At 36.6% G+C, this 144,179-nt stretch overlaps 8 protein-coding genes across 14 annotated transcripts; 4 read left to right on the forward strand and 4 right to left on the reverse strand.

Moving 5' to 3' along the window:
- Positions 1 to 1,240: 1,240 nt before the first annotated feature.
- On the reverse strand, positions 1,241 to 9,460 carry LOC120771008 (G protein-coupled receptor kinase 1). Its single transcript, XM_040098773.1, has 15 exons — positions 8,961 to 9,460; positions 6,532 to 6,608; positions 6,392 to 6,465; positions 5,464 to 5,565; positions 5,324 to 5,398; positions 5,196 to 5,257; positions 5,083 to 5,134; positions 4,823 to 5,014; positions 4,599 to 4,754; positions 4,213 to 4,539; positions 3,544 to 3,644; positions 3,233 to 3,451; positions 2,956 to 3,162; positions 2,724 to 2,886; positions 1,241 to 2,459 (listed from the first exon to the last, which is right to left on the reverse strand). The coding sequence occupies exons 1-15, from the start codon at positions 9,071 to 9,073 to the stop codon at positions 2,274 to 2,276; spliced, it is 2,106 nt and encodes a 701-aa protein (XP_039954707.1). The 5' UTR covers positions 9,074 to 9,460; the 3' UTR covers positions 1,241 to 2,273.
- A 538-nt stretch (positions 9,461 to 9,998) lies between these two features.
- LOC120770514 (helicase ARIP4) lies at positions 9,999 to 17,823 on the reverse strand. Of its 4 annotated transcripts, XM_040098051.1 has the most exons (11): positions 17,641 to 17,823; positions 14,251 to 16,688; positions 13,445 to 13,785; positions 13,094 to 13,366; positions 12,824 to 13,022; positions 12,266 to 12,749; positions 12,046 to 12,175; positions 11,702 to 11,977; positions 11,098 to 11,603; positions 10,895 to 11,027; positions 9,999 to 10,814 (listed from the first exon to the last, which is right to left on the reverse strand). In XM_040098051.1, the coding sequence occupies exons 2-11, from the start codon at positions 16,677 to 16,679 to the stop codon at positions 10,102 to 10,104; spliced, it is 5,484 nt and encodes a 1,827-aa protein (XP_039953985.1). In that variant the 5' UTR covers positions 16,680 to 16,688; positions 17,641 to 17,823; the 3' UTR covers positions 9,999 to 10,101. The 4 variants fall into 4 exon arrangements, with proteins under 4 accessions (XP_039953985.1, XP_039953986.1, XP_039953984.1 ...); XM_040098052.1 differs by having other exon boundaries at positions 12,359 to 12,749; positions 13,094 to 13,785; XM_040098050.1 differs by having other exon boundaries at positions 10,895 to 11,024; positions 13,094 to 13,785.
- A 608-nt stretch (positions 17,824 to 18,431) lies between these two features.
- LOC120770051 (histone acetyltransferase KAT6A) lies at positions 18,432 to 29,095 on the forward strand. Of its 2 annotated transcripts, none has more exons than XM_040097169.1 (8): positions 18,432 to 18,522; positions 19,239 to 19,779; positions 19,855 to 20,183; positions 20,254 to 20,334; positions 20,446 to 21,716; positions 21,845 to 22,064; positions 22,643 to 27,344; positions 27,668 to 29,095. In XM_040097169.1, the coding sequence occupies exons 2-8, from the start codon at positions 19,246 to 19,248 to the stop codon at positions 28,994 to 28,996; spliced, it is 8,466 nt and encodes a 2,821-aa protein (XP_039953103.1). In that variant the 5' UTR covers positions 18,432 to 18,522; positions 19,239 to 19,245; the 3' UTR covers positions 28,997 to 29,095. The 2 variants fall into 2 exon arrangements, with proteins under 2 accessions (XP_039953103.1, XP_039953104.1); XM_040097170.1 differs by having other exon boundaries at positions 20,449 to 21,716.
- Positions 29,096 to 30,792: 1,697 nt separating this feature from the next.
- Positions 30,793 to 40,721, forward strand: LOC120772728. Its single transcript, XM_040101489.1, has 6 exons — positions 30,793 to 31,604; positions 38,141 to 38,203; positions 38,437 to 38,594; positions 38,672 to 39,044; positions 39,099 to 39,251; positions 40,239 to 40,721. The coding sequence occupies exons 1-6, from the start codon at positions 31,065 to 31,067 to the stop codon at positions 40,710 to 40,712; spliced, it is 1,761 nt and encodes a 586-aa protein (XP_039957423.1). The 5' UTR covers positions 30,793 to 31,064; the 3' UTR covers positions 40,713 to 40,721.
- A 497-nt stretch (positions 40,722 to 41,218) lies between these two features.
- LOC120772866 (receptor expression-enhancing protein 1) lies at positions 41,219 to 53,766 on the forward strand. 3 transcript variants are annotated; one of them, XM_040101697.1, is made up of 9 exons: positions 41,219 to 41,477; positions 42,083 to 42,265; positions 44,210 to 44,282; positions 44,361 to 44,558; positions 45,197 to 45,310; positions 47,308 to 47,394; positions 47,857 to 48,005; positions 48,099 to 48,231; positions 50,243 to 51,410. In XM_040101697.1, the coding sequence occupies exons 2-9, from the start codon at positions 42,234 to 42,236 to the stop codon at positions 51,329 to 51,331; spliced, it is 1,875 nt and encodes a 624-aa protein (XP_039957631.1). In that variant the 5' UTR covers positions 41,219 to 41,477; positions 42,083 to 42,233; the 3' UTR covers positions 51,332 to 51,410. The 3 variants fall into 3 exon arrangements, with proteins under 3 accessions (XP_039957631.1, XP_039957633.1, XP_039957632.1); XM_040101699.1 differs by lacking the exon at positions 50,243 to 51,410 and adding an exon at positions 52,413 to 53,766 and having other exon boundaries at positions 41,227 to 41,477; XM_040101698.1 differs by lacking the exon at positions 41,219 to 41,477 and adding an exon at positions 41,608 to 41,941.
- Positions 53,767 to 56,246: 2,480 nt separating this feature from the next.
- Positions 56,247 to 57,530, reverse strand: LOC120772867 (CCHC-type zinc finger protein CG3800). The gene has a single exon (XM_040101701.1). It carries the CDS (start codon positions 57,322 to 57,324, stop codon positions 56,872 to 56,874), a length of 453 nt encoding a protein of 150 aa, XP_039957635.1. The 5' UTR covers positions 57,325 to 57,530; the 3' UTR covers positions 56,247 to 56,871.
- Positions 57,531 to 59,202: 1,672 nt separating this feature from the next.
- On the forward strand, positions 59,203 to 60,495 carry LOC120772609 (PRADC1-like protein). Its single transcript, XM_040101324.1, has 3 exons — positions 59,203 to 59,422; positions 59,491 to 59,743; positions 60,017 to 60,495. Exons 1-3 carry the CDS (start codon positions 59,347 to 59,349, stop codon positions 60,309 to 60,311), a joined length of 624 nt encoding a protein of 207 aa, XP_039957258.1. The 5' UTR covers positions 59,203 to 59,346; the 3' UTR covers positions 60,312 to 60,495.
- Positions 60,496 to 68,491: 7,996 nt separating this feature from the next.
- On the reverse strand, positions 68,492 to 120,061 carry LOC120771033 (protein slit). Its single transcript, XM_040098821.1, is given in 21 exon segments — positions 68,492 to 71,530; positions 72,786 to 72,928; positions 73,154 to 73,307; positions 73,374 to 74,368; positions 75,524 to 76,047; positions 76,114 to 76,257; positions 77,955 to 78,026; positions 78,164 to 78,532; positions 85,276 to 85,347; positions 86,947 to 87,165; positions 87,374 to 87,527; positions 90,692 to 90,849; positions 95,569 to 95,784; positions 99,901 to 100,044; positions 100,382 to 100,523; positions 101,954 to 102,189; positions 102,324 to 102,467; positions 102,899 to 102,970; positions 105,615 to 105,686; positions 107,263 to 107,334; positions 119,142 to 120,061. Coding segments are annotated over 21 exon segments (7,467 nt in total). The 5' UTR covers positions 119,819 to 120,061; the 3' UTR covers positions 68,492 to 68,842.
- Between the last annotated feature and the right edge of the window lie 24,118 nt (positions 120,062 to 144,179).

Below are 144,179 nucleotides of genomic sequence, written 5' to 3' on the forward strand. Positions count from 1 at the left end.
AGCTTATACTACGACTTTCCAATCTAAACGGGGTTAGATCTCCGAAATAACAGTTCTTAGCCGGATCAAATCCGGGTCAAATGCGGTGCGTAGAACCGGCTGCTGTGCGAATTGATTTCACCACCCTCATTTGGTTCTCTATTATTTTCTATTAGTGACCTACACCAGCGGCCACAGAAACCAATTATGTCGACGACATCGAACAATACGCCGACCGAACTTCGGGCGTAACTAACTTTCGACAGGTACTGACCGCCATTCACAGTGGAGCTATCAACACCTTCACCGACTTCCCTCCAGTGAATGGCGTTCTTGTAGTCAAATCCCCACCCAATGCAGACGAAGAGCTCGAGTTGCCGCGAGAAATGCGAGTGACCCTTGCGCAACTTCGTTCTGGATATTGTAACAGTTTAAACTCCTACTTGTCCAGAATAGATCCCGACATATCTAACAAATGTTCTGTGTGCAATGAGTATCCGCATGACACTTTCCACCTCTTTGTATGCCCCGCCAACCCCACTCATCTGACACCCATTTCCCTTTGGTTCAACCCAGTCGAAACAGCACGTTTCCTGGGACTCCCGTTAGATGACGTCGACGACAACTTAGATAATCCTTACCATCCTAACGGGGACTAGATAATCCGTTAAAACAACAACAACAACCTAAGGCCACAGGCTCTAGCTTGAGCACAATAAAATTTGAATCGGACTGCAAGTTCGGTGCTCAACAAAAATGTAAGGAGGGTTATATACATAACTCATATTTTTATACCCTGACCGATCCAAATCAAGTTCTTGTATGAAGAACTTCTTTATTGGACAAGCAGTCGTCGCGAGGATTTTGTAAGAATCCTGCCGCTACCACAACAGGATTTCGTAATCCTCGCAGCGAAAGTCAACTAAGCGTTTGAACACATACATATGTACATATGTATGTATATTTATAACGAATGCTATAAATATTTTACAGGTTAAGGAGAATGCAAATATGTACAGGTATGTTTTTAAGCTATTAGAAAAGTTGTTTAGCGCAAAAAATAATAATAATTAAGCAGCTCAGCGCACACAAGCAATTACGAAGTAGTTTTTCTCACAATTTGCTTACACAATTGTTTAATAACAAAAGCTGCCATTTCCATTCGTACACAGCGAACATACATGTATGTATGTATGACTGTAGATACCCAATAAATTGTACTTGGACATAAATTGTTTACTCATAACAAAAACCAGTTTACTCATATTCTTTGCAGAATTTCATTTAGTTAACAAATAATTACACAAATACAATAAAAATAACAACAACTTAAAACACAAAATGTACGATTTACAGCAAAATTATGATAAGTTTACATATGTATGGTATCATCTACTATACTCCTATGATAGGCGTGATTTCGAATAACATTGCAATTGCACATCAACCGGCTGCTAAGAGCCCAGTACACATATGTATATATGTTTCTATGCATGTATGTATGTATTTATGTGTGCGGATATTTAAATCCGCTTAAATGGTGGTTCAACTATAACTACTCGACCAGCGGTCAAATTACCATTGATTGTTCTAATATTTGATTACTTTTTGTTTTTGCTTTTTTTTTTTGTTATTTTTAGTCAAATGCAAATTCGTACGCTTTATTTTATTTTTTTCTGTTATATACCAACGTTGGGCCCATACACATACATAATATTGCGTCACAAAAGCGAGCGCATAATTAATTAACACTTTGATATGCCCATTTCTAATGTACTCGTTTGTTTGTATGTATGTATGTAGGTAGGGATTTACGTGTCTACGTAAGCATTGGCAAGTCAAATGTTTGGATTTACTAGAACGCTAATGCTTTATGGTTGCTATTTATGCGCTTCACTTTTCAGTCGATTTATCCAAGCACTTTGTCTGCGCTGCTCCACTTGTGCAATAATAGTTTACTCTTTTTTTTTGTTATATTCTCTAATATAGCATGTACGTATGTATGCATGTATTATGTATGTTTGTTAGATCTTAGTACTTTCTGGTTTATTTTACTCCCGAGTAACAGTAGTTAAAAGTATATCAAACGAATCATTATCATCATGAAAAAATAGTCTACAAAATGTTACACATTATAATAAAAAAAGCGTTTGTTTAATAAACTGAAATACGAGTTGGAGTTGGAGTTGGAGCTGGTGCTTTTTCTTCTTCTGTTGCTGCGGTTTCTGCTTATACTGCTCCCCCATCATCAACGTCATCATCTGCAAATGTCCTGTATGTCCTTTGTATATTTGCTAGTTGGATCCATTTGAGACTTTGGAAATTGGATTGCTACCCGTTAATATGTACAAAGATTTATTTCCATCACGTTCGCTGCCATAGATTTTCCCTGCTTTCCGTGCCATAGAGCCTAAAAGCTCTTGTGATTTTTTATGAGCCGACCGTAAGGAGAAAGCCCACTCTTTTAAGCCGATTTCATCCTGCAATAACAAGTTAGTAGAAATTATATATTTAAAGACAAGTTATATATACTATATATATGTATATATTGGGTAGTCGAAAAAGTCTTTTCGTATTTTGTCAATGGCAAAAAGTCGACCAAAATGGTACATATTTGTTTATTTAATTATTGGTATAAATACAAAAAAAAGAATAAGTTGAAGTTTGATTAGAAATACGAAAAGACTTTTTCGGCTATCCAATATATACATATGTGTATATATATTGTGTGTGTATGTACTAACTGAATTTGTAAGAATTATGCGTCCATCACGAGATCCATCGTTAACTCGAATTTGTATGCATTGTTCGCCTTTGTAATGTATGAAATCGGAGGAAATGTCCTCGATTTGGTCCATAAAAATCAACTCTGGCTTATTGCTACCACTCTCTGAGTGCATCTCCAATCTTTGAAATATGGCATATATGCAATCATATAAATAACGGTTAAATATTAGCAAATATGCATGCGCTTACCGATTTGGATAAAGTTTAGCGTATTTGGTTTGCCAGAGCGAAGCGAAAGAGCCGCCCAATTTTTTTATATAACCATGTAAAATGCAGTCCGACTCCTTTTCGTCCGCATCGAAATGCTGCTTTTGTTTGGCTTTTTTCTTTTGCTCGATTTTATCTGTTTCAATGTTAACACTTTCGAATACTGTTTCGGCGATTTCCTGTTGCCACCTGCAAACAACACCAAATTATTATACAGTTCAGTTATACATTTTATGAATGTGTTTGTGTATTTATTTACCTTTCGGAAATTGTAAGTGGAAAGAATTTGTATAGCTCTTGATCGCTATCCGTTAGCTTAATGCCTTTCGTATCCTCCTCATCGAAGGAGCCAATGTCGAAAGCATCGGCGGCATTAACTTCGCCTCTCGGTGGTATTAATGGCGGTGTATATTTTTGAACATAGACTTGGTGCCAATCGATACCTGAGAAGAATGGATGCATCTTCACTTCATCCGCACTATATTTTTATTAATTTTTTTTTTTTCGAAATAAATAAATGATATATTAGCATTAATGTTAGGAGCTTGAATTTATTTAGGATTCACTTACCCATTACCCATGCACCCCAGTCGCTTTTCAACCTCACGCTGTAGCAAGGAATCCAAAAGACTTCTGAGTTCGGGTGTAAAGCAGTCGGGCAATTCAACGTTCTATTAAAAATGTGAAATATATAAAAAAATCGATTTTTTAAGCATTGCACTGATTTAAGCATACATAAATTTATATATTGGATAGTCGAAAAAGTTTTTTCGTATTTTGAAAATAGCTGTCGTTGCAGTCGATTTGCACTGAAGAAAGTTTTACACTGATGGAATAATGTCTCAAGCGAAAAAATCGCAAAAAGTGGTTAACCAAAATGTTACAAATGTTGAAAAAATAAGTTTAAGTTCGATTAGAAATACGAAAAGACTTTTTCGACTACCCAATATAATTCAATATCATTATATTTGTAAATAGTTCGCATGACAGTCGGTTCTAAGGGTGCCCACAGAGTGAATACTCGATGCAGAGCCAAAAGTAAATCCACGCTTTGCTTGAGAAAATGTACTCGGCTCGGCTTTAAGCGTTCACTCTGAGGGCGCACTAAGTAACCGAAACGGACTCGGATTTTTATACGGCCAAGGACTGTCAACTTGACACCATTCCTCGCAATTACTTTAGCAATATTTTCTGTCGCTACAACAAAAAAAAACACATATTCCTGTAATTCAAACTCACCATAGTCAAGGTCATTCGATCGATTTCGTGTTTATCTTTTGTTTTGTGCTGTCTAAACGGTGAATGACCCTTAAGCAATTTGTACAGCATACAGCCGAAACTGAACCAATCGGCACATGAGTCATAGGCAGTGCCTTTTGAAAGCACCTCTGGCGCCATATAGCCATGTGTGCCTACCGAGGCGTGTGGTTTTTTACGCGAAAAATCACATGCCAAACCCAAATCCGATATACGAATGTGCCCATTTTCGTCGAGTAAAATGTTTGCAGGTTTTAAGTCTCTGTAGACAATAAAGCGTTTGTGCATGTGTTCCAAGCCCAAAATTACCTACAATGAAACTGCGTGAGCATAACATAATAAAATATGAATTAAATTGAGCACAGTACCTCAGCTGCATAGAACTTCATCTCATCCTCATTGAACACACCGTGCTGTGAAAGATGGTAATGTAAATCGCCGCCATTCATCAAATCAAGTATGAAGCACAGCTTGTCGGGTGTATGAAATGCATAGGTCATGCAAACAATGAAAGGACAATCCATCTGAAAAGCGAAGCAATAAAATAATAAACATATAAAGTGTATAAAATGTAATTTATTTTAACATTTACCCCTGTGCTCACTGCTTGCAACATAGTTCGCTCGTTTAACGCCAGCATTTCACCTTGTTTCATTTTGATGCGTTTCTTGTCCAAACATTTCATGGCATACATTTTGCCGGTGTCAGCTTTTCGACAGCCGTACACTTCGCCAAAGCCACCGCGTCCGATAATACGGTGTACACTGAAGTCGTTCATGGTCAACTATACATGGAAATCGACAATATATAAATATTATGTACGAAAATTAGTATACAAAAGTAAGGAGGTACCTGTATGTTAAGCTCCAAGTTCTTCCACTGGCAAAAACGTGTGAATTTGTCGCTATAAGGATAAACTTTAGATATTGCACATACTATATTTTAGCAAATAAATGTTAGCTTACCTCTCTAAGAACTTTTTGAACGGCTTTCCTTTTAGGTGGTTGAAGATCTCCTCGATATAAGGCTGTAAATTTAATTACAATGAAACCAGGCAACTTTTTAGAGAAATATGTGCAGTATAAATTATTACCTCAAATAAATTAACGGGTACTTCATTTTTTAAAAGATATTTCTGTACACTGGCTACAGCTTCTTTGGAATATTCCTATACAATTATATAATAAAAAAATATTTAAGTTAAAAATAAAACAATTTAAAGTTGCAACTTACGTATGTGTGAGAGAGCATTTCTTCCATGATAAAATTGTCATATATTTCTCGTGCTAATTCTTTACGCTCTTCGTAGCTTTCCGTTTTCTCAAAATTTTTTATCTGCAAATAGTTTTTAAAAAATATTTTCCAAATGATAATCTAATATTTATTTAAATATATTATTAAGGGATTACATGGGTTTACGGGTTTCAAAAAATCGTTTTTATTTATTGTCTTATTAAATTCTAAAACACCTATAGAATATTGTCCTAAAGTTGATCCGAGTAATAGTTTCGCAGATACAGCCTTGACAACTTGTGCGCTCGAGGCTCGGTAGGCTAGGTGCGCCGTCTTTAAACGCGTTTTTCTCGAAACTGTGTTTTTGAAGTCGGTTGGCAAGATTTCTCGAGAACGACTCAACCTGTCTTCATAAAATATTACACAGGTCATTGAGATACCAGTTCTTAAAGACTTGGACGAAGCATTTTTTTTTCGATTACAACTATTTGAAAAAAAATTTCTCGAAATTTTCATTGAAACTTTAATTTTTTTGTAAAAATGTATGCCAAAAATCCAATTTTCAGTTTTTTCCTTCGTCCAAGTTTCAAGTTAAGGTTTTAACTAAAACACGTATTTTTACGTTTTAGATGATCATGTAAGGAGTTAAAAAAGGGGCGGTTCTTTTTTCCGAGGGGTTACCGGATATAGCGTCGTAATAGCGGAGTGTAAAATATTTTTTCCCAAAAATTTCATTTATATTATACAGATCGGATCACTATAGCATATAGCTGGCATAAAAACTTGTTTGGAAACTTTTTTGTATCTGTAAAACGAATTATTGCCTCGATGCAGCCGAAGTTAAGGTTTTTTTCTTAATTTTTATATACTATATTGTGCTAATTTTTACAACAAATAAATAACAAAATATTAAGTCTTTTTAACCAACCTGTTCATAAAATTTTAGCTGCTGTATTGGTTCCTCGGAGTCATTTTCACAAAAGTCTTTGAAGAGCAAATATCCTAGAGAACAAAAATACATATTAATCTAAACAAATTGGACATATAGATCATAATTGTAGTGCTTACCTAGTATTTGATTAAATATTTTATGGAAATTCAACTCGCTCTCCTTTTCCAAATACTTATACATTACGCTGCGGACACTGTTTAACATAATTATATGACGATTAATACAAAATAATATAATTAAATTTCATTTAAAGTTATTTTTATAGTAACATACCACCTTGAAACTCAGTCACTGTTTTAGCAATGGCTTATTAGCAAACATACACACGCAAAAACTTGAGATGAATACAAAAATAAAATAAAAATTCATTTTTAAGGAGTATGATGGTGTGCTATACGGTGTTAGTTAGAAGCATAAAAAATCAAATAAATTTTTGAAAAAATTGTTATAATAGATTTTCCAATACCGTTTAATTTTAACGTCAATATGCTTACGAATATAACATAAAAATCATAAATATAAATGAACTAAAAGCAAGAAAACAAAGAGGCATTTTTTTAATTATTTATTACAGTTTATATAATATATAACTTAACATAATAAACAATAATTTTTTTATGCAGACATATGTACATATATACATACATGCATACATTCTCATAATGTATTAAATATGGTATACTTATGTAAGTAAATAAAAGCGTCTTCAGAACTCCTAGCAATTGTAACGTACATACATATATTTTAAACACTTTAAAGAATTCCTTATCTCACAAACATACATACATACATACATTTTTGTGATAATGCGTACAAATGAAAGTCCATAAAGCATTACAAACAAAACAATTAAGTACAACTATTTACAAATACACACATATAGTGATAAGCCACAAAAGTGCATCCAATTATGTAATCCAATTATACATACTTAGATACATACGTACAATTTTGATTATGTGTGAGATTTTATTGAACCCTATAACGATCCCGACAATACATTTGTACATTTGTATCCTTTACTATATTCAAAAAATATCCGATACATAAATATGTACATACATATGCACATATATTCGCATTAAACTTTTAAATTTTTATCGTGATTCAAACCTCATATACATATTCATATTATTTAAAACGTACACCACAGAACCATGACCTAAACAACTCTAAAGGACATGATCGTACTACATACGAAGATGGTAAGGGGAGGGATAAGTATGGTTTTCAAATTTGTGTTTACATTTTTTTTAATTAAAATTTCGAAAACCCCTCTCGGCGTTGCTTGGAGAAAACTATTATCTTTACAATTGAAACTTGATTTTTCGGTTTCGTATGAACAGTACCGTTATGAATGGCACCGCAACTCTTTTTCCCAAGGCACATTCGAATAATTGCGGCCATGGCCGTAATTTCTTATATTTCTTCGTAAAAATTTACATATGTAATCGAATTTGTTAGTTGAATGTATCATTGATTTTAATAAAGAGAGACGTGCCTGTTTTTGCACGAATTAAACGTACTTTAAGAAGGATCATCTTTTTTGTATAGTGAACTCTCATGAAGATGCTATTTTCGTAAACAGGAGTGCGCTTTCATATCCATTGTGATAGTTTCTAAAGATATGTATATGTATATACATATATACATACTTCTGTATATACATATACTTATATATGCCATTTATCCTTTGTAAAATCCACATATACATATACATTCTTACATACTATATACTCGTATTTACATACAAACAATAATATGTAATATGTATTATCAGTAGCGAAGCGAAAATATTTTGTTATGAATGCAGCAGCTAAATGCAACAACACTGATTATATGAACTTGATACTCGAATAAATTGAGACCACCTACGACACACTGTGTGAGTAGGAATATAGAGATATAGAAGTGTATGTTATGCTTTTGGCGTATAAATATATGAGTATGTGTATATACAAAAATATGTTTGGATTTACAGTAACTACAGGTATTTGTAGATATTTATACATACTTGTATATAGATTTTTGCATGCATTTTTATCAATTTGTGCATCATTGAACTTCTGAAGTTTTCGATTATCAACTACTGGACAATTGTATATGTAGCTAGTTTTTTTTCTAAATGCCTACACCAGCTGTATGCACAATTGTGCAAAAATAAATGTAAAACACGTACGTGTATATATGCCATACAAAACAGAGATAGTGGGTACTTTAATTGCTAAACAGCAATACAAAATGAGCACACAAAATATATACCCACATGTATAATGAAATGAAATAAAGTGTATACAATTGAAATTTTCGATTAGTTAGTCAGCAAAATCACTTACATACATACTACATACAGACATATATTTCTGCGTATTTTGTTGTGCAGTAAATGTTGAGGAATGGAAATAAAAGAAATTTTAATGTGGCTGCCAGTGTGCTTTGCATGCTGAATTGGGCGTATTTTGGGGGAATACTACCTGCACTAACTTCCAGTCATTCATATAACGCTACTGAATACCTACATATGTATACACACACAAACACTTACCTGGGGTCAGGCAAAACAAGCCTTTTGCTAGCTCTTGCTGCTGGTGTGCATTTGGATTTCTCCATGGCCATCAGATAGCTGACATCCGCCAGCACAGCTTCCAAATCCGCCATGTTTATGCGTGTTTGGTGTTCTTTCCTTCGTTCAGGTGTACTATGTATTAATCCACTTGCTATAAATTCCTTTTCACTTTCTTCTCAGTCCCGATTCAAAAATTACGAATACGAACACAACACAACGTACCTATCGAAAAGGTACCGACGACGACGATCTCCCAACAAATGAAAGAAGACGTTGCATTTCTTTACATGTTTGCCAATTATTTGATTTTATTTCACTTCATATAGATTCCATATGTATTTGATTTTGCACTTATTAGAAAATTTCATAGACTATTGTAAATCACAAATATTTGTTGCAAATTAATTTCAAACTATACAGCACACTCAATTGACAAAAAGAAAATATATATGTGTTTTAAACAGCTAATGTGTATCAATACAATACATCCAATCAGAATGGGATACTAACTTCGCAATGTATCAAGTTGAGAACGTGTACATATGTAGCAATGGCATTTGTGTGAGCGCATGTCAAATGCAGGGTTGCATGCAATGTTGAATTTCGTTAGTTTTTATTGGAACTAACTAAGGGTTAACGTAAATAAATTGCTTTTTATTATTAATTTTTTGGAAAAAGAACAGTTTACAAACTGTAAAATTGTTACAAAAACATAAACAACATAAATAAATTTGGTAATAAGTTGATGTTAACAAAACAGAACACACAAAAATAAGAAAATTTGTGGAGAAATACTCAAAAAGTTTTCCAAAATCTGGCATCTCTTAGAAATAAGAAAGCACAGTGGCATAAAGAACAGATAGTAAATAACAGTACACAAAATTTTCAATATTCAAAAAATTATTTTAAAACAAATAATTCGTAACTGATTTATAATACCTTCCTCATTCCCACACACACAAAACGAAAGTCAATCGCACGTGTACATTATTCAATTAATAATTTTTTTATTTTATATTCTATATTTCAAATTTACGATAATACCATGCAATTAAATTAATTAATTTAAAACCTTTTTGTGGCTGAATGGTGATATTTTTTACTTATATAACTACAATATTTATAATTTGTGATGCCATTGATTATGTTGCGCACCATTTTGAGGATAAACGGACGAGTGTACAGGATTACATTGCTCATTTATAGATGTTGGCGCTATTAATGGTGACCAATGCATTTGGTGGTATGGATTGGTGCCAATCGGTGCTGACGAACCATTGCCATATGAATTGGCAAAATGTGGAAAATAATGCGGATGGTTGTACGAACTGTAGGCGGCGTAGTCGGGAAAATGTGTGGAATAATCACACGGCGCTGACACATTTTGACCGCCACCGGTATGCATAAGGCTTGTGCTATTCTCTTGTACGGCACCAAATGTGTCACCAATAAGACTATGATTTTGATTCAAATTTTGTGAACTATGTGAAGTTTGCGCTAAATTACTATAATGTTCATTGTCTAAATTATAATTTGATCCGTACAGGTGTAGTTTTGGTTGCTGCTGCTGATGGAATAAAGATGTATAGGGCGATTGCGAGTATGGTGATTGATGAGCTGGAGCAGCAGCTGCTGCATTTAAATGACTATGTTTTAAGCTTTGATTTTGTGATGTGGACGATGATGATGATGCTGTTGATGCGGCTGAAGCTGATGAAGATGAGGATGTGGGCGAAGGCGTATAATCAGTTGGTATTGGCAACTCTTTTTGTAGTTTTCGTTTATTGTAATTACAGGTCTGAAAAGACTCAGTCGGTGTAGTCATCATGTCACCTGTGTGATTAAAAAAAAAAAAATAAACAAAGTCCGGTTTGAAAATTCACACTATTCACACATCGTTTTATTCTAATTACCTCTTTGATTCGCATACTTCGAAAGATCGGGTGGTGGCAGACCACAAAATGGATAATTACCTATTTGCTTGTAAGGATATGGTGCAGGATCCACCAATGGCTTATTATTATATTGTGGTAGACATTTTTGCTGCTGAGAAAGTAAACGTTTTCAAACTTGTGTTTCTTCTTTCGTATCATAAAATTAACGCATAAATACATACCTGATTCAAGAGTGTGTTTTGTGGTGGGTTATTCTTATCAAGGCCATGTTTTAAAGCATACATAGAATCCTTCTTTTCCTTCTCTTGCTCATGATGTTGGGTTAGTAATTGTTGCTGCTGTTGCTGTTGCTGCTGCTGCTGCTGATGGCTGCTCTCGTGCTTTTTTAAAGCTAAACTGTCGTCGACTTGCTGTGGCGGTTTCGGTGCCAACACTTTTTGGGCACTCCTCGCTGCATTGGTAAACTCCTGTTTGGTGGTATTATCATTTGTATGTGATGCGTAGACTTTCTCAATATTTTGTGGACTCGTTTTCTGCTCAACTTTTTTCAAATTGTCAAATTTGCTATTGATGTCATCTTTTTGCATTTGAATATCCGCTTTATACTGATTTGGCTGCACGAATTCCTTGCCTTTAGTTGGATTAGTTTCCACCAATTTTTTTGTATTGTTATTGGTACATTTGTCATAACCGGCTGATTTTTCAGTCGTTTCAGTATTTTGAGATCCTGGAAGTTAGTAAAATGTGATTATAAAAAATAATAAAACTTTAGCGATATTATATTGGTTTGTGCTAAAACCAGGGTTTATGTTTCTTGCTCTTTACCTTTAGCTGTACTGTCGCTTTCTTTTTGTTTCGCAGTTTCGGTTTTGCTCTCTTCTCCTTTCTTCTCAGTTGTATCGCCTTCATTTGTGATATCAATCACTTCATCCTTGTCCGTCTTATTCACTTCTGCCGCCTTGCTGGACGTTCGAATCGCAATAATTTTGCCACTCTCCAATTGCATATAAATGCCTTTTGCGGACTTTAAAACCATAACACGCTGTCCGGACTTTAAAATTATATTCGATTTGTCATTCGAATGTGTGGGTATAACAACGTCTGTGGGGAAAAAAACAAAAACATTGTATTCATAAAATCAAAATTGTATTAGAAAATGCAGTGTTTACCCAAAGGCAGTGTCATTTCTTGTGCCGTCATGCCTTGCCGCTGCCACACCTCAGCTGGTATCCAGCGTGTGGTACGTATGCCACCACTTTTGGTCGCCGTTGTTGTTTTTGTTGTTTGCATAGGTCGTATCTGTAAAAGTTTGTAAAAGATTTATGATATTTCAAATATTTTTCCACACTCCATTATTAATGTAGTGAATTTTTTGCATTGCTTATTTACCGACGCAACAGGACGCGTCACAATACTGCCGTCGTTACGCACAATGCGATACTGATTCTTAATGGGCACACTAAAGTTTTGTTTAACACTCGCCTTCTTCTCCATTTCATAGCCACGATGTGCTTGCCTTTTCTCAGCCTGTGACAGTTTCTTCTCTTTTCGGTCGATCAACAAGCTCTCGTGGAAGAATGGCTCCTTGGATAAGCCGCCTTTATGCTGTTCCACAATTTTCCGTATTAAAACATCCTCGAATGAATCGAGCGGTGTGGTGAATTCCGGCACCTCTGACTGACTCTTATCATCATCGTCATAATCATGACAGAGATTGGTGATGTCTCTGATCGAGAGGTGCGCATCGGGATTACACTCATCGACGACTCGATCGGACATGCCTTGTTTCTTAATTTGTCTATCATATATTTTCTTTTCTAAACACTTATCCATTACAATTCTATAAACGAAGCATGGCTTTCTTTGGCCATAACTAAAATGAATAAAAATTGCAAATCGAATGGTTAATATATTTTTCCCCTTATATTTTGTGTGCACAAAACTCACCGGTAAATTCTATATACTGCTTGTGTATCATGACAGGGATTCCAACTTGCATCAAAAACTATAACACGATTCGCGCCGACAAGATTTATGCCTAGCGAGCCGGCTCTAGTTGAAATCAAGAACAATTTTACGTTTGTATTGGAATTAAATTCATTTACGAGCCGTTCACGTTCTTGCGATGTAGTAGAACCGTCCAGACCTAGAAGAGCGTTACACAAACAATAAAACTTTATAAAATTATGCTTAAATATTAAAAATTTAAGCACTTACGAAAGTACGATACGCCACGCCCCCAGCACATATCCGAATCCGGCATACGTGTCATTTGCAAAAATGTCTCTATTAAGTTTAACGTTAATAGACTCTGACTAAACAAAAGCACTCTATCGCCAAGTTTGACACTCTCGTTTAGTATACAAAAGAATATTTCCATTTTAGGTGAGTTTTCCAGCAGACCCGGTCGGTATTTCTTCATCAAATCTATGGCCCATTCATGTAGTGTGGTGTCGTCTGATTTCGCTTTGCCAACATCTTTTTCATTGCCTACAGAATTCGTACTGGTTAACATTTTGATATCCTCGATCAAGGCATCTGTATTGCCGGTTGTTGTTGCACCCTCACCATTTGCATTTGCCAGCATAGAATTATCGCCTAGTGCCTCATTTTTAATGACCGGACAGAGTGTCATATCTATATCGGTTTCGACAGTTTTGATTTCCTTCGTATCCAAATCGACGATTTGTGAAGAGCCTGCTCCTTCGGTGGCCTCGTTGGGAGTTTCTTCGGCACGCTGTGGCACCATACCGACATAGTTCGGTTTCGATAATGATTCAATATTATCGCTCACTGTTTGATAATTGAAATAATTTACGTTGGACTCTTGCCAATAATTATTGCCATTTCCACCCAAATAAGAGGGTACATCATTTTGCTGTTGATTGTAGTGATCCGATAGCAATGAGCTGGAAGAGTGTATCAAGAGCGTTAGTATGGCATGTAAGAACTCTTAAGTTAACTATATTTTGATTATTATAATTCATATTTTTTACAATTTTATACAAATATGCACAGTCATTTTAAAATTGATGCTTTTTTAACATTTTTTCCATTTTTTCGTTTAGAATTATTTTTTTTTTTATTTCTTTTATAATTTTTATTTTTTTTATTTTTTTCAGCTATAAATAACTGCTACTAAATTGTTATGCCTATAATGTTGCATACTTCTAGGCGCATACCAATATATATACACAATATTTTGTACGTCGTTGCATACTTCTAGGCACCAAACAAATTTAAAATATAGGTATTTGTAAATTGTTGCATATATCAAGGCGCAAGGCCAATATAAACAAGATTTTAGTCCGTAGTTGCATATTTCAAGGCGTTAAGCAAAACATAGAACATTTTTCATAAAAACTATCACTAACCTATTCATCAAGTTGGAAAACTCCGTATTCGGTTTGTTTGCCATCAATGCCTGACCGTCACGCTGTGTCATATCTGTTGGCGATTGTTGATCCACCTGCTTGCACTCTGATGCCGGCGAATTAGCTTCGGAACTAAGATCTTCTTTGGGTTTGACATCTTGACACATTGGTTCATTAACAACGGCATCGTCGGTTGGCTTATCTTCCAGCGTCGTGGATTTTTCAACGTCACACACCGGTGTAACAATAGTTGTTGTTGTAGTGGCAGTTGTTGTTGGTTCGCCAATAACTTCGGTTTCCTCCATTTCTAATTCCAAGTCAATTTCCTTTCTTTTTAAGAAACTATACAACACATCAGGATGATTCCATATCTTACAACAAACAGCAAAGGCTTTTAAAGGATTAGGAACAGATTTGGTACGCACTATATCATTCATGAATGTATCGTAAAGTTGACGTTGAAACGTTGTCATACGCGTTAATATAACATATTCTAGTTTTTTAGGTAGTGTTTGTTGCAGCACAACATGTGAACGACGTTGTACAAAACCCAAAAGCAGCGAATGTAACACATGCGCCCGATAGCGCATCAATTTGTGATCCTCCGGCGTTGAGTCAATACATTGGCCATTTTGTATGGGTCGTTCGAACATATTACAAAACTCATTGCGTGTACCCAGATAATTGGGACGCACAAAATCCACCATACACCAATACTCTAACAGATTATTTTGTAATGGATAACCAGTTAATACAATTCTACGTCGTGTGCGTATTTGTTTCAGTGCAAGTGATATGCCGGCATGTGCATTCTTAATGCGGTGACCTTCATCGCATATAACCAAATCCGGACCGGGCTTGACTAATGCCTGATGTACACTCTCCATTAAACGTCTATTCATTTCTGTGCCGCTGCGTTCACAATTGCCCGCTTTATTGCTGCGGCGTTTACGTGTCGACATCAATTTTAATGCCAGCAAACGGAACAATTCATAGCCTATTAGCAGCACACCACCTTCTTCGGCCCATTTAAGTATAACTTTGGCACGTGCACTCAGTGTTTTATGCTGATCGTTGAGTATGAAAACGTCAAATTGCCTCGGGCGTATATGTTCTGGATTATCGGAGTATTTCGGTAACCACATATTGAATTCGGACACCCAATTTTGCAACGTATTGATGGGCATAACACAGAGCACTGTTTTGGATGGTGTATGCCGCAGGAAGATATCACAGAAACAAATCACTTGTAGCGTTTTTCCTAAACCCATTGAATGCGAGAGTATACAACCGAAACCGCTGGAACTTTTGAAACGTTTCGTTGATTCAATTATGTTATCGAAAAGAAAACGCACACCGCCAATTTGATGTGGTTTGATTGTGCGTGCTATTTGTGGCGCTACGAAAATGTCATCTTCACCCTCAGGATGACCGATATTCACTAAAACACGTCCTTGGTCATCGGCCACATTGTAAGCATCTTTGACATGTAAACCGCTATTGCTCGGATCGTCTACCTCTTCTTCATCGTCTAGCTCCTCTTCATCGTCAGATAGCATAATGCAATCGTCTTCTGAGGAACTATCTTCTATTGTCACCACATCACTGATAACTTGTTCCTCTGCGGGTTTTACAGTATCATCATCATCATCATCATCATCAATAGGTGTTGGCGATATTGGTTTAACGTCTTTTTGTAAAACACTTTCAGTTTCTAATTTACTAGTAAGCTTTTCGTCGTCATTAATAATTGGTAGCGCTTGTGGACTGGCATTTTGTTCGGATTCTGTTAAAGTTGTGTCGACTTCTTCGAATGGTGTTTCACTGGTGACCTTTGCAAATGTGGTGCCACTTTGTAACAGGGAGAGTACTTTATTTTGTGTACGCACAAAACTTCTATTGACCGCGGCTTGACGTTGTGTTTCACGTATGATTTTCTGTTGTTCAGCAACACGTGCCAAACGTTCAGATTCCTCACGTTGTGCTGCTAGTGTATTCGTATCCAATTGGTTTTCATCGAAGACATCTCGTATATTTTTACGCATGTTAGCAGTCTTTTTCTCTTCCGCAGACATGTTAATGCTACTTGATTTCTTTGCCTCTATCATTTCATCATTTTCGGAGTCTTTCTTTCTTTTTTGCCCAAAGTGGTCACTCGGCGGATAACTGTTACTGCCAATACAGGGGTAACTTAATGCGTCAAGTGCGCTGGTTTGTTGTTTTAACATATCCAATGATTGTTTAGCGTTCATATCGTTTAAAAGCAGTGATTCCTGGTTTCTTAGATACTGCGCATAAGGATCTTCCGGATTCATGCCTGTAATTTCCGGTCGCAAAAAAGGTTGGAATGGTTCTACGGGCCTATTCATAGCAGGCGGATTCAATGCAGCATTGTCGTTGTACGTATCCATATGATTTTGGGAATCCATTATAATTTTCTGTGAAATATTAAGTATATTAGTGGGCACATGGACAAAAATATAATAATTTAAAATACTTATGAATGACGAATCAATATTGACTATTCGCTTGACGATTTAACATTTAAGTGGCCCATTAAATACGGGTATTAGTAGTACATATAACCAACAAAATTATTAAGTATATACATAGGTATAATATATTTGTAAATGACATGTAGGTACAATATTTCGTATCAGCACTTGAAGCAAACACAAATCTTCACGCATCTGCTTTTGCAAAAGGGCAATGAGTTGTAGACACCGTCACATTAACACAGTCATAAATATGTAATCACACACATCTACATGTGTAAAGTGTTACTGCTTACGAAAAAGGAGTGCCGGAATGAAAAATTTATTAATTATATTAATCCTTTACATCTTTTGTCATCTACATATATCTATTTAAGCACATTAATGATTCAGTCGTGTATCACATAAAGATCTTTGTATTAGCATCACAATTTAAGATGTAGCTGTAGGTATGTGCACTAGAATCTCTTCAAATAAAGAGTATTTGTAGGGTAATTTAAAACCGAAAATATATGTGAAGAGTTGAAGGAATATGTAGTTTCTTTTGTTTTTGCACAGAATACTATATTTTTTCTACGTTGAATTCAAGAAAGCACGGCAAAATGAAAATTTTCTTTCACATACATAATTGAAGATACATATGGCCGTACATAAGTAAATCTTAACTTCGCTTTCCACCGCATTCTAATCATAATATACACACATTATGTTAATACATATACTCGTAATAACATTTATACATGTAACTGCAATAAATTTGTAGATCTCATCTATATTTATTATATATATTTTTTGGTTCATTAATAAATGAACTGTCGAGAGACACTTTATCCATTCGTTGTTTATAAACAATTAATATTATCACCTACTTTACAATAAACAACAAATTATGTACCTGTTATTCACAAGTGTATTTCATAGATCTATTAGTATGTGAAGTTTATCCACATATTCAACAATATATACTTAATCTTATAGTCGTTGCAACATTTTAATACTTTATACTGAAATTATTCAACTTATTGTAAAACATTTTCTCAATTTAAATCAATTACAAGCAGAAAAATAGGATATCTAACGACACTGCCACTCTTTTCTTTACACCAAATCAACTGTTGACAGATGTGTATAGCTGAGAACGTATAAAAGGAAAACACGGAATCAAGTACTGGGTGGTTGCATGTCAGAAGAAAATCTTAGACGTCCGGTAAATATCGATACCATGAGAAATTGTAATCTTTTATGTTAAATACTGTTATTATTATATGTGTTTTAAATATTTATTACCATAAAAGGTAATTGAAACTCGAATCAATCCAAGATGGTGATGACTGTGACTTTAGTTTAACAGCTCCGTGATGAAATGAAATACTATCTGTAAACTGAACATTTCTTTCTTATAAAATTGTATTCATGTTATGTCATGTTCTCATAATATTTATGTCAATCATCAGTTTTCAAACTTAATTTAAATTAAATCTGCATAAATGATATCCCATTTAAAAGAATAACATTGACTTAACATACACAATCAAATATTGTAAATGTATGTTTTGAATGTCTTTCATTTTTTCCGCTTGCCCTAATGCGTAGATTATCGATTACTGAGATACCCGCGAAAACTTTAATTATTTGCATCTGGTAATACGATTTTACTAAAAGTAACCACATATGTAACGATTCATAAGTAAATCGCATCTTGGCGTGCCAGAATTCTAAGAAGATTCGTTTTATTATACATATAAAAACATTGGGATAGAATTTATAAATCTATAAGGTATAGAAAACATATAAGTGTTCCAATATTACTTTCAAAATATTATAAAAAGAAGGTTGAGATAAACACTTCAATATCGTTTTTTGTGTACGTAAAGTGTGTGTTTCGTAGCTTTTGGTTGGTTTGTAATAAATTTTACAAGTTAGTACCAGCAACAGTTTTATTCATTATTAAGCTGTTAAAAATCGCTCAATTTTTAATACGTCGACCTATATATTTAAGAAACATGTAACCTGATATGGAAAAATATGCAGTTTGATTTTTTCAAGTTGTTTGATTTGTGAAAAGTTTTAGTGACCTACATCAGTATATACATATTTATATACTATGTGCATACTACCTCATCCGGTACAAGGAATATCTAAACGCGTTAGCATACCTATAAGTATATTTTCAATCTTGCTAGCAAATCACAAGTGCAAATGCAATGCTGTCGAAACACTTGTGTTATTAAATATGTCATGTATATACATATAAACAAATGTAAAAACAAATGCATATACATACATTCATAATATACGTAGTGCAATTTTTGTAATGGTGTCAATCTATTATTTAACTTCTTTCTAATGATGATTGCATACAAAATTTAGGCAGATTTCCAAAATAAACTATATATGGACAAAACAGAAAAACTAACATCTTCTAAGAGCAAATAATTCTACTGAAAATAAGAGTAAATTTTATTTTAATTTGTTATATCAATAATATTGCAGATACAAAATGAGAGAATCCGCTCATGACATTAGTCTTGATACTTGGAAGCAGTGGATTTTGGAAGCGATTTCAAAAATACGTTCCCAAAAACAAAGGCCCAGCGTTCAACGCATTTGTCAAGCGATTGGAAGTCATCACAAATTTCATGAAGATATCGTAGCAGAGAAATTAGAAGAAGCGGTTGAGTCGGGTGCCGTAATTAAAGTATATAATAAAGGACTACATTCCTATAAAGCGCCTATGGCAAAAAGGCGTATTAAAATAGAGAAAAATAGTAATTTGTGTAAGATAGTTGCAAAAGCCGTGCATGATTTGGGTGAATGCGAGGGATCAACAATAAAAACAATTGAAAATTATATACAAAAGTTTAATAACATAGATCTTGGTCCCGATGTTGATTTTCGAGCAATTATAAAAAGTTCTATTAGAAAAGCAGTAGATGCTGGATTTCTTGTACAGGAAGGAAAATTATACAAAAAGGGGCGATCACTAACTACACCGCGAAAATCGTCATCAACATTGGAGGTGACCGTAACTACTGTAAGTACAAATTGCTAAGTAGTAATATTGATTTTTTTTTTTAACTGACATTTGTTTTTTTTTTCTTTCCAAAAGGGTGACGATAATTGTTCCTACTGTTCCGGTGATGCACAAAAAAATAGAAATGGTATACCTGAGCCTCTGAGCTCTTGCAAAAAATGTGGCATGTCATTACATACGACTTGCGCAAATATAGCGGCTAAGTGTAAATCACAATCATATGTGCTACTGTATATGCTAGTAACTAAAGGTTCCATATGGTATTGTAAAAATTGCGCGGAATGTAGTATTTGCACATGCAGCGACCGGGGACCCTGTTTGCTGGAATGTTCGGCCTGCAAGAAAATGTATCATTTAACATGTTTGGACACGGTACCAGATAAAAAGCCCAAACATCCTTATAGGTATTTTTGAGAAACTTTGATAATTAATATGTGTATATATATATATATATTGAAATTTTATACATTTCAGGTGCAACAATTGCATACTACAAAATTTTGATGTTGTTAAGAAAGAGGTGACGAAGAAAAGTTTGGAAACAGTTAAATACCGGTAAGCGAAAAGCTAGAGTTTGATTTCCACAATTTTGCGCTCTTTTATTGTAATGTCATGTTATCTCTAAAATATTTGTTAACAAAATTAATTAAATTGCTTTTATTTCAGAAGTCAATCAACTAGTGAAATATGCAAAGCGACCAGAGGTGGCAAATCAGTGACGCCCTCAACTTCTGAGCACGCTGGCACACGGCATAAAGAATGGATTGGTAGCAAACAAAAGGACAAACGAAGCATGGGTGGGATGGCAGGAATGTCATGTAAACGGCAAATTATAGATGAAATAGACAATAATCCAACAACATCAAAACTTTCGAAATATGAAGGTTCCAAAGAAATGTACAAAGACATTTCCCTAAGTCAAGCTATTAAATCTTCTCAGAATTTACAAAAGAGTATTGCGCATAATTCGCATTTGAAAATGTTTAGACAACGTAGACAATTTGCGGGTTTCCTTAATAAATTGGATGCATCGTCGAACGATACGAAACGTACAAAAAAGAAAACACCATCAGATTTATCATCTTCAAGTTCTTCGAGCGATAGCGATGAAGATGATAATATGGACTTTGATGACGACAATCAAGACGATAGTACATCATCGGGTTCATGTTCGTCAAGCAGTTCGGGTTCCGATTCGAGTGAGAGTAGCAGTGATAGTTCCGAATTCGACAATGAAGAGGATAATTATGAAGAAAACGATGACGATGATTGTGACTCGGATAAAAGTGACTCCAAATCAAATATATTCATTTCACAAATCCCAGTTAAGAAAGAAATTAATGTACCAGCAAAAAATTACACGTCACAAAATACCAAAATAAAAGATGAACATTGGGGTTTTGCTGCCGTTGCCAAAAATCGTGTTGACATATTTTCACAATCGCGAAATATGGAAACAGATGGCTTTGCGCTAAAAAAGTGTGGCAATCTCTTAACTGGTTTCAATAAGAATTTAGTACCCGATGAGATAAACACGCGAAACAAACAAATGAATTACAAGCCATTACAAAGTCTTGGCAACGAAGTAGACCAAATGGAAAAGCGTACAGCAAAAACAACTGTTAATAAAAAGGATGACCTGCCAGAGACTAGCGTAGCATCGGCAGAAGCCGTTGCTAATCGGGGTGCAAAAAAAACTGTGGAAAAAGTGCAGAAAAAGAAAGTAGCCACACTCAAGTCTGCGCCGCTGGATACGAAACGTACCGTCTATAAGAGCGATGACGATGAGGTGCCCTATTTGAATGAAAGCACCGTAATCAAGTATCAAATGATGGAAAACACAAATTACGCTAGAGGCGTAAAGCCCTTTACAAACGAAGAAAGTTCCTCCAACGAGAAGGTCGAATACGAAGAGTTGTATCCAGAGAATCCATTTGGTAAGCATTATATATAATATCAGAAAAACAATAATAAAAAAACAATAAAAAAAACGTTAATTAGTCTTATATAACATTATTTTGTATACATATGTATGTCATTACATGCTTGTACTTTTGTCTTATAGAAAATCAACCACTACCCAATGGCGTAGAACAGAGTGATATAACAATTTATAAGAAGATACGCGAGAATGCTGCAAAGAAAATAACGGAATTAAAAAGCTTAAACGCGCTAACCAATGCCAATATTGGGCCAACACAAGAGCGTTGCCCATCGGCAATTGAAATCGGAAAGTGGCATATTGAAACCTGGTATTCGAGTCCTTTTCCACAAGAATATGCCAGGTATGTTTTATTTTCTATTTTGTTTATTTTTTTCTATTATTTTTATAATTATTTAGTTTAATTTTAATTATTAATTTTTTTTTAATTTTTATAATTTTTTTAATTTTTATATTTTTTTTTAATTTTTATATTTTTTTTTAATTTTTATAATTTTTTTTAATTTTTATAATTTTTTTTTTAATTTTTATTATTAATTTTATATATTTTTTTAATTTTTATAATTTTCTTTTTTCAATTTTTATTGCTGTTATTTCGTTTTAATTATTTTATTTTTATTATTAATTTTTAATTATTTTTATTGTTTTTTTTATTTTTATTGTTTTTTTATTTTTATTTTATTGTTTTTTTTGTACTGTTTGTTTTTATTTTTGTCTTTTTTATATGACTTAACTTTTTTTTTATAATTTTTTATTGTATTTTTAGTATTTTTTTAAATATTTTTTATCTTTTTCTTTTATTTTTTATATATTTATATTTGTTTTTATATATTTTTATATTTTTTTTAAATAATTATATATATATTTTTTTAATTTCCTCAGCATATTTTAATTTTCTTTATAACTACATTTCTTTTGTAGGCTACCCAAATTGTATTTGTGTGAATTTTGTTTGAAATATACAAAGAGCAGATCTGTTTTGGATCGACATCAAAACAAGTGTCTTTGGAAGCAACCACCAGGTACCGAAATATATCGTCATAACGATATATCGGTATTTGAGGTCGATGGCAATATAAACAAGATATATTGTCAAAATCTATGTTTGCTGGCCAAACTATTTCTGGATCATAAAACACTTTACTACGATGTTGAGCCGTTTTTGTTTTACATCTTAACCAAAAACGATAAGAAGGGTTGCCATTTGGTTGGCTATTTCTCGAAGGAGAAACATTGCGCACAGAAGTTTAATGTATCATGCATATTGACAATGCCACAATTTCAAAGGCAGGGTTTCGGTAGATTCCTCATTGAATTTAGTTATCTGCTCAGTCGGGAAGAGGGCCAAGTTGGCACACCAGAAAAGCCGCTATCCGATTTAGGCAGACTGTCATATTTCTCTTACTGGAAATCAATAATTTTGGAATATATTTACAATCACAGAAATGATGGACGCATCACCTTCAAAGATATTGCCAACAAAACGGGACTGACCGTTTCCGATATAGCATTGGCCTTTGAATTGTTGAATTTTATTAAATTGCGTAAGAATGAAGACGACATACGTTACCAAATCAATATCAAGGTTGATTGGGAGAAAGTGATATCACACTATAAGAAACTGCAGAATTCCAAGCGTATACCGCTAGAGACGGATTGTTTGCGCTGGAGTCCGCTATTGTCCAAATCATTGACTGGCGATGGCACAAAATCGTCTGAAGAAAGTTTTTTGGACAGCTCCACGCGGTCCGATCAGACCGCTATCGAACGGATTAGATCACGAAAATCGAATTCTTTGATTGCGAACAATGCAAATTTTATAAAAAAGGAAACGAATGCGCATGACGGTGGCGGTGGCGGCATGCAAAGTAGTAAAAGTAAATTGTCCAATTTCAGCAAAGATAAAATCGCCAGCGCAACCGTAGAACTAAATTTTCACAAGCGTAAGCCCGCGCATGTAAAAAACACTACTACGGATTTAAAAAACTCCATGCATGAGGTGATAGACGAAAGCAACGAACCGCCGAATCAAGACGTACCCGAGCAAATTAAGCTGCACGAAATCGTAGCCCCAAAAGCCGAAACGAACAGTGATAACGCAAAAGCGGCCACAAGTGTTGTGGTAGAAGTCGCTAGGAGGAATCCACGCAAACGCCATCTTAGCAGAGATGATAGCATTTCAGCGCCGACGGCTGACGAGCCGGAAATCATCCATAAACCTGAAAAAAGACGCAGAATTCAAAATTCACCTGTGCAACCAATTGTTGTTGCGGAGAAGACAAAAGCTGAAGCGATGGATAGTATGGGTATAGAAGATGACAAGCCAACCAGCCGCGCACAAAGATTAGCGAATCGTAAACAAAGCACACCCATTGTGTCCACCAATAAGAGAAAACATTTTGAACGACAAAATGAATTGAAGATGAATATTAAACAAGAAGAGACAAGTTTGGTAGAGAAAATGGCTATTGAACCTGAGACCGAGCCTGAACCCGAACCTGCAGTCGAAAAGGAACCAGAGCCAGCACCTGAACCTATAGTCGAATCTGAAGCGGCGAAAGAATGCATGGAAGTAGAAGAGTCGACTGAAGATAAATCAATAAAAAATTGTAATAATGATAAGCCCATAACAACCGTACCAAAGTTGCGAGGCAAGAAGAGCATTGAGAAGAAAACCACTGATATGTACAACGAAAGTAACGCCAACAGCGTTAAAAATGCCAGTGCAACCAGCGAAGCTCACAATCCAGAGCAAGAACAGGAAAGCAAGCAGGAAACGAAAAACAATGCAGAACAAGCACGTAACACCGCTGCCGAAACAGCAGTAAAGGACATCGCTGTAGATTGCGTCGCGCCGAATGCTATTGCTGAACAAAAAGAAGAACAGCAACCGCAACAAAAACAACAGAAACCAGAAGAAGTACAACAAATACAACAGCCGATGCAACAAGCTGCGCCGTTTAATGTAGGAAAATCCGAAACATGCACGTTACCAACGGGGAACGATGAAAAAGTCTTAGAAGCCGTAGCGAAGAAGACAAAAAAGACATTTGCGGAATTAATGGTGGAGAATACCGACACCAGCGCTGTTGCCACAGCAGAATCAAAGTTGAATTTGAACGAAAATAAAAAGCCGCCGCTTGAGCATGAAAACGAGCAAAAAGACGAAGTAAACGTTAAAAGCGTAAGTGCCACCAGCGAAAATGCAACACCAGTCGCCGTTGCCGTTGCCAATGTCAACGATGATAAACCAAAAATTGCACATGAAGTGGTTAAAGATGCTGCTACACCTACAGAAAGTAACCTACAAAATATGGAACAAAAAACTGAAATCGAAGTCAAAGCTAATGCGAATGCAGTTGCTGCCACCAAAACTGAGCCGATCACAACAGAGGCAGCACCTGCACCGTCAACTACAATAGTTGTTAAGGAACCACTATGTAAAATAGAATGCATTGAAAATGAAGCATCGCCAAAAATGGTGACACAAATTTCACCAAAACAAACAATAAAAGAAGATTGTGCAAATTCCCCGTGCCTTACGACCGAGACAAGTAGCAAGGATGACGAACATAAAGAAACCTACGAAAGTAGACCCGATACAAAACAATTGGCTGCTGCAGCAGTAACGCTCACCACAGCAACACCAGCTGTAGCAATGGCCGCTGTTGTGACGGCGCCGCCACTCATCGCACCAACGCCAATTCCGCCAACTATCACATCAACCGCGGCAGCACCTGTAATTGCACCCACACCGGTATTAACAGCGACACCGGCGCTAACAGCCGTCACTACAGCTACGACTGCACCTGTTGCACCACCAACTCCGCTGCAAATACCTAAGCCAACAACAAGTGAAGCGCCGATTATCTGCAAAACTGATCAGCTTGTTGAAACTAAACCCATCATGAATATTAAAACCGCATCGCCACCCACAAAAACATATGCAGATAATGTGGCCGAGAGCAAAATCAATGAGAAGAAAATCAAAAATGTCATAGATAATGCAGTTGTCGAAAGAAAGGAGAAGATTTACACCCAATCAAACAACATGCATGAAAACAGCGAACTAAATAAATTGAAAATACAACAAAAAATTAATGAAGCCGCCGCAGCGGCCGCTGCAACCGCCACGTTGGAATTGCAGCGTGCACATATGCAAGCGGCTGTTAAGAAAAGCACCGCCAACCAAGCTGTCATATCAAATGCTAACGCCATAAATACCGGACGCATCGATGCAAGCAGCAACACTTCGTTTATGAAAACCGTTAAAGATAAACAAAAATCCATAATTACACATACAGACATAAAGATAAAGGAAGAAGACAAGCAAGTACAAGTTATAACAAATAAAAGCACCGATGCCGCCTTGTTATCCTTGCATGAGAAGAATCCCTACAACACGGCCGCAGTCGCCGCTGCCGAGCATCAGAAAATGCAAAACTCAATGGATCTGAATAAGATTGCCACGCCGTTTGCCATAAATCAAATACCTAATTATGCAAATACGCCACAGTATTGGCAATGGGACTACTATGGTTACAATTTGTCAACATTAGACGCCGCCAGTCATAAGAATCAAAATAAATTCAAAGATTTGGCCACAAGCATGGCTTATTCGCACAATTTTACGCAGAATTTGTATCAATCTGCTATACAGCATCATGCCCATCAGCATATGCAGCAGCAGCAACAACAACAGCAGCAACAGCAACAACAGCAGCAGCAGCAACAACAGCAACAGCAGCAACAACAACATACAAAAGATAAATTGAAGAGTGATAGAAAAATGAGCGCTTGCAAGAAGGAGGATGCGTCTAAGAGTAGTGCAAATTCGAATAGTCAAAACTTTAGCGGCAGCCGTGAGGATTCACATAATTGTGGCTTTTCAAATCCCCAAACGGCCGCTTACGGTCAGAAATGCAATAATATACAATCAAAATCCCATAAAATGTCCACAGACCAAACACAACACATCAAATCGTTAAATCTCTTGCCTAACGCTAGTTCGCGATTTTACAATCCCATACCCATACCCAGTAATGCGCTCGCACAGCAAGCCTTATGCGGTCAAAAAGTGCGCGGGGAGCATAACAATTTGAATGCCGCTGAAGAGAACAAGGTTAAGTTGAGCGCACACAATGCGGCCAACCAACAACAACAACAGCAGCATCAACAACAACAACAACAAAGCTCCGCACAAGATATTACCACACCGATGGCGTATAGTTCCGGTTCGTCGAATCATTCGGCGAGTAATTTGCACCACTACGATTGCGGCATGACTGTGCCGATGAATATGGATTCGCCGTCGAGTATTGGCAGTGATATACAACAAAATACGCCCGATCCAATACCTTCTACCACGCCGCACATACAGCAACAGCAACAGCAGCAGCAACAACAACAGCAACAATCACAATATTCTGATTGTTCGATGCAAAGCCATTCGGGAAATACACCAATGCACATGGCCATACAAACTTCACACATTCAACAACAACAACAAGCTAATCTCAACTTAAATATGCCGTCGAGCAGCGCTCAGGGCTTAAATTCGCTTACAACCTCACAACAACAACAACAGCAGCATAGCCAGCAAAGTCGAAAAGTCAATCAGCAGGTATTTAGAAAATTAATAATTAATTGGTAGTAGCTTAAAATTTGAGGTTAGAAGTTCACCAAATGCCAAATGCCAAACTTCGAAGAGCTTATAAAGCATGCATATATTTAAATCCGTCCGTCCATCCGCTTGTCTGCATGTAAGCGAACTAGCATAGTGCCTTATTTTTTGAGCCATCGATCTAAAATTGTATCCGTCCGTCATAGCTTCAATGCAACCGAAGTTAATATTTTTCTTTCTTATTTTTTTTTTTTTATTGATATTACTAAAATTTTTGTTTTTTTGTAATTTAAACTATATTACTTTTTTCGTTTCCGATTCAGGCTGAATTGGTGGCCAGCAGTTCGAATCAGCGTGCAACCACGCCAAAGTCTATACGTGGCGGTAATACAAGTGGCAGCAATCAGCAACAGCAGCATCGTCAGCCGAAAAGCACGCCACCCACTAATGCTGCGGTCAATGTCTCTCAACAACAACAGCAACAGCAGAGCGTCAATCAAAATCAAAATCTGTTGCAATCACAGCAAGAACATTTACATAATATGCAACAACAATATTCACAGCTCAGTGGTCATCATCATCATCAACAAAATATGCATATTGACTATATAACATCCATACCACCAAACATACAAAACTACTCGTCGAATGCAACCAACTCCTATGACATAGTATCCATGCCCACAGCAATACCACAACGTATGGCCATTAGTAACACTTCACATTCGTTATCTAGTCCACATCAACGTACATTGGATCAGTCCTCACCATCAGCATGTGCCGTAAATAGTTTCTATTTACAAAATAATTTAGCACCGAACGAGGCGAGCACATCACGTGTACCCGTACCGGCCTCATCGGCGGCGACCAATTCGAATGGCGGTGGTGCCGGTGTCGGTGTCATTCATATCAGTCCCGATCCTTCGGCGAGCTCTTCTAGCGGCAATGGTGACACACAATTGGCACAAGATAATGTCTCTGAATCGTCATCATCGAATGCCGGCACCACACCAACACAAGTCGGCAATCTATGTAGCCTCTCGAAATTACAACAGCTAACAAATGGTTTAGACATACAGCCATGCAACACTTCACCGGCTGGTCAGGTGAATTTGACACCACCGCCGCATCATCCAGTCTCGCATAATTCGATGACACCGCCACCACATCTATTGGTGACGCAAAATCGTAGCTTGGGCACACCGCCCAATATGCTGCAGCCGCAAATCAATCCACTGCAATATCATAAATACTATTCGAGCAACATGAATATTGCACCGATTGCAACATCACAAAATGTGAATAGGAATACACGTAATACGGCATCGGCGCCGGTGCAACATATTGCCGTATCGTCGGTGACCACATCGTCGACCACCAGTCGCACCACAAATGTACACATTAGTCCGAATTTGATGCCGCCATATGGCGCCATAAATGGCTATCGCATGACAACACCACAAGCGGCGGCCACACCGACCTATGCTGCCGGTGGCGATTATTCCAATTCGCAGATTCCAATGCAAATGGGGGTTATGAATATGCAATCGCAATATCCTGATGCCTGTGCCATTCAGCGAGCACAACAGAATTCGATGTATTCAACTTATCCACCCCCATATTTATCGTTGAACGGGGCTATGAGAAGATAAAGTATTTAGTGTATAGTGAATGCTTAAAAGTTTATATTTATATACATACGTACATACATACCTACATATATACACACATACAAACTCTATAATTGTATATTTCGTAACAAATAAAATAAATGATTCAATTAAACATACGCGTGTCAATTTTATTATTTATCGAAAGTGAAGAGTTTAAGGTGAAACACTTCATGTAATATCGATAACACGATTTTGCGACTGTGATGTTAGAGGATGTTTCTTGCTAATGTCGGGTTACTAAAACTGAAAATTATAGTAAAAATTTCAGGATTTCAGGATTTTTTGTGTTTTAGTCAAGTGGTGTAGAGGTCAAACTACCACCATTTACTAAATTGACAAAATTAACTATACGATGGACAATTTTTGCACTCATATTCGCAATCAGGACATCTCAAATACCCCACAGACCTCTTACCTTAACTTAAACTTTAAAAATTCAAACCTATAAACCACTACTCCGTTCAAAAGATCCGGTACCCAATACTATATCGGAATCTAAAATAATCACTTCCAATTAAAGAACCTAACCTTAAAGAACCTGTCCTAAAAAAGCTAGAAGTTCCTCATTTTTTTGCTGGGCAACATAAGTTTTTAGTTTTAAACCGATTTCGTACCGCGCACTTTATGATAGCTTGGAGGTATGCAAGGGGAGAAATCGCCTCCACACTTCCACTGCGTGTGCCCAGCTCCATCTCCCGATTCCGATACAAAACCTTTAGAACCCATCAGGTACTAAACCTAAAATGTCGAACAACAAAACGCATAATATTTTCATTGAGAGCACCGTAGGGCGACACTATTATCACCTACCTATCCCATCTGATCAAATTTGACCCAGACTGATCTATTTAAACTACGCACGCAAATCGAATGGATACAAATTTTATCTCGACTAGATTAGTACAACTTTTTTTAGTGCGTTTGTACTCGTTTGATCTTCATATGCATGTCTATTAGAGTGGCCAAATTGTTGATGAAGCGAAAAGCTTGTCTGGCGAAGCGAAAGCGTAAAAATCGAAATTCGCTGAAGTCACTGAAGGCTCTCCCAGCCGTTGTTCATAATAAATGCATGGAAAATTGCTTGTATTGGCTCACCAGCCTATTTTCAAGGATAAAGATCTGCAATAAAATACGTGAAAAATAAGTTTTTTTTGTCAGTCCGGCTCAACTTTGATCATTTCTTCAGAGTCTCCTTCTAGTGCCATATATGAGTCAATCCGATTTTTCGAGTTCAACAAATTTTCTCCGCCTTAAGCAATAACAGAATAAGACGATATAAGCTGGCTGCATCGACTTGCACTCAACAAACATTTCGCGGTCGGAAAATAATATACATATGTACATTAGATCGGGTCGATTTTTTTTTCTATAAAATCTCGAGAAATGTTGTACGGATCATTTTGAACAACTTAGCCTAAGAGATTATGAGACGATCTGACCGATTCCAACAAATGATCAATAGAATATCAAAATATGTACACATATGTAAGTATTAAATTTCATTCGGCTACCTCAAAAAATGATGAACAATATTTTACGATCCCTAAAAAACTTCGTCTTAAAAATCGCTGGCTCGAAACTGGTTTTAGGCCCATAGTTTCTTAAGCAAATTTGTTCTGAAAGATCCGTGGAACATTTCCCGCATACGCGATTTCTTAATTTATTTTGGATTCATGTAAATCGACCCGCTCTAATGCACATACATTCCAACACAGTTTACATAAATGCAGTATAATAATAAACTTGTGTGTAAACAAGAATGAATTTTGTCAATCTGTGAGGTTATCACAGCTCTTTGAGTCATTAACGCGCCTATCAGTGAGTTTCTGAAGAGCAGACCCAACCATTCAAAAACAGTCGAGATTTAGCAGCGGAGTGAGAAGTGTGTACAAAGTGAAATGCAAACGAGTTGAAACCGAAATTTTTCTCATAAAAAAGAATTAACAAATATAATAATTTTTAAGCTGTCCAAATAACCGTTAGACAAAGTTGTAAAAGTAAACTTCAAATTCACACCATTCGCGTCGCGCATCATCAACAGCGATCGATGTTTCCTTCGGCCAATGCCCGTTGCAACTCCGAGGACTCACTCATCAGCTGGTCCAATCGAAATGCTGTGGCTCAGCGTAGCAAGAGCGTGCCGCGTATGTACGGCTGTGTGGACACTTTGGCGGCGAGCACCAGTGCCTCATCTCAAATAAGTAATCCGCTCAATAATTTTACTCCACACACGAATTGTCCGCATAGTATTGCATGTGCAGTCGCTGGCGGCACAGCGGGCAGAAGAGAAAACGATGCTTTATCAGCGGTGCATGTGCAGCAGCATTTAAGACAAAATAGTGACGGAAATACGGGTAACAACAACAACAACCATAGTGGTCATATTTCATATCGTCAGCATTCCCATCAGCATCATGTGGGCTCACCGAACCGTTATAGCTACAGTGGTGGCGGTGTTGGTGCGGCGGGTGTTGGCAGTAGCGCTGGCGCTCTTTTGCGGCTATCAACAAATCGGCTAGATCCATTCTCGGCACCAACAACAACAGTGGGTTCATCGCTGCTCGGTGATAGCATGACTGAGATTGTTGTGAGTAGTAAAGGCACAATTTTTTATCTACAAACATACGAATGGTATATCACCGTACACATTATATATGTATATTTGTAAATATGTCTGTACATACATAAAGTATTAAAATGCAAGTGTAATGAAAGATTTATATGATTGTGAGCTGCATTTTAAAATATTCAAATAACTCTTTTGTATATATATTGGGTCGAGTCGAAAAAGTCTTTTCGTATTTCTAATCAACTTATTTTTTTAATATTTATAATGAAATTTAATGAACCAAAAATGTATCTTTTGGTCGACCACTTTTTGCCATTTTTCCGCTAGAGTCATTACTCCATTAGTGTAAAACTTTTCTGGTTTCTCGGCGACAACTAATTTTTACAGGCTGCTCTTGAAGCCAACTTTACGTCATTAAGGGAGTTCTGCATTAACCGAAACAAATGGTAGTCCGATGGTACAAGGTCCGGGCTATATGATGGATGCATCAAAAGTTCCCTGTCAAGCTCTCCCAGTTTTTGCCGGGTCATCAAAGATGTGTGTGATCTAGCGTTGTTCTGATGGAAGGCGAAGCACTTTCTGTTGATCAGTTCAGGCCGTTTTTTCAGATGCTTGCTTCAATCTCAACAGTTGTTGACAGTAAAATGTAGAATCAATTGTTCGACCTGGCTGGAGCAGCTCATAGTGGATGATTCCTTTTCAATCGCACCAAACACTCAGCATAACCTTTCGAGGCGTCAATCCTGGCTTTGCGATCATCTGTTGAGCTTCAAAACGCTTAGACCATGATCTTTTTCGCACATTATTGTCATATTTGATCCCTTTTTCGTCTCTCGTTACCATTCGCTTCAGAAATGGTTCGATTTCATTTCGTTTAGCAAAGAATCGCAGATGTTAATTCGGTCCATTAAATTTTTCACAGACAATTCATGTAGTACCCAAACATCGAGCTTCTTTTTGTAGCCAGCTTTTTTTAAATGGTTCAAAATGGTTTGATGAGGAATTTTAAGTTCCTTAGCGATGTCCTTGCTGCTTATGTAACGGTCCAGGTCAATCTTTTCCATCATTTCATCTACTTTTCCACCGATAGGTCGACCAGAGCGAGATGCATCTTCCACATCGAAATTTCCAGAACGGAAGCGAGCGAACCATTGTTGTGCTACACAATCTGATACAGCATCGTCTCCGTAAATTTTACGAATTTCATTAGTGGCTTGCGTGGCATTCTTCCCTTTTTTATATAATACAAAAATTTCAAAATATGGCGAATTTTTTCATTATTTTCACTCATTTTTGAACAGCTATAACTTTTTTCCAATTTCCCCAAGTTTAATTTTTCTTGATTAAATGATGCTTATAATCTCACCTTTCCAACATGGCACATGTTATTGGTAGCACTGGAAATATACGACTGCAACGATATCTATTGACAAAAATACGAAAAGCTTTTTTGACTACCCAATAATATTACCAATCGATGTCTGATCGCTACGAGTAAAAAACAATCGATCATTCGAATACGGCGACCTATGTATATGCAAGACTTAAAAAGTATACCACCTGATCAAATTTGACGCGGATTGGTGCATTCCTATATTGGTACGACCTTTTTTTGTGTTCGTGTGAAGTTTGATCGCCATATGTCAATTAGTATTTGTTTGTCTGGCAATTTCTACCATAGAAATAAGTCGAATAATGAGTTTCCTTGAAATTTTGTGTTTCTGATGGCTACGGAATAGTTGAAAAAGTTGCAGAAGTGTTTGAGGGAGGCAAATTTTTCACGAACACAAGTATTTGATTGACACTAAACATTCAGTGAAGGTCTGAAGTCAATCAAATCTTTCTTCAAACGAGTCGTCCATCCCTACATGCAGTAAACGCATCATTACTTATGACAAGACGTAGCTTTATGAGAATATCGTCGAAACCGTCAAACAATCTAGCGAATAACGTTCCAAAATCGAGACGAAACCAACAACAAGTGCATTGAAAATTGGTTTTCTTATATTAGCTCAGAAGCCATGACAAAATGTAGTTTTTTTCGGTCAGTCCGGGTCAAATTTTTTATGGCACATCTCTTACTCGAAATACTGTTAGGTGAACAAAACGTTTTCGAACGAAATAACAAATATACGAACACATTTCTAACCCAAAACGGATTCTTATTAGCATCCATTAACCGTTCGGAGGGGCTTAAAATTCAATTGAAACCAAGTAAGACTTTTTGTTATCAGTTAATGAGATAACAACTTACACCGTTGCCATGACAGTAAGCAGAATAGAACCGGTTTTTTAACCGTCTAAAAGCTGTCAACCTTAAACCGTTGCTACAGTGACTATTAATGGCCTCGAGCTCTATTTCCCTTTCATTCCGAACACTTTTGAGCTCCAAAGCAATCAATTCAGACATCATATGTTCACTCATCACTACCAATTATTGGCCCTCCTGCACAGTGGACAGGCACTTTCTGATATACATATGTACATATGCACGGCGGCCGAGTGGAAAGCTTTCATGTCAAGTCAACAAATCACCAGATGCCATAGTAGCATCAAACATCACCACTGGCCAGGCACTGTATTTACCTCTCTTTTATAAACCCAGCTGGTAGCCAGCTTACCGTGAAGTCACCTCATGACTGTTAAATCACAGCACTTCAAGGCGCGACAGTCAGCTAAGCACCGGCCAGGCACGGCGCCTGCGTTTCTTTTATAGAGCCAGCTGGCAGCCAGCTTACCGTGAGGTCACCTCATGACTGTTAAATCACAGCACTTCACGGCGCGACAATCACCTAAGCACTGGCCAGGCACGGTGCCTGCGTTTCTTTTATAGACCTAATAGTCTAAGAGCCAGTGAATAGCAGAGTGCTTGTACTTTACCAAAGATGATATTTTGTTCGGTGACCCTAACATGAAATGGGGAACAGCTAAGCCCAGCGAAGGTAGCTATGGCGTCACCCAGGTAAGACAGGTACATACATACGTAAATCAGACCAAGTTCGCCAGTTTTAACAAAGCTGGCGTTTGGTCACAGCAAATAATATGGTAAATATAACCAGAAAAATAAATGGCAGACGATTTTTTCAGTTATAACCTCGTGGCAGACGTTTTTGATAATTTGAAAAACAAAAAAATTTCGAAAGCATTTTAACAAATCTGATTTTTATATAGAATATGTTATTTGTAATAGTATTATTAGTTTATTTTTCAACGGCAGACGTTTTCTCCGGTTATAATACTCCGGCAGACGACAATATATGTTGACCGTGTGATTATATGCACCTACTGTGACTACTTCTATTTCGATAATTTCTGCATGGAAATAGATATACGGATATTATGAAAAATATAAGAACAAAATTATATTTACTACTTTATAATTATGAATGGGGAAGATGGGTTGTTTATAAATCAATAATGATAACTATTATAACAACATTCACATATTTTTATCAATACGTACCTGATAAGAGGGTCACGTCACAGCTACCTTCACTGGAAGATCGGTGACTTTTGTTGAAGTGTCGACAACGACCACGTTGGGCACTTCAACAAACGTTAATTTAAATGAACCGATTTGGTTCATTTAAATTAACGTTTGTTGAAGTGCCCGACTCTGCCATTCACTACCGATCAACGTTGTCGACGCTGCGACACAGGTTGGCAAACGTAGGTTTGGAGTTAATTGTAATTCATTGTAATTCTTAGTTCTAAGGCGGAGAGCAAGAAAGGAGCATAGCTCCCAATTTATATTTTTTATTAAAAACAAAATAAAAATTGTTCAAAAGGTACTAATTAAAAAAAAAAAACCGAACTTAGTAAAAAGCCCGAAAATAAAAAAGTAAGGCTACGCGTGTAAGAAACTAATAATAAATACTGTGCTGACTAGCGGCTATAACGCAATATCACGTGCGATTTGGCAACTTTGAGGAACTCCAGTATCACCGGTGAAAAGGACAACCCCGGACAATATTTTAATATTATTAAAGAAAATATTGTTATTGCGAAGGAAAAGTTTTAAATTACTGTAAACTTTTACAAAGGAAATCTTAATATTATTAAAGAAATCGAGAGCTAAAAGAAATTTAATTAATAGAGATAAAAGGAAATAGTTTAATATAATGCCAGACATTGCAGAAGAATTGATCGAACAACTAAACCAGATGGGGTTAGATAATGGGCGAACCATCCAACCGTTGAACCCTCCCACCCCTAACCACACACTAATAACGACGATAGTTCGAGAAGTACTCGAACGAATGAATGCGCAGTCTATAACCGACTTTACCGAACCCGACCACAGCGTTACACTGAACGCAAATAATATAAACGAATTAGACAAGATTCCTGACATGGTTAAATGCCTTAGAGAATTTTCGGGACGACCAGGAGAATTTAACTCCTGGAGGAAAAGCGTCGACAGAATTTTTAAAGCGTACGAGGTGGTTAAGAACACCCCTAAGTACTTCGCGATCGTATGGAGGATCAGGCATAAAATAATTGGCGATGCCGACACCGTACTGGAGTCGTACAATACTCCACTCGAATGGAGTCAAATCCGAAAATGCCTTATGATGCACTATTCGGATAAAAGGGACATAGATACCCTCGAAAAGCAGATGACCACCCTGATCCAATGCCATGATGACATTCTGACCTTCTACCAAAAAGTTTACCAACACCTTTCCCTTATATTAGACAAAATTGCATATCTCGAATTAAGCGACGAGTCCATACGGACTGTATGGATCAATTCGTATAGGGACAAAGCCCTTGACACATTCATTAGAGGACTAAATGGCGAATTATCTCGTCTTGTCAGCATGAGAAAACCGACAACCTTGCTCCAAGCCCTACATTTATGTCAAAAACTTGACAATTATACTGGAGGAAATACTTCCTTTAACAACAGACCGATCTTGCCACCTAAACCACCGACCCCGATGGAAGTAGACCAGTCCACGATGGAAGTAGACCAGTCCCAGATGGAAGTAGACCAATAATCAATACAGGCTAATTACCAGAATAGACCCAATACGATATGATATGATGCATTAATATCATATGATACAAAGTAATAGAATACGACATCAACTAAATCGCTGAGAGTGCGTCAGCAAATATCATACGCGTTGCAGCGGCAAACGTAGGCTTAAAGTTAAGTGTAATGAATTATAATTTTTAATTAATTAATTGATTTTCAATAAAAGAGCACAGCTCCCAAAAAAGAAGAATAACTCCCAAATAATTTTTTTATTAAGATTGGAGGCAAATTTCAGAATAGCAGTTGGAGACAAATTCTCACGGCGGCCGATGAAGTAAATTTTCATGTTAATGGTCAGTATCTTTGTAAAGGAGGAGTAGAGAAAGAATCAGCTGATACTATGTCCTGCTATATGGTGCAGAGGCTTGGACGATGTCAACAACTGATGAGTCGACGTTGCGAGGTTTCGAGAGAAAAGTTCTGCGAAAGATTTTTGGTCCTTTGCGCGTTGGCCACGGCGAATATCGCATTCGATGGAACGATGAGGGGTACGAGATATACGACGACATTGACATAGTTCAGCGAATTAAAAGACAGTGGCTACGCTGGCTAGATCATGTTGTCCGAATGGACGAAAACACTCCAGCTCTTAAAGTATTCGACGCTGTACCCGCCGGGGGAAGCAGAGGAAGAGGAAGACCTTCACGCCGTTGGAAGGACCAGGTGGAGAAAGACCTGGCTACGCTTGGAATATCCAATTGGCGCCACGTAGCGAAAAGAAGAAACGACTGGCGCGCTGTTGTTAACTTGGCTATAATCGCGTAAGCGGTGTCTACGACAATTAAGAAGAAGAAGAACAGTCAGCTTACCGTGAGGTCACCTCATGACTGTTAAATCACACTACTTCACGGCGCGACTGTCACCTAAGCACCGGCCAAGCACGTTGCCTGCGTTTCTTTTATACAGCCAGCTGACTACCAACTTACAGAGATGTCACCTTACGACTTTCATATCACAACACATCGCGACGCGAGTGTCACCTAATATATTTTTTTTAAGCCCAGCAGCCAAGATCGCATTTTGAAGTAGTGAACAGTATATACTATATATGTATGTTTAGCTGAGACCACATTTCTTCCATAAACTTCTGCTCTAGAGCGGTATGTTTATATAGCTTTCTTAAACTGTGATTTGTTATAAAAATAATAATTAAAGATTAACTTTGCTTTGGCATGTAGTTTTTTCAACAATTTGAGTATCCCTGACAGACTCTTTACTTTTGAATATTATCTAAGTTTTACGAAAACCGAAGGTCAATTGAATAAGGTATCGAATCTGCAGCGAATCCAGTTTTTTGTTAGAAGAAGTGAGGCAGGTGGGAGTATGGTGTAAAGTAAGATTTTAAACAGCCCATAGGATTTAGGTTTGGACTTCAAACGGCACAACATAATTATTTTCCAAATGAATTGAAAATATATTGAGGAGTTATGTATATTAAAAACAAATTTTATATAAAACTTGTATTTTTTTATTCATTACTAATTACTATTTTTATATTTCTGCATTTTAGGTAGAAGACTTACGGCATTCACATGAGCCAACTTCTGAGCTGCTCGACTATTGCAAACGCAAGGTAAAACTTTGAAGATCACGAGAGAAAAATGAAAATGAAAATTTGTGTATCTAAGAAATTTATCAACTCTAAATATGCCAAATTTCCGAGTCTTGAAGCAAATCCAGACCATATCGCAGAAGAAAATGTATCTTTTGCATAGCCTGCATGGACTTTTTGACCCAACCTCTTATAGTATTGCTGGTTATTAATTTTCAATCACAAACTAAACACATCAAACATCTCATTTACAGTTTCTGCGCCCATTTATTTTAGTTCTATCGCTTGTCGGTGTAAATCCCATACCAACAGACACATCGAAAGTACTTTGTTGCTTAAACTATACACAGGCTTTGCTGGTCTTGCTGATACTATTGTTTGGATATTTTTTACAGTATTTATGTTCATATCGGTAATTGCATTCAAACTCTTCTACCCAATTTTATTGTAACAATAACACTAATATAACGCAAATGATTACATTTTCAGCGGCGATCGCGGTTTCATTGCGCACGATCAAGACCTCACAAACGATCCCAGCTCCAATGCCACCTACACCGTCGGTCAACTACTGTTCGGCCACATTTTTCCCAACGCGCTAAATCTGTCCAGTTTCATATCGGCTGTAATTGTTTTCAAAATACTCGATCAAGAGCAATTACAGAATCTGATCGAACGTGTGTTTCTCACTACCTTGGAACCGCGTCGCTTGTGTAAATTACTCTGGTCATATTTGTTATGTGGCGTGGTGTTGTTGGCCTTCCTCTTCGCTTATACAATTCCGTCGGTGCTTTTGCAGTCGCGCATCATACAAGTGAAATGGTTTACTGGCATACTGGCGGACTGGGAGCTGGCGACTAAGGTGCGCTTTATTTTGGATTGTGTTGCATGTTGGTAATTTATATTTTTGTCGCAGATTGTCTTGATCATCACGCTTTTTGTGCAGGACTTGGTGGAAGTGATAATACTCGCCAACTATTGCATCCAGTGTTATTTGCTTCGTGTACACATTTCTGCGTTGTCACATAAACTTTTGATGCATTCCATTGAGACCACCGATTGGATGCGGGTAATTAAAAAATATATATATCATATGATCAAAAATGAACCGGACTCACAACAGACTACATTTAAACATATTTTAATACAAATCTTTATTATCACCTACAAAATTGGACCCTAAGTGAAACGGTCCGGGTCAAATTTGATTCGACGTTATAAAGTATTTTTAAAGGACCTCTTCTTCTTTATTGGCGTAGATATTGCTTACGCGGTTATAGTTGAGTTTACAACATCGCATTTCTTCCTTTCGCTATTTGGCGCATTTGAGACTCCAAGTGTAGGCAGATCTTATCCCCTTAGTCTGTTACTGTGCCGAATACTCTCAGAGACTGTGTTCATCCAATTGGAGATTCCAAGTGTAGACAGATCCTTCTCCACCTGGCATTTCCAACTGAGTGGAGCGGAACTGAAGTGTTTTCATTCATTTAGGCGACATGACCTAGCCAAAGTAGTCTCTGTGTCTTAATTCGCTGAACTATGTCAATTTCGTCATATATCTTGTGGAGCTCATCAGTCCATCTATCTATCCATTTTAAAGGGTTAAATTTGATCAGGCGGTATAAAAATTAGTATAAAAGGGTCATTGCTTCTATCTTTAGCAAAGTCGTGAAACTGTTTACTTCTTTCTACTAACAAAATTTTTGTTCTAATGGGTTTCAATCCTTTACAAGTAACCGTAAATCTGCTAACAATCTACGAGCTCGTCGGAGCTGGTTTAAAACTTATTTAGACCTCTCAAACCTAAAATATTTATAGGACATCGATTCTATTCATTCGGAAAATAATTGATCGCTAATCATAAATTTATAGAATAAAGAGAGCTTTAGTATATTTTGGTTAACTGTTTTTATGAACCGCCTGAATTAAACTGTTATCGATCTGTTATTTTGTATTTGGTTTACGGTATCACACTTTAGAAATCTTGTACATGAGACTTATTACTCACTAACGACACTAAATAAACTAGCAACTCAAAATTGATTTTATTCCACAGGAGGTACTGGAATTTCACAAGTTATTGGAGCATCTCAATCGTCATGCTGCTGTGCCTGTGTGTTTTTTAACCGTTATGAATTTAGCATATGCATTTGCTGGTCTAATATATATTTTCAACGATTTGGATTTTCATTATTCGGCTTTGGAAATAGTACTTTTGAATATTTTCAACGTTTTACTTTGGCTTCTACTGGGTGTCATACCATTTGTGTTGGCCGCTTCGGTAACGCATGCGTGCCAAAAGGCGCAGGCTAACGGTCATCATATACGTGCACGTCCTTTTGTTTATCACAGCACGTCAACGGATGATTTGAACTCTACACTGTTGTTTTCGTCGTCCTTACAAATGTCAGCGAAAATTTTTAAAATGCCCATTCAACCCAATTATCTTTGTTGTGCGTTATTGTCCATTTCGATACTGGTTTTAACACTGGGAATGTGTCTTAACCCTTCCATTATAGGTATTTTTTAACAGTATATATGCATATATATCTCATTTCAAACATGGCAAATAAATATATGTGCTTATGGTTTTGTAAAAATCGGGGTTTTCTTTTTAGGATAATAAAAAAATAATAATTAATTGCTATAAGAGAAGTTTAATTATTAATTCCATTTGGAAGTAATTCACCGTCACTGTAAAAGCGTTTGAAATTCAAATACACGGTTTTATTGCTTGCAGCACACCCTGTTTCACATCTAAGTGATGTAGCACTCTCAAAATCCCTCTTTGAAGTAAATAGTTCATGAGAGCTAAACGATAATGCAACTTTGATTAAATAATTTATGAATATAAGAATATATACATACATATGATTATATATGAATATATATATATATATGAATATAGAATAAACTAATTATAACTAAACTTCATATATTAGTTAATTGCACAGTTTAGCAAAGCGGCACTAAACAGTGTGCAACAGCACAAAATGCAACACTGATTGTTGATTTTTGCTGTTGTGTTGTTTTGTTTCTATACATATTTCTTGGCTGGTTGGTTGGGATTAAAAATCAGTCGCTGGAGGAGAACAGCTGAAAACTAAGATGTGTGAAAATACTAAGCCATATAATAAATAAATGTAGTTAAGTTAAGCGCAATATTAAAGAAATATGAAGTTTTTAATTTAATTAACAAAAAGGCTGAAAATTATTGTAACAGTGGCCAATAAAGGCGTAAGAATTTGAGGACTCGCGCTAGTGTTTAAGAATCAGTAGCCGTGAAATAACAAAGGTATGTACAAAAAAGTAAGAGAAGGGCTTAAAGATTTTGATGTACCCTTGTTCTTATAATAATTGCACCTAATTGGCCTGTGTTAAGCAAAATAGTATAGGAAAAGAAGAATAGCAGGAAAAATCGTTAAACAAATAGGGAGGATGCAAGGTTATGAGGATTTTTTATAACTCTTACTAATGTGATGAAATTTAATTTACCAAGGTTACTTGAAAACAAAAAAAAACTACAAATTGCCATAGAAAAAATATTGCTATTGTGCGCACATACATAATTTATATAAACAAAAAAAAAAGTAATTCAAACAACTACAAGGTTTAGCGGTTTGGATGCTGTTAGCAAGATGTTTGGGCATGTACATATGTAAATAAGTATTTGTGCAAAATTTAATTGAAGTTGATTTACGGGATAATATTGTATTTGCCTAGGAGTGCCTACAAACGTATACATACATATATACGGAGGTAAAATTCTATGTGTCGCATGAACTGCATCTTTTAGCATATAAGTAACATATGAACATATGCACATACATACATATAAGTATTTTCTAGTTAATTTAGTCTTATAAATTTCACATGTTATAACAACTACACACAAATTAGGCAGACCGATAGCTACGTTGATGTGAGCGTGTAAACTTCAGTGTCTACTTAACCCGAGGAGGCACCAAGCAGTGGCAGACGACAGTAGGACGACGAAGTGCAACGTTAGGTGCTACTATAGTGTGAATTTTGTAGAACAAAGCTAATCACCATGATAAGTGCATTGCTCTCGCGATTCATAATGTAAGTACCCAACACTATGCGCCAAGTGGAATACACTTCTTATAATGTAAACTTTTAAAATATATAAAAAATTATAGTAATTATAAAACTAAAATACAATTGCCCACTTAGGAAATTGAAAACGTTAAAAGCATTCTGGCACTACTTCCGGTTTTTGCACGAATTGTCATTATTAGACTCCGTAGCGGCGTATGCATTGATTGCTTTGACGACGCTTGCTGTGCTGTTGCTTATAAGTAAAGCGACAAAAAACAGACAGAAAAAAATAAAGCAGACGAAACTACCGAACCGTTATATGTGGGCCTTGTTAGTAACATTTTTATTAGCTTTTGTTGAAGCAATTGTCGGCGACACGTCATTACCCGTTTTCCTTTAAACCTTAACATATTTAGAAATACCACTTTTCAGGTAACTGAACTGCAACAATTTCGTTCACCAAAAAAGTGCGCGTAGTTCGCTTCATTTGCTCTATCGCATGCGTGAATGAATAGGCGTCGTTCAAGTACTCCGGGCACATAAAACAATTTGCAAGTAAATATGTATATACATATACATATGTATATATGTAAGCAGTGTATGGAGTTTATAAGCACACGATCATATGTACAATAAATGTGTCATAGAATGTGTGTCCATTAATAAATACAGCTGTGTGCCATTACGTCTTTTCAAGAGTCATACACGGCATTTTAGTATGAACAGAGCACAAGAAATCAAACAACGGATTAATATGCTACGGTCGCTGCTATAAAGAAATACGAAACACGGCTATATAAATATTTACAATTTGATGTACTTGTTTATAGATTTGTAATCGAAAACAAAACTTCTATTTCGAAAAGCATACATTTTGTAAATTTTCATAGATCCTTTGCAACTTTACCACCGATACGCATACAATCATTTCAACATGCCAAACTCAGCTGCTAATGTTTTTCTAGTGCAACTGTTGCCCACTTTTCACTCTCGTTGAGCATATTTTTAGTGTACGAGACAGGCCGAATGTACGTTTCGAAAACGATTTCGAAATGTTACTCGAAATTTTCATGCTATTTTTAAATATGAGCGTCTGCTGCTACTACAAAACTCATTCAGAAATTTTATTGTATTCTGCAAATTGCTATTGAGCATAATATATTGTTGCCGCAGTACAAACTCTATTCAGTGCCTGCTCAGTAGGCAAATAATTGGCATTTATAGTAGATTGTTTTCAAAAATTTCGCTTGACTTTACAAAATACCCAATTTAAGAAAAAAACTGGAAACTGAATGCTTGCCACGCTAGCAGAAAGCGTCCGCAATAAAAGCGGCCAATAAGCTGGTATTGTGTGTGTAGTAAAATGCATAGTAGCGATTGGAAGAATCATGCTGGAGGAGAGTGGCCATCGCCGCGGGAGGTGCCATACCAGCAGCAAAAATTCTTACAAAAGCGACCACAACGTTTACAATATGGCCAACGTTGGCACGCCAACTCAGCAGCAGCGTATCCACCGCCCATGTACGCAACGGACGACAGTGGTTACTATCGTCGCTATTCATTAGATGCACCACCTGAATCGTTTATTTATTATAATCGTAATCCAACAGCAGCATTTATTGGGCATTCACTTGATAATGTTGACAGCCCTTCCCTTGCCGCCTCTAATACATTATTATACCCGAATACTTGGCAGTTCGACGACGATGAGCCGCCACCACCACCGGACAATGTACGCCGTGCATTCTATTTTAAACAAAAGAGCACACAATCGCCAGCAGTTGATGCAAATATTATAAATACAGAGCAGGTTGTGCATAATTTGACTTTGTTCGGACGTTTTTTGGAAGTAGTGCAGAGCTGGCCATTGCCCCATGTTTCATTTACAACGGCTTGTATTTTAGTTTTGATAGCCACATTTATATCGCCACGTTTATGGGCACAAAATATTATATTTCCTGCTTTCAGATTATCCTTTGGTACTCTATATCCAGCATACGCTTCTTACAAGGCTGTACGCACCAAAAATGTGAAAGAATATGTGAGTAATGAAAATGATTTTTTTAAAAAACAAAGTACGCTATAAATAGCTGATTGCAACTTTATTTCCTCTTTTTAGGTGAAATGGATGATGTATTGGATTGTGTACGCTTTCTTTACATGCATCGAAACATTTACGGATATCTTTCTTTCATGGTTTCCATTTTACTATGAAGTGAAAGTGATCATTGTTTTATGGCTTTTGTCGCCCGCTACAAAGGGTAGCTCTACATTGTACAGGAAATTCGTACACCCCATGCTAACACGCAGAGAACAGGTGCGAAACACATTTTGTTGTTGTTTTTCAAATACATAAAAAATTCCACAATATGCAGTAAAGGTTTTATAGTGTTAGTGCAGCTTTAGCGAACATTCGAAATAACGTTTAGAAAAGTATTTTTTCTTTGAAAAATTCTATAACTATAAGCAGCAGCAAAGTGCACTCAGAGTACATTTGAGCTTTGAAAATCATAATTGGATGAATAACAATTAGAGTCTGTACCGATTACTTAGACCCGACTGTCGTGGGAACAGTCAAGATAAAGATGATTGGTCTAGTGGCAGAATTCTGGCGAGTTGGCAGTGCTTGGCCGGACAAAAAATCCGGACCCGTTTCGGTTACGGAGACCCGACCGTTGTGGGAACGGCCAAGATAAACATTTTTTTGTTTTTTTTTTTTGTTTTTGTTGTTGTTGTAGTGGCAGTATTCTGCAGAGTTGACGGTCCTTGGTTGGATAAAAATCCAGGTCTGTTCCGGTTACGTAAACCCTTTTCTTTTTATACGCCTCTACGCTATAAGAAATGCACCTGGGAAGGGTTTAGCTTTAGTGCAGCCGTAGTTAACGTTTCTCAAAGCAGATAGATTTTAATCATATCAGATTTAAAAATATATGTTTTTCCCCACCCAATTTTTAGGAAATCGACGAGTACCTCAATCAAGCCAAAGAACGTGGCTACTCAGCTGTATTACAATTGGGCACCAAAGGCGTCAACTATGCTACCAATGTCATCATGCAAACAGCGCTCAAGGTAAATGTTTTTCAACGCAGCAATAATTAAAAAATGCCACATATTTTTTTAGCGATCAAAAATCATTATGTAAACAACTTCACTACATTGTGTTCATCACAACTGCAAGCAAAATATTCGTATTTAACCGTAACTCATCAAACATCATCATTATAAGTAAAAAATATATAATAAAAATTATCATTTGTAAACAAAACAAAAAATACGCCGCTTATTAGACGCGCTGAAGATGCATTTGGTCGACTGGGGCGCAATTGTGCTGCAACAGACTAGCTTTTTGCTTAGTTTCTATGCAGTTCAATGCAAGCCATTTGCTTAAGTTGTAGTTATTAAGCATACAATTTGCAATTTCTTTGGTTTTAAAGCTTTATAAATAAGTAATCGTGTTAAGCAAATGCAGCTCCGCCCATTACTTGATCATATGCATCGCAGTACATATATATTTTATAAATTTAATTTAATTTAGTTAAGCGGTTTCGTATTTGATTTCATCATTAAAACATTTTGTATGCCAAAACAAATAAATGTATTATGTTGCGTCATTTTAAATGTCTTTTGATTTTTTTAAGAATTATTTTTGAAGTAAAAACAAAAAACTGCATCCATTATGCCACCAATTTCGTATTGTCTTAGCCCAAAAATCATTTACCGTTTACAATTGGCGCATTTTTTGATTGCTATGTCTGTTTACTTTCACAATAATCTTTTGCTTTTTTGATTTATTTTAATTTGAATAATATTTATTTTCTTTTCCTTTGGTTCCTCCTCTATAACGCACGCAACGCCTAACACAATCTAACATATGACTCACAAAAACAAACACAAAAATCAAAACAAAAAATGCAATTCAACTCACGCACGAATATACTACGGCGCACGCATACACGTTTGTACGCGCGTTACAACAAAAAAAACGCTTGTCCGCGCGCTCCAACAACAAAAACAACAACACGCTTGTCCGCCGCATGCGTCCAAACACACACGCACAAATGTACACGCACGCGACGACGCATACGCAGACGGTCCAGTTCGGCATGGGCACAATTGGCAACAATCAATTTCCAGCACAGCTGAGCACCTCACATTCGGACAATGAGATCGATCGGTACCGTCGTAATGCACACAACGAACGCGATGACCCAGATTATGTTGCTGGCGATGCCACTTGGATGCAACGTTCCGCCTCACTTGGTCAATTGAATGCGGCACAATTGGAGTTTTCAGAAGATGACGAGCAGCTGGATTTACTGCCAATTGACGCGCTTATGCGCCAAGAGCAACAAATGCTCATCGAAGAAGAGCTGGCGGTGGTGGCAAGTAGAGAAAAGGGTGCGGCACGTTCACGTGAGTTGCCCACACGAAAGGCGCGTACACGCAAAACATCCACAACAACAATAACGACAACAACAACACGTGATAGCAAACAAAGCAAAGCGACTGCGGCGAAAGCCACGGGCGCAGGCATCAGAGGACGGCGCAAATTGCGCGATGCCACACCAGACATGGACATCGAAATCGAATAAATGCGCAAATGCAGTTATATATTGTATGTAGCTGGGACCTGCATCATTTGGCACGAAAGCATTTACATACATACATTTGTATGCAGTTACAATGATCTCTGAGCAGACGATAGCAGACGACGTTTGCCAGCCAACAACCTCGAAACGCCACAATTCAAACTCTATTAATAAAAAAAATGCTAATTAATCTTATGTATGCTTGTATTAGTTGTTTAAGTACACTATTAGTTTGTAACAATTTTTTTACGATTTAATTTAATATATGCCTACAAATTTTTATACCTAATTTTGCTATTAATCGCTGTTGTCTCATTGTAAAATCTAAAAAAACATTCATTTAACGGCACAATATCACACTCATCCTTGCAAACACATGAAAAATTTCTTGCTGCATACCTGTATGTATGTATGTATGGATAAAAGTAAACACAACTGATAAATTTCTTTGTCGCGCGCAAAATTTATACACAACAGGGTGGCGGCAACCTGGTGCAAACGTTGCGACGCAGTTACAGCTTGAGCGATCTCTCGGAGCCAGATGTGCAACGCACGCAGGACGAGGTAAGTGCAAAATTGCAAAAATAAAAATAAAAAAAATAACAGAAAATTTTAAAATATATGAAAAAAGTAAATAAATAAAACATATGTACATACAACAAAAAATATATATAAATAAAAAATAATAATATAAATATAAAAAATAACAAAAAAAAAAAATATAAAAAAATAAACCACAACAAAAACAATAAAATAAATAGCAATAACTGAACGATAGCGCCTTTCCAATTGTTGACGATAATCATTTTACTTCACAAAAAAAATTTAAAAAAAATAATAAAAATAAAAAAAAAATAAATAAAGAAGTAAACAAAATTTAAACAACAACAATAAAATAAAAAGCAATTACTGTACAATAGCGTCTTTCCAATTGTTGACAATAATCATTTTTCTTCATACAATTGCACACACACACACACACACATACACACATCCATACATGCATACATTTTATTGCGCCATCAGATCGACGAAGTCGTGCAAATGCGTTCACAGCAACGGCTGCTGCGTCCACGTCCGCAGGCAAGTATTGCCCGCTCAGCGTCGGGTACACGCCACTCAACCGGCATGTATTTCTCCGAGGTGGATGTTGCTAAGGGTGCGGATGGTTTTAAGTAAGCATTGACTTTCTGCTACACACATACATACATATGTAAAAACATGAACAATTCGCTTAACAAAGGAACTTTCATTCTTGTCGCCAATAGCTACAATATAAGATCATCGGAAGACATTAGTTCGGGTTACTCCAGCGCCGAGCCGGTATCGGTTGGCCTAAGCAGAACATCGTCGATGACAAATGCTTCGAAAACACGTTTGAAAGCCAGGCGTACAACAGAGGTAAGGCGCAAGCGTTGATGCTTTTATGTTTTTTTTTCTATTATTATCATTATTTTTGTGCTACTTTGTGGCTTCAGTGTAGCGAATTGCCGTTAAAATTTAAAGTAGTTAATTGAAAATATTGCTGAGATGAATATGACTCCAAAGACTTTAAAAATATTTATCACTAAAGTAGCCGCGCATGCAGTTTTTAAAAATTATCAATTAAAATATTTAAAAGTCGGAGATTTGAATTTTTTGTAGCATGCGATAAAAAGTATTGATCGCGTTACTTTTTTGTAGCATGCGACAAAAAAGCATTGCATATGAAATTTAGGATTTGTTGCGCACGGTAAGCAAATTTGCTGCCGCTAACGGTACACAAATTTATTAAATGCCGTTAGCACAATTTTTCGAAATTCGAAAAGTTTAAAATGCAAAGTTATTAGGGATTTTTTGTTCACAGGGCAAAACTTGAAATAGTTTTGTTTTGTTTTTACTTAAACTTTTTTTTAACACAATTCTATATCAAATGGCTGCATTCGTTCGTAAGCGCCTAAAAGATGCCGCACAAAATTGCAGCTTGTATATGTGTATGTTATGACATTCTACTGCTGTTGCTATGCACAGGCGCATACCGTTTTACAGCAATATAGCAAAATCTATTAAGTTATTTATCTCCAAAACCAAAGTTTTTGTTGCCGAAAATATCTCAAACCTTTGCGTTAAATCGTAGAAATGAATATGGCACCAAGGCAGTACAGGGTTTGTCCGGAAAGTAATGGGGCTGAGGCGATTTAAAAAAATTTATTGAACCAATCGTTACAATTCTGCCAGCGCGATTTCCAAGCATTGAAGGCCTCACGGAAGGCATTCTCCGGAATAGCCGTGAAAGCCGAGGTGCTTGCTGCTTTGATCCCCTTTGTCGCCTCAAAATGATTGCCTTTCATCGACCTTTTTAGCAAGGAAACAAAAGAAGTCCGGGGGGGCCACATCTGGGCTGTAGGGCGGCTGCGAAAGCATTTGGATGCCGGCCTTGGTTATGTAGCTGTTCACAAGAAAGGCGGTGTGAGCCGGGGTGTTGTCGTGATGCAACTTCCAATTGGCTGCGTTGTCTTGACGGACCCGGTTGAGCCTTCGTTTGAGTCTCTTGAAGACTTCCACGTAAAATTTGGCGTTGACGTTTGTCCAGGAGGAACAAATGCATGGTGGACGATGCCTTTGATGTCGAAAAAGACAATGAGCATCGGGTTCACTTTGGATTTGCTCATTCATCAGCGACCTCTTCCCGGCCCTCCAAAAATCCCTGGTGCCACCGAAACACACCACTTCTTGGTAAAGCAACATCTGAATAGGCCTGCTTGATCAAATCAAACGTCTCTGTCGCAGATTTACCGAGTTTCACACAGAATTTAACTGCGTTCCTTTGCTCTTAACGAACGCTGCATTTTGCATTTTCGGCTTGTATCACTCACAGAAACACGTCGCGCGAAAATGTTTGTCCTGACTCTCCAGGTGCTCGGAGACGACTGGCCAGTCGCTCGTTCGTTAGCTAGGAACGCTCTCTACCGATTCCAGTCGGTGCGTACACGCCCCGAAGTATAGTCACGCGGAAGAAAAACAGTCCTATTACTTTCCGGACAAACCCTGTTTAATATTATTCTAACTATCAGAAAAGTCAAAGAATTTGTACCTTCTTCGTTGTATTGGCTCAGTCTAGCGATTCGAAAGAATAAAATTCCAAAGTTCAAGCCTTAAAGTTAATGAAAATTAAAGTAGAGCTTTGATGGCCATCGGACTGTCGGAAAAGTTAAACATATCATGCACTCTTTCTCACGCGTTTAAGAAATAATCGCTCAACAAAGTATCGATTTTAGTTATCTCGAGATTCCTAACCTAAAAAACTATTCGTACTTTATTTTCATTATGTTTTAATTTTTAGTTTTTTTTTACAGGTTTCTGTTTAATATTATTTGCTTCACATTTTATAATTTATTTCATATTATTTATTTGAAACCCCGTATCCCGATAGATTTTAAATGAACCCGAACACAAGTTTAGGCCCAGAGCTCAAGAGTTTAGGGGAAGTTTAGAAGACTTTGAGGCATTACACGATCCAACCGTCGTCGATATACAGAAATGCATACAAATTTTGGAGGAGATGCCACATGTCGATGGCGACAAAGAAAGTGGCGACGACGGCGAGTGCTTGTCACTTGGAAAAATGCAAACCATTGATGAGATCAATGATGTGGAGTGTAGTTTTGAGATAGAAACTGACGTCAAAGAAATTATAAAACTCAAAGACCAACCAACGGCTGACGGCGTCGCAGTAACGCAACAGCAATTAGAAGCCGAGTTGGACTCAGTGGAGGAGACAAACGAGGCGCCCATTGCCGACATCGATGAAGTAGCGTTAAAGGATGATTATTATTTCAGTAACAGCGATACATACAACACACTCGAAAGCAGCGATGAGGACAATGAAAGCGATGTCTTCGCAGATGCGCTACTCACATTAGAGGAAGCTGAAGGAGTAAAGGCGGAGAAAGATGTCGAAGAGACGCATTCAGACAACTTTGAACCGCAAGAGATTAAAACTGCTTGCGCGGAAATCGATTTACCTATAAAAGCCACCGATATCGTAAACCAAGCTGTGGCTCAAGCAACCACAACCGGTGTAGAACCTCAAGCAACTACCGAAAAACCGAAAATCAATGCCAAAGAACTACAAGACACCTTAAAAGCTATCAAAGATAATTTTCGTGCCAATATTGCAACAACAACAACAATACCAACCTCATCTTCTTACACAACTGCAATTGATAGTAAATTAGTGATGCCACGCCCCCTAACACACAACAAAGGCAAAGCACCAGCTCCACCATTGCCGCCGCGTCCCACACGTCCAGCCGATGTTGTGAGCAGCACCCCAGCACTTAATAGTAGCGTAGATGCGGCTAGCTTATCTTCGCGTAGTCCTTCACCAGCGCCTCACCGGAACATATTCCGAAATATAAAGAGCAATCTCCTGCGTTTGGCCAGCAACAACAATTTGACGGGCAAAGCAAACGAGGCGAGTGCCGAAAAGCCAACTACCCGTTATGAGACGCAATTGTAAATTAATTCTAGTTCCAAGTCTCTTCCTCTTCTGAGTAACAACGAAAAACTAAGCTTACAACTAAAGAAAAACTGCGAGACAAAGGCAAAGTGCGAAGCAGATGCACGAAATTGGGCGATAGTTGTTGCTATAATAACGATAACAACACAAAAGACGTGCTAGGCCCATTATTTGAAACTATGCTGCTAAAAGACGTTGCCTAAAGATTTTGTTTTTTAATTTATAGTCTCTACAAAAACAACAATGCACCCACTTATAGAAACGGTCTACAATTACAACAATTTTTTTAGAACTGTAAGCAAAAAAATCCACTTCTGTTGCAATGTTTCAAAATGTTGGACTGTGTTTGTATTTAAGCCGCTGCTACTCTACTGTTTCCCCCGCTAATGTTTGTTGCTGCAATGAATTTCGCAGATGCAGCTTGCAGTTGCGCATCTCTATACATACAAACTTGCATCATTATTTGTTAACTCATGAAATTGTACATACGATTCATACTCATGCACCGAATCCCATACTATGTTTGTGCTAATGTGCGCACATTTTGGTTGGTAACAACAAAGCCGGTATGTCGTAGCGCATTTAACAGCTTGCAAAAATCGCGTACCTGCAGTTTTACCCAAAAACACACCTGCCCGGCGACACACGCGCACCTATCTACATGGATACAATAAAGAAATGCACATTTGTGGCACTTTTTCTTTGGCTTAAACTAACCTAAAATGTTCCAATCGGCTTCTGATGAGCGTGAGGTTGAGCGCATAGTGGAGCGCAGCGCCATTGGTTCAAAGTGCAACTGCGTTAAATACTTTTATACTATATTTATTCCTTTTATGTTTTTTTTATAGCTACTTGGCACCGCGCTCCACTATGTACTGGCCCTCAAACAGTTTTCGCATATCAAATTTACACTCATTGATAATACATGCATGTGCTCCTTTGTTCCACTGAGCATGTGCAGTTGCATTTTTGTTTGCCCTGCTTATACTCTCTTTCACAATTTCGCTTTAACTATCAAATTTTAAGTATATACATGCATATATATACATATATATATTTTATTTTTGCATTTTCATTACAGGTTATGTCGGCTAGCTATACCACGCTTCCACGCACTAAAAAGTCTGAAAAAGTCATTGGAGCCACGACGAAAACGCGCAGCAAGACGCAATCGCAGACGGAGAAGTAGAGCACAGGCAACAAACAAACAAACAGCCGACGAAAGCAAGTCGTAATCAAATTGAAAGACTCTACAAACATCGGAATAAAAAGCAAAAAAACTATAATTTTTGCAGCAATGGCTTACGAAAAGGCAGCTTAAAGGATTTTTATTGCTGTAAATTTAAATTGAAGTTATACATACTAGCATTAAACTTTTTTAAGTTTTTTAAGCCAACCTTTGAAACACCGTTGACCGTTGGTTGATTTAATTTTTTTTCAAAATAATAGCGTTTTCTTTTCTCACAAAAATGTTGCATTTATACTGCTCTATGCACGGGCTGTCAGTTGCATGTTTTTTTTAAGTATTGTCTTCTAAACAGGCAAAAGTGCAACATTTTCGACCCTCTCAAAACGTAGTGTCAGTGGCCCCGTGAATTTTCATTTATGGTTTTTAAAAAGTTTCAAAGTATTTTAATGAAGTAAAAGAAAAAGTGTTAAATGATACGCGTTTTTTTGTTACAAATTACAAAAATTGTGAGCAGAGGTGCTCAACTATTAGTCTGAATTACATATGTTTAATAAATTTATTATATTGTATGTATTAATTATGAACGTAAACAATGCAACAGCTGATTTATAATAGGATGCCATTTTTTTGTTTATAATTTAAGAAATGAAACATTTTGCAGGGAGTAATGGAATATTTGCACAATATTGCCAAATAATGAGGCAACATTTTCGTCAATGAAAGAAAACGCTATAAGTATTATGACTGTTACGCAGAATCTCTCCCTTCCCCGCTACTGTTAATTCTCCCCTCGCTCCTTGAGCGTTATCACCCACAATATCAAGTAAAAGTGATTATAGCAAAAAATATGTCTAAACTTAAAGTTACTTTATGTTTTATGTATACATACATATACATATATATGCTGTGCAGTAGGATCTCTCTACGTGTGTGGCCTATGTGATACGGCTTGTGTGGACTATATCATTTGTGTATGCCGCCAGCTGAGTGCAGGTTTTTTTGTGTTATTTTAGTTTATTTACTAATACTAATGTTAAATAGCATCGAATGTTTATGTTTTATAACAAACAAAGCGAACAAAGCAAAAAATCAAATAAATATTATAATTGGATGCTAGAGGTTTTCAGCTAGCAAATTACAAAAATTGTGAACAGAGGTGCTCAACTATTAGTTTGAATTATGTTTAATTAATTACTTACATAAATACATACATATATAATATGAATCGCACATGCATACATACAAACATACATAAATGTATTTATACTTAAGTTCTCGTAACTCCTACAACACTTTAGTTAAGCATATTATATGTATATACCTTTGTATGTATGTATTGGCCAATTACAATTTCCTTCTATTTCCCTCCGCCAGATAATGTACTATATACTCGCATATTCGACGACGTTTGTATACATAGTACATACCTACATATGTATAAATGTAATGAAAATAGTTACTAACATTAAGAACGATAAATAAAAAAATGCATTCAGTTTCCTTAAGTTTGTGTAATAACATTTAGGTGTATGTGTGTACAGAATATATCTACGAGATAAGTTCGATTGCACCAAGCTTATAATACGCTCCACAAATACAAGAGATTTTCGTAAAAGAATTGACTTAGTTCCTCAGTTTGTATGACAGCTACATACATACATATGTATACTTATGCTAAATCCATCCGATCTCAACAATTCGTTCGGAGTTTATAACATTGCCTTCTATAATAATCAATGCGGAATTTCATAAAGCTATCTCGTCAAATGAAAAAGTTTTCCATATACTTACTACTGAGGGCAAAAAGTAGTAAGACTTTTTTATTTAAATTGCGAGTGAAAACACATTCCTAAAGAGAGTCGAGACGCGTTGACAATGAACCACGTCCAGTATGGCCATCAACGTCAACTGACGATCAACACGTCAATAAAATAAAGGCATTGGTTCTTCAGAATCGAGTATTAACAGTCTGGGAACTTACTGGCATCGTTGGAATGTCGGAAGGATCAGTGAAAACCATTTTGAAAGCTCATTTGGGCCTAAGAAAAGCTATATACAGACACTCCGACTATATACATACATATATCCGTTGCCACGACAGTCGGGTCTACGTAACCGGAACGGACTCAAACTTTTTTATCGTCACGGCCTGTCAACTCGTCAGAATTCTGCCGCTACAACAACAACAACATATATTTTGCTGGGTATCCAACGTTTCCTTCTAGGTCTTACAAACTTCGTGGTAAACTTAATATATCCTGTTCAGAGTATAAATGATGAGTTTAACGGACCGGAAAAGGATATGCATATTTATTTACAGCTAAACCGTATCCGTTAAGCAAGGAAATAAAAAAATCAACAGAATATTTTGTCGTTTTGTATCAAACCTAAGTTTTGTCCTTAGCACTCACAACTATTCGGATACAGCAAACCGAATATTATTATTCGAATAATACACTATCCGTGTCAAATTTGATCAGCTGATATTTCGAAATACATATATTCTGAAAATTGAAACCCGTCCCAGTCGAGGCTCCTAAAGAGTGTATGTAAAGTTGTATTAGACGTTTAAATGCGTGTATTGGCTCAAAATGAGCTTATATGGTAGGCAACAAAAAAAAAAAAGATTTGTGAACACGGGTCATTTTTGATCATATGTTATTTCTTGCAAACATCAATATGTAGCTTGTTCCCTACTTCTGCTATCAAAAAGTTATATTCACTTTTAGGACCAGACAATTACAAATCGTCAAACCTACAAAAACCTCCGATAGTTTGGGATATGCAGTCCAACTTACGTAAGAACATCTTTTCTCCTCAGTTTTATCACTTACATACTTATGTCAAATATGTTTTTGGAGACCTAGTTGCGCTTGCGCTTCTTCTTCGGCCTGACCTTGACCTTGAAGTCAGCTTGTGAAAATTGCGAATACATACATTGACTGGCAACAGCTCTGTGGCTGCAGTGAAAGCAGCAGCTGCTTGCCGCATTTCAATTGTGCAGGTATACTGATTCTTGACTCAACATATGGACACCAATACATATACACACTGCTATGCACGTATACAATTCATACACACACATATATATACCTACACACAAATATGTAAGCATATAGAAATGTAGCCGTGCACATATGTTAGGCATTAAGGCGAAATTATTTGCAATGCGCAACACTGCATTGGTAAAATAGGAATCCAGCCCGTGATCTACGCATGCCACATTTTCACCATGGTAGTGACTGTACTTTCCAACACAAATTGCGTTGTGGTGAAAGATAAATTATTGTAAAATAATTGTGAGATGAAAATGTAAAACTCCCTAAGAAAATACGGCGTAGATGTCCCTACACTGGGCGCATAGTCATAGAAGCCAATAATCCTCTTTCGTTATATTTGTGCGCATTTACCACTACACACGTAAATAGGAAATGAAATCAAGACATCTGCTGCTATTATGTGCTTCTTACAGCATCGTTAGCATTAATAGTGCCGGTCGCGCCGTACATAGAAACAATGTAAAATTGAGTAAAACCTGAAATTCGATGTGCTCACCGACACGAAACACCACCAAAGATTCGCCAGCTTTAGTATATACATATGTATATAGTTGTGTATATCTAAATATACATACATGTAGGCAGCCAAAAACTACCAAGTTATGATATTCGAAACTGTTTAGGAAGAAAAAACTAACAAAAATGCAATATTTTAATGAAAAAACTATTTTGTTCTCAAATCAGCAGCTCCAGTATTTTAATTTACAATTAAAAAACAATCACAGTGATATTTGAAATTTTATTTTGAAGGTTCGTGCTTCTGAGTTGGGTTTCTTTGCTCTTCTTTGTTATATTCTTTCTTGGGTTACTCCGGACTGCTATATACTCCGCTCCTTCAACTGGGCCTGATACCCGGCTCCTTACAGCAAAAAAAAAACAAAAATGCATTGTGTCAACATTATCGTATCAGCCCAGTTAATTCGCTATGTCAGATCACTTTAAATGAAGATGATGTTGATGATGATGTGGTGTTGTTCGTGGTTGGACTGTGTATGTTCACTGGAGGAGATGAATATGAAGCAGCAGTAAATCTCAATTTCGATCGACAACAAACAATTTCAATTTCTCAGGATTACTTAGACGCAGTTCCGCTTCAATATATCTGCGCCATTTGCTACAAAGAGCCGTAAAAGCGCTCAAATTGGAATTAGAATTTTTTTGTATTGAAAATAGGTTTTTATAAGGAAGGAGAGTGTGAGTTTAATTTTTTGTTTTATGTTTTTTCTTTTATTTTTTTTTATAAGTTGTTTTCAATTGTAGTGTATGTGTAGTATACGAAGTCATGCCGCTACTTAATTGCGGCTCCCTTTCTCGTCACATTCGCGTCTCAGATGGCCGCTCTTGCCGCAGCCGTAGCATGTCTTCGCTGTATCCGGACAGTTCTTGGAAATGTGACCTGTGCGGTTGCACTTATAGCATGAAATGTTGCTAACATTTCGATCGTTAAGAGCCTCTGGGCAATTACGCGCCCAGTGACCAAGCTTGTTGCACTTATAACAAGTGGGATTGTCAGCTTGTGAACACTCCTTCGAGATGTGTCCAATTCCATTGCAACGATAACAGCGTTCTGCTTCCTCGGGGCATGTACGCGCAAAGTGACCAACTTGATTGCACTTGTAGCACTTTTCGCGAGCACCTCCGCGTCTCATATCACGGCCTCCTCCTCCTACCATACCGCCACCGGCGTTGCAGTCGCGGGCAAAGTGGCCTGGACGGTTGCACTTATAACACGTGGGAGCTGACATTTTTCTTCCTTGCTTATCTGCTATCGCGGGTGTCTTACCAACTAAAAAGTCTTTGCCACAGTCCAAACGTTAAAACAACTAAATGCAGCGCGCTCCTCTCGGTGAAAATTGCTTTCACCACTCCACGCACTGAACACAAATCGAAATGGCTGCCGACGTCGACGTTCGTCCAAAAGCGCCTCCGACTACTTCACAAAAATGCCCCACAAAACTCGAAAACCAGGGTTACCTGTCTCTAATCCATACATACACATAAGTGCTGCCAATCCTGTACCATGCATTTTCACTGCCACATGTAAATTGGCTCAATTTACGCAACATACTTGCATTGCACAAAGTTATGAAAGTTTTCTAAGCAAATTAGATACAGTTATAAACACAATTCAAACATAATGGCATAATAAATACTTTGCAAAGCGCAGAAAATGCATCGTGGCAATAAGTGCATTTTATCCTCGCAAGATGGCGCTAAGGGCTTTCGACAGAGTTCTCTATGAAAGGGTTACTTAAATGCAAGGGATACACATCGAAACTGCAGCGGACAATACCCTCCGGTCGCAAAAGTGTTGCCTAAATTTAATTCGCAACAATGCCCCCTGTTGGAGTGTTGCCATTATGTTTCAATATAATTTAGTGGCAGCACTAAAATATTTTCAGTTACAGAGATCCACATGAAAAAAAAATTATGTACTCGGATCGGTTACTTAGTTAAAGGGTTAAGGGTAGTCAAAATAAAAAATAAAGTAGTAGTCAAATAAATTCGACCGCTAGATTATAATGATTTATATTTATAATTTAAAAGGCGTTTTCAAAAACATGAAACATGAAAAATTTCCTGAGGAGGCCTTTTGTTAATTTAAAAATAAGTTTGGGGAAGGCACTTGAGGGTATCCGACATTAAGCAAATATATTTAAAAAAACGACATCCTAATGAAACCATAACTGGGAATTTATCGTCGATTCAATGTTGTTCTATCATCCGTGACCGTCATCCTGCCCTCGACCTAAGTCTCATCGTCCCGGTTAGTCATATTTGCGGTGCCAAACACAGAGATTTTATGTATCTAACCTCGTCTTCTAGGATGCTGTTGATTTTCTTAGCCGATCTTTGAAACTTAAAATCCGTTTTCTAGTTAGCCAGTTTCTGGTACCTCCCTTGTTTTAAGCTTACTCGAGATTCCATTATTGGATAGAACGTAATTCCAATGAATCATCGTATCTCTTTAGCCACTTGTTGGTGAATACGTCCTTGAGAACTTCCGGAAATTGTAACCTGCGGAACAACCATAAATGACCGGGAGCTTTGCACATCTTTTCTTTTCCATACTCGATTTAAGTAGCCACAACCAACTTTAAATTGCTTCGTTCTGCCCAATATACTATTCCGACAGAGCTTTCTGCAGCTGTTTCTTCACTCGTGGTACATTTCAAATCTGGAACTTCTTGCAAAGACTCAACCACTTCAGCCTTAATTTTATCCTTCTCTTTCGACTGTGAGGAGGCCTGTGCTTATATATGTATGAATGTATCTCTTGTTCTTCCCACCGTGAGAACCTACGTACTGGTCAACACGATTCCTGCCTTTATCTTTTAAATGCCAATGAAAGTTATACATACTTGTTAACATCCCTTTAATACGGTTTCATAAAAGAATTATTGGGAGTAAGTGTTTTATATAGAATATTGACATTAACCACGATATATTTTTTAATTCATATATCATTTCGATTTAAAAATAAAGAACGGTTTCCGATCACATTTTACTGTCTCTCCTAATTAATTTTCTGTTTCCGTAGTTTTTTTGTATTGATTATTTACACTCTGTGCCATTTCACATTAATCCAAAAATTTGCAACGATCGTATTTGGCACCCTGCACTTAGAAACATCTGATTTTGTCAACAATTGCATATTGTATAAAGTTAAGGAATTAGCTGGCCTAAGATACGTCTATGTAAATATTTAAAATGCTGCACCGTCAACGGTGTTGAACAATTTCGACTACGAAGAGTGTTTTAAAGAAATGTGCTCGTTGACATGTTTAAATCCCATCGCAATTGCACTCAATTTGCTGTTGCTTGTAATAGCGCCCTTATCAGGTAGTGTTGAGTTGTATATGTTGCGCCGTTAATTGCAGATTATACACTATTAATTTAATTATTTTCAGGAGTACATCATCCAACCATTCACGATATTATAACCACCCAAGATATTATAGCTGGTGATGTTTTCTTTGAGATAACAGAACCTGCTGTGTTGGAGTACACGTATCGGTTGCGACCGGCGAAAGATTTTGGTGTATCATTTGTTTCACAGCGTTTTACAGGAATCGGATTAGTTTTAACGCAACCATCAGATGCATGCTCAAAAATTCGAAACTATCGCGAACTTCGTGGCAACGTAGCATTGATTAAAAGAGGGTAAGTTTTTACCAATGCACAATCAAGCGACGGAAGCTATGTATTTAATACAATAAAGATTTATAGTGGCACTTAGATGGGTAGATACCAACACACACACATATTGCTAAACCTTGATATGAGAGCGAAATTTCTGATATGTATGTCAAAACAAATTTGATTACTTAATCAATTTGACTTAATGCATTAGTGTCGATGCTACTTAAATTAGTTAATATATGCATGCATACATATGTACATTTATTTAAGTAACAAAATAATTTCTAATTACAGTGATTGTTCGTTCTTAACAAAAACTATCAATGCCGAAATTGCGGGCGCCAAAGCAGCTATAATGACAGAATTTGATGACGATTCAGCTGAGTTTGAGTATTACATAGAAATGGTACATGACAACACAAGTAGAGAAGCGCATATACCAGCCGGATTTTTGCTGGGCAAAAATGGTGTTATAATTCGATCGACGTTAATGAGTCTACGACGGCCACATGCCATTATAAATATACCAGTGAATTTAACATTTGTGCCACCTGCTCAAATAAATCATCCGCCCTGGTTGGGTTGGTAAATTCAATTACCAAAGTCATAGGAACTTGATGAACAAATCCAAAAATAATAACCAAAGTGCATTCTTTCAACTGACTCACCAATAGAAATGGCTACGTAGGCTGCTAAATATGATATTTATTTATATTGTGCAAATTCTTTATTTTTATATAACAAAAACAGTTCAACCTGCTAAATCAAATTTACTGAAGTGTTGATTTTTCTGGGTCAGACAATATAGGTAGTACTAAAAGGTAAACAGTGGAGATCAGTGGAGGTATGAGATAGTCTAAGTCATCACTAGTATAGAACTGATTTTACAGTTCTTACATATAAATCAAACAAAGCAATCAAGTAGTTTCTTAAATTATTGTAATGAGTACACAAATAATAAGTAGCGGCTAAATCATATTAGATGTATGGTTATTGTTTTACTACGCTTCTTATAAATAGTTGAATATTTTGAAATAAAAATTTGATATTTTATAAGAAAAGATTCTAGTGATGTAAAAATAAAATGCGTTGTGTTAAGGGGACAACCAACTTTTTAGAATAAAATTATTAAAATTGTAAGTATGAAAAAGCAATTTAAATATATAAAGATAAAACCTAAAAAGTAAAGAAACTCTTTTATTAATGTATAAATAAGTCTCCATGAAACATAAGAAGATAAGAGAAAACAAAATTTTGAAACCGTTTTACCGCAGACAGACTTTTGGGAGAATAATTTTCATGGCAGATGAAGAGTGTTGTTAGCTGTTGTTTGAGCTAGCTTGAGCTAACAGTTTGAAAAGTATTCGAATTGAAACCCTAAGACCCCTGCTAATTGTTTTAGCAGCGTTTTAGAACAGCAAGTTTTTTAAATAAATTTCTATTTTTGCAATCATTGTACCAATAGCTAAGAAACTTTTACTTACTTACCCTTGTAAGAAGTACATGAGTTTCCAAATATTATTTATCAAGTATCCACCGACAAATTTTGAGTTTGAAAGCCACTTATTTTTACAACCACACTACATACATACATATGTGTACCACATGCAAATGCAACAGTTAGGCATCTAGCATGTGCAGAATTTCGCTCATTTACAATTAATAAGCGCATTTTATATGCAAATTTCATTGCGCAACTGCACTATTTCACACGCACTTTCTACTTAATATGTTGAAATACTTTTATTCACATTGCACTTTGTAATTTGCCAGAAGTTATTGCAGCAAATTCTTGTGCACTTTCGGAAACCAACGGGATTTATTACTGTTTGCAGCAGTGTGGCCAAATGACAGTTTTGACAGTGCAAATATGTAAGGTTGCATGTGCGTTATTAATTTGAATTCAAAAATGAACGATTAGGATGTGCATACATACACATGTGCATATTTTTGTACATGTAAAAACTATGTATGTTATATATGTATGTATATGAGCAGATAATTTAGATATGCAATACATAGTAAACTGCCATTAGCGCTGATAAGGAAAAATATTTAATTCTTTACTGTAAATAAAAAAAAAAACAGAAAAAATGTGACGCCATTTTAACAAATTCAGAGTTTAGTAAGTCGTTCTTTAATGTCAATGGGTTGATAGCCATAAAAACTGTTTTTCAGGCACGGAGCTTGCGTTTCTTTTATAGAGCCAGCTAACAGCCAGCTTACCGTGAGGTCGCCTCATGACTGTTAAATCACACCACCTCGCGGCGCGACAGTCACCTAAGCACTGGCCAGGCACGGTGATTGCGTTTCTTTTATAGAGCTAGCTAACAGGCAGCTTACCGTGAGGTCACCTCATGACTGTTAAATCACAGCACTTTATGGCGCGACAGTTACCTAAGCACTGGCCAGGCACGATGTCTGCGTTTCTTTTATAGAGCTAGCTAACAGCCAGCTTACCGTGAGGTCACGTCATGACTGTTAAATCACAGCACTTTATGGCGCGACAGTTACCTAAGCACTGGCCAGGCACGGTGCCTGCGTTTCTTTTATAGAGCCAGCTAACAGCCAGCTTACCGTGAGGTCGCCTCATGACTGTTAAATCACACCACCTCGCGGCGCGACAGTCACCTAAGCACTGGTCAGGCACGGTGATTGCGTTTCTTTTATAGAGCCAGCTAACAGCCAGCTTACCGTGAGGTCGCCTCATGACTGTTAAATCACATCACCTCGCAGCTTAAGCGCCACCCAAGCACTGGCCAGGCACGGTGCCTGCTTTTCTCTTATAGAAGCAGCTAACAGCCAGCTTCCCGCGAGGTCACCTCATGACTGTTAAATCACACCACCTCGCGGCGCGACAGTCACCTAAGCACTGGCCAGGCACGGTGCCTGCGTTTCTTTTATAGAAGCAGCTAACAGCCAGCTTCCCGCGAAATTACATTATGACTGTTAAATCACATCACCTCGCAGCTTAAGCGCCACCCAAGCACTGGCCAGGCACCGTGCCTGCTTTTCTTTTATAGAAGCAGCTAACAGCCAGCTTACCGTGAGGTCACCTCATGACTGTTAAATCACACCACCTCGCGGCGCGACAGTCACCTAAGCACTGGCCAGGCACGGTGCCTGCGTTTCTTTTATAGAGCCAGCTAACAGCCAGCTTACCGTGAGGTCGCCTCATGACTGTTAAATCACACCACCTCGCGGCGCGACAGTCACCTAAGCACTGGCCAGGCATGGTGCCTGCGTTTCTTTTATAGAGCCAGCTAACAGCCAGCTTACCGTGAGGTCGCCTCATGACTGCTAAATCACACCACCTCGCGGCGCGACAGTCACCTAAGCACTGGCCAGGCACGGTGCCTGCGTTTCTTTTATAGAGCCAGCTAACAGCCAGCTTACCGTGAGGTCGCCTCATGACTGTTAAATCACACCACCTCGCGGCGCGACAGTCACCTAAGCACTGGCCAGGCACGGTGCCTGCGTTTCTTTTATAGAAGCAGCTAACAGCCAGCTTCCCGCGAAATTACATTATGACTGTTAAATCACATCACCTCGCAGCTTAAGCGCCACCCAAGCACTGGCCAGGCACGGTGCCTGCTTTTCTTTTATAGAAGCAGCTAACAGCCAGCTTCCCGCGAGATTACATTACGACTGTTAAATTACATCACAGCTAACAGCCAGCTTCCCGCGAGATTACATTACGACTGTTAAATCACACCACCTCGCGGCGCGACAGTCACCTAAGCACTGGTCAGGCACGGTGATTGCGTTTCTTTTATAGAGCCAGCTAACAGCCAGCTTACCGTGAGGTCGCCTCATGACTGTTAAATCACAACACCTCGCGGCGCGACAGTCACTTCAGCACTGACCAGGCTAGGTGCCTGCGTTTCTTTTATAGAGCCAGCTAACAGCCAGCTTACCGTGAGGTCACCTCATGACTGTTAAATCACACCACCTCGCGGCGCGACAGTCACCTAAGCACTGGCCAGGCACGGTGCCTGCGTTTCTTTTATAGAGCCAGCTAACAGCCAGCTTACCGTGAGGTCGCCTCATGACTGCTAAATCACACCACCTCGCGGCGCGACAGTCACCTAAGCACTGGCCAGGCACGGTGCCTGCGTTTCTTTTATAGAGCCAGCTAACAGCCAGCTTACCGTGAGGTCGCCTCATGACTGTTAAATCACACCACCTCGCGGCGCGACAGTCACCTAAGCACTGGCCAGGCACGGTGCCTGCGTTTCTTTTATAGAGCCAGCTAACAGCCAGCTTACCGTGAGGTCGCCTCATGACTGTTAAATCACACCACCTCGCAGCGCGACAGTCACCTAAGCACTGGCCAGGCATGGTGCCTGCGTTTCTTTTATAGAGCCAGCTAACAGCCAGCTTACCGTGAGGTCGCCTCATGACTGCTAAATCACACCACCTCGCGGCGCGACAGTCACCTAAGCACTGGCCAGGCATGGTGCCTGCGTTTCTTTTATGGAGCCAGCTAACAGCCAGCTTACCGTGAGGTCACCTCATGACTGTTAAATCACACCACCTCGCGGCGCGACAGTCACCTAAGCACTGGTCAGGCACGGTGATTGCGTTTCTTTTATAGAGCCAGCTAACAGCCAGCTTACCGTGAGGTCGCCTCATGACTGTTAAATCACAGCACTTTATGGCGCGACAGTCACCTAAGCACTGGCAAGGCACGGTGCCTGCGTTTCTTTTATGGAGCCAGCTAACAGCCAGCTTACCGTGAGGTCGCCTCATGACTGTTAAATCACAACACCTCGCGGCGCGACGGTCACCTAAGCACTGGCCACGCACGGTGCCTGGGTTTCTTTTATAGAGCCAGCTAACAGCCAGCTTACCGTGAGGTCACCTAATGACTGTTAAATCACACTACATCACTACAGCCAGTGACTCTGGCAACGAAATCTATTGACAAAATACGAAAAGACTTTTTCGACTACCCAATATTTTGATTATTAAAAAAATATTTTAACCACTAAAAATTTTTCTAATAATTCATTTTAGTAAAATGTTTAAAATGTTTTTACTTTTAAAAAATTATTTTACTGTTAAAAAATTATTTTTATTATTAAAAAAATATTTGCTAGTCATAAATAAAATTTTATTTAATTTAAATAAAACGCATTTGCTTATATTTTTCGATTATGTAGTTTATTGTTGGATATAAAACAATCATATAGAACACATTTTTATACGGCTGTGTGCGCGTGTGGAGTGTGTGTGTGTGTATATGTATAATTATTTCATATATTGCATATGCACGACACACAATTACAATACATATACAGGACATAAATATATAGTATATTTTATGTTATACTCGCAAGAGTTAACTACAATACAATGTACAAAAATAAAAAAGGAAATAAATAAATAAAAATTACATGAACTGTTATGCCGCACAAATTACAATTTCGTGCAGTTATGCATTAAATGTATTCATTAAAATAAGCATATATGTTTTTGTATATTTATGTGTGTTTGTAACTTGATATTAGCAATTGCGCGTATGTAAAATTGTATAATTCCTTTAGATTTTGTGTATATATAGATTAAAAAAAAACTATTAAAAACATGTTAAACATTTAAAAATATTCGTTTCGGCAATTCGTAATTCGTTAATGCATTTGCAGTAATAATTGTTAATTTGTGTTTAAATGCAGTGTTGGTTGGCGTTTAAATAGTACACATGGAAACAAAAATTTTTTAGTTAGTTCAGTTTCTTTTTTGTGTGTATGTTTTTTGTTTTTTACTTCATTTTGGTATGCTTTTTAGTTTTAAATTTCAGTTTGTTTTTAAACAGCTGTTGTTTTTCTTTTCTGTTTTAATTCGTTCATTATGGCATTACAACTAATACTTAAAGTAAGTTAGGCTAATTACTAAGGGTTAAGGTTTTTTTTTTAATTTAGTTTAGAGATTTACATGCGACTACCCAGCTTAGTTGTTAAGTTGTTAGGTTTAAACTTAAACTATAGTTGTTTCAATGCATTGCTTGCATGCCTTGTTTTATGCATTTCTTTCTTGTTTTACATTTTTATTTTAGTTGCTTTTCTTTAGTTGTTTTTTTTTATAATTCTTTGAAAATTCGTTATTTGCATGTGCTGCAACAAAATGTTGCACACACTTTACTTGCAGCAGCGGCAAGTAAACTTGTAACAACCGCATGCAGTAAGTATGCTACAGCTGCGTGCTTTTCTGCAATATTTGTCTTAACTTTTAATTAATTTAAATAAATACTTTCTTCATGCTGCTTAAGCGCTAATTTTTCAACATTTTCTTATTTCATAATTTCATTTATTTTAAAAGCCACTTTCAACTTCATGCAATTGTGCTTTTTAAAATTTATATTGCAACTATTTTTGTTTAACATTACACTTCATTTTCGCTTGACAATTCTTTGTTTACATTTTTTGTATTTGTCATTACTTTATTTGCTCTTATTGCAGTTTCTGCTGCAATGTTGCATTGGCGCGCGTGAAATTATTATTAGTTTTATTTTTAAAACTTTCATTGTGTTTTGAAATGCTTTTGTGTGTGATCTAATGAGACTTGCTTGAATGCTCGTATAAAAATATTTAAAATAGTAATTTGCTTAGAACAAAAAGAGTAATTTTTGGTTGCGGGCGTTGACCAATTGCTTCATGCGTGTGTGTTGGATGAATGGCTATGTGTGTGTATGTGTGCGCGGGTGTGTGTTGGGTTTTGAATTGACACTAATTGGTATCCTGCCAATTGGCTTAAGGAGGAGTTGTGTAAGTTTGGCGTTCATGTATGCTTGTATGTAGGCATACGCCACTTTGTGAATGTTTACAAACTTGTTGGAGGAGTGCAGTTTGAGTGACAGTGTTAGGTGTTGAAATTTTGGTTTTTTACATAATGTTTGAACTTTTAAGCTTGTCGAAAGTTGTAGAGAGAAGTATGAAAACCTATACAAATATTCAAAAACATCCTTAGTGATCACGTTTCATTATGCTCGCATGCTTTTCCACGCGTACTAGCGTTAGGCGTTTGCACGATCTGCTTTACGGCTGCGTTTCGGCAGACTTAGCTTTCGCGGTTTATGACTTTGGCGTTGTTAAACCGCTTTTGTAAGTATTATTGACTATTTATAATAGTTTTTGTTTTTGTGTTCGCCTATACCGTTTCAGCGTAATGCATTCGGCGCGTTATAGTTTTTTCTTCATCTGGGTAGCTTCCTGCACGAATCCGTTAATATGAGTTTTAAGGAAGTGTTAATTTTTTTGTGGTGTTTTTGTTTTTAGCATTAGTATGTTATAGTGACAATACAATAATAGTATGTAGTAGTGGATAGTATATAGTTTACATACGTATTTTTTTAGCTTATGCTTAAAGTGTGGAAAATACAAATACATTTAAAAAGGGGCATATACGAGTATGTATGCGTTTATGAATATGATTAAGAGTATATATATGCATGTAAGTATGTCGTATTGTTAGTTTGTGTACAAATGGTTGTTAGATTATTAGTTACAAGTTTCATGTATGGTATGTATGTATGTAGTTACATATTTATGTCTGTTAAATTTTCAGCGTATGTAAATTAGTTTTTTGTATATAAATATTTATTATGTATGTGTGTGTGCATAAAGTATACGTTTGTACGTGTGTGCTGTAGGCATTGCGCTTAATTTCGAAAAATAAAATGTTATATAATTTGTTTTAAAAATGTGGAAATTTTTAAAAATTTGTGTAGCTTGGAATTTTTGAAAATTTTGTGCATATTTTTGAACAGAAATATTTTATAAATTTTTTTTTGTATTAAAAATGTGGGCATTTTTAAGGAATATGTGCAAGTTTGGTACTTTCAAAATTTTTTTTTACATATTTTTTAAGACGAATATTAGAAAAAATATTTTTGAAAATTATTTACATATTTTAGAACATAAATATTTTATAAAAAATTTGAATTTGAAATATTTGCAAGTTTGGTACTTTCGAATTTTTACATAATTTTTTGGACAAGTATTAGAAAATAATTATTTTTGAAAATTATTTACATATTTTTTTTTTTTGAGAACACAAATACTTTATAAAAAATTTGAATTTTGTATTAAAAATGTGAACATTTTTAAGAAATTTGTGCAAGTTTGAAAATTTTGACAATTTTTTACATGTTTTTGTGGCCAAATACTTTATAAAAGTTTTGGTATATAAATTTGATTTTTTTTATTAAATTTTGTGTATTTTGGATTGAAAATATGAAATTTTTTAGAAATGTGAGCGAATTTGGATTTTTGAAAATTTTTTGCATATTTTTCGGACAAATATCAGAAAAAAACATTTTTTTTAATTATTTACATATTTTTGTGCACAAATATTTTACAAAATATTATTTGTGCATGAATTTGATTTTTTTGGATTGAACTTTATATAATTTATATTCAAAATATGGAAATTTTTAGAAATTTGTGCAAATATGGAATTTTCGAAAATTCTTTACATATTTTTTTGCACAAATATTATAAAAAAATATTTTTGAAAATTATTTACATATTTTTGTGGGAAAATATTTTATTAAATATTATTTGCATGTGAACTTGATTTTGCTTTTTGAATTTTATATAATTTATATTAAAAAAATGTGGAAATTTGGAATTTGGAAATTTGTAAAAAGTTGTGTGCATGTGTTTCTACAAATATAATGATTAAAATTTCAGCTTTTTTCTGCCTTATTTTTTTGATTTTCGAAATTAAACTCGAAAGCCAACAACAGTTTGTCATCTGTTATGTTTCGTGTTAGTGTATGCATGTAAATATAATATGTATGTAGGTAAGTGTTTATATAGTAAATAGTGGTATTAAAAGCTTCTTTGTTATTGCTATGCAACTGTGTGGGTGCAAGGGAATAGATTTACAATAAATTCTGCCTACAATAGCTGCGTTGTTCGTGTTGTTCGTGTATGTGTTGTATTTTTGTTGTTCTTGTTGCTTGAGCTGACGATGTTGATGTTGGTAATGGTGGTGGTGATGATGATGATGACGTTGCAGATGTCGTTGTGCGGATGAACTGGGGTATTCAATTGTAATTGTCGACAAGATTCTATACATATAATATTCGCCATACAATCGAATACCCTTGCTGTACTACCAATGCATCAAGCGTATTTGATCGAGTATTCGTTGCTTAAAGAATGTGCCCAACATGCCGAACACTGTCGATATGGCCGCTATGCCCATCATGGCCTGCATGATGCAATGTATGCCCGACAGCTCCTCCTCGCTCGGCTTTTGGCGATAGCGTTGGCGATAGTGGCGACGTGTTTCGTGCTCACGCAAACGTTGCAACCGCTCGAGCTCCTCATCGAAATGCGGTATTATCGCCAAATTGACCACTTCGGTTTTGGCAAGCACCTCTTCGTTGGCTATTGTATTAAGCTTGTTATTGCTATTGCTGGATTCGCCGTTTTGGCCAGCACCTGCGGTGCCTTGCTGTTGCTGCTGTTGTTGTTGCTGATGGAATTGGTGTTCTTTGTGACGCGAACGTTCGTCCAGCATGGTATTGTCGCGACTGAAGTCGAAATCGAAATTGCGCGTCTTCATCGATGTTGGATATTCGGCTAAATTGACTTTTGTAAGGAAGTGTAGTGTCGTTGTATCGAGTGTGCGATCGATGGAGGTGCCAGCCAGCGAACGTGGATCGCCAGCCGTGTCGGTATTTGGCGGCGCTGTTGGTATATCTTTGATGCGGAATTGTTTGAATTGGTTCTTCTTTATGCCGAGCACTTCGGAGAGTGGCCGATTGATCATGGGCAGCACGGAGTCGGTGGGGCGTATGATGAATGAACCGCCCGCAGCGGCGGGTGAGTCAGCATCGGTGGCGGGATTTTGTATGGCCGCCTTTTGCGTTTCGACCGTAGGATTTACATTGCTTTTGCGCGCATGTATGGGTGTTCTATCATTGCCGCTGTTACCGCTGCTGCTACTGCTGCTGTCATTATCCAGATCGTAATCATCATCTGACTCGTCGTCAGCCGATTCATCTTCGCTGCCGTCGTTGTTCGGGAAATCAGGCGTATCTTTACTACTTGTACCGCTAGCAAGTGCTTTATTGTCCGTAAAGTCGTTTTTATTGTTATTATTGCTGTTGTTGTTGTTGTTAAATTTATGCGTTAAATTACGTATCGGTTCGTATTTGGAATTCTCCGAGTCGCCGCGATAAAGCAGTGCAACCTTGCCATCGGGTGTCAAGACTGGCGTAATTTTTGGATGAGATGATGCTAAGCGATGACTGCTCTCAGGATCGGGCGACAATGCGTCGAAGTCCGTAAACGAACTCGTTTTCTTGTCGCCCAGCGTATCCTGCTTTTTATTATTGTTGCTGTTGGCGTTGTTGTTGTTGTTGCCATCATCACTTGTCGGCGTCTGCTGATACACGATACCGACCTTGCCCAGCGGTGTTGAGATTATTTTAATTGCGTCATTCGTATTTTTACGGAAATACCGATTACTCGATTTCGTATGCTTCGAATTAAAATAACCATCACCTTCTTGACGGTCGGCATCATCGTTAGCGTCAGCGTTGCTGGCCACATCATCGTCAACGCCATCATCATCATCATCGTCATCATTAACGTCATCGCTATCATCATCATCGTCATCATCATCATCGTTGGCAAAATTGCCGCTGCCTTCTCGCGCATCGGCCACGCCTCTATTCGTATATTCCGTTTGCAACTTTTGTTGCTTCCTACGATATTTCTCAGCATAATCTAATCTAAATCTATTATTTTTGTACCTATTTGCTTCGGTCCGTCTGTATGCCCCTCCATTAGCGCCGCTACCCTCCTCATTCATGAAGCCCTTATCGTTGTCGTTTGCATTGCCACGTTGCCGTTCGACAATTATTGCAATACGTTCGTCATCTTCATCAAAACCCATATCTTCTTCCTCATCCTCGATTTTGCTTGCGCCTGCCGCAATGCTTTTCGTCTTCAAAATGTCCGGCATATTTTTAACCGACTCATTTTCATCGCCTACCAGTGCTTGTACAAGACCCTTGGCTTCGGGCAGCGCTTCGTATGTGGCGCTACCGCGTTCTTGCGCAGCCATATCCACTGTAGCTGCGCTGCCTATGTACGGCGCAGCGACGGCGTCAGCTTCTTCGTCCTCATCCTCGTATGCATCGTCCATTTCATCCTCATCTTCATCTGCATCTGCATCCTCATCATCATCATCATCGTCATATTCATCATTCCAGCTCTCATCGCCGCTTGGATTCAATTGCATACGCTCTGTCTCTTCATCAGTCTCGTAACTAGCGCTCTCATCGACCAATATGCCGCCTCCTGTCACGTGCAAACCACCTGCTGCTTGCCGTGTTGCCTCCTCTGCATTGTACATGATGTCGTCACGGTTGTGTGTTTTCACCACACCAACTATCACACCACCACTTGTGTTTGTTATGTTTGCGCTCGCCACATCCCCCTTCACACTTTCATCCGCAGTCTTTGTCTCTTGAGCGGCCATCATTTGTCTCCCCGTCTTAGTGTTGTTATTGTTATTGTTAGATATTAGTAAAACATTCGTGTTGCTACAGTTAAATATACATTCATTATCGTTGCTATCACTAGTACTAGTACTTAAATTACTGTTATTATTATTAATATTAAAATTATTGTTATTACTATGTTGCCCTAAATTTAAATCTAAGCTAATATTGTGCATTTGGGTAGTCGCATCTTCCAGTCAGTAGCATTTCTTTGTACATCCACATTTACGCACGATATCTAAATTCTTTATATATTTGCGATTATTGCTGCACACCATGCGGACCTGTAAATACATAGAAGAAGCATTAAAGTAGAAGTTAGGTTAAAATAATTTATGTTTAAAAATAAAATAAGCACTCTTTCTCTACAATTTTTGACTGTAAGTTGAAAATTTTGTATAATCAAGAAAACTAACCTGACTTTTGAACTTCGAAAAGTTATCAATATACAATTACTTGACAATTTATAAGCTATTTATTAAAAATTTAATTATAAATGTCATTTATAATTGGTTCCTTTGCAATATTAAGCTCTAACTTGTAAATTTTATTAATTCAAAAAATACTAACCTCAATTTTGGAATTTAAAAAATTATTAATTATATGAAATAAAGTTTAAAAGTTATTTATTATTAATAAAATAAATGTTTTCCTACAATATCTGGCTCTAACTTGTAAGTTTTCAGAATTCAAAAAATCATAACCTCACTTCTTAATTAAAAATATTTTTCAAACATATGAAATGAAGTTTGTATACGAGACATTAATCATGAAATTAAAGTTTGTTTACAATATTATGAAAATTTTGAGAATTCAAGAAATAATAACCTCACTTTTGAATTCAAAATTTTTTTCAAAAATATGAAATGAAGTTTGTATACTAGCTTCGGTCATAAAATGAAATTTTGTCTACATTATTTGGCTCTAACTTGTAACTTTAAAGTATTCGAGAAATGCTAACCTCACTTCTGTAGTTCTAAAATGTATCAAAAAATAGAAAATGAAATTTAAATACTAGTCATTAAACATAAAATGAAAGTTTGTCTACAATATTTGGCGCTAAATCGTACTTTTTAAGTATTCGATAAAGGCTAACCTCACTTTTGTAGTTCTAAAATGTATCAATAATAAGAAATGTAGTTCAAATACTAGTCATTAAACATAAAATAAAAGTTTACCACAATATATTGCTCTAACTTAAAAGTTTTGAGTATTGAAGAAATACTAACCTCACTTTTGTACTTCAAATATTATTAAAAATACAAAATCTAGCTTAAAGACTAGTCATTACTCCTAAAATAAGTTAAATAGAGACTTTTTGCAATTAAATCGCTTGGAATTTAGAGTTTGGTTTTTATAATTAATTAAAGGTTCGAATTAATTATAAATTCGAAACGCTTAAAAAGCCTAGCAATGCTGTAAGCAGTTATTTCTACTTCAATGAATTTCAATTATAGTAAAAATAACAGTTTTTGTTCTCGCCTGCGAGTTTCCCGCAAAAAGATTTTCATGTTTTATTTAGTATTTTGAGTTCCTCACCTTTCGTCTCCGCACTATTTTTGCAGCGCAACACTGATTACCGCAACCGCCAACACATTTCGCATATTTGAGCGGTTGACGTGAGCGACAATCGTTTTCGGTATAATATTCTCGAACTTGTTCCTTGCGGCAAGTGGACGCCACTATAAAGTAGAGGAAATTAAGAAAAAACGCAAAATAGTTGAGGTTAAGTCCATTAAAACTAGCAAATAAAATTGAATCAAGGAACATAACGGCATGCAAAGTTAGTAGCAGCATATCGATAAATGTTTAAAATGAATGTGGTGCCACACAAGTATGCACATACACACATACTTATGCGCATGCAAACCACAGAATGAAGTATGAATGAAGAATGTGCTTAATACCAGTTATTGTTGCGGGCTCTGTAGTGCCCTCACCTTGTTCGCAGTAACGGCCCTTCTGACCATGCTTGCATTTGCATTGATAACCGTCACGGTATGTCGAGTTAGGAACACAGCGGCTGCCACGACGACATTTGTGATTTTCGCAAGGATCCACCTAAAGAACGAAGCAGTGCGGAATATATGTGATTTCATTTCTATATTTAGTTTAAATTTAATATACCTCCTTAATATGCGGCGTTTCGTCCATGAAGTCTTGCTCATCATCCTCCGCCGTCTCGCCTTCGAGCAATGCACAGCCTGGTGTAATCTTTTGCTGCTTGGCAGCATTTTCAAAGTCCACCAGCTTGTGATTAATCCACACCTCCTTCATGCAACCCTTGAAGCTGGTCAAATTTCGTATTTGCCAATTCTTATAGGCTTGCTGCCCCGGTTCGGGCGGTAGACCACCCAAAAACATGGGTGTGGTCAATTTGAGAAAATCATTGGAACCCTCATTTATAATCGATCTGGCCAAACCGCGATCGACACGCAGCGTAAAGTTCTTCTTGATAGCCAACAGTTCCACACAATGATATTTACCATCAGCCACCATTTCGAAGCTATACATTGTGGACACTGGATAATTACCGACATCGTAGCTAACGCGTATGCGTCCGTTGAAAAGCTCCACAGCTATATGAGCGTCCTGTCCATCATACATGAGTATGCCGTTCTGTTCGGAACTACTAAAAACGATGGTTACATTCGCATCCGGTTTGGTGCGTAACGGTTCCATTTCCACAAACGAATTATTATGCACGAAGCTAATACTGGTTAAATATTCGCACCACTTGCCGGTATAACCCGGATGGCATTTACATAAATACTCGGAGCCCGAGGGATTTGGCTGGAAGCAAACACCATGTTTGCATTCGTGATTTTGACAAGGCGATGTCTGTGGATACATCATTGAGACCATATTGTGACCCTCACAATATTTGCCAGTAAAATCATCTGGACACTTGCAGACATAATCGTTGATGCCGTCGATACAGGTGCCGCCATTTTGACAAATGTGATTCTGACAATCGTCAATATTTTGTGTGCAATTGATGCCATGGAAACCGGCCATGCACTCGCAAGTGTAGTGGGTGAAGTGATCGTGACATTTGGCGCCATTCGCACAAGGATTGAACTCGTCGCTGCAGAAGTTGATCTTCGTATCGCAGTATTGACCTGTAGTAACGATTAAAATAAGTACATATAATAAGAAATTGTAAGGAAAGTTCAAATACATACATACATATTTATTTTCAAATTTGTATATAAAAAATTAATCGATAAAAACAATATTGGTTCATATGTAAACAAATAAAAAAATATTAAAAAAGAAATAAAAAAAATTTAAAAAATTAAAAAAAAAAAAATTAAAAAAAATATTAAAAATAAAAAAAAAATAAAAAAATAAAAAATAAATTTAAAAAATAATTAAAAGAAATCAAAAAAGAATTAAACTAAAAAATAATGATAAAAAAGATTTCAAATTTTGTAAAAATAGTTTTAACAAAATTATAAAAAAACAACTAGTTACTAATAAAAAAATCGAAATTAATTATAAGAAAGTAAAAAATAAAGCCAAATAAAAAAATAAAATGAGAAAAGAATAAAAATAAAAGAAAAAAAAATGGAATAAAAAATTAAAACAAAATTATATAAAATATTCAGTTAGGTATGCTCAAAAAATTCAAAATCAAACATAAAAAATAATTAAGAAAGCGATGAAAAATGATTTAAAAAAGATGATGAAAAATGTTGATATGTGAAAAAAATTAAAATTAAAAAAATTTAATGTAAAAAATATAAAAAAAAAAAAAATTAAAAAAAATTAAAAAAAAAAAAAAATATAAAAAAATATAGAAAAAGTATAAAATATGCCACGTAAAAATTTATTAAAATGTATATTATTTTAATATAAAAAATACTAATAATAAAAATAAGAAAATTAAAAAGTAAAAGAAAGAATAAAAAATTTAAAAATAGAGGAATAGAAAAATGAAATTAATAAAAATGTTATAAAATTTAAATAAATTTAAAAGTATTTATTAATAATTAAAAAATTTCAAAATTAAATATAAAAAGTAAAAAATAGGGATGAAACACAGTGGATAATATTAAAAAAAAAAAAAAAAATTATTAAAAAAAAAAAAAAAAAAAATGTAAAAAAACGAAAATTAAAAAAAAAAATTAAAAAATGTATAAAAATATGTCCACGAAAAGGGTTAATATTTTTTTTTATTTTAATATAAAAAAGGGAAAATGTATTAATAAAAAAAAAATTAACAAAAATATTAAAATATTCAATGGCCATAAATAAACCTTCCAAACACCCACCTGTAAAGCCCGGTTGACACTCGCAAGTATACGACTCCACACCATCCACACATGTGGCATTATTTTGACATTTAATTTCGCCTAGGCAATCGTCGATATTCGTCTCGCAACGCGCGCCCGTGTAGCCCGGCGCACACTGACAACTGAAACGGCCCTCTTCGAGTACCGTGCAAGTGGCATTGTTGCGACACGGATTGCCATAACAGGCGTCGATCATGAATTCACAATGTTTGCCATGATAACCGGGCAGGCAGAGGCACTGGTAGTCACGCTGTGGCAGTGGTATGCACTGCGCTTTATTCTCACAGGGATGCGTGTAACACGCATCACATTTGGCCATAATCTCATTGCTCACTTTGCCCTTGCAGACAAAGTTGTGTGAGGGCGTCGACAGTATTAGTTTATCCTTCATATAATCGGGTTCGGCGCAGCGCGCTATACCCGGCTCCACGTAGTCTAATTTGATCCAATCCGAAAACCATTTAAGTGAACAATCACAGTACAATGGATTGCTGCCTAGCGCACTGAAAATATTACAATGCATTTAATTTTTTAATTTCGCACTCAATTTATAAGTACGTCGGACTTACATGTGTGTTAGTGACTTCATATCTTCAAATGTACCCTCGGGCAGCATGGATATACGATTGCCGTGAAGCGAGAGTACGCGTAGATTTTGTAGACCCGACATGGCGTAACGTTGCAGACATTGCAAGTTGTTGTAGGATATAATGCTAAAATGGAAAGGAAATATTTGATAAGCTTAAGTTGTTTTGACTGCTGCTATAAAATTAGTCTAATTCCTTTAAGTTCTGAGAGAAATTTACAGCTGTCGTTAAGGTTAGGTTGGTTTCGATGCTGATTACACTCGCAAAGAATCTTGAACGCGTCCGATAATATTGCCGGTCGGTGCATTGCTGCGAGGTCCACTCTAAGGCTCAGAGAAGCTGAATAGAAGAAGAAGTCTAATTGGGTCATGCTTAAGTTCACTGCTTCTTCAATTTCCGACAGCAGAGCCGCGATATTAACATTGAGCTCGCAAACTGTGCGCTCAAAGGTAGCCAAGGAGTGTCTGATCTAACTAGAACCATCAACATCAGATCTTTGGGTGTCGGGTCATAGCGGAATCGCTGGAAACTGCAAAGGCGTTAAGCTGAGTTAGTCAAGGAGTGTCTGATCTAACTAGAACCATCATAATCAGATTCTTTGGGTACCTGGTCATAGCGGAATCGCTGAAAAATGCAAAGACGATGAGTTAGTAAGACGGTGCACCCGTATACCACTCACTTCGGAGTGGGAACGAGTCGGATCTCCGTTGTTCTAACTAGAAATATCATCATGCTATTTCATCATCAGACTTCCTTGGGTACTTGGCCATAGCGGACTCGTTGGAATCTGCAAAGCCGATGAGCCAGCAAGGCGGTGCACCCATATACCACTCACTTCGAACTGGGAACGTGTCGGATCTCCGTTGTCATCTTACGTTTTAGCACTGGACCTATGGACCTCACATTTGCTAAGCAGGCGTTGATCGACGGCTAGCTACTGTGTGACTGCGAGGTCCTTCTGGCTTAGAGTACTACGTAAGCGATCCCCTCCTTGCACTTAACAAAGTTGCAGCAATTGTAGAAGTTCTTACTGGACGTTGTCCAATAGGCATTCACGTTGTAAGGCTAAAAATCCAGTCGGACGCAAATTGTCAAAGTTTTTGGAAACATCCAGGCACTTTCTTCTCCATTGTCCACTCTCGCAAGACTGAGGCTAGAATATCTCGGTAAGTATACCTTCGGTGAACCAGATATAGCTGAAGCTGATATTGGCCGCCTCAACAAATTTGTGAGCGGCTCAAAGCGCTTTGTGGATTTGAAGGCCTTTATGATACATTTTCATAGGAGTTCTAGGTACTACAACGGACCGGCGTTATAAGACGTACAAATGTGATCTGCTTGTTGGGATCTACGATTAAACCTTACGTTAGGTACTGCTCTTGAACAGATACAAATCCGGTTGAGTCTTGGTAGTATGTATAACTATCTGTACTGGAAAAAATTCTACGTACTTTTTAGGCATTTTATACAATCGGAGGTAGAATTAATTAAACTCATTAGGACGAATTTTAGGTCTGCTAAAATCAATTAGACTGAGCTATTTTTCAGACTTATCTACTAAACCCTCCCATGGATCAGTTACTGGTATAGTTTGGTATAGAGTCTACAGCTCTCTCTTGAAATTTCTCGACTTCATTACGTCTGTTTGACCCTATTTCTTTGAAAAATATCAGATAATCTTAAAAAAAGTCCAATTGGGTTTACGGACCTTGTATTTTAGAACAATAGCATTTTGCCTTCAACTTCTGCAGAAGCTCAACTGCTTTTTGCACTTCAAAAAAATCAATAAAAAATAGTTTGAAAAAATGTTCATGTATACTTACAGCGTCGACAGATTCGTCAGGTTGGCGAAGGTGTAATTAGAAAGGAACGTGATTTGATTGTTACTCAAATCCCTGTTAAACAAAAGAAAAGAGAACAGAAAAAAGGAGCAAATTAGCAACATAAATTTTCAAAACTACAATGCTTCGTCATCTTTCATGTTCTCCTCCATCAACATGCATGTTCATACTCCACACAAGTGTCTACTTACAATCTCGTCAATGCCTTCAAATGTCGTATCCGATCCAAATGTATCATTGTTATTTCATTCGATTCCAGATATAACTCGGACGTTTCCGCCGGTATGCCACGTGGTATCTCTTTTAATTGATTGCGCGAACAGCGTACAACGGTGCCGGTGCAGGTGCAGGCGGGCGGACAATAGCCATCGCCCAAACAGCCTTCATTGTTGTCGGATGTGCATTTGAACTCGTTATGTGGCAGATCCTTAATTTGCATATCACGTACTTTTGAGGGGGCTGCACAACGTGCCGCACCGCCGACCAGACCCTTCTTTCGTAGCCACTCGGAAAACCAGGCCAAATGACAGTTGCAATTGAATGGATTGGCAGCCAAGTTGCTATGCGACGAAAGGATGAAAGTAGAAGAAGTGTAAAGTGTAAATTGAAATGTGGGCTTATACAAATCGGTCCATGTATATATATCGTACATATGTGTGTTTGGGGTATAGTGATGAGTTTGCATTGAGATGTGGTAATGTATGTAAATATGGGGGAAAGTATTGCAAAAAAAGTCAAGTGTTGGAAATGAATTGTCATAGCGGTTTTTAGTACCGCCATGATATTGGCATTTTCGCATATGTACATATGTACATATGGATGTATATATGTATGTGTTCTTTATTACTTTTTAGCTACAGTGTCTCATAAAAGTATGCCAATAAGTGTTGGAAGCCACGTTCATGAAAAATATCGAAGTAAAATTCAGTAGGTATATTCAGGGTTGCTAATAATGAATAAAACAAGTAAGGAAAGGCTGAGTTCAGTTGCGATCGAACATTTTGTATTCTTGCAACTTGCAGGAATCATAGCCAGGGAAATACCTTAAGGTGTAACACGTTAACCAGAGGATCGGAGTCCAAACAATTTTATATATTCATTGTTTGTGCGGAAAGTAATAGAACTGATTTTCTTCCGCCGCGACTGTACTTCGGAGCGTGCGCGCACTCACTGGATTCGGTAGAGGGCGTTCCTGGCTAACGAACGAGCGGCTGGTCAGTTGGCTCCGAGCATCTGGAGAGTCAGAACAAACATTTTCACGCGACGTGTTTCTGTGCGTGGAGCAAGCCGAAAATGCAGCGTTCGTTAGATGCAGAGGTACGCGATTAAATTCTGTGTGGAACTCGGTAAATCTGCGACAGAGACGTTTGATATGTTCAAGGCCTACCCAGATGTTGCTTTAGCAAGAAGTGGGGTGTTTCGGTGACACCATGACTTTTTCAGGGGCCTCGCCCAAAAAAGAATGAGCAAATCCAAAGTGAAAACGATGCTCATTGTCTTTTTTGACATCAAATGCATCGTCCACCACGACTTTGTTCCTTCTAGACAAACCGTCAATGCACAGTTTGACGTGGAAGTCCTCAAAAGACTCAAACGAAGTGTCAATTGGGTCCGACAGGACATCGCAGCCGATTAGAAGTTGCACTATGACAACGCCCCTGCTCACAACGCCTTTCTTGTGAACGGCTACCTACCCAAGGCTGGCATCCCAAAGCCTCCGCAGCCGCCCTACAGCCCAGATGTGGCCCCCGGACTTTTTTGTTTCCTTGCCTGAAAAGGCCAGATGAAAGGCAAGCATTTTGAGATGACAGAGGGGATCCAAGCAGCATGCATCTCGGCTCTCAAGGCTATTCCGGAGAATGCTTTCCGTGACGCCTTCAATGCTTGGAAATCGCGCTGGCAGCGCTCCACCGACGCAGAAGAAGCCTATTTTGAAAGTTTTTAAAGAATTGTAACGATTGGTTCAATATTTTTTTAAATCGACTCAGTCCTATTACTTTCCTATATCTATCTATACCTTGCAAAGGTATAAAAAGTAAAAAGGGCTTTTCAAAATTTTGAAGGACTCGTTACGATGCACAGGGCAACACATTTTGGGTCCAAGACACATATATTTGTTAAATGCAGGGGTCACATTCAATACAGTTATCGATAAACGAGAACAAGTGTTAGAACTCAAGTACAAAGCTGCTTGGAGTTCGTCTGGTTTATGGTGTGTGCTATGAAATGAGCTTTGAAAGATTAAACTATGTAGAACTTGGAAGTCGAGCGTCACTACGGCAATGGGAAATACCCTGACGACGCTTTTTTATTTAGACTACAACCGAAGATACGAGAGAAAACCAAAATAAATGAGGTAAAACAGGAAAATGAGAGCAAAGCCGTTGAAAAATGCCGTTTTAATTGGGTTTTTCGGTACTAGATATTAGTGTTCAAAATCTTAAAAAAAAAATTACAAAACAATTTACTATAGTCTAACTGTTGACTGGTTAGCAATATTAGATTGCCCGAAAAAAATGATCCAAATCAAAAAAACACCCGATCTTGTTTTGCCCACTTTCCTCACTCATTCATCATTCATTTCATTTCCACTGCGTCATTTTTCATCATTTTTTTTTATCTTATGGCCACCTAAAACTTGGAAACACATTTTCGTGAGTCACTTTGCATTCACCAAAGTGTAGCAACAACAAAAACAATACGCAAGCAACGCCACTATTGCGCAGGTGTCTCTTTACAGACAATTGCCAGCAACAAACCCCTTTCCACTTGGTAGTGTTTTTTACAAGAGACCCTCGAAACCCCTAGTTGCAGGCACACTTAGTACATAAGAAAAAAAATGTAAAAAAATATGTATGTATGTACATATATGTAGGTATGTATATATTTATACATACATATGTAGCTATGTTAAATATGCTAACAATAAAGGTATGAGTGGTTTTATTCGATCATTTACCAAATGTGGAAAACTTTTATAGTGGTTTGCACACATACATACATACATGTAAATATGTGCAGTGTAATAGTATGTATGTATGAACCTGTATGTAAGTATGTATGTACCTGTTTGTAAATATGTATGTATGAGCACTTCATCTTGGCAGTAGCGTATTCTTATTGAGCCCATCAAATTAGGGTGAATCTGTATTTCAAGTGTTTTGTGTGCTTACTTACAGAACCATACACATATGTACATACATACATATGTACATACAAACACAATTACTACTTACAAATGTTGCTACCAAAATTAAAAAAAAAAACACAACAACAAAAAATGTTAACTTCACTTGCAACCTTCACATATGCATAAAAGGGTTTCAGTTTATATGGCAGCTATATGCTATAGTGGTTCGATCTGAACAATTCGCACGGAGATTGTAGCGCTGCCTCGAACAATAATTTGCACCAAATTTTATGAAGATATCTTGTCAATTATAAAAGTTTTCCATACAAGGACTTGTTTTTGAATGTTCAGTTTGTATGGCAACTATATGCTATAGTGGTCCGATCTGAACATTTCGCTTAGAGATTGTAGCGCTGTCTAGGATAATAAACTATGCCAAATTTCTTTATGATATCTCATCAATTAGAAAAGTTTTCTATACAAAGACTTGTTTTTTGGAATGTTCAGTTTATATGGCAGCTATATGCTATAGTGGTCTGATCTGAACAATTCGCTCGAATATTGCAGCGCTGTCTAGGACAATAAACTATGCTAAAGTTCGTGACGATATCTCGTCATTTAGAAAAGTTTTCTATACAAGGACTAGTTTTTGATCGTTCAGTTTGTATGGCAGCTATATGCTATAGTGGTCCGATTTTAATAATTCGCTCAGAGGTTATAGCGCTGTATAGAATAATAAACTATGCCAAATTTCATGACAATATCTCGTCAATTAGAAAAGATTTCCATACAAGGACTTGTTTTTGATCGTTCAGTTTGTATGGTAGCTATATGCTATAGTGGTCCGTTCTGAACAATTCGCTCGGAGATAGCAGCGCTGTCTAGGACAATAAACTATGCTAAATTTCTTGACGATATCTCGTCATTTAGAAAAGTTTTCTATACAAGGACTTGTTTTTGATCGTTCAGTTTGTATGGCAACTATATTCTAAAGTGATCTGATATCGGCAATATCGACAAATCATAAGCCTCTAAGAGCGAAATGCAATATTTCAGAACGATATCTCAAAAACTAAGAGACAGATGGACAATGCTAAATCGGCCCAGCTTGTCACGTTGATCCTTTGTGTAGAGATTTTATAAAATCTCCGACGTTTCCTTTTCGGTCTTACAAACTTCGTGGCATAACCTCAATATACCGTATAAAAATATACATCCTTACAGTGAAAGCACACTTTTTTGCTTAATACTAGACTAGTGTGCTCCCTTACATAATCACGCATGTGCCTGCACTTGCAACTACACACGTAGACTTGTTAAAGTGTACATGTAGCGCATTGCCGCGTTTGGCACTTAAATCATCCGACAAATCAACAAAGGGATGCTCGGCAATAGCAACATATTGCAAGTCGATCACAGCAGCAGCAGCAACAGCGTACAACAACAACAGCAGCGACGACGACAGCCTGAGGAGTCTGGACATGCCAATAATAATTCACACATACACATACAAACTTGTATGTATGGTATGTATGTAAGAAGCAAGGTGGCAACATCAGCGCTCGTCTGTTTGTCGTTATCACAGCAGGTCCGACCGCCCCGCATGCTTGAATCAGCGTGTGCGTGTGACCATATCCAACTGCGTATGTATTGTACTCAACACTCACGCACACACACGTACACACAGGCAATTATTTGAAACACCGCACGGCGCATTGGTCGGCCTGCAAAGCTGTAGCTGTCTATGGCGACCATAAATTGGAGTTCAATTAAATTACTTGTACTTTTACGCTTCCAACGCACTTTACTAGCGGCGCGTTGTTTCCCATTTTATTCGAGTAAACAGTGAAACTGAATTATGCATGCCGACATACAGACAGAATGATGTTTGTAAGTGCTAATGTTACTAGGCGTTTGAAGTACGGGATCCCGATTTTTTTATATTATACTAGTGCAACATGTTGCTACAGAGTAGAATAGCTGCGATCACCTAACGGTTGTTTGTATCAGCTAAAAATAATCGCGTTAGATATAGATTTATATGTATATATGTATGTATATTTTGTACATTAATGGTCAGGATGACGAGACGAGTTGAATTTAGAGTGACTGCCTGTCTGTCCGTCCGTGCGTACGTGTACTTTACACACGTTTTCCTTGGCACTCAAAGAGGGTTGGTATTGCAGATGGACGGAAACAGACCATTGACACGCCTCCAAAAGACCTATAATGACGAGAAGCGTTGAAATCCGGGTGAACGTCCGTCTGTCCGTCCGGGTAAGTTGTAACTTGAGTAAAAATTAAGATAGCTTAAAGAAACTGGGTATGCGTGTTCCTTAGTAAAAAATTTAGGTATTAGTTCGTAGACGGGTGTAATCGGACCATTGCCACGCCCACAAAACGCAATTAACCGAAAACATATAAAGTCCTATATCTAAACACTAAATTAAGCTCTAAAGGGGATCGCAGTACCGTAAATAACTACAGGGTTTGTCTTCTTTACAATGATTTAAAAACTTTCAAAATAGGCTCCTTCTGCGTCGAAGAAGCGCTGTCCGCGTGATTTCCAAGCATTGAGGGCGTCATGGAAGGCATTCTCCGAAATAGCCTTGAGAGCCGAGGTGCATGCTTGGATCCCCTTTCATCGGGATCTGGGGAGCCACATCTGTGCTGTAGGGCGGCTGCGGAAGCGTTGGGATGCCCGCCCTGGTAGCTGTTCACAAGAAAGGCAGTGTGAACCGGGGCGTTGCCGTGGTGCAACTTCCAATCGGCTGCAATGTCTTGTCGGACCCGATTGATCCTTCGTTTGATTCCTTCAGGATTTGTGCAGGAGGAACAAATTCATGGTTGACGATGCCTTTGATGTCAAAAAAGACAACGAGCATCGTTTCCACTTTGGATTTGCTCATTCTTCCGGTCTTAATCAGCGACCTTGTACCGGCTCTGCAAAAAGGTCTGGTGCCACTGAAACACACCACTTCTTGCTAAAGCAACATCTGGGTAAGCCTGCTTGATCACATCAAACGTCTCTATCGCAAATGTACCGAGTTCCACACAGAATTTAGTCGCGTACCTCTGCTCTAAAGAACGCTGTATTTTCGACTTGGACCACGCACAGAAACACGTCGCGTGAAAATATTTGTCCTGAATCTCCAGGTGCTCGAAGACAACTGACCAGCCGCACGTTCGTTAGCTAGGAACGCCCTCTACCGAATCCAGTCAGTGCGCGTAAGCTCCAAAGTACAGTTGCGACGAAAGAAAATCAGTCCTATTACTTTCCGGGCAAACCCTGTATATAAAATTGCTTGGATTTCGATCATCTGGTTCACGTTTTACAACTTAAAGTATTTCCCCGGCTTTGATCCTTGCAAATTGAGTATAAAATGTACAGTTACTCCCGAACTTAGTCCTTTAGGGAACCTTATTGGTTTAGGGCAATGTCGGTATGAATATCGCCGTTCCCGGGTTTTCGCTATGAAATAAATTCTTCGGGATTGCCCGCTACCCTATTTACATACTGCCAAGTACATTCCTACATATGTACGTACATAAGTGCGTAGATGCGAGCATGTGCATTTTTGAGCACTTGCACCCGGTAGTGTGTGGCGCAGCGGCGCAACCGCGCTTCTGCTGTGAAGTTCAGCCCATAACAATCAAACCCATTAACCCCATTTCTTTGATAAAAACTTCTCCGTACGCAATTTACTCAATTTATACAATGAAGAAGCAATTAATTACATATTTAGTACATATAAATATCTATGAACTACACAAACTCACATACATACATACACATATAGAGTTATAGAGTTTTTCAAATCACACTGCGCCTGGAGTCAATAAATAAATGCAACTTGCAGTCACGCACACACACATATGTATATATATGTAGACGTGCATATAAAGCAAAGCATGTGGCAATTCTACTATTTCATATACTAAACACTGTAGTGTCTGACTGATGAATATGCTGCTTCTTTAGCTTTTTGTTGTTTACTAAATATTTGTGTGTGTGTTTGCAGGATGTATGGTCCAGCACATAATTTTGATGCAAAGAGAATTTTCAGTAATTTATCTAATTAATGCTTGTAATGCATGTAAATAATTACGTATGAGTCTGTGTGTATGTACATATATATGTATATAAGTATGTATTGCATTGTTTGTACTTACAGTGAGGTGAGCGATGACAGAAATTCAAAAGAACCGGGCATCACACAAGAGATTTGATTGTTGTAAAGATTCCTAAAACGATTAATGAAACGTCAGTTGCAATCGAATAAAATTTGGACCTGCATAGTTGTATGTGTGTGTGTGCAATTGATTTAAAGTGTCAGCGTAATCATTTATTACTACCAACAGCAACAAAAACATGCATGAATTTAAGCTTGTCTGTCTGCTTGTGCACTTCTGCGCCTCTTAGAAGTGGCTATTTGTTGCACACCAATATTTATTAGTCAAGTTTGGCAGAGAAAAATTACACTTGCGAAACATTTTACGAAATATTACGAAGTAAACAAAAAATTTGGTTAACAAAATATATATTTGCGGTTATGTGGGCGAGTAGATCAAAAAAAAGATCACACAAGTACGGAAAAAATTTTGAGTTATCAAAAAAGACCGCGACTGCAGACATATAGAAACTCAAATATTTGAGGTTATGTTTGCTGGAAGTTTGAAAGCAGAGGTTCGAGGAAAGATCACACAAGTACTGAAAAAGTTTCGAGTAATCAAAAAAGAATTCGACTGCATGAATTATTTAAAAAGGTGTATAACCTACGCAGACTCATTATCAAGTCTGTCATCTCAAATATTTTAAGGTTATGTTTGCTTATAGTTTGAAAAAGGTATACAAGTTTCGAAAACTCGAATAAATTGCGAATGCAGAACTAACTGGTCCGCAGGAAATAGAAGTGGGTCCATAACGTGCCGCAAATTTAATAAGAAATCTTAAAAGTTTTGAGGTTAGATTGGCTATTAGATCGAAAAAGACAACTGAAATACGAACTATTTGATTTCGGTAACCAAAGTAGGTCCATACCCTGCCGCACATTTAATAGGCACTGTGTTATCGCAAAAGTTTTGAGATTAGGTTTGCTAATTAGGTCGAAAAAGACCACTGAAAAAGTTTCGAGTAACAGAAAGTACGAACTATTGACTTCGGTAATCAAAGTAGGTCCATATCTTGCGCAGAATCGTGCCATCTAAAAATGTTTGAGGTTAGGTTCGCTATTTTGTCGAAAAAAAAATACTGAAAAAGTTTCGAGTAACAAAAAGTATGTACTATTTGAGCTCGGTAATCAAAGTAGGTTCATATCGCAAATCGTATATCGTGTCGCAAATTTCAATAAGCACTGTGTGATCTCAAGTTGAGAGGTTAGGTTTGCTATTAGATCGAAAAATACCACTGAATAAGTTTTGACTGCTCGGGAGCATAAACTATTTGACTTAGGTAAAACCAAAGAGGGTCCATATCGTCTAGATATTGTCTGAAGTGTGTCATTTCAAATATTTTGACTACGCAAACACTGAAAAAGTTTGTAGTAAACAGATAAAATTCGATTACTCGGCTTCTGTGAAACTTAAGTGGGGTCTTGGTACATTTATAGACCAAGAACCAGGGTCGTTAGGAAGCATGGTCTTATATAACTCAATAAAAATGCTATTTTAAACTTTACTTAAGTGAGTCAGCTGGTCTAACACTACTTTTAGCGCTCATTGTTTAATTATTTCATTTAAGTAATGCAACAAAAACAACAACAACTTAAATCAATTGCCACAAATAATATGTATTAAGAATTATTAAGAAAATCAGAAGAAGTCTTACATGGCATGTATACTTACAGCGTCTTCAACTGATGCAAACCCAAAAACATTTTATTCGAAATCTCACGTATTTTATTTTCGGCCAAAACCAATTCCTGTATACGATTGGCACCCTCAAAAGCATTCGGTTCAATGCCGGTTATATGATTGCGTCGCAAATCGAGTTTAACCAGATGTGGCAGACGTCCAAAGAGACCATCGGATTTGATGCGCCCCAGTTCATTGTCGTTCAAAAGACTGTGAGCGTAAAGTAGAGTGAGTGAGAGAGAGAAAAAAACGAAAGCAAGAAAAAAATTTGAAAAATTAATGAAATGAAAGCAGGCGCAACTTTTTAGGTCAAATAAATCAATGCAATTGCATATTTGGAAATAATCAACATCAACCATAACAGAAATAGCAATAACAAAAACACAAGGAAAAAAAGTTGAGAATGATTCGTATTTACAGTTCGGTGGTGTGCAGCGGTATATCGCGCGGTATTTCTTTGAGGCCACGACCTGAACAATCAATTGAAGTGCCATCGCACTGACACATTGCCGGGCAATCGACATCTGCGCGACATTCGCTCGACAATTTAATACGCATATCGTCCCAGGAGCCTGCAAATAAACAAAAACGGTAAAATGAAATAGATGTGTTAATTAAAAAATGTATGCTGGTATTTGTGTGCATGCGTGATTTTGTTATGAGGAAAGTGCAGCTCATGCATAATGTGCATGCGATAATGCCATTGTTAATCACAGTCGACGTGCGCGAAGCATGCTTTTAGGCGTCAATGTGTTTGTGCTGCGGTAATTGCATTTCTTTTAATATTTTTTGTTTTCTTGCTGCTAGCAATAATTAATATTTAAAATATGTAATTAAGTAATACTAATTTCATTTAATTGCGCGTAGAAATAATTGGTGTGAGGCACGTTTTTAGGCGTATTTTTTGTAGTTATATTTGAAAAAATTCTTTAGTTTGTTTTTAATAAGTCTTTTGAAAAAATAAAATAATTATAATAAAAACAATAAAAAATATGTAGATAATAATAACGTTGGAATATTTTAAAATAAGCACATAATTACATAAAATATGTGTTTTTTCTTTGATTTCTCTCAAATAACTTTTCCTTCAAACATTTGTAATACGTGCTTATTAAAATTAATTATTAAATAAATTTTAAAATTTTTAAAACTCTTGTTTTAAATTGTAGAATATTTTTAGAAGTTGTTTTATGAATTTTTTTTTTTGTTCAATACATTTTATTTGCAATCTATTTTAGTAAGTAATAAGCAAATTTGATAACAAAAAACAAAAAAGAAACAATGTTTAAAAATGTAAAATTAATTTTTTATTTATATGTCATATTTAAAAAATTTTCTGAGAAACGATTTTTTTTCTCAAAAACTTAATTTTTGAAAGTGTTTGTACTAGTAAAATTAAAAAAAAAAACATACATATGTATGTATATGCATATGTAATACTTTAAAATATTATATATGTACGTATTTATGTACATACATACATACATATGTATGTATGCATATCTTTAAACAAATTAGAAAAGCATTTTTAATAAAAAATATTTTTTTTAAGACTGATACTGTGAAAGATATATTTATATATTATATAAAATTTGAACCGTAAAATAGTCATAAAAGATTTTACAAATGTTATATTTTTAATCTTTTTAAATAAAAAATAATAATTTTAAATGTTATAAAAATGTTTAATTTTATATTTTTTTATTTTTTTATTATTTTAAACTTTTGATATATTTTTTAAACTTTTGATATATTTTTAATTTTTAATAAGTTTTTAATTTTTATCATATTTTTACTTTTATTTTTAAATAATGTTAATTAAATTTTATTGTTTATTAATATTCCTTATTTATTTAATTTCTTTTTTTTTTTTGTTTTTAAATATATTAATTTTAGTGCATAATATTTTTAAGTGGTAAAAAAAATAAATATAGAGAATAAAAAAATTTATTTTATAATTTTGAAATAAAATGTTTGTTTTTCCAAGTTGTTTTACTAAAATTGTTATTTTTTTTTATTTTTATTTTTTATATTTTTTTATATTGAAAATATGTAGTTTGAAACAAAAAAGCTATGTTATACAAGATTGTGGTAATGAATCTGTTTAAAAACCGCCTGCTTACACTATAGAAAATTATTAATTAATTTTTTTAAATAAATTTTTAAATATGCCATAGTTAAACATAGTATATGTATGTATGTATATATAATATTTATATATGTATATAATTAATTTTTTATATACATATAATTAATTTTTAAATAGAATTCTTTGCAAAGTAGGTATTTTTTTACCAAATTTAATAAGGATATTTTTATACACACATATGTATATTTTCCTTTAATTTTTTTAATTAACAAAAAAAATTGCAGCTTAAAAGAAAATTTTTTCCAGAAAATTTCAGATTTTAATTAATTCAATTCACTTTGTCAAAAAATTAAATTGTACTTTTTTTAATTTTTTTAACTAATACAAAAAATTAGCAAAATAAAAAAATACTTTCGGTTAAAAAAAAAAGAAAATAATAATAAGAAATTATATTTGGATTTTTTGGAAAAAATTCTGATTTAATTAAATTAAATTAAATTAATATTTTTTTGCAAAATATGTACTTTTTTCACCAAATTTAATAAAGATTTGTTTTTATATCTTCTTTTAATTTTTTTTTAAATTAAAACGATAAATTTGCAGCTTAAAAGAAATATTTTTGAAATATCATCATTATATTTGGCTTTTTTTCCAGAAAATTTCGGATTTTAATTAATTCAATTCACTTTGTAAAAAAAATTAAATTGTACTTTTTTAATTTTTTTAACTAATACAAAGTATTAGCAAAATAAAAAAATAATAATAGAAATTATATTTGGATTTTTTGGAAAAATTCTGATTTAATTAAATTAAATTAACAATTAAAAGGATTTTTTTGCAAATTATGTACTTTTTTCACCAAATTTAATAAAGATCTGTTTTTATATCTTCTTTTAATTTTTTTTTTTTTTAATTAAAACGATAAATTTGCAGCTTAAAAGAAATATTTTCGAAATATCAGCATTATAGTATATTTGGATTTTTTTCCAGAAAATTTCGTATTTTAATTAATTCAATTCACTTTGTAAAAAAATTAAATTGTACTTAATTAAATTGTACTTTTTTAATTTTTTTTTTAACTAATACACTAATACTTTGGTTTAACATAAGCAAAAAAATTATATTTATAGTAATAATAAATTACATTTGAATTTTTTTCTGAAAATTTCTGATTTAATTTAATTTAATTAACTTCATAAAATTCTAAAGAAAAAAAATATTTATTTTATTCTTGTTAATTTTTCATTAGATGAACCTCATCTACCTTTTATGAAATATTATTATTATTGCATTTAAAAATAAGTAAAAATCAAGTTGAAATCGGTAAAAAAACTGGAATTTATTATTTTCGGACTGAAGTGCAGCCTTTACTCATAACTACAACTGCCAGCATGTGCTAACGAATGGAAATACATAAATCTTCTTTGACTGCTGTAAGGACGTGTTAAAACTTTATTTTTTTATTTTTAATATAACGCGCTATTTTTTTTCATTTTTTTGCTTAATGCTTTATGCCTACAGCAGCGACAACGCGCCACGCATATGCACATCTTGACTTTTTGCTACTCACGCTTTTTTACAAACATACTGCAGCATGCATAACCCTTATAACTAGTATATATACATATGTTGTATGTGTGTACTCACATTTGAATTTCTCCTCACGCAACGACTCAATGCGTCGCCGATGCATGCGCTTTGGGGCCTCGCAGCGTGCGCCACTTGTCTCGATGGGGTTTTTGTGCAAGTAATCAGCCAGCCAGCGAAGATTGCAGTCACAAATGAAGGGATTCTTTGCCAGATGCCTTTGGTATTTTTCAGTTTTCCGTTTTATTTTTTTTTGTTCGCATTTAGTTTTTAAGTAATATGAAAATATAAAAAGCAAATACTTATGTAAATACTATGAATAAGCAGATCTTAGTTGTTAACAAAAAACAGAAAGGAATGCATTTTCAAAAGAATTTACAAGTGTACGTAGGTGTCATACATGAAAGCTCATACCCACACACTAACCTACACGCATATACACACACATACCGCACCCGCAAGTGTGCATTCGAATATAAAAGCACAAAAGCAGTGAAAGGCTAATGCAAGTTGTCTTAGCTTTGCATAGAAAACTTTTGAGTTAACCTTCGCTTTGCCAACGTGACACATGAATGTTGAAAAAAAACAGCGTAATGTTTTTGCAATTAGCATGAAATATTTTGCTAGTGCTATAGCCTTATTTATTGTCCAGCAAAAATATATCAGAAAGTAATTATTACTTAGTATAACTGTAACGAAAAATATAACCTCAAATGGTGATTTTAAACTCCTCGCTGTTACGAAAGGGGTTTTAGAGCCTCATAACCCGTTTCAAACGCTTTCGAAGCAGTTGTGAAAGCTTTTAAAGCCATTTCGAAAGCTTTCAAAGCTGTTTCGAAAGCTTCCCTAGCCGAGTCGAAAGCTTTCAAAGCCGTTTCGAAAGCTTTCTCCGTTCAAAGCTAAGTTCAGAAAACTTGAATTGCAGAATCTTTGGAACCGAAACTAATGCTGACATGTTTGCTGTTTAGATCTTGAAAATCATCTCGAATCCTATCAATCAGCACTCGACGTTTACACCTTTATTAGAAACTTTTCCGAGCACCTGTTCCTTTTTGTGGTTAAAACTTGCTGTTATATATTAAATAAAGGTATCCAACATTTTTGAATTCCATAGGGAGTTTTCGGAAAAATAATTTTTTGTGATGTTGGTCACAACAGAGATCGATACCAGGTCTTGAATAGTGTCATTTATACTGTAAAGCGCTAGGAATCGGTAATCAATAATTTAAGTCAAATTCCGTGAAGATATTTGGTCGAATAAAGAAGAAAATCCTTGACTTCAGTTGCACTGAAGCTAGAATCCCTTCACAAATAACAAATAAAGAAGTTTCCTTGCAATAACTTGATTATAGCGGCCCGATATCGGCGGTTCGGTCATATTATATGTTGAGCTGTTTGGTCGAAGAGACTGAAACCCATATCGTCGTCTTCCTCGAACTCAGACTCCCCCTTTTTGGCTTCTTCCTTCTTCGTAGTGTGCAAAATTTCAGACCGCTATCTCAAAAATTGATGAACTACGTTAGGTAGTCGCAGAGACTGAGTATGCCTATCTCGGCCTTTTTATAGTATGAGGAATCATCGAAATCCGAAATGAGGAACCTTACCCCTCTAAAATTAACCTACTTCCATCTTATATCTTTTTCACGGAACCACTGCATTAAGAATTACTTCATAGGAGAGGAAAAGACATTTAAGTCTCCTCTATTGTACGGACCTACTGACGCCTAATCTGTTGTAAATGTCTCAATCTTGCCATAATTAGAGGTGATGACAGCTGACCATTTAACAGAGGACTCGCATATACATAAAAGCTGTCAAATTTCCCACTGTGAAACTACCGCCAAATGTGATTTTCAACTAGACGACAACCGTACCGACTAAAGTCATGACGAAATTTCGAGCATCTAAAGCATCCATGGTCACTGTGTAATTGGATCATGTAGATATCCAGGTCCCCATTGTCCAACTATCCACGAATGCATGTACGGTATCAGTCTGTGCAGCCACCTGAAGACGGATTTTGCCTTCGTTGCTGCCACATTGTGATGCTTTTGGTCTCTCTTCTCTTTTTACTGCTGTATACGTCTCTTGTTCTTCTTTATTGGAGTACACACCGCTTACACAGTTATAGCCGAGTTTAAAACAGCGCGCCAGTCACTTTTTCTCTTCACAATTTGGCGCTAATTCGAGATACCAAGTGCAGCCAGGTACTTCTTCACCTAATCTCTCCAACGGAGTGAAGGTCTACCTCCGCCTCTATTTCCGCCGGCGGGTACTGCGTCAAATACTTTCAGAGCTGGAGCGTTTTCATCCATTCGGACGACATGACTTAGCCAGTGTAGCCGCTGTCTTTTAATTAGCTGAACTATCATAATGACATCGTATATCTCATACAGCTCATCATTCCATCGAAAGCGATATCCGCCGTTGCTAAAGCTCAAATTTATGGTCCAACTTCCGCAGAACCTTTCTCTTGAAAACTCATAACATCGACTTAACAGATGTTGTCATCGTCCATGCCTCTGCACCATATAGCTGGACGGTGATGATCAGCGACTTGTAGAGTTTGATATTTGTTCGTCGAGAGAGGACTTTACTTCTCAATTGCCTACTCAGTCCGAAGTAGCACCGGTTGGCAAGTTCTTCTGCGCTGGATTTCGAGGGTCTGTTGATGTGAACACTGGTTCCAAGATAAACGAAATTATCTACGACTTCGAAGTTATAGCTGTCAACAGTGATGTGAGAGCCGAGTCGAGAGCGCGACGACTGACAGGGGATGGTGATATATTATATACATATAGGTAAAACTTACAGGTTCTTCTGGGTTTTACAAATTTACTCACTGCCCAATATTTAAATATAAAATATTTTCCTATTCTAAAAATTCAAGACCTTCCACCGCAACGTGCGCAACCACCATAAAAGCGACATGCACCCATTGTATTGAGACATTTTGCTCGGATTAGCTAAATATTTTTTTGTTCTTTTGTTTTTGTGTCTTTTTGCCGCTTCTGAGAACAAAAACCACTTAGAAATCTAACTGTTGCATTGCGTCAACAGGCCATCTCTGCGGGCAGATGGCGGTATTAAAGAAATAAGCACACTTCAATGTAAAGTCAGCCAGCAGATAAACTGCTCACTTGGGCGGAGCAACAAAACAACGAACGCCTAAATGCGCCGCGCTGTGCTGGGCTCTGCGCCTGCCATTCTTCGGCACTTTCTTCATGCTTGCCGCATTTTTACAGCTATTTGATGGTGGCGTGTGTGTGTGTATATGTGTGTGTGAGTATGTGTGTGTGTAGACAACACTGTTGCGGACATATTGTTTAAATGCCCTAGGTGTCATGTCCTTTGTTCCTGCGACAGAACAAGCGCTACATACGAGTTAAATGCCACATGCACACATGCGCACAGACACACAAACGAGCACACATGATGAACTCTTGCGCCTACAGTGCATTTTATTATTATGTGTAACAAGCTGGCAACTTGAATATACCCTGAATATACCCTGTTTGACATGAAGATTATAAAACCGAGTAGGAAGCGGTAGAGACGTCAGAGAGGATCTAAGTGAGGAACTGACTGATATAGTTTTTGTTTATAGTATATACAGCGGAACTTTAATCTGCAAAACCAGATCTACTCCCATCTTAAATCTTTCGCACGGAAACACGGACCCACTGGCATTAGTATTACTTCTTGGTACGTCTGTCTAGCAATATATAATTGCATTAGTCCCTCAGTTTTTGAGATATCGGTCCGAAATTTTTCTTAAATTTTTTTCTCCCCAAGAAGCTGCCTATTTGTCGGAATCGCCGATTTTGGAGCATTATAGCCTATAGCTGTCGTACAATCTAAACTATCAAAATAAAATTCTTGTATGGAAAACTTTTTTATTTTACGAGATATCTTCAAGAAATTAGGCTTCTCGTATTTTTCAAACAAACAGTAAAATCTCCGAAGAAATGTTTCAGATCGAACCCCAATAGCATATAGCTGTCATACAAACTGTTCTATTAAAATCAAGTTTTTGTATGGAAATTTTTTTTATTTGTCGAGATATCTTCACGAAATTCGGTGTTGAGGTACTTTTCAAGGAAACAGTAAAATCACCGAATAAATTTTTCAAACCCGATCACGGTAACATATAGCTGTCATACAAACTGATCTATTAAAATCAAGTTTTTGTATGGAAAATTTTTTTATTTGTCGAGACATCTTCACGAAATTCGGTGTTGAGGTACTTTTCAAGGAAACAGTAAAATCTCCGAAGAAATTTTTTAGATCGGATCACGTTAGCATATAGCTGCCATACAAACTGATCTATTAAAATCAAGTTTTTGTATGGAAAATTTTTTTATTTGTCGATACATCTTCACGAAATTCGGTGTTGAGGTTCTTTTCAAGATAACAGTAAAATCACTGAATAAATTTTTAAAACAGGATCACGATAGCATATAGCTGTCATACAAACTAATCTATTAAAATCAAGTTCTTGGATGGGAAACTTTTTTATTTGTCGAGATATCTTCACGAAATTCGGTGTTGAGGTACTTTTCAAGGAAACAGTAAAATCTCCGAAGAAATTTTTTAGATCGGATCACATTAGCATATAGCTGCCATACAAACTGACAAATAAAAATTTGGTTCTAGTATGAAATTATTTCGTTTTAAAGGGTATAATAGCTATGTACGGTAAAACCGAAGTTAATACATTTTGTTGTTTTTGTTTTCTATTTGCCAACAGTGCATTTGAGATGCGCGCAAACAACCATACACACGTATTTATTTATAGTCTCTTATGAACATACGCATGTATGGCATTTGACGTAAGTTGAGGAGAGATGAGGTAAGGTGAGTATATGAGAAATGAGGTGAGTACACCACATAGATTTGGTGTTGGGGGTGAGGTGATATTGTTGCCTTGTACTTACAATGTTTGTATGCTCTTCATTGCATCGAAGGTGCCATTAGCCAGCGATTGAATGTTGTTATCGTAAAGCGATAGCAGGCTGAGGCTGTGCAAATCGCGAAAGGCATCCTTGCGTATGCAGGAGATTTCATTGGCATTCAGCAGGAGTAGTTGCAGTGATGTAAGTCCTTTAAATACGCCTGAGGGCAAATCCTTTATTTTATTGCCATAGAGCACGCTAGAAAAATGTAAAAGAGAGAAAGAGAAAAGAACAATGAAAACATTAAAATATAAATATAAATGTTTGTGTGTGTGTGTGAGTACGGTGTAAGACAAAAGTGGACATGTTTTTTAAATAAAGATAAAATGTATGATATAAAGTGATACAAAACAATTGTGTGGGCAATATTGGCTGGGGAAGCAGCAGTACGTGTAAACGCTGTGTACATGTGTATTCGTGTGTGTTCGTGTGAGTAGTGCTGGCATTCGCAGAAAATGCCGCAGAACTTGCTGGTGTAAAGAAGATTGCAGATTAAAGTGCAAAAAGTGGCAAAACACAAGTTATGCACATAAGTACGTAAGTAAGTATGAAAGTATGTAAGTAAGTAAATACTTATATACATGTAAGCAAGTAAATACATAAGTTTGTAAGGAAATTCGTAAGTACGAAAGTAAGTATGTAAGCAAGTAAGTATGTTAGTAAGTATGTAAGTACGTAAGTTTCCGAATGCTAGATTCTACGTTTCCTCGAGGTGTTGCAGAGCGCGGCGAGCGGTGTAGAACAAGCAACAACACACTTGTAAATACAATGGGTATGGCATTGATGACGAGTGGCTTATAGCATATGGACCAAACAGACGGACGGCTGAACGAACGGTCGTACGATTGAAGGCGCTGCCGCTTGAGTGAGTGCATTATGTCTGCTAAGTAAGTGTTTTCGCAGTTCGTAGTTCGCTGGCAAAGTTGTAAATAATAAAAAAATGCCATTATCCATATACACATACATATGATGTCCATACACACACACACACATACATGTACATGCAAGCAGACACTGATTTATAAGCTCCACTGGCCAACAGGCAGCCGCCAATGAGTTTTAGCAGAAAATTTAAGCGAAAATCTTGGTGGCAAGCGTTGCCTAAACCGGTTTGGGAGCGGAGTCAATGCTACAAATGAAGTTTATAGACTACCGCTATTATGAACAACACAAAAAAGAAAAAAAAACAATTCACAAAAGCGATAAGCACGTGCAGAAGAAAAAAATTGCATGAAAACTACAATTAATGAGTATGAGTTAGCTTTATGCCGCGCATGCGCTGAAAAGCTTAAAATTATATTTCTACATATGCGCATAAATTTACTTATAAAATGCCAAAATCTGACTGGAATTCCACATTTAACAGGATTTAAATTTTGCAGTGAAGATGCGTAGCCACTTCGGCGCTTTGTGTACTGATGTGTAGCGTGTATGAACAGATCTGTCCGTGTCGATCACAAGGGCACAGGAAAATATTTCGTAAAATGTGCTGCTGTGTTAAGTAGACAACTGAGATACTGTTGCTTGGAGCTTAAGTACTCGTCGCGTCAATATAGGTTAGGTTAGGTTTGATGGCTGATCCAAAGTTCGCACTTGGACTACTGTGTTCAATACTTTGTGATGCCTTATAAAATAGAACTTCTGTAGTTTTGACTTGTGGCCAAAAAAAATTTGCTCAGGCGCTTAATTTTTCTTTCCACCAGTTTTGGAAATGTTTAAGCCTTGCTGAGTTTATACTATCTCGCTGAGATCCGGGTCGATAGGGCAATGGTCTTGCAGAACCCTCATACCGTAGCCTGGCTATCCGGTAGTAGAACACATGAATGGTCTTTCAGACCCATTCCCACAACTTGGGTTAAAAGGATCTTACCACACCGTATCCCGGCTATCCAGTAATAGAATATATGCACGCCGATAGGGCAATGGTGTTTCAGAACCCTCACAACTAGAGAGAGGCTATCCTTACATCGACTCTTTTCCGTTCTACTGGTAATGGGATAAAATTGCCGAAATGTTTCATGCTCAGTCTTGTAAAGGCCGGACAATAGAGAAGAAAGTGCCTGGATCCGAAAATCATTCAGTCGCACAGGAGCGGGTCGTCGCCCAATGCCTGCTAAGCGCATGTGAGGTCCATTGGTACAATGCTAAAATGCAAGATGTCAATAGAGATCCAAGTCGGTCTCATTCCAATAAGAGCGGAACAAGGGTGCCTTCTCTGTCTAGCTTGTTGGCTTTGCAGTTGCCAACGATTCCATTGTGACCAGGCACTAAACGAGTCTGATATTGAAGTAGGTAGCTTGATGCTATTTCTAGTGTGGGCAGACACTCTTTGACTAGCTTTGAGCACACAGTTAACGGGCTCAGCGCTAGTATTGGCGTTCTCCTGTCGGAGTGAATGCTCGCCTCCCTGAAAGTGGCTACACTTCGTAGCAGTAAGTCTATCGCCAACTTAATAGTAGCCATTTCTGCCAGAAAGAGGAACCAAATTACGGAAGAAACCTATAGTTGCTAGCAGTTCGGCTTTTAAAGGTCTTCAGTAGTCAGAAGTTGAAAAACGGTACAGATAACAGGCAATCCACCATATGTTTTTTGAATGCACGAACTTAAAAATGGATCGTTGAGATCGGTCGGTCGAATTTGTAAACTAAATTTTGAGAAGAAACCAATAGGGAAAGGACGAAAAGCCATAATATCAGAACGAACTTATTTTTGACGGTTTGAAGTACATATATTTGCAAGATATCATGAGATGATTCCTTCATTCCTTCGGACGACATGACCACAAATCTTCCGTAGAATCTTTCTTTCGAAAGCTCGTTATGTCGATTCAACAGATATAGGACGAACTCACTGAGCATAATAGTTAGGCAAATTGCTAACTGTTCTCATATGGGCTCAAAGCGGTCAATCACATCAGTTTTCAAGCCGATATTAACCGCTGGTGTGCTGGCATATGTTTTGTACTCAAAAATTTGGTATCAAAGAAAAAAAATTAACTGCGGATTTTCGTAACTGTAGCTAAAAAAGCTGCTGTTAAATGCAGCTGTTATATATAATAGTGTATATAGGTGTAACTGTAGACGAGTGTGAATTTATGTACATACGTATATTTTTTTAGTGGTTTATAGCGATGCGAACTCAAGACGTGAACTTTTGAGAAGAAAAAATAAACAAATTTTAATCCCAAAAAAAGATCCGAAAATCCGTACATAAGTGAATAACTTCTGTGGCTTAAAAAAATAAGTGAAAAAAAATAAAACCAAATAAGTAGCAGCTGGCCAGCTGCCGTTGGCCAAGTAAACGCTTGATGGCCATAATATGCATACACACAAGCACATACTTGTGTAAATAATAGGGACGCACTTCATTGATTGATGTTGGTGTTTATCTTTTCGCTCATTTGGCCACAGAAGTATGTAAGTAATTAACGAAAAAAACAACAAATACATAGAGCATATAGTTTATAGTGTATACAAGCAACGAGATACTGTTATGATTTGGGGTTATAATCAAAGGTAGGTACATAACTGAAAAACGGTGCTTGCGTATAGGTAAGCGTGATAAAAAAAATAAATTTTTAAATAAAAAAAAAATTTTTAAATAAAAAAAAAAAAAAAAAAAAATAAAAATTAAAAAAAATTCAAAATTAAATAAATAAAAAAATTGAAAATTTGAGAAAAAGTTAAAAAAAATTAAAAATAAATTGAAAAAAAATCCCAAAATTAAAAAAAAAATCCAAAATAAAAAAAAATTTCAAATTTAAAAAAATTAAAGAAAAAAATTAAAAAAAAAATGTAATTAAAAAATATAGACATATACATACATTTTTTATATTTTGGTAAGTAAGTAATTAACAAAAACAACAACAAATACACAGCATACATATGTACAATATGTACATACATATGTACATAGTTTATAGGGTATACAAGCAACAAGTTACTGTTATGATTTGGGGTTATAATTAAAGGTAGGTAACTGAAAAACGGTGCTTGCGTATAGGAGTGCGTGATTGAAAAAAAATTTAATACAAACATTTTTTTTTTATTTTTAATTTAAACAAATAAAAAAAAATCAAAATTAAATACATACATTAAAAAAAAACATTAAAGATCGGAAGAGCACACGTCTGAAAGAAAAAAGTTAAAAATAAATTTGAAAAAAATTTCCAAAATTAAAAAAAAATCAAATTTAAAATAATTAAAGAAAAAAAATTTAAAAAAAATTGTAATTAAAAAATATACATACATACATAGGTATATGTATATATGTAAATTTTTTTATATTTTAGAGGAATCTCTTTCTTTTACTTACAGTGTGGTGAGCGCTTTCAGGCCAGCCAAAGCGTCGTGGGCAATGCGCGAAATGTTGTTGTTGGAGAGGTCAATGCGACGCAAGCGACGGAAATTCGCAAAAGCTTTTGGTGGCAATTCGGTAATGAAGTTCTGCTCCAAGCGCCTGTAATGAGAACATAGAAAAAACAAACGATTTTTTTAGAAACTTTGCACAAAGCGAAATGTTTAGCAGAAGCAAAAGTAAAGCATAATTACAATAATGATAGCATGAAAAAGAAATAAATAATTAAAAAAATAAATGAAATAACAAAAACAAAAATTGAATTTTAAAATTGCTGGAGGTGCCACAGTGAGCGCTTAAGCCATTCAAAAATTACGATTTACCAAGCGAAAATTTGACAGTTTCTCAAGCGTTCACTTAAGCACACACAGCCACACATGGTTGTACACACGTACATACATATATAGTTATGTGCCTCTGAATATACATAAATACTTACAATTCCGTCGTATCATCTGGCAGCGACACTGGCACACTTGTGAGGCTCTTCTCGCGACAGTCGACAATGCCATCGGCACAACGGCACGGATGTGGGCAGCTATTCTCCATGCCACATTCCATTGGCGCATTCTCGGTGAGACCTTTAAGCGTGTGCAAAGTGTGAGATCGAGGAAAAAAACACAAACAAAAACAAAAATAGATATATGAAATTGGAAGGGTACTTAATTACACAAATGTTTTAACTATAATTTAAATACAATTAAAGTCGACATGTGAGTATGTGTGCCTGTGTTTATTTATGATTTATTTCAGTCATTATGCTTTGAAAGCGCTGTTGCTCAGAGATGAGGTGGAAATAATTATTAAAAATATATGTATGTATAGATATTTTTATCGTATTTTTTTATATTTTCCTAATTTTTAATGACCCCATAAAATTCATTTCGTATGAAAAATTGCTGTAAGCGACTACAACTTATATTATTTATATCCATAGGATGAATATAAAAAAAATAAGAAAAGCGAAGTAAATGGCTTGCACCGAAGCTATAATGCTCTTCAGAAAATAGAGTTTCCATACAAGAATTTGATTCCGATCGTTCAGTTTGTATGGCAGCTATATGATCCAGTGGTTCGATCTGCACAATTTTTTCGGAGACTGTTTCGTTGCCTTCGAAAATAAGCCCTGCCAAATTTCGTAAAGATTTTTTGTCAAATGAAAAAGTTTCCTATACAAGCATTTGATTCCGATCGTTCAGTTTGTATGGCAGCTATATGCTATAGTGGTTTAATCTGAATAATTGATTCGGAGATTTCGGACTTATGTATGGAACAACTTGGCCCACTTTATGCCGAGATCTTAAATGTAAAGCTGAACAAGAAGCAAGAACTGAAGCCGCTCGAATTTCCTAAGCAACATCGCTTCGCTCTATGGGCTCTTGAAAAGTTCCAAGGAGATCCCCCGTTTTCGAGTCAAATTTTGTTCAGCGATAAGACCCATTTCTAGCTCAAAGGGTATGTAAACAAACAAATTTTGCCGCAGTTGGGACAAAGAACAACTGAAGAGATTCAAGAGCTGCCATTTCATCCAGAAAAAACAACGGTTTGGTGTGGTTTGTGGGCCGGAGACACCAACGGTCCATATTTCTACAAAAATTATATCGGTGCACGTAACCGTCAATGGCAACCGTTATCGCGCCATGATAACAGACTATTTGATGTCAGAAATTGAAGCTTGTGCACTCGACGGCATTTGGTTTCAACAAGACGGGGCCACTTCTCACACAATGCATCAATTAATGGATTTATTGAGAGAACACTTTGGTGAGCAGATAATTTCACGCTTTGTGCCGGTCTATTGGCCACCAAAATCGTGTGATAACAAATCGTTAGACTTTTTGCTGTGGGGATATGTAAAGTCTAGAGTCTATGCGAACAATCCTGGTTCGATTCAGGCCTTGAAGCAAAACACCACGCGTGACTTTCGCCAGACTCAACAGATGGATTCATTAAAACAAGCTAGTCTCTGCACAAATAAAAAGGAAAAGTTAAAAAAAAATAATTAATTTACCTGAGCACTTAAATTCCTGATCGTGTAGATCCGCCACATTTTGGCCCTTCAACTGCGAGGGCGATTGGCAGCGTGTATATGGCGCCAGACGCGGTGCGCTGCGCAAGAAACGTGATAGCCACGACAAATGGCAGTCACACGAGAAAGGATTATCGGACAGGCGTAGAGCGCGTAATCGATTTAAACCACTGAAAGCATTATGCGGCAACGAAGTCAAGTTGTTGTTGTTCAAAGTGCTGGAAAAGGAAAACATTAAAAATAGGTATATAATATACAGTAAATACAATAAAAGAATTGAAATAATTTTTGATATTTTTGTACGAAAATTGCGATTTGCTTACAGCGCCATCTACCAAATATAAAAACTTACAGTATCTCCAAGTCTATGAGACCTTTGAAGGCGTGCTCGTCCATACAAGTGATCTGATTGTTGTCCAACTGCAGACTACGCAGCGATTGCGCGCCTTTGAAGACCCGACGTCCCACGGTCGTGATGATATTGTGCGAGATGTCCCTGTAGGAAGAGTGAGACATTTAGTAAAATAGCTTAAAAAATGTTTTTCAATTTTGTATATATGTATGTACATATAAATACATGTCAATATTCATAATATAGTTAAAAAATACAAAGCTACTAAAATGAGTTCAACATAACCAGCTTTATCGAGTACTCAAGGCAAACTCAATTTCTACAGTGTGTGTTTATCAATAAAAAAGCTGTAGCAGCCCAGCATGTTCCTACTAACGAAAAGTATAAAGTATATAAAGTATTTAATTAGCATATTATAAAATTATAAACTAAAGCTAACTAGATAATACTATGTACTAAGTAAGTAAATTGGTTAATTATGTAGTTATTTGAACCTCTATAGCAGCATTCCTCGAAAGAAATCAAAGAAAATATGTTTGGTGTTTAATAAAGAAGCATGGCATTCGACTACTTACAATCGCAAAAGACTCGCTGAACTTGACACTAGATTTTCAGGTATCGCCTTAAGCAGATTGTTGTTAAGGCGCCTGTATGTATGCATTGTAGAGTTGTAACAGTGTTGTGTTTGCGTGCAGGAAAATCCAAATTGGAAAGTCCAATCAATCCAAAACAAATCAATAAAAAATAAAGAAACGAAATAAATCAATAAAAGACAAACAGAAAGAAAAGAGTAAGATACAGAAAATGAGTAGACAAAAGAAAAAGTATTTAAAATATTTAATATTGTAATTAAAGAAAAAGAAATTGATAAAACTACAACACTCGTACACTGGGTTGCTTCAGGTATTGTTTCTAAGTGGTTTTATTCATTTGTGAATCTTAAAAAAAAGATCGATTAGATCGGCTTGCAATTTTCACACGACCTTCTAGATATAAGTATTTGTCAGGTAATATTCGAAAAAATGCAATTTTTGATAATAATTCCGATTCTGCCGATGGTTCAGTTAGTATGGCAGCTAGATGCTATAGTGATCCGATCAAAAAGACAGACCAAGGTCGTCACGCTGATCCTTTAGCTAACGGGTTCATCAATAGGGACGTTAAAAAAGTAGACCGATTGGGACAGCAAACTACGCCATTTTTTCCCACATTTTTGACATTTCTCCTCAGACTGCCTTTTAATATAATGATATAATGGAAAGATATACGATCCAACAACGAGTCGAAATTATTAAAATTTACTACCGAAATTCGAAGTCAGTGGCCTCAACTTTAAGAGCGCTACGTCCAATTTATGGTCGTCACAATCGTTCTGTCAGTTCAAAAATTGAGCGTCTAGTGGAAAAATTTTATTTCACAGGCACAGTACAAAATGTCACCGTGCCAGTGAGACAAAGATGTGTCTGTAGTGTCGAGAATATTGCTGCCGAATCATTTGAGGAAGATCCAAATCAGTCTCTCACACGTCGTTCTCAAGCGTTGAACATCTCTGTGCATTGTGGCGAATTTTGAGGGAGGATCTTGGCCTACATCCTTACAAGATCAAATTGATGCAAGAACTGAAGCCGATTGGCTACCAGAATCGACGTGTGTTCGTGAATTGGGTTGAGCAATAACTTGAAAATGATCCGAATTTTCATCGAATAATCATCTTCAGCGATAAGGGTCATTTCTGGCTGAATGGCTTCGTCAATAAGCAAAATATGCGTTATTGGTCAGGCAGCAATTCACACGTACTCTATGAGTTACCATTGCATCCAGAAAAAATTACGGTTTGATGCGGTTTATGGGCCGTCGGCGACATTGGGCCGTACTTATTAGTGCTCTTATGGAAAACCCCGATATATATTTTATGGGAGCTCCGAGGTTGGGCATTACAAATATTTTGGTAAAGAGGGTATCACTTCAAGGTATTATTACAAAAAAAAAGTTTTTTTCGACTTTTAACTTATTTTTCGAATATAACCATTTAAGTTTAGTTGAAAAATTAATAGTAAAAGGTTGCCACATAATTAAAGTATCAATTTTTAAAATCTAAAAGTGAAAGGTATGCCTATTTCTGGACCTCCTTATTACTCTAAACTGTAATATATAATTTGTGAAAGTTTTAGACGCAGCAGTAAGAACCAGATGCGCAGATAAGAAACATAATCTACTGATAAGAGGCATCGAGAAAGTTAAAAAGAAGGCATAAAGGAAAAGTATACTGTATTCTCTTCTATCTATCTCTTCCAGAACGTTCCACTCAACTTAAAAGCGCGTAAAATTTATTTAAGCTCGGAAAATAGTTTTTTTTTTAACTACGGCATATTTGTTAGTTGATATTTACCGTTATTTTGCCTTTAAAATTAACATTAACTTTGTCATAGAGTAAAATCTTGCGTAAAAACGGCTTCGAAGAAAGTGTGGTTTTAATATAGGAATGCTTTCAGAAAATATTGTTTATTAACAAACTTCAGAAAATTTCATCTGGCAACCTTCTAAAAAAATTTTGTCATAGAGTAAGATATTGTTTAGAAACGACTTCAAAGAAAGTAAGGTTTTAATTTAGAAATGCTTTCTGAAAATATTGTATATTAACAAACTTCAAAAAATTACATCTGGCAACGTTCTAAAAAAGATTCTGTCATAGACTAAGATATTGTGTAGAAACGTCTTCGAAGAAAGTAAGGTTTTAATTTAGAAATGCTTTCTGAAAATATTGTACATATGTATATTAACAAACTTCAAAAAATTACATCTGGCAACGTTCTAAAAAAGATTTTGTCATAGACTAAGATATTGTGTAGTCTACGAAGAAAGTATGGTTTCAATATAAGAATGCAATCAGAAAATATTATATATTAACAAACTTTAAAAAATTTCATCTGGCAACCTTCCAAAAAACGAAAATTTTTATAACCTCTTCGAACAACCCAATATACCAGCGAGTAACATAAAAAATAAAGATCTATAACAGTAAAAAAAAGTAAATTCTTAATCTAGACAGTACTGTTAGCCAAATATTAACTACAAAAATCATTTTAGTTCAAATAATATTTTGTAACTTTGAATGCAGTTAAATTTTAGTTAAAATTTTTTTAAGATTTAAAGAAAACTTTGAAAAGTTTTAAGTAGAATTTGTAACTGTTTTTTTTATATTTTTATTTTAGTTAAAGATAAGCATTCAGTAATGCAATGAAGACGCTTAAGCATGCGAAAGTTGTGTAAACTAAGTTAAACTAAACTTACAGTCGCTCCAGTGACACCAGATCCTGGAAAGCGCCCTTTTCAATTGTATGTATTTGATTATCCGTTAGTTGGCTGTAAGAGTGCACATAATTTATGATTAATTTATTGCAAGACAATAAAGATAGTGTCAAATTTATTTATTAACGCACAGTTGCAGTTGATAAAAATATATACATTAGGGTGGGTGTGCGTTATTTGCCTAGTCGATTTAGTTTTGCAAATGATAGCTGAAGTTACAGTTTTTCTCTTAAATAAAGGATCCGACGTAAACTTGGGAAATAACGGGTACACTAATGTGCATACATATGTACACATTAGGGTGGGTAAAAAAAAATTAAAATTTTTTTCGCTTCATGCTCTCGGAAACGAGTTCATATTAGGGTGAGTTTAAAATAAATTAATATATTTTTCGTTTGGTAATGTGAAAGATAGGTTCTTAGACACCTCTAAGAATGTCTCTCCAAGTATAAGCTCTTAATTGTAACGGTAAGGTTCACCGACTTACAATTTTCAATGTTTTCTTATTATCAGTTCGAAAAATTCAAACCTTAAAAATTAAGTTTTTTTTGACCCACCCTAATATACATACAAACATACATATATTCTACAAACAAAACTATGAGTTTTTTTTCGAGATGTCTAAGAACTTATTTTTCAGCGTATAATGCGGAAAAAGTATTAAGTTTTCTGGCCCACCCTAATGTATATACATACATACATACATAACTATGTACATACTACATACAAAACTATGAGCTTTCTTAGCGCTGTCTAAGAACATATGAATTTTTCAGAGTAAAAAAAATTTAAAATTTTTTTTGACTCACCCTAATATTCATACATATACATATGTATGTATGTATATACATACTACATACTAAAATCATACAAAATATGCTTGACAACTAGTTACTACCAACTGGCAACGAGCGAAAGCAGCCGCGCTACAAATTATTAACGAAGATTTATGCTGCGCAAAGGTCAAACCGGACAAAACACGAAAATTTAGCGTACAAACCGAGTACCAGCTGAGCTGGGATAGTATTTGTTTGAACAATACAACATTTAATTGGCGTTGCACTATAAATTATTACAACAAAAAGTTTTATTTTAATAAAGTATATAGACAAGAAATTTTCCAAAAACAAAGCGCTTCCGCTTGGCGTGCTTTCAAACACTCAGAAGCAAATATATACGAAATTTTCACGCTTTTAGCTGAATGCATATTTTAACATCGCTGATTAGCTTATGACTCGAAATCACATAAAAACGCCGAATCTGCTCGTAAATATATATTTTTATTTAGTTAAACATTTACACTGCGCTGCGGCGAAGAAAAAAAATCAATTTACAAATCGTTAATCGTCGCTATCCAACACTGGACGGCATACGTGTAAGCATGCGCGGCTTTGTGTGTGTGTTGTTGTAGTAATCATTGCAAGTGCAACGCACAGTTTTGAGCATCAAATCGATTCGTCAAGCATTTTATGTAATGCCCATCGGCAACGCTTATTTTACAAGACGCTTAATTATTGTTTTGATTATGTTTCGTTGTTAACATGCAGTTACAAAAAACAAAAAAAAGAAATAAAAAATTTTATACATAAATGGTAATGTTAAGCATTTTTTTTTTGGTTTTCATACTTACAGTATTCGTAGTTTCGTTAAGCGTTGAAAGTCGGCTTCGAAAATTACGGTTATATTGTTGCCTTGCAAATCGCTGAAAATAAAAAAAAACGTTAGAAATTAAAGCAAATTTGTAAAAATAAAAGATGTATTGAAATTCTTTTCGAATTTAATAAAAATATTTAAATTTAATAAAAAATAAAAATATTTCAATTTAATTTTAAATAAAGAAAATTATTTGACAACCTTTTGACAACATTTGCAAAAGAAACGGGTAAAAATGTTAACTTCGGCTGCGACGAAACTATTATGGCCATGACAGGTGTGATATACCTAGGGCTTATTCTTGATAGAAAGCTTTCATGGAGGCCAAACATTGAGGAGAGAGTAAAGGAGGTGTCGGTTGCTCTAGAGGAGCTAGCAACAACGTCAGCATCGAAATTCAACGCAGAATAACTTTTGCCAACAGGTGCTACTTCGGACTGAGTAGACAATTAAGAAGTAAAGTCCTCTCTCGACGAACAAAGACCAAATTCTACAAGTCACACATCACCCCCGTTCTGCTATATGGTGCGGAGGCATGGAGTCGACGTATGAGTTTTTGAGAGAAAAGTTTTGCGAAAGATTTATGGTCCTTTGGGCATTGGCAACGGCGAATATCGAGGACTCTCTCCAATCATAATTATGTTCCATGATATATTCGTTTGGTATCCGGCGCTCGAAAAGGCTACTTAAATTTGAACTTGGGACTACACTAACAATAGCACCTAATGTTATTTTAAACATAGTACCTGCGGCCATGTGAAGCGAAGTCTGATCTAAAGCTCAGAGAAGCTGGATATAGAAAGGAGTTCGAACAAGAATATGGCGAAATTTTCTCCTCTTTAAACTGCATTTCTTGGATCACTGCGTCGCTGATGCCACTGAGGGGGCTTTTTCTCTGCTCAAATACTGACAAGGCGATATTAATGAGAAGCCGCTGGAGAAGAGGCGCATAGTGCGCATTTTCACAGATGGGTCGAAACTAGAAGGGAATAATTGGAGTTTTTTGTAATAAAATATCCGTCAATCTTAGCTTTAGGACCACTGTAGTGTTTTTCAGGCAAAAATTGCTGCTATGAAAGTGGCGGTACGAAGTACAACCTGTTTTAGTGAGGTTATCATACACTCCGACAGCTGAGCGGCAATACTAATGCTGAGCTTGCTGACTGTATGCTAGAAGTATCTGTCCACATTAGAAATAGCTACTTCATTATCAGACACGTTTGTTGCCTGGTCAAAGCTGAACTATTGACAACTGGCATAGCCGAAACATTAAAATGGGACCGAGTTGGATTTTCATTGACGTCTTACGTTCTTGGACTAAACCAATGGAAACCGCGTGCGTTTAGTAGGAACTGAAGGCCTACTCCTGTGCGACTATGAAGTCCTTCTGGTTTAGAATAGAACACAAGAGATCTACTGTACTACTTGCCCTAACCAAAGTTCATCTTGAAGCAATCGTAGAAGTCCAATAGGCATTCATGCGGTAAGGATACGAATTTTTTGCGGACTCTAGTTGTCAAAATTGTATGGAAGAGGGTGAGATGGAAACATCCAGTCACATTTTCTTCCATTGTCCAGCTTATGCAAGGCTGTGGCTGACATATCCTGCTAATCCTACCTTCAGCGAACCAGCAAACAAAGCCGAAATTGATACTAGCCATCTCAACGAATTTCTAATATGCTCAAAGTGCTTTGTCGATTTGTAAGACTCTTATGATCCAATATATAGGAGTTTTAAGGTATAACAACGGTGCGTCGTTCTAAGCTGTCCAAGTGAGATCCCTCTCAGGATCGACTTCTTAACCTAACCGAAGGCAAAATAACGCAGTCCTAAAAAAAGGGAGAAGCAAACGACTTTGCTCTATAGTATGGCTCATTCTATAATTATGATCGTATTTCTTGTATAACTAGAGGGACTTTGGTGGTTTTGAAAAATATTATAAGTCATGCAATTGTTCTTATTGCGCATGAGTTCCAAGTCTTAATATAATTATTCTATACTTATATTGCTAACATGAACTTTAAGCAATTTTACTTGGCGTTTAAGTATCTAAGCCAACTCCAAGAGCAAGAAACAGCTTCAACAGGAGTCCATTTGGCTTCTGTAAGCCATGTATAGAAGTAGACGCGTTGAGGAAAGTTCTCTGAGCGCCATCCTTGGGAGTGGCCAGAAACAATTCGTTTACACATAGCTCAAGCAGCTCACGACTTTCGGTCTTAGACCAAGAATTCTCTGGTAGGCAAAAGCCATCCGTCTGAGGGCTTGCTTAAGTGAGATGGTGAAACATCCCCTCCTCAGGGTTGTGCGCTGGGTTTGAACCCGACACGTAAAAAATATTACCAATGAAAAGAAGAAATTACCCTTGAATGAGAGATGATGACGACCACTGCAGACGTATTAATAATTACGATGTAAGAGCATGCACCTGGAATGTCCGGTCCTTTAATTGGGAAGGTGCCACTGCCCAGCAGATTGATGTTCTCGTTAGAGTAAAGGCTGACAAGATCACACGACTATAACATAGAGCTGTCATGCAAACTGACCGATCGAACTCAAGATACAAATATTTTTATACTCCATTGTGTTAGAAAACTGGATCTGTGAATGGTGTTAGAGCCTTGATGGAGCCGAAGTTAACATTTTATTTATTTTATTTTTTGATTTAGTATACACTTCCCGTGGATTACTTATGTGACGTTTATGTAATCCTGCAAGTATTTACAAATCTGATCCTAAAATATTTGACAATGCTTGCCACTTTATTAGAGCTGTCAGTTATCGCGGCGTTAAAGTTCAGCACACTTGCTTGTCAAATTCGTGCCTACTAAATATTTGGAAGTTTGATATCGCGTATAAAATTTATGATATGTACTTAGTGCACATATACATTGGGTATACAAGAAGTTCAGGTACACCTGACAGAGCTTCGCTTATTTGCTTGGCTTTAGAGACTCACAGTCTCATTTGCACGCGGCTTAAAAGGCGGAACCGCGCTACTAACTGCCAACAAACAAACGAAGGGCAACAAGCGCCAAGGCCAGGGTCCACAAATGAGCCGAATTACTCTACAAGCGAACATACATATATGCACACACACATACATACATGCACATATATTTACATATATGTACATATATTTCTATTTACATAGCTATGCACTTTCTAAGCCACGAAAAAGTAAATATAAAGAGAATTAGACTACTTTTCCCGAACTCACCACCTACGCAAAGGCTGCTGGAATGCGAGTGCAAGGCTACACCGAGGAATTCGTAAACTCTTGTGTTTTGTTTTTTTTATTGTGTTCTTTACCTTTCTATTTTCTTTACGGTTAACTAAGATTATCAAATGTTTATGTAGCGTATAAAATGCAAACTCAAATAATAACTGAAAACAAGTAAAATGAAAATGAGAAACAAAGAGTTCTTCTTAGCCGAAAAAAGGTGAATATATGTATATGTGTGTGCATATATATACTTACATACGCACATAAATAAATATAAAATTTAATACGTTTTTCGACTGTTGGCCGCGTGTGTTGGTGGTTGTTTATAGCGGCACAAACCAACAAACAAACATGAGCATTATATACAAACTTTGCTTGTTGTTGTTTCGTTTGTTTTTTTCTGAGTTTGTTTCATATTTGTAATGTTAATCGCGCAACTGTGGCGTTTGCGTCGAACGGTGGCAGGAACGTCTGTCTTACCTGTTGGCACTGTACAGTGGCGTGGCGTTTGAAATGCTCAAAGACATGGTGGTATTTATGATGTACATTTAGGTGGAAGTACAGTGACGGTCATGTAAAAGTGGCAGAAAATTGTAGTTTTCAAATAAGTATATTCCAGGGACTAACAATAATATCATTACACTACATTAATACGTCGAGATTTTAAATTGAAAGCTCACAAAATACAGATTGTGCAAGAACTGAAGCCGCTCGACCATCCCAAACGACACTGGTTCGCGCTATGGACTCATGAAAAGTTCCAAGGAGATCCGAAGTTTTCGAGCAAATTTCGTTCAGCCATGAGCTTAATGGATATGTAAACAAGCCAAAATTGCCGAATTTGGGGCGAAGAGCAACCTGAAGAGATTCAAGAGCTGTTATTTCATCCAGAAAAAACAATGGTTTAGTGTGATTTGTGGGCCGGTGGAGTCAGCGACCATATTTCTTCAAAAATGATGCTAGAGAGGACGTGACCAACAATGGCGACCGTTATCGCGCCATGATAAAAGACTATTTGATGTCTGAAATTAAAGCTCGTGATCTCGGCGATATTTGGTTTAAACAACACGACGCCACTTCCCACACATCGCGTCAATCAATGGATTTATTGAGAGAACATTTCGGTGAGTAGATAATTTCACGATTTGGGACGGTCAATTGGTCACAAAGATCTCGTGTTATCACACCGTTACACTTTTTCCTTTCGGGATATGTAAAGTATAAAGTCTATGCGAACAATCCCACTTCGATTCAGACCTTGGAGCAAAACATCACGCGTGTTATTCGCCAGTTATCAGCCAAAACGCTCGAACGGGTCATCAGAAATTGTAGTCAACGGATGGACCAACTGACACGTAGCAGCGGCCACATTTGAAAGAAATAATCTTTAAAATATAAATGCCAAAGCATGTTCTTTCGAATGATAATGAACATTCCCCATTGAATTTGAAGCTTCTGTGGTTTTTCTTTAAAAAGGTAGGAAACCTCGAAATCGATCACACTTTATGTTATCTTTAAAATGTATTATTTTAAGAGCAATAATCGCTGAATATCGACATTTTTCGGGACTTACAAAATTATTTTGTTATAACTTAAACAATTTGAACAGTTAAAATAATTCATAAGTATACATTATTTTAGTTACATGAATCCCGAATTTCGGGATTCAGCGACTTTTTATTTCCTGCGTACTTCGGAACATACATATGATATTAATTGTGCAAATCCCGAATGAATTATTCGGGATCCCGAAAATTTAACTTCGATATTTTCATTTACTTATCGATACTATTTTATAATATTATACAAATTTATCAGTTTAAATAAATTAATAGGCGAAATTATTTTAATTACAAGAATACCGAAAGTGAAACACCGAATGAATTTCTCTTTTTATTTTTTGTGTACTTCAGAGCTTATACATATGTTCATATGTATGTTTGGATATGTTTATATTAATTACTTAAATCCCGAAATAATTATTCGGGATCCCGAAAACTTAAGCCCGAGAATTTATTATCTCTGTGTACTTCAGAACTTACAGCTATGATATTAAATACTCGAATCCCGATATAATTATTCGGGATCTCAAAAACTTAATAACGAGATTTTCATTTATTTTCTCGGTACTTAAGAATTCTTCTGATGCATAAGCGACCTCAAAAATTTCTACCAAATATTTGGTACCTTTTTAAAGAGAACGACTTTCATAAAAAAATCAAATATTGCAAGAAAGTATAAAGTACGTGTTAGATTTAGTACCAAAATGGTTCCAGAGTTTGATAATAAGCGTTCGTTTTGTAGATTTCGAATCAAATAATAATGATTTTAAGCCCACAAAATATGGAATCGTAACGTGGTACAACGGCGGCGGCTTTAATTTTTTGTGGCTCGAGAAAAAATTTCTCACAAATTAGAACTGAGATCTATACTCTAAGAATGGTGTTTCTTGACTAAAAAATTGGTGTTGGACGCCTTAAAGTATGCAAAATGGAAAATTTATTAAAGGAACCACGAGTGATTTGCAGTTTCCCATATGTTGGACGCCTAAAAATTTGCAGGTTGGATATTTGAATTAAAAAAATATTTTGTATTTAAGAATTTGTGCACACAAAGAATGCACTGCACTTATCGAACCACCACTGTAGTGGGTAAAAAAAAAAAACAAATTCACTTGCATACCAGTGCAGAAATGCAGCGCCCGCCAGTCCGTCAGCTGTTGGTGGGAATTAATTCCAAGTATCAGCACATCATAATAATGTAGTCAAGTAGGCAGCAGGCGAGCAGCCTGGCCGACACTGCCAAGACAAGGCAACACGCTGAATGTATGTATGTATGTACGGGTGTGTGTGTGTTAAAACAACAGGTAAAATGAAAATATACAAAACTGAGAACGGAGATAAAAATGAACATGCAATGGTACAAGTAAAAGACTTGGCTAAAGCCAGCGGCAATGCCAGCACGCACACATACACACACGCACACTAATGCGGATGTATTCTGCTTTGCTGGAATGCTGACATGCACCAGCGATACACATAATTGCGCACAAACGCCGGCCAGCCGACGGTCGAGAAGAATGTTACACTGCCGCATTGTTGTTATTATTGTAGCTGTCGTCTTTGTAGCGCTTTTACCTCGGGTGGCGACCCAGTGCCTTGCGTCAAACATCAAATTACCAGATCTTCGTTCGATAGTTTTGAATTATGAAATTTTATGTTATGAGGCTGATGAAAAATGCCCGATGCTGCTAAGAAGAACTTGTGTAAATGCAAGCTGACATACTAACAATTTATACAAGTAAGTATGTATGTGTGTGTGTGCTGTAAATATATGCTGTGTACCTGCTCAAATATGATTAAAGATGCCATCAAATATTTTGTGGTTGAATGTTGTAATACATAATTGTTTATAAACACACACAAGCAAACAGACGTACACAGACACTTGCAAGCCCACACATACATTTGCATAGGTTTCAAAGTAAGTATGTGCGCACGCCTGCTTATTGTGCAGCTCCTGTAATAAATTTGGATCTTGCGATATCAAAATACAAAACTTGTGTGGTTTCGCCTTCAAAATTTTTTATTACGATTTGTTTGTTGCTTTTTTTGTATACTTTGCTTTTATATTTTACTTGAAAGATCAGAATTAAGTAGTAGTTAGTAGCAATTGACTACATGTGTAAGCATTGGAAGTTTTCCAAATTAGGCAGATGTATGGAAGTGTGCATAAAAAATATACTAAACAGAAAAAAGAACGTTAATAATACCCTACACAGGTGAAATTCTCTTAGCTGAAGCGTATAAAAAACACTTTAGCTTGAATTTGATCAAACAGTTTCTATGGCAGCTATATGCTATAATGGTCCGATTTGAATAATTTGTTCGGTGATTATAGCGTTGCCTTGGATAATAATCTGTGTCAAATTTTGTAAAGATATCTTGCCAAATGAAAAAGTTTTCCATATAAGGAATTGATTTTGATCGATAAGTTTGTATGGCAGCTATATGCTATAGTGGTCCGATTTGAATAATTTGTTCGGTGATTATAGCGTTGCCTTGGATAATAATCTGTGTCAAATTTTGTAAAGATATCTTGCCAAATGAAAAAGTTTTCCATATAAGGAATTGATTTTGATCGATCAGTTTGTATGGCAGCTATATGCTATAGTGGTCCGATTTGAATAATTTTTTCGTAGATTGTACCGTTGTCTGAGAAAGTAATCCACGCCAAATTTCGTAAAGGTATGTCGTCAAATAAAAAGGTGTTTCATATAAGGAATTGATTTTGATCGATCAGTTTGTATGGCAGCTATATGCTATAGCGGTCCAATCGGAATAATTTCTTCGGTGATAATAATGTAGCTTTGGACAATTATATGTGCCCAATTTTGTGAGAATATTTTGTTAAATAAAAAGGTTTCCCATACAGAACTAGATTTTGGTCGATCAGTTTGTATGGCAGCTATATGCTATAGCGGTCCAATCGGAATAATTTGTTCGGAGATTTGTATCGTTGTCTGGGAAAGTAATACATGCCAAATTTCGTAAAGATATGGCGTCAAATGAAAAAGTTTTCCATATAAGGAAATGATTTTGATAGATCAGTTTGTATGGCAGCTATATGCTATAGCGGTCCAATCGGGATAATTTGTTCGGAGATTGTACCGTTGTCTGAGAAAGTAATCCATGCCAAATTTCGTAAAGATATGTCGTCAAATAAAAAGGTTTTTCATATAAGGAATTGATTTTGATCGATCAGTTTGAATGGCAGCTATATGCTATAGTGGTCCGATATCACTGGTTCCAACAAATAAGCAGCTTTTTGGGGAAAAACGGACGCATGCAAAATTTCAGAGCAATATCTCAAAAAATAAAGGACTAAATCGCATATATAGACTGACAGCCAAGACAGGAAGACATGATTAAATCGACTCAGTTCAAGCTGCTTTATTTAAATATACATCATATGTATATGTACATTGTAGGGTATACGATATTTCTGTGGCAACCTTAATATACAATGTTCAAATACAAAAAAAAAAAAAAAAAAATTTAGAAAATACATCGCCACCGAATTGGTTGCTGCTCATTAGCCTCGCGATTCCCATCTTTTATGTTTTCTAACAAAATGTATATATACACACAAGCATATATAAGTATATGTCTGCGTGTGTTTACGTCTGATATTAAAATTAAGGAAATAACATTTGTGATCTTATCTGTTGTTGTAAGACTGTTGACTGTGAGAAACCAAATTGTTTGTAAGATTACACAAGCTGCATAACTCAAAATTAACTACTCTGGCTCTTTTATTAGCGTTAAATTGCTGGTTGTTGTTCTGTGTCCCACGAATTTGGCTTTTTAATTCACCAACAATGGTGTGGCAGGCGATTTTTAAGTTGATGATGATTATATTGTATGAGTTTAACTAAATAATATGGCGCATCAAAGGCAAAAAATCATAAAAAATTATGCAAAAAGTTGAAACAAGAATATTATGTGGCGAGTGAGGGAGGAGTATGTATATTTAGTATACACCTAGATATACTCATAAGTATGGCGAGATACATATGTATAGATGATTCTCTGGCTTTTCTTACGAATAATACTAATAGAGATCCTTAGCGGTTTTGAGGCGCCCCCTCTAATGGTAAATAGATTTCACAAGCGTTTTCATGACAGAAATACACTCAGTGGCTTATCCGAGAGGTGAACACCAAAAAAAGAATTAATTTCTGTTCTCACGAAGCACGCAGTTAGCCTCTACCTTTAGGGCATCAGCAAACAACTCTAGAGGCAAGATCTACTTGGACAGCCAAGCAGCAATCAAGGTTCTCGTAAATCGGTCAGAAGTGTCTTGGAAAGCAGCGCAGCAGTGGAGAGAGTCATCAGAATCAAGCGACTTAACTTCTACTAGGTTTTAGCTCGCAAAGACAACGAGGGCAATGAGATAGTGGATAAGATTGCCAAGAGTGGTGAACGGCTAACACCCGAAAACGTGATCAACTTGGAAAACCCCTGTATTGTCTATACGATGATATGGACAGGAGCATGGCATGGAAAATCAAAACCCGTTAGATAGATCGCGAAGACTTCAAGAAATGTCAAGAACAAGGCACCAGGGAAATAATGGAGGGTCTCTTGTGCATTTGTCCTGCCCTGACAAGGCTACACTTTAAGCATTTGGAGGCTTAAGTTTCTGTGTTTTTTCTCAAAAAAGGTGGGAACCTCGGAATGTATCACCCTTTATAAATACTTGTTTTTTAATAACGAAGCCCAAGCTAAATACATCCTGCTTTATTTGACGTTTTTGACTGGATCATTACTTTCCCAAACATTTAAAAGATTCCCAGCAAATTAGTTCCACCAAATTTATCAAACTTTTCAGCATTTTTAGATAATTTAACAAATTTGTGGAATTAAATTCCATTATGTGGCAATTTCCGCACAAATTGCTTAGCTTTTTCAAATTCTATTTTTTTTTTTGGCCACAATCCGTCTAATGTTAATGTGACTCGTAAACGGATGATGACGTCCACCGGCCTGGCTGATGACCCCAAATTGCGATAATTGCAAATTGTGCCATACTTGTTCGTACTGGCAAATTACAGGCAACGTTTCCAACGGTTCACTCTCTACTCTCTGCACAGCAGTCCGGTTTCGGACGTGTTGCCCAACCAGAAGAAGACCGTGCGAGAGTAAATCTCTTTTTTCCACTATTTTTTCTAGCGCAGTTCAAAGACATCACAAAATCTTTGTTTGTAAAAAATAGTTAAACACTATAATAGAGGGCCATTAGTGCTTTTATGAAGACATATGTGCAGATATACCAAGCTGTGTATGACGGAGCTCATGCACGATTTTTAAAGTAACTCTGCCATTTAAGCAAATGACAAGAAGAAAAGATTTGCAGAGTTTTAAATCAGCGATGTTTCATGAGTTTAAGAAAATACTTGTAGTCTGTAGAAAAAGTAGTAGAATAATAGTTAACATAACAAAGCGTACCGAAGAGAGCGTCGGCAAATAATTATTACGTTGAATTTCGTTATCTCCAGTCGTCGCACTTGCTACTTTTCTACCCCGTCACTGTTGACAGTCACAACTTCGAAGTCGTAAGGCCTCTATATTATTTGCTCTGGGACTACTTTCAGCCCACTATAGCCGAAATTTCATACGTAATGCTGCAGCGGGTCATTGAAAATTGGTGTAATTGGGCGGAGATGGCCGACATTTTGAGAAGTTGAGTCTTGAGGATGGAGTCATGTGTAGAAGTTCACGCAAGTGAGGAAAGTTCTCTGATCGCCATTCACTTGGGAGTGGCCAGAAACGATTCTTTTACACATGGCTCAAGCAGCTCACTATTTCCGGCCTTTGATCAAGTATCCTCTGGGTAGCCTAAGAACATCCGTTTGAAGGCGAGCTAAAGGGAGAAGGCGAAACATCCCCTGCATAGGGTTGTACGTTGGGTTTGGGACCCGCCACGTAAAAAAACAAATAATAGGTATAACCAGCCTCGGATGAGAGAACCCCTTTTCGACTGGCGCGCTGTTGTTAACTCGGCTATAATCGCGTAAGCGGTGTCTACGCCAATTAAGAAGAAGAAGAGTCTTTTTTTTCATTTTAGCACCACGTTGTTGTTGTAACGAGTAGCTAATCTGTTAGGATGGTAAGAATTAGATGTGTTGTCATTGAAATAATCTAACAGTAGGCCCAGAAAACGTGCTATTTCGACGGAGTCGGACTAAAAGGAAAAGGGTGTCAGATGTGTGGGGTTCGCAGGGCAGGCAAATAGGTAGCTAGTGTCATGCGGAGACTCATACATACATATGTTTGATATGTTAGGGTCTATTCTGAATAAGTAGGACCAAAGTATCCAGAACGAAGGCGCTCAAGGGTTACTGGTCTCGAATCACTCCAGCCAATTGTATGTCGTCGACGTAGTTGAGGAAAGACGGTTCCGCTCCAAGCTTGATTCGAAACCGGTTTTAAGCTCATAGTCCCTTAGGCAAATTCGTTCAGAATGAGCCATAGAATATTTCCGGCAAACAAAATTGTATAAAAAAAACTTGACCCGCTCTAATGTACTTACATGAAGATTTGGCTCACCCTAATATGCTTTTTTTTATATATTTTTGCATGAAATTTCAAATATTATGTTAAAGAGTGTATTAATCTACACATACTAAGGAAATCAAATGAGTTTTCAATAAATTTTCTATATTCCGTTCAGTAGTAATTTTCTCTACTTCTTTTTAACTTTTTAATAGCGGAACTTTTTTAATTACTAAAATAAAGTTGCTGCTTGCTTCAAATAAAAGCGAATAGTTTCGTTTTGAGCTTACAGCTTCACTTTGCAAATTACTGATTAGATGTTGATTGAACTTTCGATAGAAAGCCAGCAAAGGGAACACCATACGAACATAATTAAAGCAAGAGCGCAGGACATATGCAACAAAACTGCACTTTGCTTACACTAAAAAACAAAATCAAAATTAAAAAACTATGTAAATATGTAAATAAAGGAATGCAAAGAAAATCGGCAAATATACATGCATACATACATATGTATATGGAAATAAATATTTCAGACAAGTGTCATACACATGAACACATATGTTTGTACTTACAGTCGCTCCACATCCGCCGATATTTTTCTCGGCACTTGCGTCAAACCACGATGCGAACAGTCCACAGTCAGGCCATTACACGAACAAACACGCGGACAACGCGACTCACTGATCACGCCCAAACTGCCGCCGGGTATATGTATACCCACCGATGAAGACGACCCACCATACGGTTCGGCCGTGGCAACCTGAAGGAAATCACCGCAGGCAAACAGCAACAGTAGATGGGCGAATAGTAGGAAATGTTGTACACAAAACACAGGCCAACAGTGGCGGCTTCGACGCAGACAACGACGACGACATTGCGGTATGGGTGGTGGAATGAAACGTTTTGTGCTGCTGCTGCTGCTGAGGTGGTGGTTGGGGCGACGGCTGGCGCGTGTGCACGTTGTTGCACGCCGTGGCGTGGTGTCCGGATGATGATGACTACAGTAATCGAGCGCAACAGCCGCCGTCGTACAAGCGTCGGTGTTAAACAGTGTTTCTACACCGTTGCCGATTGCACTTTCACTGCTACAGCCACCAGCTGAACTGACACTTGCGCTTATGCTGGCATCTGTAGCGCTGCCATCAACAACACTGCTGCCGACACAACCAACAACAACAACACTACCTTCGCCTCCTCCTTTAAAACGCATTGGGGAGTAGTAGCGACGTTGGGGTTGCAGGTGCGTCATTTCCGCACATTAAAATAGCGCAAGGAAGTGGAAGGGCGCGCGCGTTTGCTTGTATGTTTGTGTGTATATGTGTGTTGGTGTGGGTGTTATGTGGCGCTTGCTGTTTTATGTTGTGTGGTGCTATGATTTTTTGATGTGTGGTGTTTTAATATATAAATTATGTTTTTATTACTTTTGGTGTGTGCAGCAAAGCGTTTGTGTTTGGATTTTTTTCGACCACACTTTTGTTTTATTTTCTGCGCTTTTATTATTTTTGCTTCACTTTTATGATTTTCTCAACACATTTATGATTTTTTACACACTTTTAATATTTTTTTAAATTTTATTATTTTTTTCCACACTTTTATTTTGTATTTTGCGCTTTTAATATTTTTTCTTCACTTTTATTATATTCTTCCACACTTTTATTTTGTATTTTGCACTTTCATATTACTTTTGTTTGCTTTTGTATTTGTTAAATCTTCAATTAACTGCCGCGTGCGGGCAAGGCTTATCGCTTTGCTTGTGGAATTTTATGTTTATTTGTTTTGCGGCAAGTTGTGGCAGCAAGCTGTCGTTTGTTATGTTATGTTTATTAAATTTAGTGGTTACCCAAACCTTTCTCATGCACTTTTTATGCACAGCTGATTTTTGTGTTTTTTTTCTTATAATATATTTTCTTTTACAAGCGCTAAATTACTTCACATAATTCTTATGGCGCGGGAGTGTGGCAGCAACGCGCTCGTTACTCGTTACTTTCACGCCAGCAATTGTTTTCGTATTATTTTTGCACGTTTCACTTGTTGTTGGCGGCCACAGCAAAACAGTTGTGCCATTTTCAGATGCTTACGCGCTAATAATTTTCGTATTTATTTTAATATTTTCGTTTTACTTTAATATTCCCAACTTCGTGTGTCTTTCAAATTACTTATTTACTTTAAATTCTTATTTGCGGTTGTTTCATTAATTTTAGTTATTTTCGCTTCACTCGTTTATATACGTAACTTCGTCACACCGGCATTCACGACCAATTCGCTTCGTGTACGTCTTAATGGCGTTGCCTTGCAATGAACACTGTCTGCCGCCTGTGTGTGGAGAGTAGAGTTGCAATTGCTGTTATTGATGTGCACCAAAAATGAAAATAAAATACAAAAACAAAAAAGAAAATTAACAAACACACAACACTATGCACGAGTGTGCATTTGGTGGTTGATAATTTCCTCACAGTTGGCGGTAGGCGCAGAAGACAACCAACCACTTTGCTGCGCGGAGTATTTCTATTATGTAGCGTGCAGAGGAAGAGGCATGCACTCTGCCAAAAGGGAACACAAGAAAAAAAAGTTAACTAAGACTGCACCGAAGTGGTGATACCCTACACAGGTGCATTTATTATGGCATAAAAGAGTAAGAAAAGGTTTTTGTATTGATTTTGATCGGTCAGTTTGTATGGCAGCTATATGTTGTAGTGCTCCGATTTGAACAATTTCTTCGGAGATTACAGCGTTGCTTTGGACAAACATTTAAGTAAAATTTCGTGAAAATAACTGGACAAATAAAAAAATTTTCATACAAGGACATAATTTGGATTGTTCAGTTAGTATAGCAGCTATATGCTATATTGAACCGATCTGAACAATTTCCTCGAAGTTTGTAGTGTTGCTTCGGATAATAATCTGTACCGAATTTCGTGACGATATCTCGACAAATAAAAAAGTTTTGTATATGTACAAAAACTTGATTTGGATCGTTCAGTTTGTATGGGAGCCACATACATATATGCTACATTGAGCCGATTTAAATAATATGATCGGAGATAATAGCGTTGTCTTGGATAATTATCTGTGCCAAATTTCATGAAAATACCTCGACAAATAAGAAAGTTTTCCATGCAGGAACTTGAATTGGATCGGTCAGTTTGTCTTAAAAACTGTCTTTAGTATCGTGTATATATGGACAGACCGACAGACGGATCGACTAAATCGATATACATATTCTTTATAGGTATAACATATTTATATATATCTGACCTGGTCTACGAAAAGGGGGCTAACGTGCGAAAATTAGTTTTCTGGGAAAAGCTGTTAAAAATAATCTTCAGTTTCTCGTTATCTCATTAATTGTTCTCCTTTTTTTGACACCTAAGCTCCTTTTTTGTAGACCAGGTCACATATATTTCTTGCGTGTCTGTGTCACTGAACTCTTCCTAAACGGCTGGACCGATTTTGATGAAATGTTTTGTGTGTGTTCCAAGGAATTCGAGAATGGTTTAGATTCACATTTTTCCACTGGAAAATTTTGTTTTAATTAATTATTTCATTTGTAAGTAGTTTTTAATTTTCGAATGTTTTACATTGGATCCGGTAACCTGCAATATGTATAGTGTATATAAGATGAAAGCGCATCACAAGCGGCTGATAGCATCGGTGGTTGAGCTCTGAGCTCAGCACATATGTTGCCAGCCACATACACAGAATTGTATTTGACAAGGAGAAACCGTTCTGAATCCTAATATACTTTATATGTATATCCGACGTTTCCTTTTGGTTGCCATAAACTTCGTCTCAAATTTATAATACCCTGTGTAGGGTATAAAAATAACACCAAAAAACAAGAAAAATAAAATAAAATGAAAGGTCAACGTTGCGCTGTGTGCTACAAATCTACAGATTGCCGACCTGTAGGTAGCGGATGTACATTTGTATTGTAATTCAATGCGAGCAGATAATAATAAATGCACGCGCGCTGCGTTGCTGCTGTTGTTGCACTGCTTCCTTACTATCTTATTGTAGCTGCGGCGGCTAGTGTGCGTGTTATGCTGTGCATTTGCCGTGCGGTGCGGCAGCTGTTTTAGGTAGTTGTGCCACAAATCCATAAGCAACAACAACAAGAACAACAAATTTTACTACAACGTTTATAATCCTCGGCAGCAAGTCGGGTTGCCTGCAAGTAAAGAGTGCAAAGAGAGTAACAAAGTTAATGAACATGTTGCAATAATGCCTACAAACAATTATATAAGCAAGTATGGGTGCATATGGATATGTATGTATGTATATATTTACACGTGTACGTGTTGCATGTATGCTTGTATGTGTGTATAGATTTTATTTTACAATGCCGCATATCAGCTTGTTGCTTGTTCGCAGATAAGGTAACGAGGTATGCGTCAAATAGCCGCAGGTACGTTTGAAATTAAGTTAACCGGGCTGACAAATTCATATGTTTCGCTCAAGGACCTCTTCGGCGTCGGCTGTTAGCAGACAATAAGCGTTGCCGAGTCTAAAGTGGGTGGCAAAGTGGTGGGTTGCAATTAAAAATGCACTTGTATTTTCTTGTGTGCTGCTTTTGCTGCAAGTGCCGCGCAATGTATTTGAATGTGTTTGACAAATAACGCAAATAACGGTACGGATGTACAGTGGTGTTGCATATTTTACTTGGAATTGAACATGTGACGAGATTTGTGGATATAAAGTAAATATGAGACGTCTTCGATTCGTCAATTTTTTTGCTGACTATGCTGGAGCTCTGTTTTCTTTTAAGAAAAAACAAGAAAAAGGGTTAACTTCCTTTGAACCGAAACTATTGGGTAGTGGAAAAAGTATTTTCGCATTTTGTCGTTGCTCCAGTGCTACCAATCACATTGTGTCATACCATATAGTGTTAGAAAGGTGACATTTTAAGCTTCATTTAACCAAAAAAAATTCGGCGAGCTTGAAAAAAAGTTACAGCTTTTCAAAAATGAGTGAAAATAATGAAGAAATTCGCTATATTTTGAAATTTTAGTATAAAAAAAGGTAGGGACACCACGCAAGCCACCAATGAAATTTGTGACGCTTACGGAGACGATGCTGTATCAGTTCGTGTACCATAACAATGGTTTGCTCGCTTCTGTTCTGGAAATTTCGATGAGAAAGCTTCATCTTGCTCTGGTCGACCTATCGTTGAAAAGTCGATGAAATGGAAAAGATTGTTCAGGATCGTCACATAAGCAGCCATGACATCGGTAAGGAACTTAATATTCATCATCAAATGGTTTGGAACCACTTAAATATAAGGCTGGCTACAAAAAGAAGCTCAATGTTTGGGTACCTCATGAATTGTCTGTGAAAAATTTAATGGCCCGAATTAACAACTGCGATTCTTTGCTGAAAATAAATGCAATCGAACTATTTCTGAAGCGAATGGTAACAGAAGACAAAAAGTGGATCAAATACGACAATAATGTGCGAAAAAGATCATGGTCCAAGCATTGTGAAGCTCAACAAATGGTCACAAAGCCAGGATTGACGTCTCGAAAAGTTATGCTGTTTGGTGGGATTGGAAAGGAATCATCCACTATAAGCTGCTCCAGCCTGGTCGAACGATTGCTTCTACATTTAACTGCCAGCAACTGTTGAGATTGAAGCAAGCAATCGAAAAAAGCGGCCAAAACTGATCAACAGAAAGGGCTTCGTCTTCCATCAGGGCAACGCTAGACCTAACATAACTTTGATGACTCGGCAAAAACTTGGAGAGTTTGACTGGGAAGTTTTGATGCATTCACCATATAGCCCTCACCTTGCACCAACGGACTACCATTTGCCCATTTGCTTCAGTCAAAGCAAAGCTCCCTTAATGGTTTAAAATTGGCTTCAAGAGAAGTCTGTGAAAATTTCTTGTCGCAGTTTTTCGCCGAGAAACCAGAGAAGTTTTACACTGATGGAGTAATGTCTCCAGCGGAAAAATGGCAAAAAGTGGTCGACCAAAATGGTACATATTTGGTTCATTAAAGTTATTTATAAATATAAAAAAATATGTTGAAGTTAAATTAGAAATACGAAAAGACTTTTTCGACTATCCAATATATATATTTTTCACGGTGTCTAGTTGAAACCTATGGTCTCTAATTTAAAAAATAAATACATATATATTTCCCTACAGTGTCTATTTGGAACAAAGTGTCTCGGATTTTCAGATTAAATATATATTTTTTCACAGTGCCTCGGGTTTATTTGCAGACTAAATGTCTATTTCCCCATTAGCCGTAGTTGGAACATAGGGTCTCGTATTTACAGACTATATATTTGTATATAGTACCAGTGGGAACACTAAAGCGTCTACTTGCCACTAACTTCGTTTGGTGTTTCTTCTTTTTCAAATTATTTACCAGCAAAACTCTCTCTTGCGAGCAAATAAAATCTGAAGTGGCTATATACTATATAAATTATCTACCAAATGTCTATACAAACCAAAATTATTTACATTAGATAATGCAGCTATCACATTTTATGCACGCTACTGTATATTTGCTAAGAGTATAATTTATGTGCTCAAAGTTCTTCGCAAACAAGATAAAAAGCGACCCTGCTTTGTTGCATTCGCTGAATCTTATCATTGCAGCATCGCTTTTCTATAAAACTGTGTAACGGTAAACCTATGTACATGTGATGCACTCAATTATTTAAATCAATTACACATACTCATACAAATGTAAGCACTTTTTAACAATTATATACATTTGTATGTATATGAATATATGTGTGTGTGTGTTTGGGCTACTGCATTTATAACTGCGCTCTTTAAACATTTTTCAAGGGTGATCGCGTCTAATTGATGCTTAAGACAACACAATTTGTTAATTGACAAGCAAAGAAGTATCAGCTACACACACATACTAATATACATATACATCTCTTAAGTATGTGTGTATATAAAATGGGTGGTTGAAGTGGAATGCGGTGAACGTGGGCAAGGCTAGCAGCCATTTAGAAAGCTAACGGGCCAACCATCAACATAATAACCCATCGCGACCAGCAGCTTCAATCTTTCAATCTGTTTAACTTCAATTCAAGAGCAACAAAAAAAGAGGCAACTAGAACTGCTTGTCTAGGGAGTTAATTGTTTCAATTATTAATTTGATGACTGACAGCAGCTTGACAGTGAGTGACATTCAGCCCATCGTTTCTCACGTTATGCTAAAGAGCGTAAATATGAAAATTGTTTGCTAAAGAGCAAAAAACACAACAACAACAGCACAAAAATCCGTGCCAGTGGCAAGCAAAAATAAATCTTTCAATTAATTTGATAATATTCGAAATCATAACTTTAATTGCTATACGAAGAAATGGTATTTTTCAACGAAATCTAAATGGATGATATCAGCAACTTCATGAGCAAGTAAAGACAAATATACATAAGTATAAATAATAGATAACCTTAACTTCGGTTGCACCGTATACCCTTCACACACAAAATAAAAATGTTTTCCATACAACTTGATTTCGATCGGTCTGTTTGTATGGCAGCTATATGATATAGTGGTTCGATCTGAACAATATGTTCAGGAATTGTGCGGTTGCTTTGGATAATTAACGATGTTGAATTTCGTGAAAATATTTCGTCAAATAAAAAAGTTTTTCATACAAGAACTTGACTTTGATCGGTCAGTTTGTATGGCAGCTATATAATATAGTGGTCCGATCTGAAAAAAGTCTTCGGAGATTGTACTGCTTCATTGAAAAGTAATCTGTGCCAAATTTCGTGAAAATATCTCGCCAAATAAAAAAGTTTTCCATACAAGAACTTGATTTTGATCGATAAGTTTGTATGGCAGCTATATGCTATAGTGGTCCGATCTGAACTATATATTCGGGGATTGTACGGTTGCCTTGGATAATGAACGATGTCGAATTTGGTAAAGATATCTCGTCAAATAAAAAAGTTTCCCATACAAGAACTTGATTTTGATCGGTCAGTTTGTATGATAGCTATATGCTATAGTGACCCGATATCCACAGATCCGGCAAAAGCGCAGCTTCTAAGATAGTAAAAGACATGAGCGAATGGGTCCAGAACGATATATCAAAAAAAGAGCGACTAGTTCTGGTTTAAAGAGAGAGACGAACTCAGCTCATCACATTGATCATATAAATTATATTTTATAAGGACTCCACTGTTTCCTTCTGGGTGTTACAAACTTCTTGGCAAACTTCATATAGTACATAAGTATGTACTTTGTTCAGCGTTTAAGAACATACAAACATGCACACTTACACAACAACAACAATGCAAAGAAAAATCGAGCGAAGATCTTTTCACACCGGATGTGCCATTGTCACAGCTTTATGCCGAAGCGCTTGTATATGCATGTGTCTTGCTTCTTAATGACAAACAGCTGATTGCAATTGACATATTGTTTGCGAATGACAGATCAATAAATTTATAATAAATGGAGTCTATATACATTTGCTACGTCATCAAAACACTGGACAAATATTTACAATCATTGACAGTTGATGAGCCGAGCGCAGCACACAGTCTACATTTGTTTGGTACCGTTACTTCGGTAAGCTGATGATAAGGCATATTTTATGGAATCATGACACAAATATTTTATAGAACTACTTCAATTTGGGTTAAGTGGTTGATTGGAAATGAGACGGAAATCAATTGAGTTTATCGGAGATTATTTATTGGCTGAACAGCACACAGAGAGGCCGAAAGAATTTGTATTTAGTTATGGAAATGTTGGCGAAGTTTACGATTTTTAGAACTTAAAGGAAGGAACTTTAGATGGTTCAGTATATTTGTGATAAGTCAGTATTCTAAACCTTAAGTGATAACCTTAAAAGGAGGGTGGCGAGATGTATTTCTTAAGTCATTCGATTACAAAAGCCTGGTTGTTATTATCTTGGTTTGGAGAGCGTCTTAGAAGTATTGCTAATTATCAAGATAATTTCGCACTTCTTCGGTATTTAGCCTAAAGTTAAGGTTACATACTTAGCTAGGGTATTGCTCTAGCTGAGTTTCCGTATAGGCGGCTTTCTACTTCCTTCCTAGTTAGCGCTCTTTTATGAACAACTCCAAGATCAAAATATTATGTGTTTAATATGACATCAGTAGCCTATCCATTCGGGAGAGGCTTTGGTTGATGATTGAAAAGGCAGCTGCAGAAGCGTCCTGAAGGGGCCGCACTTGAGCCATCATTAAGCCCATTGTACTCTATTCGACAGAGAGGTACCTTGGGACGCTTTTAAGATTTCCGTTTATTAATGTCTTTTGACTCATATTATTGGACCATCATATTAGGAGAGATATCGGCATTTTCTCTACGAACATAAGGTGCCAGCCGGTGTGCATTGGGCGGGATATCGCAACACCGAACGGAAAGCAGGGAATTAGAGCTAAATAAGTCAATATGCCAAACAGAAGCAAAGACAGAAATTCTTCGATAAAACCTACAATGGATTGCCTAAGTTAAGTAGTTAACAGATCGAAGAGTCAAGAAAAATCGGAATTTCTGTCGATATTAATGAATACTAGAGGATAATTTTTTCTATTTCTTTATAAAAGGAATGAAAAGTGTTTCATGATGTAACAGGTCAATTGAAAAGTTCGCAGCCAGACCCGGCCCAGTTAAAACATGGCTTCATCATTTCACTCCGAAGTCCAATCGGCAGTCATCCGAGTAAACTGCACACGCTGAACCTGCTCCAAAGTGTGGAAAATTCAACAGTCGGCTGGCAAGGTTATGAAGTCCGTATTTTGGGTTGCGCATTGATTACCTTGAACACGTAAGAACAACAGCGACTCTTACATAGCGTTATTGGAACGTTTGAAGGACGAAATTGCCGAAAAACGGCCGTATTTTAAGAAACAGAAAGTGATGTTTGATCAAGCCAAGGCACCGTGTAACATGTCAATGAAAATAATGGCAAAAATCCTTGAATTGAGCTTTGAATTGCTTCCGCATTCAACGTATTCTCGAGATCTGGCCCCAGCGACTATTTCATGTTCTCATATCTCAAAGAATGTGCGCTGGGATGAAGTTTTCGTCGAATGAAGACGTGATCGTTGAAATTGAAATCAATTTTGAAACAAAGGACAAATCGTACTTCGTGTTCGTGAAGAGTATGTAAAGTGAAGAGCATGTAAAGTGAAACCTTGAAGTTGAACCAGGCATGGCTTAGCTATGCTTACAGTCAAGCCTTTGAATTGCGCTTCCAAATCCACCGTATTCTCCAGATCTGGCCCCAGCGACTATTTCATGTTCTCAGATTTCAAAGAATTTTCGCAAATTACTTGTAAATCGATACATCGGAGGCAATGGTTTGAGGGTTCGTGAAGAGTATGTAAAGTGAAACCTGCAGTGAATATGAACCGGGCATGGCTTAAGCTTTGCTTACAGTTAACCCGTACGTGGAAGGAGAAAACCTGCACTAGGCTCAGAAAAAGTTTGCTGTGGGCTTCTAACAAGACCATAACCGTTCCCAGGACAGTCGGGTCTAATTAACCGGAATGGACCTAGATTTTTATCTGGCCAAGTGCTGTCAAATTGGCACCATTCCTCAAAATTACTTCGAAAATGTTTTCTGCCGCTACAACAACAACAGAAAGACCATAACTTTCACGGAATTTTCGTCTATTACCGTCAACGACTTTTCTGTGCAATTTTTTATATCGAAGCCATCATTTAATCTTCATCTTGGGTTCGAGCTTTCGTCTCAACTGTTTATCACACTTAATGGTCAGTATGACAACGTCTAAAAGCATTCTGAACCGACACTTTTTCTTAATTTCCAAAAATCTTTCTTCATTTGGCGAACTCACATAACTTTTCCACTTACAAATGGCAGTGCCTCGCAGTCCCTACACTTTACCGTACTTCACGCATATAGACGCATAAACACTTCGGCACTTCGGTCTAATGAGTATTAGACATTTCATCACATTCTATTGTCGCTTACTACCTACTTGACATTTTTCCGTCAAACTAAATGGTAAACAAAGATAAATGAAAGTAAGTGCATGCTACTACACATATACACACATATGTATACATATATATATGTATGTATGTACATTTGTATATGTAGGTAGAGTTGCATGCGAGTTCAGTTCATTCTGGCGACATTATTGCACTGAAATGCCAAGAAGTCGAAGAAGAACAAGCAGCATGCACTATACAATACAACAACAAAATAGAAGTAAAGCAATAGCAAGACGTTCATAACACTTGAGGCACACGGAGTTCATCAACAACAAAATTAAGATAACGAGCACCACCTCGACAGTAATCGGACAAACTCGCGAGTTGACGTGTCTTTCCCCATATACATACTTACATATGTATACTCGTGTTGGTTGTTGTTGCTGTTGCTGCAGTTGTCGGTACGCCTAAGTGCAGGGAGTTCTAGTGCAGTGCAATAGGAGACTATGCGTGTGTGTGTGTTTGTTTTCATATGCCTTGGTGCATTGATGCCCGGACGACACATCAAACCAAATATTGAAATGATCACAGAGATGTACATAGTATGTATGTATATGTTTGTATACATATGTATACTCCAAATGCTTGTGTGTGCTTAAAGTGGGAATACCGCTACCGCAATCAAAACAGTTGGATATTAAATTTGTTGGCATTCCAGCGGCAACGCATGCTGAACTGTGCTGAACCGCACTGAACTGAACTGTCACTTGTCCGGGCACTCGTACAACGGGAATATTCAAAAATGCAGGGCAGCAGCGCGAATACTTTAAATGTGCGGTTGGTACGAAGATCGGCAAATACTCCGCACAGAAACTACCCGGTAGATGCTGTGTGAGAAACGAACTGGAAAAGGGAGTCAAACACCAAACTCTAGAAGTCACTCATTATTCCCGGCCTGCTATACTTGTATGGTACAGACGCATGGACGATGACAACATCAGATGGGTTGACGTTACGAAATTTCGAGAGAAAGGTTCTATGGAAGATTTATGGTCCTTTGCGCATTGGCAATGGCGAATATCGCGTTCAATGGAACGATGAGCTGTACGAGATATACGACGACATTGACATAGTATAGCGAATTAAGAGACAGCGGCTACACTGGGCTAGGTCATGTCGTCCGAATGGACGAAAACACTCCAGCTCTGACACAGTACCTGCCGGGGGAAGTACACTTGGCATCTCCAATTGGTGCCAAACAGCGAAAAGGAAGAATGACTGAGGCGCCGTTGTAAACTCGACTATGATTCCCTCTAATGTGAATGCTAGAAAAACTGATACATATGTACGTGTACAGTGCTACTAGGGTACACAAATGAAATTGAAACCGTAGACCTTAACAACAGAGCTGTCAGCCTTGAAACAGTAGTACCTGGAAGCCGCACACAAATATTCCACGCTTCTTGGGAACTACAAAGTTACAAAAGTTAAGAACTTTGTATATCTTGCAATATAAGCCTGAAGTAGCTCTAGCTCTTGATCGGTAGGCGATTGAGAAACAGACCCCTCTCTTGGCGAACAAGAATTACGCTGTAAAAGCTTCTAATTATTCCCGTCCATGAACGACGACGAACCGAGTTGAGAAAGCACTTGGAGCATTCGAGAGAACTGTTCTTCGCAAGATATTTGGAGCCGTCCTCGGCAACGATGAAAATTGAAGAATATGGGACCACGAACTGTATGAGCGACGCAGTGAAAAGCTCCTTCGACTCGAGACTTATGTGTGGACAACGGAAGCAAAGGCTCCTTTGACTCGAGACTCATGGGTGGGCAATGGAAGCAAGGGCGCCCACGAGCCAAAGCATTGGAAGCACCAAGAGCATGGCAACCTATCTGCACTTGCGACAACTGGCATGACATCGCAAAAAATAGGGGCAACCGACATTTTTATAACCCCTTAAAGTTTGGACCAGAGTGAACTATAAGAGGTCCTCCGAAGGACTGGCTTTAAGCAAAGCCAATCTCACCACAATTATGGGTGTTCTGACTGGACGCTCTTCAATAGATTCCCACGCGGTGTGGCTAATTATACTGTAGAATGCTCTTTGCCAAAACTGTATGGAGGAAGACGAGTTGGATTCATCTCGTCACTTCCTTCTTTATTGCCCGGCTTTTGACAGACTACAGGCTGCTGTGCAGTATTCTGGAGTTTCAGGCTCCATGTCTCAGAGCTGGCAATTCGCACAAGAAGCTAGGTCCATGTAATATACTTAAGTGCTTCTTGAGTTTACAATGGCGAGTGTAGAAGGGGACAAGTAGACTGAGTTTGGCCCTTGGGATGTTGATTACATATTGCAACCTTTTGAGATTGTAATCACCCATTAGCAAAATGGCCTATACCTCTCCCTACCTACTCTTTCACCCTTGCGGACAGCTCCTTAATGGTACGGAGACCAACCGCTATGAAATGTTCCGGTCCTCCCATTTTGGTGGATGCTGCGTGCGGACGAGCTCATCAGCCATTTCATTTCCGGCTATATTTTTGTGACCGGCCACCCTGATAAAGTCCACTTGGTTACGATCTGATAGACTTTTCAGTAGTTCAATAGCGATTTGATCTCATATGCAGAGATCGCTTAGTATAACTATGCGTCCAATGGAATAGGTGCGTTGGAGGTTTGGTGCTAGACAAAAATACCTTAAAATCAAATTAATTATTTATTTCCTGCAGGGCATGTTTTGAGTGATAAGCGAATGAGTAAAGTGTAGTGATGTGGCTGCTGGTGGAGTGCTGGTGCGTTGGAGTAGTGCTTTGATGGAGACCGAGAACTCGAAAGCAGATAACTGTCACAAGCATACACATGCACTTATCTGCCCGTGAAGATACACTTGAATTAGACACAGATGGTCAGAGATTTAGTGTTGTTTGTTGTGCTGCGATGTTGTTGTTTTCTGCTGCTGTTTTTATTATTGTTGTTGATGTTGCTGTGTTATTTTCTCATTTCCAGCGCACACAGTAGTGCCTGGCTCTGGATTACTACAGTTTGTATGTAAATAGATGCACACCCACCCAGATACACACACACACACACACACACACACAAGTAAAGTGGCGATGTGGGCTCAAGTGTGCGCTCGCTATAGACAAATATACATAATTGTTATTATTTACTAATGCTGGGTATCCGCTGACAGATTTAGAATTTCGAATATAATACAATCAAAATCACTCGTCACACACTCTAATCAAGTAAACACAATCAATGATGACGATGACAACAACAAAAGCAATAACCGCTGCTGCAACAACAACAAAAAATACAAAAACAACAACAAATACAAAAACAACAATAATAAATATAAAAACAACAATAACAACAAATATAAAAAAACACAAAAACAAATATAAAAACAACAACAACAAATATAAAAACAACAACAAAAACAATAACAACAAATACAAAAACAATTACAAAAACAACAACAATAAATACAAAAACAACCACAAATATAACAACAATAACAACAGCACAAACAGCAGCAGCAATACCACACTCGACCGTCGGTCGACCACCCGCTCTCCACCGTTGCCAGCAATTCGTTATGCTTTCGAACAACAGCGCAGCAAAGGAGGGGAGGGTAGCGGAGGCGCAAACATATGAACGTTGCGCTTGCTGTTGTTGCTTTGGAGTCTTTGAAGCTGTGCAGCGAAATGATTCGAAACGCATAAATCAAAAGCGTACGGGGCGTTGCTGCTAAATATGAGTTTTTAATTTGAAAATTTTGTGTTCTTTTTTCGAAATTTTAGTTTAGGTGCGTGAATTATAATGGCATAGTTCGCTGAAATGTGGGTGTGATTATTTTTAAATGAATATACAATAGAGATATGTGCATAATTGTGTATGCATAACTATGCGACTAAGCATGGAGTGTGAGTGAGTGAGTGTGTGTGTGCGTGCATGCTAATATAAATCATGTGCATATATTTCATTTTTAATGCGAACATTAAATTCCATTTTATGGCATGTTGAAACTTCGAGTCCCTAAATTACGCATAAACACATGTAAAATGAGTTCTTACACAGCAAACACACAACCACACACATACATACATACATAAGTATGTAAAATATGACAATATAATAAAACACACGCCATTGCGTCCGTCCGTTCATCCGTCCGTCCGTTAGACATGTTCCGCGAGTTATCGGTGCCGCTTGAGGTGGGCAGTTGAGGTGATATGCTTGATGCCTGCGTGCGACAGGCGGAAGCATGAAGCACGAAAAATAAATGAAGAATGTAAAGAAAAAGCAACAAGAACGCACGAAAGAAAGCCCAAAAATTTATGACTTAATGTCTAAGTGCGTTTACAATTCTGAAATCATTTTTTATTATCCAGTCGAGCGCACTATAGCCAAAGGTAAATAATCCTATAAGCACTGAGATACACATAGTACATACTTATATCAATATATATGCACTAATGTGTGCGTGTGTCGGTGCACAAATCATTCAAATGTGGCTATTTAAATATGTCGGTATTTACTTCACTTAATCTCCAAAGTGACGGCTTTCTATCTCTCGTATTTCCGTTTCGTCCAATCGTAGTAATTTACTTGTTTGGAAATTCTTCAACTACCACACAGTGAAGCTGGCGCACGAAAAACGGCACAAAAATATTTCGAACTGAGTAATATCTACGGAGATTGATAAATTTCGTGAAGATACCTTGAAGTAAAAAAGTTTTCCATACGAGGATTTGATTTTGTTCGGTCAGTTAGTATGGTAGCTATATGCTATAGTGGTCCGATCTTAATAATTTTCAAGAAAATTGTAGAGCTGTCTCAGATAATAGTCCATGTCAAATTTCATGAAGACATTCCATCAAATAAAAAAGTTTTCCTTACAAGAACCTGCTTCCGATCGTTAAGTTTGTATGGCAGCTATATGCTATAGTGGTCGGAAATCTGTGGTTCCGATAAATGAGCAGCTTCTTGGGGGGAAAAGAACGCATACGAAATTTCAGATTCATACCACAAAAACTGAGGCTAGTACTCATACATACAAACGGACTTGGTCGGACTGCACTTTTTGCGTGCCATAAAGACGAAAGAGAGGTAGTAGAGAAACTTCTGGCGGAGAGACTGAGCCAGAAAACATAGGACCGCACATGATACGATCTCAATTTAAGGTGAGATGAATGGCATGAGAGCGAGTTAAGAGTTTAGTAGGTAAGCGTCCTACTTCGCTAGTCCCGTAAACGTTAAAACTGGCGGGGTATGATCCTGAATGAGGTGTATCTCTAAAGAATAGGATGCCGATTCTACCTCCGATAAAAAATAAGAAGATGGTTTAATCGCCCCTTAACCAGGTTTAATAGCTTGGAGTCCGAATTCTGACTCTTGCCACCGTTTTATCTAAACCCGATCTCAAACAAAGGCGTACTGTTACTTGATTCTTCGCGTTTTCTACTCGTAACTTTTTTTCTAATCATTTATCCCAAATACTTGATAATTTTCAGCTCACTGACCAAACTACAGTGGTATCATACAGTCAGTTGAGATCGAAGTTACCAAAGATATCTTACACGCTTGTTTTCGGCGCTGTGAGTACAAAAGAATGATTCTGGTTATCATCACATTTCTTGAGGTCCACATCGACCATTGGAACGGACATTGTTGTTACACCAGTTTATGTTCTAATAGAGCTTGACCGAGAAAGATTTATTTTGGTTTCGAACTATTAAATTTTCATTAATCTTTGATTTTGTAGTATTATCTGTTAATTCAGGTTGTTTACGAGCTCTTGAGAACCTCTCTAATCTTTCCTGATTTCCGAAGTATACACTCATACACACGTTTATAGTACTGTATTTGGTACCATCCTAAACATATTGGCTGGTATTTAGTCTATTAATAGTATTTTCCAAGCCTCCGAAGAGGTTACCGTAACTAGTTGAGAAACGGAAGATGAAAATAGGAGTGTCGGAAAGGTAGGCGATATTTGGCTTATCCTTAGTCTCTTAATTGGATTCCGCAAAGTCCCACAATTGAGTACCGGCCTCCGAAGAGTTTACGGAAATAAATATAGTACCTAGTTCGGAAACGGAAGATGAAAATAGAGAAGTCGAAAAGGGAGACGAAATTTGACTCAACTTTAATCTCTTAATTGAGTTTCGCAAGATCCCAAAACGGAGTAATGGCCTGCGAACAGCTTACGGAAATAAATATAGTATCCGGTTGAGAAACGGAAAATGAAAATAGGAAAGTCGGAAAGGTATTCGAAACTTGGCTTGTCTTTAGTCCCTTAATTGGGTTTCGCTAGATTCCACCACGGAGTACCGGATTTCGAAGAGTTTACGGAAATAAATATAGTATCCGGTTGAGAAACGGAAGATGAAAATAGAGAAATCGAAAATGGAGACGAAATTTGACTCGGTTTTAGTCTCTTATTCGGATTTCGCAGGTATCGATTACGAATATAAATATGGAATCCAGTTGAGGTATCTACATCGCCAAGAGGAGCTACTGCTATGATAACTAGGCTTCAAATGATCCAATCACCACTTCTTTGAAAACAAAAGTCGGCAACATGTATTCTTACTCTGCAAACTCCGTTCTTTGTTACAAGTGAACTATAATTCAGCCGAAATAGTCACAATGATGGCATTTTGTTGCTCCTCGAACATAACTCAAAAAGAATAATTGCTCAAAATATGCTTCTTTTTTTTAATATTTTTGTGATCTATGATCATGAGCTTGCCACAGCTGCGCTCGTACACTGAATAACTAACCTAACCTCAGAAGATCGAAAGATGAGCATTTCTTTTGAAGATTAATTACACGCTGTACGAACTCGTGGCACTGTGAGCGGTCACAATTGTAGTTACATACATATGTATGTACATACAAACATAGCAGACAAATTTTCATTCAAAATAAATTTGTCATGACAGCACAAGCTTAAGTAATGTCCCAAGCAAAGACCCAAAGGGAGCCGGAATGACTTCACACGCGTGCACACACACACACACTCGCATAATTGTGTATGCTCCAATATGTAGTATGGGCATTTTATGCACCTCTAGCGCACCAACATACATACATACATATGTACATACTTCTCGCCTATTATATATAAATATTTGTATTGTCGCTATGTTTTGATAAGTTATAAATCATAGCTTGTAGTGGAGCGCGCTGCGATCGGCGAAAGAATGGCCACAACAAACTATGTTGCATGTGTTTGTATGTGTATAAATATGTATGTAATTTGTGCGTGTGTTGGTGCTAAAAAAAATTCTGACATTGTAAAATTGCTGGCGTTGCATGCCACAAGTCGCGGCCCTGTGCTTTTACTACTTGATATTTACGATTTACGAGGCTCAAAGTGACGACTGAAAGCAAAGCTGGGCTCTGACGGACAAATCTAGCGGAAAATCAACAATGTGAAGGAATCTTTCATGCAACAAGTGTGCGTGAAGCGGCGATTAGGCGTTGATTTTTTTATTTTTATGCTTAGTTGTTGGTGTTTTGCTTTTTTCCATAATAAATAAGTAAAGGAAGATTTTTTGCTTCGTAAATACGCGCCGCCCATGGCTGACATAACTACGTTTATACATACATACATACAAATATGTATGTGTTATATCATTTGATTATAAGTAGTAATTTGTTTGTTGTGCGGCATGTCTAAGCGCTTATGTGTGTGTATGTATGTATGCATATACATAAGTGTACTGTGGTATGTATGCATAGCATAAGGCGAATTGTAGCAGGCAACAAAGTCGAAATCAAAACTCATAAAACCACAAGAATGTGTCTGTCCGTGTACATATTTATGCATCTAAACGCCCGAAAATTCAATTTGTGCACGAAATTTGATCGGATTATTTATGTAGATAATCGTCTATAAGTGATGGCTTTTTAAGCATATTTCTATGCGTGTGTGTGTACTTGTGTGCTGACAATGTAAGCACATATGTATAAAGAAATAATGTACATATGTATGTATATATGTATGTTTTAGATAAATAAGTAAATAAATCAAGATACATATGTAGATATACACCAACAATGTTGCACATAAAATATTTATAGAACGTTTACTTCGGCCGCACCAAAGCTTTGATACCCTTCAGAGGTATACAATATAGTGGTGCTATCTGAACAATTTGTTCGCAGATTGTAGCGCTGCTTTCGACAACAATCTATGTCAGTTTTCATGCAGATATTTTGTCAAATAAAAAAGTTTTCCATATAAGGACTTGATTTGGATCGGTCAGTTTCTATGGCAACTATATGCTATAGTGATCCGATCTGAACAATTTGTTGGGGGATTATAGCGCTGCTTATGACAATAGTCTGTGTCCAATTTCGTGCCGATATCTTGTCAAATAAAAAAGTTTTCTATACAAGTACTTGATTTGGATCGGTCAGTTTGTATGGCAGCTATATGCTATAGTGGACCGATCTGAATAATTTGTTTGTGGATTGTAGCGTTACTCTCGACAATAGTCTGTGCCGAGTTTCGTGTATACAGCTTGCCTATTAAAAAAGTTTACCATACAAGGACTTGCTTAATCGGTCAGTTTGTATGGCAGCTATATGCTATAGTGGTCCGATATCGGCGGTTCGGATAAATGAGCGGTTTGTTGGGGAGAAAAAGACGTGTGCAAAATTTCAAAGCGATATCTCAAAACCTATACATATATAGAAGGTATATAGACAGACCCATGACTAAATCGATACAGCTTGTCACGCTGATCATTTATAGAGGGTATTTTCAAAAACACGCTACAAAAGCTCCCGCTCTTTTGCCATTTCTCTTCAGTAATGTTTGCCATTTTATCATTGAAAGATTTACGATTTAACCACAAGTCGAAATTATTAAAATTTACTACCAAAATTCGGAGTCAGTGGCCTCAACTTTAAGAGCGCTACGTCCAATTTATGGTCGTCATAAACGTCCTGTCAGATCAACAATGGAGCGTCTAGTGGAAAAATTTGAATCCGCAGGCACAGTGCAAAATGTCACCGTGCCAGTGAGACAAAGATGTGTCTGTAGTGTCGAGAATATTGCTGCCGAATCAATTGAGGAAGGCCCAAATCAGTCTCTCACAGGTCGTTCTCAAGCGTTGGGCTTCTCTGTGACGTCATTGTGGCGAATTTTGCGAAAAGATCTTGGCCTACATCCTTACAAGATCAAATTGACGCAACAACTGAAGCCTCTTGATCACCAAAATCGTTGCATGTTCGTGATATGGGCTGAGCAATAACTTGAAAATGATCCGGATTTTCATCCAAGAATCATCTTCAGCGATGAGGCTCATTTCTGCAGGAATAGCTTCGTCAATAAGCAGCATATGCGTTATTGATCAGGCAGCAATCCACACGTACTCCATGAGTCACCATTGCATACCGAAAAAAATGCGGTTTGGTGCGGTTTATGTGCCGGCGGCGGCATTCTCACCAAATGGCCCAGTCAATTTCCCGTCTAGGTCGTGCGATTTGACGTTGTTAGACTCTTTCCTGTGGGCCTACGTCAAGTCTATGGACTATGTCAACAAACCAGCGACGATTGATGAACTTCATACGAATATCGAATGTGAAATGGCAGCAGTATCGGCCGATTTATGCTTAGAAGCCGTCGAAAATTGGGTTCAGCATCTGGACTTCTGCAAGCGTGCCCGTGATGGACATGCAAAAGCAATCGAGTTCCATACATAATGGCATCAAATGTACTTTCAGAGGAAAAAAGACGAAATTCGTGGCAAACATAACACATATACTCTGTTTAGGGTATAAAAATTGTTTACATACACACATCCACCCATACATACTTAACTACACACCACTACAACCAGCACACCACTTGAAAAGCATTCGACTTGCAGCTAAAAAATTATGATTTGATTTTGAAATGACGATTACAACACAATATTATTAATTCGAAAGAGTATGCTACAATGCCAACTTGCTACAAATACAACAAAATCAACACACCAACACATACACTTGCATAAAAGCAAGTGTAAAGCATTTGCATTGAAATTATTTACTTTTAGTGCCATCCAGCGCATTTCGGAGATTAACGCTGAGTAGAAGAGCTGAGCTGAAAATCTCGTCTGCTTTCAATCTAAAAAATAAACAAATGGATTAAAAGCTTTTGTGTGTATGTCGAGCAGCTGGGAGTGGTGTGGGTGGGCGGACGGATATGAAGTCGTTGCGCGTGAGTTGTCACCTGTACTTTTTCCAGCAAACAAGTTAGCTGCCAGCATGAGAATGAAGGAAAAGGGGGGACTTTGATATATGGACCGGCTGAGTAGAGCGGTTTAGGAGCGCGATTACTTCTTAACTCATTGTAATTCACAGAATTATTTTTTTTGATATTTCTGAAATGAAATGTTTTCTGGCGTTATTTGTGAGGAATTTGACAGATTTATTTTATGAATGCACTCATTTCTCGCTCGCAAGCCTTTTCTAAACTATATATTAAGACACATAAACCGACTATAGAATATAAAGCGGACCTATGAAAGGAAGGTGAAAATAGGAAAGCTAGACTAAATTTATTTTTTTTTTTTAGTTTCCTATTCAAGATCATTAGGATTTTTTGAGAAGTGCTGCCGATTGACAACCAGTGGTCGCATAAAACTCTGGGAGCGCATAAAATTCCGAGACCACAAAAAATTCTGTTTACGGAGATCCGACTGTCGTGGCAAGACTCAACTGTGAAACATGGCTGCCATGATGAAATATTCTTTACAAGACGTCCACTTAAACTCGTTAAAACTGAGGTTTGACGCTTAATATCTATTGGGCAAAGGAGTACTCACGTACAACAACGGCGCTGTTAGACTAGACCTTTGAGACTGGATATGGAAGCGAAGCAAATGGGTCCGGTAGTGAATGAGGGCAAGACGAAATATATCCTGTCATCAAAGAAACAGTCGTCGCACTCGCAACTTGGCTCCCACGTCCCTGTTGACAGCCATAACTTCGAAGTAGTAGATAATTTCGTCTATCTTGCAACCAGCATTAACACCAACAACAACGTCAGTCTCGAAATCTAACGTAAAATAATTCTTGCCAACAGGTGCTATTTCGGACTGTGTAGGCCATTGAGGAGTAAAGTCCTCTCTCGACGAACACAGACCAAACTCTACAAGCCATCATCCCCGTCCTGCTATAGGTCCAGAGACATGGACGATGACAACATCTTTTGAGTCGACGGTACGAGTTTTTGAGAGAAAGGTTCTGTGGAAGATGTATGGTCCTTTGCTCAGTGACAAGGGAGAATACCGATGAAACTATGAGCTGTACGAGATATACGACGACATTGACATAGTTAAGCGAATTAAGAGACAGCGGCTACCGCTGGCTACGTCATGTCCGAATGGATGAAAATACTCCAGCTCTGAGAGTATTAAACGCAGTACTCGCCGGCGGAAGCACTCCGTTGGAAAGAGCAAGCGGAGAAGGACCTGACTGCATTTGGAATCTCCAATTGGAGCCAAAGAGCGAAAAGAAGGAACGACTGCAGTGCTGTACTTGGCTATAACAGCGTAAGTGGCGTCTATGCCAACAAAGAAGAAGAAGATATACTATAATAGTCCCATCTAGAAAAGTTCTTCAGATATTGTAGCGTTGACTTAGCAAATAATGTATAACAACAAATTTCGTAAAGATGTCTAGCCAGATACAAAATATTTTCGTACAAGCATTTCATACCGATCGTTCAGTTTGTATGACAGCCATATGCAATAGTGGCCCGATATCGATGGCTCTGACAAATGAACAGTTTCTTGCTGAGAGAAGACGGTATGCAAAATTTCAGACCGATATCTCACAAACTGAGCGACTAGTTCGCATATTTAGACGGACGGTCGAACAGACAGATGTCATGGCTAAATTGACTCAGCTCATGATGCCGAATTTCGGCATTTGTAAAATTCAAAATTTTAATTTCAAAGGCAAAAAATTAGAAGAAAATAATTACTAAGCGGATTTGGCACTCTTCGTTTGCTATTTAAAAAATAACGGTAATTTATTAAGTGAGAGATGAAAAGCAATTAGAAAATATTTAATATTAAATTACTTATTAGATATGCCATACTTATGCACAATATATACATACATATGTTCATATGCACCTACCTATTAAAATACATACATACATAGTATTTGCATAAGTATATACCGTTTAAAAACATTTCTACAAACATCCGTCAAAAGCAGCTACAAACGTGTGAAAATTTGTAGCAAATTGACTATTAATTGCATAAAAAATGGTAAATTAGTCTTCCGTTAATTTAAAATATTAAATTTAACGGTAAAAAAGAGAAGACGTTAAACCACTGAGCTGGAAATATGAATTAAAAATGAGCATTGAACTGATTTTTATTTTAACAAAGACGCGAGCGTGTATATTTTCCCATAAATACATACATGCATGCATGTACATACATACACATCCATACATGTGCTCGTGTGTTTGTGCAGTAAAAAGCAATCGGATTGCTATTGAAAAAGTAATATCATTGACCAACAACAGGCACGAGCCTGCTCATATCGGTCATTATTCGTAACATTTGGTATCGATTACAGTACTTATGTATGTGCACGTGTACATATATGCACATGCAAGTGAATGTACAGCTATTAACAACATATACATATTGTAGTTGCTCACAAAGTTAACAATTATTAATATTTTCCAATAACTGCGAATGTATGTTTGTAAATAAAATAGCATACTCATACATATGTACATAGTATGTACATGGCAGGGAAATACAAATTTATATTTATTCCTGCCTTTGCAGACAGGTATGCATATTAGGGTGATATGTAATATTAATAAAATCGGAAATTTACATGTTTATTTCATGAAACAAGGATGTTAGGCTTGAAAGACAAAACATTTATTATTGGATTTTTTGTATTATAAAGTAATGTTATTAAAATTTTTTTTAATAAAAAAATGTTAATAGAAACTTTTTATTGAAAAAAATATTTTTGAAAAATTATTAGTTTTATAAAAAAATATTAAGATTTTTATTAAAGTTGTAATTTTTCTTGCAAAAAATTCATTAAAAATATTTCTTGAAAAAAAAATTTTGAAAATTTTTACTTAAAAATAATAATAAGACATTTTGATCTAAATTCTAGTTTTTTTGCAAAAAAAATTTATTAATAAAATCAATAAAAAATTTCTCGTTAAAAAAATAATTTTTTTATTATAAAAAAAAAATTTATAAAGATTTTTATTGAAAAAAAAGTATTATTGAAAAATTATTATTTTTATAAAAAAATATTAAAACATTTTTATTAAAGTTGTAATTTTTATTGCAAAAAAAATTTATTAAAATAATTCTTGTTAAAAATTATTATTTTTTTTATAAAATAATGTTTTAAAGATTTTGTTATTGAAAAAAAAAATATGTGTGTACATACATACATATGTATGTATATTATTGAAGAATTATTATTTTTATAAAAAAGTAATAATAAATTTTTATCAAAGTTGCAATTTTTCATGCAAAAAACTTTATTTAAAATTTTTTATGATAAAAATTATTTTCTTTTTGTTATAAAAAGTTGTAATAACGTTATTTGATAATAAAAAAAATTAATTAACTTATTTTATAAAAAAAAAAAACAATTTTTAACAAGAAATATATTTAATAAATTTTTTTCCAAGAAAAATTCAAGTTCTAATAAATTTCTTAATTTTTTTATAAAAATAATAATTTTTTTCAATAAAAATTTTTGTATCAGCATTTTTTTTTTTCAATAAAAAAATCCTAAAAACATTTAGTGACAAAAATTTTATGAAAAATTATTCTTAAAAACATTTATTAAAAAAAAATGTTGATAAAAAAATTTTTATTGAAAAAAATATTATGAAAAATTATTATTTTTATAAAAAAATATTAAGAAATTTTTTTAAACTTGAATTTTTCTTGGAAAAAAATTTGTTAAAAATATTTCTTGTTAATTTTTTTTTTTATAAAATAAGTTAATTAATTTTTATTATTATCAAATAAAGTTATTACAAATTATTTTTTATTGAAAAAAAAAATGATATTAAAAACTATTATTTTTATTAAAAAAATTTAATAAAAAACTTGTAATTTTTGTTTCAAGAAAAGGTAGTAAAATTTTTATAAAAAAAACTATTGAATAGCGTAAAGCTTATTACTCAGTTGCTGCTGTATTTAAGAGGTTTTTAATGCGCCTAAAAGTGGGCAACAATTTTTATGAATTTTTCATATTTTTATTTTTTTTACAACTGATTTATTTTATGTTTTTATTTACGTTTAGTTTATGAATTAAAAAATATATTTTTTAGGTTTCTTATACAAAAATATTTTCTAAGCCTCTCCCAACCATAATTGGTTGATGACTTTGCTAACATTTGCTCCAAAATTTATTGTAGGACGCAAGTTATCTGTTTTTGATATAAATTTAAGAAAGAGAACTTACTAAAAATTAAACTGAATACACAAAAATATTTTTTAAGACTTTATTGGAATCATAAATGGTTGCTGACTTTGCTAACATTTGCTCTAAATTTTAGTGTAGGACGCAAGTGATCTGTATCACTATGTTAAATTTAAGAAAGAAAGCTTTCTATAAATTAAACTGTTCAAAAATGCTTTATCTTCAATATTACTTTCATTAAATTTTCATG

This window comes from Bactrocera tryoni, chromosome 3 (assembly GCF_016617805.1).
Source record: "Bactrocera tryoni isolate S06 chromosome 3, CSIRO_BtryS06_freeze2, whole genome shotgun sequence".
In the NCBI taxonomy this organism is placed as follows: Eukaryota; Metazoa; Arthropoda; class Insecta; order Diptera; family Tephritidae; genus Bactrocera; species Bactrocera tryoni.

Coding starts and splice junctions, on each gene's coding strand:
- LOC120771008 (XM_040098773.1), bottom strand. CDS start 9,073: ATGGCGGATTTGGAAGCTGTGCTGGCGGATGTCAGCTATCTGATGGCC. Junction 5,015..5,082: donor ACTTGGAGCTTAACATACAG/GTACCTCCTTAC, acceptor TTCCATGTATAG/TTGACCATGAACGACTTCAG. Junction 4,755..4,822: donor TGCAAGCAGTGAGCACAGGG/GTAAATGTTAAA, acceptor TTCGCTTTTCAG/ATGGATTGTCCTTTCATTGT.
- LOC120770051 (XM_040097169.1), top strand. CDS start 19,246: ATGAGAGAATCCGCTCATGACATTAGTCTTGATACTTGGAAGCAGTGG. Junction 19,780..19,854: donor TGGAGGTGACCGTAACTACT/GTAAGTACAAAT, acceptor TCTTTCCAAAAG/GGTGACGATAATTGTTCCTA. Junction 22,065..22,642: donor TTTCCACAAGAATATGCCAG/GTATGTTTTATT, acceptor TTTCTTTTGTAG/GCTACCCAAATTGTATTTGT.
- LOC120772728 (XM_040101489.1), top strand. CDS start 31,065: ATGTTTCCTTCGGCCAATGCCCGTTGCAACTCCGAGGACTCACTCATC. Junction 38,204..38,436: donor TCGACTATTGCAAACGCAAG/GTAAAACTTTGA, acceptor TCTCATTTACAG/TTTCTGCGCCCATTTATTTT. Junction 39,045..39,098: donor ACTGGGAGCTGGCGACTAAG/GTGCGCTTTATT, acceptor TTTTTGTCGCAG/ATTGTCTTGATCATCACGCT.
- LOC120772866 (XM_040101697.1), top strand. CDS start 42,234: ATGATAAGTGCATTGCTCTCGCGATTCATAAT. Junction 42,266..44,209: donor TTGCTCTCGCGATTCATAAT/GTAAGTACCCAA, acceptor TCCTGCTTTCAG/ATTATCCTTTGGTACTCTAT. Junction 45,311..47,307: donor TCATGCAAACAGCGCTCAAG/GTAAATGTTTTT, acceptor TATACACAACAG/GGTGGCGGCAACCTGGTGCA.
- LOC120770514 (XM_040098049.1), bottom strand. CDS start 16,679: ATGGATTCCCAAAATCATATGGATACGTACAACGACAATGCTGCATTG. Junction 13,786..14,250: donor TTTTCCAACTTGATGAATAG/GTTAGTGATAGT, acceptor ACACTCTTCCAG/CTCATTGCTATCGGATCACT. Junction 12,176..12,265: donor TGACGCGTCCTGTTGCGTCG/GTAAATAAGCAA, acceptor AAACTTTTACAG/ATACGACCTATGCAAACAAC.
- LOC120772867 (XM_040101701.1), bottom strand. CDS start 57,324: ATGTCAGCTCCCACGTGTTATAAGTGCAACCGTCCAGGCCACTTTGCC.
- LOC120772609 (XM_040101324.1), top strand. CDS start 59,347: ATGTGCTCGTTGACATGTTTAAATCCCATCGCAATTGCACTCAATTTG. Junction 59,423..59,490: donor TGTAATAGCGCCCTTATCAG/GTAGTGTTGAGT, acceptor AATTATTTTCAG/GAGTACATCATCCAACCATT. Junction 59,744..60,016: donor GTAGCATTGATTAAAAGAGG/GTAAGTTTTTAC, acceptor TTCTAATTACAG/TGATTGTTCGTTCTTAACAA.